General features: G+C 42.8%; 1 protein-coding gene and 1 long non-coding RNA gene across 2 annotated transcripts; one reads left to right on the forward strand and one right to left on the reverse strand.

Annotated features, from left to right (window-relative positions):
* Positions 1–14,431: 14,431 nt before the first annotated feature.
* On the reverse strand, positions 14,432–76,546 carry LOC132829568 (CMP-N-acetylneuraminate-beta-galactosamide-alpha-2,3-sialyltransferase 4-like). The gene is made up of 10 exons (XM_060846817.1): positions 76,488–76,546; positions 73,471–73,558; positions 72,676–72,723; positions 51,532–51,591; positions 51,334–51,434; positions 41,893–41,953; positions 39,891–39,986; positions 33,010–33,199; positions 26,026–26,157; positions 14,432–14,544 (listed from the first exon to the last, which is right to left on the reverse strand). The coding sequence occupies exons 1-10, from the start codon at positions 76,501–76,503 to the stop codon at positions 14,464–14,466; spliced, it is 873 nt and encodes a 290-aa protein (XP_060702800.1). The 5' UTR covers positions 76,504–76,546; the 3' UTR covers positions 14,432–14,463.
* Positions 76,547–111,590: 35,044 nt separating this feature from the next.
* On the forward strand, positions 111,591–120,366 carry LOC132829658 (uncharacterized). Its single transcript, XR_009646253.1, has 3 exons — positions 111,591–111,728; positions 112,471–112,604; positions 119,921–120,366. It is a non-coding gene; the product is annotated as an uncharacterized LOC132829658 (long non-coding RNA).
* Positions 120,367–137,119: the final 16,753 nt, after the last annotated feature.

The raw sequence follows: 137,119 nt of genomic DNA on the forward strand, positions 1-137,119 counted from the left end.
TTGATTGAGTTTTTTGAAGAAGGAACAAAGAGGGTTGATGTGAGCAGAGTGGTAGATGTGATCTATATGGACTTCAGTAAAGCGCTCGACGAGGTTCCGCATGGGAGACTGATTAGCAAGTTTAGATCTCACGGAATACAGGGAGAACTAGCCATTTGGATACAGAACTGGCTAAAAGGAAGAAGACATATGGTGGTGGTGGAGGGTTGTTTTTCAGACTGGAGGCCTGTGACCAGTGGAGTGCCACAAGGATCCGTGCTGGGTCCTCTACTTTTTGTCATTTACATAAACAATTTGGATGCGAGCTTAAGAGGTACAGTTAGTAAGTTTGCAGATGACACCAAAATTGCAGATGTAGTTGACAGCGAAGAAAGTTATCTCAGATTACAACAGGATCTGGATCAGATGGGCCAATGGTCTAAGAAGTGGCAGATGGAGTTTAATTCAGATAAATGCGAGGTGCTGCATTTTGGGAAAGCAAATCTTAGCAGGACTTATACACTTAATGGTAGGGTCCAAATGGTGTTGCTAATCAAAGAGACTTGGAGTGCAGGTTCATAGCTCCCTGAAAGTGGAGTCACAGGTAGATAGGATAGTGAAGAAGGCGTTTGGTATGCTTTCCTTTATTGGTCAGGGTATTGAGTACAGGAGTTGGGAGGTCATGTTGCGGCTATACAGGTCATGGGTTAGACCACTTTTGGAATATTGTGTGCAATTGTGGTCTCCTTCTTATTGGAAAGATGTTGTGAAACTTGAAAGGGTTCAGAAAAGATTTACAAGGATGTTGCCAGGGTTGGAGGATTTGAGCTATAGGGAGAGGCTTAACAGGCTGGGGCTATTTTCCTTGGTGCGTCGGAGGCTGAGGGGGACTTTAAAGAGGTTTATAAAATTATAAGGGGCATGGATAGGATAAATAGACAAACTCTTTTCCCTGGGGTGGGGGAGTCCAGAACTAGAGGGCATAGGTTTAGAGTGAGAGGGGAAAGATATAAAAGAGACCTAAGGGGCAACTTTTTCACACAGAGGGTGGTACATGTATGGAATGAGCTGCCAGAGGATGCAGTGGAGGCTGGTAGAATTGCAACATTTAAGAGGCATTTGGATGGGTATATGAATAGGAAGGGTTTGGAGGGATATGGGCTGGGTGCTGGCAGGTGGGACTAGATTGGGTTGGAATATCTGTTCAGTATGGACGGGTTGGACTGAAGCGTCTGTTTCCATACTGTACATCTCTATGACTCTATGACTAGTACTTGAATGGGAGACTGTCTGGGAATAACAGAAGCAGTAGGCTTTGGGGCAGCACAGTGGCTCAGTGATGAGCATTGCTGCCTCACAGCGGGAGGGACCCAGGTTTGATTTTAGCCTCAGGTGACTGTGTGGTGTTTGCACATTCTCCCCGATTCTGTGTGGGCTTAGTCCGGGTGCCCTGGATTCCTCCTACAGTCCCAAGATGTGCAGGTTAGGTGAATTGGCCATGCTAAATTGCCGATAGTGTTAGGTGCATTAGTCAGGGGCAAATGTAGGGGAATGTGTTTGGGTGGATTACTCTTCGGAGGATCACTGTGGACTCATTGAGCCAAATGGCCTGTTTCCATACTATAGGGAATCTAACTGAATCTTAAAAAAAAATTGGTTTCTGATAATCAGTAATTGTTTCATGGTTGTCATCCTGCACATAATTCCAAATTTTGGGAAATAAAGGAAAATATAACCAGGGGATCTCCACCTTCATCATGATGGGCATTCCAATGAAGATGGGCACCTCCATCTGTCCAACTGAGCTTGGGGAACACCTCTTGAGTGTGGCCACTCACAGAACATCACGCAGGGCATATCCTGAGCAAAGGGACCAATGACTGTCCACAGAAGAACCCCACAGCAAAGTCGAGCCTCAGGCAAGTGGCTAAAAAGTCCTTCAGGATCTAAGCCAGCAAGCATATTTGCTGCTAGTATGTGGATTTGAGACAGCAAAAGGGTCCTGTAAGGCCTGACTTAAGTAAAAAAAAACTTGTAGGCTGGTACTGGGAAAGTGCACACCCTAGAAAGCCCCAGTGCACAATTGTTCGAACAATTACGTTGCTTAGTAACTTTCAAATCACAGTTGATTAAAATTCATGTTTGGTTAAATGGTCACCCAGTTGCCATGGAGGTACAGTTGTATCTGTGGTTGTAGAACCTATCTTTAACAAGATTCGCTTGGGTCTACCATCCTTAATTATGCACAAGACCTTAGCCAGACTGAGAACATACCCTGAGGAACTGTTGCAGAATAAGGGTACGACTTTGGTTGTGGTCTCTGATGAGAAGCAGTTGGTGCAGTTACCACTGATTGTAGTAAAAGGTTTGGGCCCAAGGCTTTTGGGGCAGAATTGATTGAGGAAGATTCATCCAGAATGGCTCAATGCTTTTCGATTGTGAAAACAGCTGCATGAGTGAAGTCCTAGTTAAATACCAGAATATTTCAGGAAGGTCTTGGGACTATCAAAGAGGCCAAAACTACTTTACATGCCGACCAGGAAACAATTCCGAAATTTTGCAAGGCCCACCAGGTGCCATTTTCCTTACGGGCAAAAGTGACGGCAGAAAGCAGGAGGATGGAGAGTGAAGGGATCATCAAACCAGCGCCGTTTGCAGAACTGGTCATACTGATGGTGCAGTCAGTTCACCTTTGTGGAGGTTTTAAGCAAATGGTAAACAGCTTCTCACAACTGGATATATACCCAATCCTTCACAGAGAGGACATGTGCGCAAAGTTGGTTGGGGGGGGGTGGGGTGGGAAGTTGACTTTTACAAAGCTGGATGTGACCCATGCCTACCTGCAATTGCAATTGGATGAGGAGCCCCACAAGTACACTATAATTAACACCCATAAGGGGTTATACCAATATACAAGACTGCCATTTGTGGCATCATCACCCAGCACCCTTTTCCATTTATCTGGATGACATGTTAATAATGGGGAAGATTAATAAAGAGAACTTAGACATAGTGATTAAACATTTCTCCCAGGTGGGCATATGCCTGAGATGGGAAAACTGTGTTCCAAGTGCCCCAAATGACCTACTGGGTTACAAAACCAGTTTACCCCCATTGGAAAAGAAAGTGAAGGTGATCAAAGGAGCCCTGGCTCCCACGTCTGTACCAGAGCTTCAGTCTTTCCTTGGTTAGTGAATTATTATGGAAAATCCATACATAATCTGGCCTCCATCTTGGCTGATGAAGGGCTTATGCCCGAAACATCGAATTTCCTGTTCCTTGGATGCTGCCTAACCTGCTGTGCTTTAACCAGCAACACATTTTCAGCTGTGATCTCCAGCATCTGCAGACCTCATTTTTTACCCGAAGATTTTAACCTACTGCGAATCCTCTTGCAAGGATGCCTTCCTTGAAGAAGCTCTCTTCCTCCCTCTACAAGGATTTCAGTGAGTCTCTCTCTCACTGCACCCTCTAGGTCATCTCCTCTGCACAGAAACTCTTCAGCCACGTTCTCAAACAGACTCGTTACCACAGCCACATCTCCTTCCTCAGCACCTGCCTACGGAACCAACTGATCCCACACGGACTCCGAACTACATTCCAACCAACAAAATTTGGACCCAACCAGGACAACCTGTACCTACAACAAATCCGAAGCCTCCAGCATCAGACCTCCCTCCGGATTCTCCGCTCCACCCTTGCAGCCATGCGTCGCTACTTGCATTCCCTGCAATCAGCCCTACCCCAGCTCAGGACCATTCCTGATGAAGGGCTTATGCCCGAAACATCAAATTTCCTATTCCTTGGATGCTGCCTAACCTGCTGTGCTTTAACCAGCAACACATTTTCACCTCCATCTTGGCTCCCTTACACCTCCTATTGAAAAAGGGTCAGCCTTGGAAATGGTCACGTAGTCACGATGCACCTTTACGGAAGTGAGAAAGCAGCTGCCGTCATCTCAGCTGTTGACCCACTGCAATCCAAAATGAGAGGTAGTGTTGTCATGTAGTGCCTCCCGTTACAGCATCAGGGTCATGTTGGCTCATTGGTTATCCAAAGAAGAGGAACACCCGATAACTTATACTTCCCGGACTTCGGCTGATGCCAAATGCAAATATGCCCAGAAAGAGAAGGAAGGTTTAGTAGTTATCTTTGATGTGAGGAAGTTTCACCAGTGAGTTTACAAATGGGAATTTGTCATAGTAACAGATCACAAATCCCTGCCAGGGCTACTGAAGGTATACAAGACAGTGCTGCCCATAGCTTCTGGTAATATTCAGTGTTGAGCCCTTATTCTCAGCACATGTAAGTACAAGTGAGAACGTCCTCCAGAAAGTCAAGTGGCTAATGGAGATACCTTGAGTCACCTCCCACTGGCAGATTTTTCCATCAATAGTGCCTCCCCTGGAAGAGTCTGTTTTTAGTTTTGAACTTTGGTCAAAGATCCAGACCTATCAAAACTTAAACAGCTGATGGTAACGGGGAAGAAGGTATCATCGCCATCCGGATTAAAACTTTTCTGGATCAGATGAGAACAGGTCATTGTAGAGGACAGCATATTACTTCGGGGAGCAAGGGCAATTGTTTCATGTAATGGTTGCTTCCAGAATCATAGAATCCCTACAGTGTGGAAACAAGCCCTTCAGCCCAACAAGTCCACACTGACCCTCCGAAGAGTAACCCATCCAGACCCATTCTCCCACTACTCTACATTTATCCATGACTAATGCAACTACCCTACACATCCCTGAACACTATGGGCAATTTAGCATGGCCAGTTTACCTGACCTGCACATCTTTGAATTGTGGGAGGAAACTGGAGCAAACCCACACAGACACAGGGACAATGTGCCAACTCCACACAGATGCCCGAGGCTGGAATTGAACCCGGGTCCCTGGTGCTGTGAGGTAGCAATGCTAGCCACTGAGCCACCATGCCACCCAGATACTGGCTGAACCCCACCAGGGTCAACAAGGGGTTTCCAAGATCAAGATGCTAGCAAGAAGCTATAACCGGTGCCCAGGGTTGGATGCTGACCTAGCTGCATTGGTAGGACTGTTCCCAGAGTGTCATGGGAATGGCTAGGAAAACCCTGGATGAGGCTACATGCCGACTATGCCGGTCATCTCATGGGTTCAATGTTCCTGGTCATTGTGGATGACCATTCAAAGTGGTTGAACATGCATAAAATCCATCAGCAAACTCAGGGATGACAATTGAGAAGCTGCAAGTATTGCTTACAGCATGTGGCCTCTTGGAAATTTTGTTTACTGACAAAGGGATGTGATTTGCCTGCAGGTAATTTGAGTGTGTCCTGAAGTCGAATGACATTGGGCACATCAGGACAGCTCTATACCATCCATCGTCCAATGGTCTGGCAGAAAGAGTGGTCTAAACAGTGTAGGCAGGATTAAAGAGGCAGTTTCAATTGAGACCAACAGTCCCATTCCTGTTCAACTATAGGACCATCCCACATGCAACAACAGCGATAGTTTTGGTAAAGTTGCTGATAAGGACAAGACTCCGCACCAGGTTAAACCTGATATTTCCAGATCTGGGGGGAAGGGTCAAACAGCAGCAGGGATGCCAATATCAACCACATGCTTCCTCTAGGCAAGAGAGACAATTTAATTCAGTGGATGCAGTTTGGTACCAGCGCCATGGAAATAGTGAGGTGGTCGCAAGATCACGTCCCCTGACTTACAGAGTTCAGGTAGGTGAGACAGTCCTGTGGATCACCTTAAAGCTGTTACATCATGAATGGGGCAGAAGCAAAACATACCTGGCCACTCAGAACATCCAGAAGACCTGATGGAAACCATAGGTACTCCCTTTCTGTCTAATGTCCAGGAAACTTCTGTGTCCAAGATGGATGCAGTCTCAAGACAATTGCTGACTGAAGAAGAAAAGGAAACCCTCTGAGACGCTAGGGAGGCAAGAGACAGGCTACGGTCCAGTACACACTGCCCTTGTCAGTGTCTGAATCAGAACCTGATCTGGGGCAAACACAGACAAAGCTTCAAGACAAAAACCAGGCCTACATCTCTGGACATAAGCATGGAGAAGTGGGGGGTGGATGGGGAGAGTTGTAATGATTGAAGCTGGGTGGACTTTGTTGACTATGAGAACCTTGATTGGAGTTGTTAACTTGAGTCAATCGGGAATGTTGGTTGACCAATCTAATCAGGAGATTAGATCTCCATTTCTCTTACTGCCTCTTCTTACCAATCCAGCAGATGCAAGTCGTTGTTAATACCATTTCTTAGTGTGGTGATTGTAACAAGGTCGGGCAGGTGGAGCTCAGGGGCTGTTAACTTGGTCCAATCAGGGAGCCCTAGATTAGGTTCCCTACAGTGTGGAAACAGGCCCTTCGGCCCAACTAGTCCACATCGACCCTCGGAAGAGTAACCCAACCAGACCCATTCCCCCTAACTAATGCACCTAACTCTACAGGCAATTTAGTATGACCAATTCACCTAACCTGCATATCTATGGACTGTGGGAGAAAACCAGACCACACAATAGGAAGCACATGCAGACACAGGCAGAATGTGCAAACTCCACACAGACAGTCGCCCGAGGCTGGAATTGATCCCGAGTCCTTGGCACCGTGAAACAGCAGTGCTAACCATGCCACCCTCTTGTAAAGATCACTCTGAGGCAACCCGAGGTGGGACACAAACACACCATCCCTGGTTTAGGAAGTCAGCACCTTATCCATTGGACCACTGCAGCCACATAATCAAATGGCAGAGCTGACTCAACGGGCCAAATGGCCTAATTTCTGCTCCTGTGGTCATACACCTACAGAGACACAGGGCGAATCTGTAAACTTCACACAGACAGTCACCCAAGGTGGGAATAGAACCTAGGTCCCTGGCACTGCTTGGCATCAGTGCTAACCATTGAGCCACCATTGTGACAGTTTAAGAAATGCGGGCTCATCCGGGATTTGAATGTGGGATCTCTCGCAAGTCTGCAGAAGACCCTAAGCGAGAATCATATCCCTAGACCAACGAACCACATGCAAAGAAGAAAGAGGAAAAATAATCAGGAGCTTAGAATCTCCTCAGATCAAGTGACTGACTCCTGCTTACAGTCAGGGTGTTACTATTGTTCTTTTTTTGGGACTGGTTTCTGTGCTGGCTGGCCCTGCAGTCACTGTAGACTGTGGGTTCCAGGCTTTTGAGCTGACTGGCCACACAGCCAGTGTGTACTGCTGGATTTAATTTCTCATGAGGGAATTGTTGCTTATTAGTTAACTGGCTGTTTGCAACTTGTGCGATACTCTTTTGTTTTTTTTTAAACAAGGACAATAATGATTTTGTGGCAGGGCTTGGCCCTTGCACCAAAGTTTTTAATGTCTGCATTTTCTTTTTGGATGCGTTTTCACCTTTTTGCGTTTGGACTGAGCCCCCCATGAGTCAGCTGCAGCTTCACAAATGAGCTGTGTCTCTGTGAGTGGGCCTGGCCCTCTGTGGAGACTGAACACCCGTGTGGGAGCAGACTCTGTCTTCAGGCATGACTCTGTGTTGGACATGGACTCAGTCTTTTTGGTGGTCGCTCATTTCACCTCCATTGTGTTTTGCATGTCTCTGGGTCCAGCACACCTGACTGGGAGCCAAATGGTGAGCAGATTATTCTGAAAGCCCAAGGATTTATAGATCATCCCAAAAACCATCACCATGCGAGCTGGAAGGTGGATAGGCCATCCTGACCGCTGTCATCCTGAGGAGATATAGGGATGGGCAGTCCTAGAGGTGGCCAGAAGGCGCGTAGGGGTGGACCCAGAGGGAAAGCATGTGGGACACACCAAGAGTGACAAGGCATGCTTGGATTGGGGGGGAGGACCAAGAGTGGCAAGGCGTGTGGGGGGAGAACCAAGAGCAGCAAGGCATGTGTTGGGGGGGGAGGGGAAACCAAGAGCAGCAAGGCGTGTGGGGGGGGGAGGGGGAACCAAGAGCAGCAAGGTATGTGAGGGGAGGCGGGGGGGGAGGACCAAGGTGTGTGGGGGGCAGGGGTGACCGAGAGCAGCAAGGTATGTCAGGGGGGGGACACTGAGAGCGGCAAGGCATGTGGGTGGGTGGGAGGAGCTGTCTTTGAGTGGCCAAAAGGTGGGAGGTGCAGTCTGCTGATTTCCCAGGGATGTCTGTGTGATATGCACTGTTGCATTATTTGATTGATTGGATTTGTTTTGTATGTATTTCAGTGTAATGCTTTTCCTTGAATAAATTATGGTGAGGTTTAAGGCTTGTCAGCATTTCCCTGTAAATTGTTTGCATGGGAGGGGTTCAGGACTCAGTTTTGTCATCCTCATTTCACTGTGAATTGTTTATTGTTAACTGTTGACTGTTTTTAATATTTTTGTACAGTTTTAATAAAAGTGTGATAATGCAAGGAAAATAAATTAACCAGGAGATTTAGAATTTTCACAGTTCAGCAGACGTGACTCCATGCTGGCTGGTCACAGCTTGTATACTGTGCACCAGCATCTGTGCAGTTGTTACACAGTGCATGATAGTTTCCTCAACAGAATCTTCTGAACTCATTACCTTGATCACCAGAAAAGGAGCATGGACAACACCAGATTCAACAGACTATAACCCGCTGTCCTAACTGGGACATTAATCCCCAGTGTTCATCCATTACTATTGGATTAAAAGATCAGAAATCCCTATTGAACAGCACTGGGTGAGCAACTGCACTGGAAGAAATGCAGCATTTCAAAGTGTGGCTCACCAGGACTTTCAAGGTGATGAAAGTTGATCAGCATTTTCTCCAACACGTTCAAGACTTCTGCCATGGACTCCTATCCTTCTCGATGTCACAGGAGATGTGTTTCTGTGAGTTGGCTTAAGGCCTGATCGCTAACCAAACTGTTTCCTGCCTGACGGTGTTGAGATTGTAAAATGTGACCATTGTCAAACACTAGTCAAAAAGAAACAAAGACTCCCAGTCCAAACATTTTTAATTGCCATTGTAAATAATATATTCAAGTCACATTAAAGACCCTAACTTTAACCCATTCAGCAAGAATATGCTGTGTGCATTAAAAAAGAGCTTCATCATGGACTTCCATTGATACAGTGTCTTTAACCTATAAATACCAAGGCACTTCGCAAAATTTGACATTGGTTGACAGAAAGAGATATCATGAAGAATGACTCAAGACATGGGCACCAAGGTAAGTTTTAAGGTGGGTCTCAATGAATGAGAGGTCAATTTGTTGAGGGAATCCTGCAGCTTGTGGCTGAGAAGAATCGAGATACGATCACTTTGGGTGGCAAAAGGAGTGGGGGAGAGATGAGGCATTAATTAGAGAATTGCAGTGGTCAATGGCATTGTCGAGTGGGTGGAGATTAGACAGTCATTTCAAACATATTCCTCATCCCACTGACAGATAAATAGCCTCTAATTCATTATTTTCCCCACTGCTCACATTGAACATCTTTTGGCCTGTCTGTGAGTGAACTTGTTAATCCAGACCAATGGCAGTTTGTGCTGATGCCACTGGATTGTGCACTGACTGTGCTGTAGAAAATGCACCAAGACTGTTCACATTCAGCTCAGACAACACTGCAGTGCCAAGAGACACAGTGCTGCACCTATTGAGAGTGTCTTTAAAAAAGACCATCCAGTATAACAATTTATTACACTTAAAGCATTACATTATTCAATTACTAATTTATGACTTAAGTTCAAATAGTTTGTGCAATTTGCTGCTATTTACATTGCAAGCCTCAGTACTTTGGTTCTTGGAGGTGTGTAAACTTCATTGTATTGTGCTCCAGTTGCCTGTCCTGTGCCCATTTCAAACAGGAAACCAGAGAACAATGTCATTGTAAAAACAATCTTTGTCATTGTAAATGTTCACAGTTTGTTAAAAATGCTTTAAGACCATAAGATATTGGGACAGATTAGGCCATTTAACCTATCAGGTTTGTCCCACCATTCAGTAATGGTTGACATGTTTCGCAAACCCATTATCATGCCTTCTACCCTAACCTTTGATCCCTTTAACTTTGGTTAAAGGAAGATTTTGTACTGAATATGACAAGACAGTTTCACTCGGGGTTGACAATTTTCAATTTCAGCGATTCTTTAATTTGTTACTAAAGCAATCAGCAATCCTTCAGATAAATGAATATTCCTAAAACACTTGAACACAATTCTAAATTATAAGTTTCAAATAAATGGCTTAATCAAAGAAGGAAACAGTGCAAACATTTTTCATCTATTAGAACACATTCATGTTTGTCTATGAGTTATGATGTGTTTTAAATACTGGAGTAGGTCATTTAATCAGGAGAAAGTGAGGACTGCAGATGGTGGAGATCAGAGCTGAAAATGTATTGCTGGAAAAGCGCAGCCGGTCAGGCAGCATCCAAGGATGCTGCCTGACCTGCTGCGCTTTTCCAGCAACACATTTTCAGCTCTAGGTCATTTAATCAATTGGCCTTGTTCCAGTTAACAAACCTTCAAATAAAAGAACAGGGCTCCCTCATCTTGACCAATAATCTGCCCAGGAGTGGATGTCAACTTGGATCAGAGCAGCTTACATTCCACTACCCTCCTGGAAGATAGAACAGGCAACCTATCCATTCACCAAAAAAACTTTAACATCAAAGCACACCTTTTCTTGTGGGATATTTTCACAACACAGCTGATCTCTTACCAGTGACACAAAATTCTCTGCATGAGTGTTGTCTTTGGCAAAATTAAACTGGAACCAAGGAAAGAATAAAAAGCCAAGATATGCAGCCAGTGATAGTTGGGACTACATGATACAATTCGGTTTCCAGCAGTTTGTTTCTTTACTGTCTGGCTCAAAAGGTAAAGTTGGCTTGACCATGGCTAACACGGGGAATTAGGGGCAGTATCAGATTCAAGAAAGTTTCATACCAATTGGTTAAACGAAAAAGCAGCAGACCCGAGGATTGTGAGCAGGTTAGATTTCAGCAAAGGACGACAAAGGGACTGATTATGAGGGGAAAGCAGAGCATGAATAATCTCGTGAAGAACATACAAACTGATTGTAGTAGTTTCTAAGTGAAAAAGATGCTGGAAGACAAATGTGGGTCCCTTACATTCAGAAAATGGGGAAGTTAGGTGGAGAACAAAGAGGTGCCAGATCAATCAAATACATACAGAGTCATAGAGTCATAGAGATGTACAGCACGGAAACAGACCCTTTGTCCAACTTGTCCATGTCGACCAGATATCCCAACCCAATGTAGTCCCACCTGCCAGCACCTGACCCATATCCTTCAAAACCCTTCCTATTCATATACCCATACAGATGCCTTTTAAATGTTGCAATTATACCAGCCTCCACCACTTCCTCTGGCAGCTCATTTCATACACGTATCACCCTCTGCATGAAAAAGTTGCCCCTTAGGTCTCTTTTATATCTTTCTCCTCTCACCCTAAACCTATGCCCTCTCGTTCTGGACTCCCCCAACCCAGGGAAAATACTTTGTCGATTTATCCTATCCACGCCCCTCATGATTTTATGAACCTCTATAAGGTCACCCCTCAGCCTCCGATACTCCAGGAAAAACAGCCCCAGATTATTCTTCCTATAACTCAGATCTTCCAACCCTGGCAACATCCTTGTAAATCTTTTCTGAACCCTTTCAAATATCTTGGTTCTGTCTTCACAAAAGAGAATTCAACATCCCAAAAATGGCGGGAAACACACAATGAAATGAGAAAGCAGAACGGAAGGAAATCAATATTAGTAGGGAAATGGTGTTATGGAAATGGATGGGATTAATGGCTAAAAAAATGCCCCAGGCTCAATAATCTTCCTCCAGGTGTACTTAACAAAATGGCCCTAGAAACAATGGATGTTTGATATCTTTCAGGTTCTATAGACGCAGGAAATGTTCTGATAGATTGGATTGCTATTAATGTACTTACTTTGTAATGTTTTATGAAGCAAGTAGAGATCATGGATAAAGCACGTGTTGGCAGGGAAGAAATAAACAGGCTTTTTCTGAGTGATAGCCATTGACCAATGAGATTCCAAAGGGACCAGTGCTTGGACCCCAGCTATTCACGATTTAGATGGGAAAAAATAAATATAACATCTCAAAGTTTGTAGGTGACACAAAGCTGGGTGGGAGAATGAACTGTCTGAGGGTGCAGAGATGCTTCAGTTTGATTTGGACAATGCATGGCAGATGGAGTATAATGTGGAGAAATGCGAAGTAACCACTTTAATAGCAAAAGCAGAAGGTAGCCATTATCTGAAACGCAATAGATTGGGAAAGGGAGAGGTGCAATGGGACCTGGGTGTCCTGTATACCTGTCAGTGAAACTAGGCATGCAGGTACGGCAGGCAGTGGGGAATACAAATGATACGTTGGCCTTCATAGTGAGAGGAGTCAAGTACAAGAGCTGAAATGCCTTGCTGCAATTATACAGGGCCTTAGGAGTATTGTGTGCAATTTTAGTCTCATTATTGGACAAAGGATGCTCTGGCTATTTCCTAGACTGATGGCAAGACTGGAATATGAAGAGAGGTTGGCTCAGTGAGGACCATATTCATTGGAGTTCAAAAGAATAAGGGAGGATCTCATGGAAACCAAAAACAATTTAACAGGACAAATGCAGAAAGAATATTCCTGATGACTGTGGAGTCCAGAACCAGGACACAGTCTAAGGCTACAGAGTAGGGACAGAGTTTTGGAGTGAGATGAAGAGAAATATCGTCACCCAGAAAGTGGTGAACCTGAGGAATTCTCTGACTCACAAAATGGTCGAGGCCAAAACATTGAATGTTTTCAAGAACTAGTTGGACCTAATTTTTTCAGCTAGAGGTTAAGAAATAGCAGTGGAGAAAGTGGGAATAGTGCTCAGAGTTGGAAGATCAGCTGTGATAATTGTAGTGGCGGAGTAGGCTTGAAGGGCTGAATGGCCTACTCCTGTTTCTAGTGCCTATGATTTTATGTTTTTATTACTGCTGCAAGTCACTTCTTTCCCAAATTACCTGAGTACATACAGTGTCAGATACATATGAATGAGAACCTATTCCTTCCATCTGTAGGATAAAGAAACATTAAGGTGGAATTTTTAATCAATGCAGATCAATTTGCGCAGTAGGTTTCCCATGTTTGCTGTTGGATGTTATTGCTAATCTGCTTCTTCCACAGTTTGAGCACATTATGTCTTATTTCATGATTTTTTAAATAAAATCAAATGATCTATTATGTATTTGTCTCATTTCCTTGCAAAACAGTACTCTGCTGCAAATATGTAGTTCATTAGTGTTTATGTTTTCAGAGCTCAATGGCTACAAAATCTACTAATTACCCAACTCATCATTGTAACTCTAGCTAACATTTTTAGTGCCATACAATGATTTTGCTACTTGTAACCAGCTCTTGGCTGGAAATTAAGAACCCACAATCTTTTGAAAATGTCTATCACCATCAAGGAAACCCTTGAAAAGGAAAAGAAACAAATTGTCTGCAATGTTGTTAAGATAAAGAGAAGGAGACAAATCAACAGTAGTAAGGAGAAACCCTTCTCCCTCACTATGTCCTAATTCCCGTACAGCTTTATCCAAACCACCCCCCCCACACAACCTTCAGTACCCATTAGCATTTCCCCAGCCTATCCACCTTTCCCCATTCCCTAACTCGATGCAACTATACCTCATACCAGACCTTGTCACATTGTCCTTCAACTAATTTGACAGAAGCTGTCAATGCTCAGTGCCAGCTTCCCGACTGCATTAAAAAAGAACATGAATTCAATTGGAAACAGTGAGTCTGCCAGATTCCACTATGTGTGAGGCACTATTTACACAATACTTTTAGATCTCTCCGACTCTGCGAGATTTAGGTTTCGAATGAAGGGATTGATGGAGGCACACTGGCCCAAAGAGTGGCAGGGAAGGCTGTCTCTGCAGTGTCAACAATCCACCCAGAGAGGTTTCTCCCATCCCCATTTGACCCTAACCTTGTCATTCTTTTTAACAGTTCCTTTGCTTGGCTCCTAAGGCCACCAACCTGCCTTGTCTGAGGTCACCTCATTTCTGGGTGTGACTGAGAGTTCAACTCTTTGGTTGGGCTAGCAGCAAACAGGAGACCAGCTGATGGCCTTAATTTGATGGTGGGCCACCGAGATATTGGTGTGTGACCTGGGTTTAGGAACCCCATTTTCACCTTGGTGTTAGGGTCCTGATGCCTGTGGTGAAATTAGGCCCATGATATCACAGCCTCTTTAATCACACTGTGTTGAAATGGCACAGTCCCTCCTTCCAATAGTATTTCACCAGTTCACTGCAGACAGAGAATGTTGCACTTAATCATCAGGTCAAGCCAGAAACTAATGTTGTGGCTTAGCAGGGAGGAAAATGGTCATCGAGTGGAGGGATTCTTAATATATACAAGGATCAAGCACAGATAAAAGTAGATAACTGACAGATATTTTTGAAGTATACCATCTCAATAATGTAAAGATGGTTGTGATGGTTAAGTGAGGTATTTGATCACTCCAGCATTCTTCAGCTTCTTCAAAAACAGGTGTTCATGGGTGACATTGTGCACAGTGTTCTGAAAAGAAAAAGAGCACAGTTTGATTAAATTAGTCACAAGATCAAAGTACAAGGCCAATGTAATTAGTTGCAAATATATAAACATGGGAATACAGGAATTAGAAGATGGGGTAGGCTATTTCAAAGCCTTTGAGCCTTCTCTTAGTGATAAGATCATGAGTGATCTGATTGTAATCTTAACCTGGACTTCCTTGCATCATTCCTGACCAAGTTATTAACATTTTTTAAGCGGCTCCTTGGATAAATGAAAGGGAACCAGTGGATACAATATATTTGAAATTCTAAACTCATTCTGCTACTTTGTAAGAAAAGAAGGCATGGTGTTGGATTTTATATATTAGCGTCGATAAAGGATTAATTAACTCATAGAAAACAGAGAGTTAGGAAAAAGGGGGCAGTTTCAGGATGCCAATCTGTAATTAATAGAGTTACAATTATTTACAGTGTATATTTATCACTTGGATGAAGGAAGTGAATGCGCTATAGCTAAGTTTGTGAATAATACAAAATATGCTCACAAGACAAATAGTGAGAGTCTCACACAGAGTACACAAAAGGACATGGACAGGTCAGCAACTGAGTGGGCAAACTCCTGGTAGTTACAGCAGAATTTGGGAAAATATGAGCTTATGCACTCTGGCAGGAAGCGAACAGGAGCTGACTACTATTTAAATAGAAAAAGAGACACAGAAAGTCGCAGCACAGAAGGGTTTGTGACTTCCTGAACGTAAATAACAAAAAGCTGACACCCACATTTTGCAGGCAATAAGAACAGCAAATGGATTTTTGCCCTGAATACGAAGGGAATAGAAAATAAAAATAGGCAGGTTACGCTAAAACTCTACTAGGCACGAGTTGGAACATAGATAGAATACTGTGAACAGTTTTTCATCAATTAATTGAATCCTGACAGTGGAGAAAGAGGCCATTCAGCCCATTGAGTCTGCACTGACTCTCCAAAATGCATGTCACCCAGATCCATTCCCCATTGCCAATCCACCTAACCTGTACATCTTTGGACTGTGCGAGGAAACCGGAATAGAAAGAAAACCCACGCAGACAGTCAGCCAGGACTAGAATCAAACCAGGGCCCCAATACTGTGAGGCAGCAGTCTGAACCATTGAGCCACTGTACCACCCTGTCTGTTTTGGCCCTTCCTGTAAGGAAAGATTCTGACTTTTGAATTAGTTCAGGGAAGTTTCAGGAGTTTGATTTGTAGGAGTTTTCCTTTCAGGGTAGATGCAGAGAGGGTTTTTCCCCGGTGAGAGAGGCAAGGACTAGAGCAAATAATATCAGAGTAAGGGATCAATCATTTAAAATAGACTTGGAAGGAAATTTCTGCTCTTGGAGGATAGTGAATCTGTGGAATTAATTCCTGCAGAGTGTTGTCTAGCTGGGACATTAAGTATATTCAGAGCTGAGATGGACAGATTTTTAATCAATCAGGAATTTGGGATAAGACAGGAAAATGAACTTGATGATTGCCAGGTCAGCCATGATCTCATTGATTGGCAGCACAGGCTCATTGGGACTAGTTACCTACCTCTACTCCTGATAGTCTTGAGTGAAATAATGACATTTTATAAACCACTGGTTAGATTCAGCTGGAATATTGTGAAAAATATTGTGCACCACATTTTTGGAAGGTCGTAAACACCAAGGAGGTTTCTGAGAAAGATAACCAGGATTGAGAGAATCTTGTGGAAAGAGTGGGGATGTTGGATTTGCTCTTGAGTGCATTGAGGCGATAATGGAAAGAGCTACTCCAAATTATGAGGTATATCAGATGTCAAGAAGGAGAAATCTTTTTCATGACTGGGCGATTCAGTAACTAGAGGACACAAAACCTTAATGGACAAAAGATTCAAAATGGTGGGCAAAGGAAATTTTCTTTTCAGATCTAATTAGAACAGTACAGCACAGTGCAGGCCCTTCGGCCCACAACGTCATGCCAAGATTGTCTCAATAATAATAGTTGGGATTGCACTGCACGGAGATATGTATGAAATAATTCAAAATGGAACAATTTGATACTTCAAATCAAACTGAATAGATAATGGAAATGGAAAAGCTGAAGGACTATAGAGAATATCTGCAAAGTGTGTCAAATTAGGTCATTCTTTCATAGACTTTCCATGGGGAATTTGGGCTGAATAGCCTTACTCAGTACTATAAGATTCTCCAAGTGAGTGACAATGAGCATTCTGTACAGAGTTTACTCATGTTTCTGCCTATTCCCTGTAAACCAGATTAAGATCTCAACTTGCTTTCAACGTAATTAGACTGACAACAGGAACATAGCAAATTTGCAATTAAATGTTCAGGTGCTGAAAAAAAATGTATAAAGGAACAGTGTTACATGCTGCTGTTTAAGAATCAGAATAGCTCTCCTGCAATAAAAATGTCATTACATCATTATTGATGCACCACAGTCTATAAAGAACAAGTAGGTCAAATGTTCACTTTCCAAAAATCAGTATCATGACATCCAATTGCAAAGAACAGGCCAAGCACATGAAACAAACCAAGGTAAACATCTGAACTGACTTTGAAAGTTTGGAAGAGGAACCAAAAGCAAAGGAAATTACAGTGAGTAATGAAACACAGTGTTCTTTACAATGATTGTCAGAGCTTTACTAACAAATGTTTATCTATTCTTGGGAGTGAAGGTCATTGGCAAGGTCAGTAATTATTGACATTTGTTAACTGCCATTGACAAGGTGGTGCTGAGCTACATTCTTAAATATCCTTGAAGTGTAGATACACCCACATGAAGTGCTGTTAGGGAGTGAGCTCCAGGAATTTGACCCAGCAACTGCAAAAGGAACAGTGCTACAGATTCAAGTCAGGATAGTGCATGGCTTGGCGGTGAACTCACAGCTGGTGTGTCGCCATGTACCTCCTGCCCCTCTCCATCCAGATGGCAGTGGCAATGGGTTTTGAGGCTGTTGTCAAATGACTTTGGCAAGTTACTGCAATGCATTTCTAAAATATTGTACATACTGTGGTTGCAGTGCACCCAGATAGCAATGCTGATAATCCTAGGAATAAATGAAACAAAACTAATTTCAGCAGTTGCTTCCTCTCAAGCCTGCACTGCTACCTCTGAAATGCAACCATCTCTTCTTCTCACTCATCTGTAGTGATCATTGATGAAATAATCCATGGCATCCTGTGGATGCTGAAGTCTTCTCTTAAATCTTGCTCTTTCAGGAATTTTATTTATTATGAGATTGAAGTAATTGTCAAAGGCTTGCAATGCCTTTTTAAATTATCTGTGCTTTAAAGTATAAGTGCTTAGTGAACTATCACTATCAGCTGTATTTCCAATTATGTATAAAAGTGTATTTATCTGTTCACCTTCAGATTTTGTATCCAATTTGGAATCTGTTCTGTATATCAGAAATTGTTTTCACCAGCATGTCCAATTCTGTGTTCTATCTCTGAAACCACACAACACCAGCTTATAGTCTAACAGGTTTAGTTGGAAGTACTAGCTTTCAGGGCACTGCTTCTTCAACAGGTAGCTGTGGAGCAGGATCATAAGACACAGAATTTATAGCAAAAGATTTCCGTGTCATGCAACTGGAATGGTATATTGAACAAACTTAGTCATCACACAAACCTATGATTTTTAACTTGACCACCCCAGTCAAACAGCAGCACCTCTACATCATGGCTATCTCTGTAATTAAGTCTTTCGAGCAATATTACCTCCACTACCATGCCTTCCTGTTATGATTAAAGATTTTACTTACTAAAGAAGCTTTATTTCACTCTATTGGCAGTTCTGTTCAGCTTTGCCGCTATTCTGGAAGTATTTCCCATATTTTGCAGTTAAAATGAAGGCATACCACCTTTCTTGATAGCGTTACTGTATGAATTCCATTCCACATGGCTTTAAAAAATGCTTCCTGCTTTTCTCACGGTTGCTTTCTGAATGATTCCCCCTTGTTGTGATTCCCTCCTTTATCTTGTAGGATGGATTTCTTAATGAAGAATTTTTTGCCATTTCCACTGCCTGAATAAAGTTTCCTAATTTTTTGCCCCCATTAAATAAGGTCAGCTTAGGTTTTTAACCTGTTGATCATTATTGTGTTACTCACTGGCTTCACGATATCCCCGGTCTATGATTAATATCCCCTTGGATTAATGCTTCTTTCATGGCCCTTTGCTGCCATTTTTATAGCTGTGCTTCATGGTGCCTGTTTGATACGTTTGCAATGCTTGATCTGTGCAGTATCATAGAATCCCTACAATACAGAAATAAGCATTTTACCCCTTGACACTGACCCTTCAAGGAGCATTCCACCCAGACCCCCGTGTGTGCCCCCCACCATCCCTGTAACTCTGCATTTGCCATGGTCAATCCATCTAACCTGCACATCTTTGGACTGTGAGAGGAAATCAGAGCACCCGGAGGAAACCCACGCAGACACAGGGAGAATGTGTAAACTCCACAGAGATGGTTGCCAGAGGCAGGAATCAAACTGGTCCCTGGTGCTGTGAGGCAGCAATGCTAATACTGAGCAGTCATGCCAGTATATAATTTTCTAACTTCTTACTTTTCCTGTCTGGATTACAGCTCCATTTAAAGTTTCCCCTGGGATTTTAAACTTACTCCAATCTGTTCACTCAATGTTGACTCCTATGGACCACCACCTTGTGATGTTTTGCAGTTAGTTGTACTCCTATTCCAGCAGATCATTAACTCTCTTGTCCCTAAAAAGATCTGAAATGCTTTTACACTGTACTGAAGTACTCTTCCTCATTGAGGATTGCCATGAAGGTTTCTTCTGTAAGGCTCTTAGGTCTTCGGTTCTCCCCTGCTGCTGACTGTGCTGAATGAGCAGGTGGCTTTGAGCTGATTCTAAAGATCTGATATTCTTGTTCATTATGTGCTTTTCGGTGCAATCAAATCTAGTCCCCATCACTGCTGACCATGCTGTGACCTCGCCAGTTCAGTACACTGCGTGAGTTGCTGCTCATAATCAAGGGTGCTTTCACCAACCTCTTTAAGTGTAGGAAGCAAAAGGGCTTGCTGATACAGTGATAGAGGAAAGCTACAGAATAATGGGTTTCTACTTCTATTGCACCATTCTATGATGTTCCGTATTCATTATCATTATTAGTTCATCCAACTCGTGTAGGTCAGGTGAATTGGCCAAGTTAAATTGCCTGTTGTGTTAGGTGAAGGGGTAAATGTAGGGGAATGGGTCTGGGTGGGTTGCGCTTCGGCGGGTCGATGTAGACTTGTTGGGCTGAAGGTCCTGTTTCCTCACTGTAAGTAATCTAATCTAGTCTAAAAAAACTCCCTGCTGCCCAAATCCTTTCCTATGCCGAATCTCACTCGCCCAAGAATTCTGGGTTGCTTGATACAATTTAGGTTCTGGTGTTCCAATGCAATGCATTTAACATTCACCTTCATGTTTACATCCCTCCATTAGGCTCCCTTCCCTCATTCTGCCGCTTCCTCAAGCCCATAACCATCCCTGACTAAAGACTCTATTCTGTATATTTGTTTACCTTTTTTTTCTGCCATTTGATCAGAGCTAAATCTCTTCTAGAGGGTAAAGTGGAGGGCAGCAGAGACATAGAGTAGTTTGATGACAGACATGACAAATGGAGCAAGAGAGATGAGCGTGTCATAGCATGACAACGGAACTCTTGACAGGAATGTATCTAAGTCCCAGCCAGGTTAACATGGACTGAGAAACTTAAGATCGGACATAGAATCAGGGGAGTGTTTCCATCAGATACTTACTGCCATATGTTTCATACTCAGCTGATCAAAGTAATGAATCCTCCCATTTTTTTGATTCAATGGATAACCAAATCCAGCAACATCAACTTCATCACAATAGTTCAGGCCCAATGTGACAGCTAAGAACCCAGTGGTTGGATGATTTCCTCTCTGTGGATGCAGAAACAACGTTATGTTGATATATCTAACCAACCATTAACAGAATAAGAATAGAACATGACAGAAAGAGTAAGGGAGAAAGAGAGAAAACAAAGTAGACCATCTGTGAAGAGGGTATTTTCAGCTGATAAAATGAGTATAAGAGACATAGCATGTTGACTCAACAGTCACGTACAAATGAAAATGAGATAATTGAAATGAAGAACCTCGAAAATAGAATAACAGTCTATTTAACAGGGACCTGGGAAAGCATACATTTCAAAAACATTCACCATTAAACTATGACTAAGGGAGTGGGATTGCAGGTTTCTGGTCTCAATGAGGACAAAGGGTTTGAACATGTAAAGAGACCATAGTTTTGAGGTTCTGGGAAAGAACAAGTAGTAAACGAAGACTTGAAGGCAACGTCAGGATGGGAGAAAAAAAGAGATAATGCTCATTTATTCTGGTGCGAGCCGCAAATGGCCAGATATAATGCATTCGGTTTGAAACTGGTGAAGGTAAGGATTGAATGCTTGAGCTCATTTCAAATGTAGGTGCTTCCTCCGTGATTTGTGGCACAGACAGAATGGGCTGAATGGCCTCTTTCTGTGCAATTAATGTTACCTGCTTCTCTGCTTCAATGGAAATTTAACTGAATATTAGTTCTGTATCAGTCTACCACAACCCAGTAGGCATTAATTCTATCCTCTAACTTCATCCCTTCATCTAATCCCATTTCTTGCTGCATATTCACCATAACCTCTGACCTTACCATCTTTGATGCTGAACGATCTGAAGCCAGCGATCTAAGGATTTAGTCTTTACCTTTCTGCCCTCACCTCAATAAAAATATCTCCAAGTCGATAATTGCGTGATATGAAAGAGGAATCCAGGCATTTTAATAGCACCAGGAGGAGATGATCAGAGGTTCTTCGGGATGCAATGAAATTGAATGTGGACAATTGTCAAGTCATTCACATTTCAAGGCAAAATCGACAACTCACAAACTCCAGGCCAGATGGTGAAATATCGATGGTTGAGGTTTACAGAAACCCAGGTACCTCAGTAAACCAGAAGCTCAGAATGCCCACCTAGTGTGAGAGTAGCAACCAATACAACAACAGAAAGTTGAACTACTATAGACAAGAAAAAAAGAAAACACATGTCAAAGATGGTGCAGTGGCTCAGTGGTTAGCACTGCTGCCTCACAGTGCCAGGGCTCCAGGTTCGATCCCAGCCTCGGATGACTGTCTGTGTGGCGTTTTGCACATTCTCCCTGTGTTTGTGTGGGTTACCCCCAGGTGCTCGGGTTTCCTTCCACAGTCCAACAATGTGCGGGTCAGGTGAATTGGCCATGCTAAGTTGTCCATAGTGCTAGGTGCATTAGTCAGAGGGAATAGGTCAGGTGGGTTACTCTTCGGAGGATCGGTGTGGATTTGTTGGGCCGAAGGGCCTGTTTCCACACTGTAGAGAATCTAATCTAATCTAATATCTCAAGTCAGAAATAATTCTGGTGAGTTTGACCCTGATCATCAAAATGCATGGAATACATTGCAATGCATGCTTTCCCAGGTCCCTGAGTGCAATGCAGAAAAGAGCGTTGTGTGAGATGTCCAAGCTATGAACTAAGCATGGAGAAACCTGACCTCTTTGTCAGTGAAGGAAGGAATCTCTGAGGTTAACTCTAGAGATTTATAGGATCGTGAGCAATAAAGGAAAGGTAACTCCAGAATATATTGTTGCAGTTAATTGTAGGGGATGGTTTCAAGTTCAAAGATTTAAAGCAGTAAAAAGCTAAAGATAAACTGTCATCAGGAAGATGTTCACTACAAAGAGAATCAAATCAAAGCACTTTTAGAGATTGGGCAAGAAAACCTGGCATCCTTTAAGAATCAGTTGGAGTTTTTAGATACATTCTGGATGGATACACTTAAGAATGAATTGTAGCATCTTTGTTGTGATTAAAAGAAGTAGTGAGACATTTAGTGGCATTGCCAAAGATTAGTCGAATGCTTACATCAGTGCTGTCACAGTCTTTATTAATCCACTCTTAGACTATTTGGCTCTCTGTTTCAATAAGTTTTTATAATTTTGTGTAATCTCCTCTTCATCTTATCTGAGCAGTCTTAAATGTTTTGCCCTCTCTCCTGTTATAACCTACATAACAGCTTCCCTTCTACTTGGCTATCAACCTTTACAATTATTTGCAAAGCTCATTTTCAATTTATCTTTGGGACACCTCTTCAAAATTTGACACCTTCACCCAGGACAAGTGTCACAGCTGTATAGGATCATACCCCCCAGTTTGATCTAAGTCACACACCATCCTAATTTGGACAAGTAACTGCCATTCCTTCATGAGCATTGGATTAAAATCCTGGAGCATCCTCCCCAACTACACAATGGGAGAAAATTTATCAGATTGGCTGCAGTGGTTCAAGAGAAGTCTTACCTTTACCTTCTCAGATTAAGGTGAAGCAAGGAGAAGAAGTGTTAATGGTGAAGCAATGACCCACCACAACGATGAACTTTAAGTAAAACATCTTGTCTCTTCAGTGCTTTACTTTGTTCTTAGTCTCGAGGAAATGCATTAATGCATCTGGATGCTAAGATAAGTGTGTAATCTGCTCTGTCTTATATTAATACTTTTTCACCAGGCTAATTACCTGTGCAATGTTTTCATGTTTAATAACACAGATTCAAGTTTGTTACGTGTTCACATCCACAGAACACAAATCTTTGTCAAAGCTTCCAAATATAGTTTAGGCTAACAGTGCTGAGTAACACAGAGGAAGCACTGTCTTTCGCCTCACCGCGAGGCTATGAAATTGGATGTTATAATTTCCTAGGAACTGTTTTATTATGATTGCAATGATTAAGATGATGATTATTATTATTCCACTTGCAATAAAATCCAATATCCCATTTGCCTTCCTAATCACTTGCTGCAACAGCACACTAACCTTTTGTAATTGATACACCAGGGTACACACTTCCTTTTGCATTGCCCTGTTCTGCAACCTCTCCCGACTTACTTTCACGGACAAAATGGATAGTTTAACAGTTTTGCACATTATACTCACTTTGCCAATTTATGTGAAAGCACTTAACCTATTTACATTCTTATATCCAGTCTTCATCTTGGTGGTATATTTTCTGACCTTCCCTGCTACATTACAGCCATGAGTACTTCCGTGTCTGTAAGGTGTTTTAGATCATGCTGAAATAATGAATGGTCTGAAACATATGCACATCTTTCTTTCCTTCTATGACCAAATGGAGAAAATCCTCAATTTCAAATTAAAGATAATATTCTATAAACCTCAATAAAGTCTTGTAATTAGAGGTTCCATGCGCATGGAGTAGTGGCTCAGTGGTTAGCACTGCTACCTCACAGTACCAGGAATCCGAGTTCAATTCCACCCTCGGATGACTGTCTGTTTGGAGTCTGCACACTCCGTGTCTGCGTGGGTTTCCTCCGGGTACTTCGGTTTCCTCCCACAATCCAAAGATGTGCAGATTAGGTGAATTGGCCATGCTAAATTGTCCATTGGATTCAGGTGCATTAGTCAGGGGTAAATATAGGGGAATGGCTCTGGGTGGGTTACTCTTCTGAGGGTCAGATGTGGACTCTTTGAGCCAAATGGCCTGTTTCCACACTGTAGGGGTTCTAATCTAAAACATTCACTGAGTAAAGATGCTTCTCCTCAAATTTTTATTAGTGTTCTGAACACATTTCTATGATACACCTTAAGAATTTTTTTGTATGTTAAAACTATTCTGACAAAATTGTTTAATTCCTCTCTGATAACAGGGGAAGTGCCAGAGGATCGAAGGATGGTTAATAAGGTTCTGCCTGTTAACAGGGGTAGTAAATATGAAGCAGGAAATTATAGACCAGTGATTCTCACATCACTGTTCGGGTAACTATTGGAGAAAATTATGAAGGAGTGAATTAAAACCCACTTGGAAAGGCACAGTTTAATGAGGGATAATCAGTATTGTTTTGTCAGAGGGAGAGCATGCCAAACAAATTTGTTCAAAATTTTTTGAAAACATGAGCATGTTTGTGGATGAGGAAAGTTCAATTGATGCAGTTTATATGGATTTTTGCAAAGCTTTCAACAAAGTCCCACACTGGAGATTGATTGAGGAGGTTAAACAGATGGAATTCAGGGAAACTTGGCAAAATGAATCAGAAACTGATGGAGTGATAGAACACAAAGTGTAGTGGTAGAAGTCTGTTTGAGTGACTGGAGGCTGGTATCCAACGATGTACCACAGGGAGCAATACTGGCACCATTATTGTTTGTTATATATGTAAATGGAGAAAGTGAGGACTGCAGATGATGGAGATCAGAGCTGAAAAATGTGCTGCTGGAAAAGCGCAGCAGGTCAGGCAGCATCCAAGGAATTCAGGAATCAAGAAGGGCTTATGCCCGAAACGTCGATTCTCCTGCTCCTTGGATGCTGCCTGACCTGCTGTGCTTTTCCAGCAACACATTTTTCAGCTATATATGTAAATGGTCTAGATGCAAATTTGCAGACAAAATCAAGATTGATAAAGTGATTAATCACGAAAAAGATGGTTTTAGGTTACAGGAAGATATAGATAGGTTGGTCAGATGGGCAGATGAGTGGTAGATGTTATTTAACCCTGAAAAGTGTGAGGTGATGCACTTCCGAAGAAGAAACCAGATGCAGGAGTATTTAATAAATGGCAGGGCACTGGGTAGCTTAGAGAAACAGAAGGAGCTTGAAGAGATTATTCACAGGTCCCTGAAGTCAGCGCAGCACATAAACAGGATAGTCAAGAAGACACATGGGACACTTGCTTTCATCAGTATAAGAGCAAGGTGGTAATGATGGAGTTGAATAGTGTTGCTCAGGCGACAACTAAAGGACTGTGTGCAGTCCTGGTCACCTCACTACAGGAAGGATGTGACAGCACTACAGGGGGTACAGAGGAGGTTCACCAGAATGGAGAAACTGAGGTAGAAGGAGTGACTGGATAGGCTTGGATTGTCTTCTTTAGAACAGAGCAGACGGAGGGTGGACATGATTGAGGTGTATAAGATTACGAGAGGCAAGGGCAGAGTGAATGGAGAGCAGCTGTTCCCCTTGTTTGAGAGGGTCAGTTATGAGAGGACATAGTTTTAGGGTAATGGGCAAGAGATTCAGAGGAGATTTGGGAATAAACGTTTTCACTCAGTGGGTAGAGGGAATCTGGAATGCACTACCTGGGATGGTAGTGGAGGCTGTAAACATTATAGACTTTAAAAAGTATTTGGATGAGTAGTTCAAATATCATAACATTCCCAGATATGGGACAAGTGCAGGAAATTGGGATCAGTGGTAGTTATGTATATGCAGACTCATTGGACTGAAGGGGCTTTTCTGGGCTCTATGAATCTATGGATCTATGATACATACACAATTCCAACTTTATTACTGAAATGCATGTGAAAAATCTACAATCTAATAAACTTTCCATTTTTGAGATGGCCTGGTAGTACCTTTCCTAAGAATTATCACAACAACCTTCACAGATTAGAACAGAAAGTTCCCCTTACATGTTTAACCTTGTCGGGTTGATTCAGCAATGTTGCCACGGCTTGATACATATAGTAGGGATTGAGTATCCGCACCTTGGCAGGATCCAAATTCTTTACAAAGGCTGGCCTTCTCCAGAATCCTGTTGTAATCTAGTGAGAAAAATATTTTGCAATCAGGGAAAGGTATTAAAGAGAAACGCTAAATCTGCGCACAGAGATAACCCTACTCCATCATTGTCTTTGATCCAAATATTTGAGTGCAACTGAAGCAGGAATCCAACCTTAACTTTTCATGATCCATTCCTCCAATGCCCTCATTCTTTCCTCCAACATGTGGATCAATTGTCAATCTGTCTATCAACTGTGATATACTGTGCACTCCTCCAGATATTAGTGTGCACGGACACCATTGGTCACCATGCAAGTGACCAATGGTGTCCGTGATACCGGTGTTCCTGAATGACTCATTATTTGTTTCCTGCCCAAGATCAATGGCCTTCTCCTCTCCACCTTGGGCATTCTTCTCTCTGCCACCTTGAGACCTTGAAAGGTCCTCGTTACTTTGACGAAGGTGAATATTTCTCGGCCATAAACGCCTCACAGTCATTAGAGTCATTGATTGCTGATGCTGCATGATGTGGTCAATAGGCCTCCAGGTCAGGCTTATCCCCAGTGGGATAATGCCTAAGATTCAAACACAGCACATGATGTTCCCAGTCCTTCATCTGAACTGGGTGGGTGTTTCATTGCTGCTGTCCTGTGAAGGGCCTCATATTGCTCAAAAGTGAAGCCTCCTCCCTCACAAAACAAAACCCTTACCCCACCCACTATGGCTGCGGTCATGGCCATTTTTATTTCTGTTGGGTAATTGCTATCTACAGCCCGTGAATAAAGCAGTGATTGCTCCTCACCCGGTGTATCTCAAGCTCAACCTCTTACCCTTGTTAATCCCCCAAATGTACATGTTCTTAACTTGGTATTGCTTCCCCTTAACCCCAGCAATCTTGAACTTCCCCACATTCCCACCCAATTCATGTATGTCAATCTTCATCTCCCCACTTTACACCCCCAACACCAGATATATTAAATTAAATGCCAGTTACAGTTGTTCAGAAGTCAGATGCCAGGGTCCATGGATGGGGATTGCATGTGGTTACTGTCCGTGGAGTGGTACCTGAGATGATTGTGCCAGGTGTCTTAGAAAAAAGACCAGAGCAGCAGGTGACAACTGGAGTTACCAGATATCTGCTCCAACTTTCACACCAGGAATTATAGCCATCTAGTTTCTAACTGACCACTGGGACAATGGGAAATGGCAGGCAAGTGAGGGAAAATAACATAGAAATGAGATAGTAATGCACGCTAACACATACAAAGAGGCCTCTCACCATTACTCATCCAAATCTCATCTCACCATGAAACACTTGATTGGTCACACTGGCACACGCACATCATGGCTACTGGGGAAATAGAAGCACTATGCAGTTAGGTGGTAGTTTAGAGGAGAGGGGAAAAACTATATAAACAGGGCATTTAAAAAAATTACTTGATTGGAAAATTAATTTTGAGAAACTCATTGCTGGTTATCAGACACAATTTTTTCAGAAGTGCTCTTTCTCTGTAAAATGCCGCTAGAATACTTTAAATCATGAACGCTTCAATATGAATACAAGTCTTTATCTCAGGTTTGCTCCTGCTGTTCTGTTCCAACTTCTGGTCTCCAAGATATGTGTGATTCTGACCTCTTCTGAGTGAGCAATCAAATGGTAGAGTAGAGTAGCTTTTGAGTGAGGTGTGTGTGCGGTCTTCCACAATGCTCTTAGCCTTTCAGATGCAGCGTGTGATGTAAATGTCTATAATGGAAGGAAGAGAGACCCTGATGACTCTCTCAGCTGTCCTCACTATCCGTTGTAGGGTCTTACAATCCAAGACTGTGCAATTCCTGAACCAGACAGTGATGCAGCAGCTCAGGGTACTCTCAATGAACCCTCTTGAGAGTGTGACGAGGAAGGGGGTTGGGAGGTGGGCTTTCTTCAGTCTACACAAAGAGTAGAGACACTATTGGGGTTTCTTGGCTATGGAGCTAGTGTTGAGGAACCTGGTGAGATTCTCAGCCAGATGGACGCCAAGAAATTTAGTTCTCTTCACTATCTCCACATGGGAGCTGTCGATGTCCAATGGAACCTGGTCGCTCTGTGCCCTTCTGAAGTCAACAACCATCTCTTTCATTTCGTCCACATTCAGAGACAGGTTGTTGGCTCTGCACCAGTCCATTAGTTGCTGCACCTCCTGTCTGTATGCTGATTCATTGTTTGTGCTGATGAGACCTACTACAGTTCTATAGTTGTATCATCAGCAAACTTGATGCTGTGATTCGACCTTTGCATTTCTGTATAGTCGTGCGTCAACGGGGTGAACAGCAGTGGACCGGATACACAGCCCCCTCTGTCCCAACAGCCCCCTCACTCAATGTGATGGTGTTGGAGATGCTGTTCCCAATCCAGACTGACTGAGGTCTCCTAGTCAGGACGTCCAGAAACCAGTTACACAGGGAGGTATTTTACTCAGATTTCCAATCAGGTGCTGAGGAACGATTGTGTTAAATGCAGAACTGGGCCCGGGTGTCCTTGGAGAAGGAGCACGCGGTGTCCACCAACATCCTGGAGTTGTTCAGGGAGAGGTGGGTGCCGCAGGGAGTGGAGTGCATCATTTCCCCCTCCAACGCTATTTTAATTTAGTCTCTGCCCTCCCCTTCACTGTTTGATCACACAGCATTGCCCTTTGTGAGGGGCACTGCTTGCCATTGGCCACTCGGGTGTTTTCCTATCTTCCTGGTGGTGGGAATTGAATAAAGATTTGTGCACTTCGTGTCTCTCACTGTGTCTCACACCTGCATACACACACCATGGGTGCTGGGGAAAAAAAATAATAATAAGCACTACTGCAGTTATGCGGTAGTGTGGGGGAAATAAAAAAAAAATTAAAAAATAATAAATAAAAAAACAGGATTGTGATCACAAAAAAATTAAAAAAAGAAAAAACAGGAGTGTCAGAAATTCTGTCCACTTTTGAAAAAAAAGAAAAAAAATTAAATGCAGAACTGAAGTCTATGAACGGTAATCTGATGTTGGTGTCCTTCTTCTCCAGATGGATGAGGGCCAGATGGAGGGTAATGAAAATGGCATCATCTGTTGAGCGATTGGGACAATATGTGAACTGAAAATGTGTTGCTGGAAAAGCGCAGCAGATCAGGCAGCATCCAAGGAGCAGGAGAATCGATGTTTCGGGCATGAGCCCTTCTTCAGGAATGAGGAGAGTGTGCCAAGCAGGCTAGGATAAAAGGTAGGGAGGAGGGACTTGGGGGAGGGGCGTTGGAAATGCGATAGGTGGAAGGAGATTAAAGTGAAGGTGATAGGCCGGAGTGGGGTTGGGGGCAGAGAGGTCTGGAAGAACATTGCAGGTTAGGAGGGTGGTGCTGAGTTCAAGGGTTGGGACTGAAACAAGATGGGGGGGAGGGGAAATGAGGAAACTGGAGAAATCTGAGTTCATCCCTTGAGGCACTCTGCCTTCAGCCGTCGTGTTGCTATGGGACACCCGGACCAACCAACCCAATTGTTAGAAAAGCCATATGGTTCACTAATGTCCTTTAGGGAAGGAAATCTTCCATCCTCTGGCCTGCATATGACTTCAGACCCACAGCAAGAGGTTAACTCTTAACTGGTCTCTGGAATGGCCCAGCAAGCCACACAGTTGTATCAATCACTGCAAAGTCTCAAGAAAGAAATCAAACCAGACTGATCACCTGGCACCAACTTAGACAGCGGAATAGACAATGGCAGACACAGCCCTGCCGAATCTGCAAAGTCCTTCTTGCTAACATCTGGGGGCCAGTGCCAAATTGGGAGAGTTGTCTCACAGAGTAACAGCTTGTCAGTCACACTAATGAAATCATAGGGTGTCATGGTGGCTCAGTGGTTAGCACTGTTATCTCACAGCACCAGGAACCTGGATTAAAATTCATTTTCGGGTGACTGTCTGTGTGGAGTTTGCTCATTCTCCCCGTGTCTGCGTGGGTTTCCTCTGGGTGCTCCAGTTTCCTTCCACGGTCCAAAGATGTGCTTGTCAGGTGAATTGGCCGTGCTAAATTGCCCATGGTGTTCAGGAATGTGTAAGCTAGGTACATTCCTCAGGCGAATGTAGATAGGATAGTGGAATGGATCTGGGTGGGATACTCTTTGGAGTGGACTAGTTGGGCTAAATGGCCTGTTTCCACACTCTAGGAATTCTATGAATCTATGAACATATGGGACGTACAAACACCTGACAATGACCATCGCCAATAAGAGACATTCATCACTGAATCTACACTATCAATATTTCTGGGCTTACCATTGATCAGAAACTCAACAGGACCTCATCATGTAAACACAGTGGCAAAAAGAGCAGGTCAGAGGCTAGGAATATTGCGGTGAGTAACTTACTTCCTGACTCCCCATTTACAAGGCACAAGTCAGGAGTGTGATGGGATACTCTTCACTTGCCTGGATGGGTGCAGCTCATTCAAGAAGCTTGATACTATCCAGGACAAAGTAGCCAGTTGATTGGCTCCACATTCGCAAGCATTCACTCTCTCCACCACTTACACTCAGTAGCAGCAGTGTGTACTATCTACATGACCAAAGACTCTGAGGCAGAATCTTCAAAACCCACAACCACTTCCATCTGGAAGGACATGGGAGCAGATACATGGGATTCTATGCAGGAATTCTATGAAAGGAAATCACCACCTGCAAGTTCCACTTCAAGCCACTCACCATCCTGGCATGGAAACACATTGCTGTTCCTTCACTTGTTACTGCATCAGGATCCTGGAATTCCCTCCCTGATGGCACTGTGGGTCTACCTATAGCATTTGGGGTGCAGCAGCTCAAGAAGGCGGCACGGTGGCACAGTGGTTAGCACTGCTGCCTCACAGCGCCAGGGACCTGGGTTCAATTCCTGCCTCAGGCGACTGACTGTGTGGAGTTTGCACGTTCTCCCCGTGTCTGCGTGAGTTTCCTCCGGGTGCTCCGGTTTCCTCCCACAGTCCAAAGATGTGCGTGTCAGGTGAATTGGCCATGCTAAATTGCCCGTAGTGTTAGGTAAGGGGTAAATGTAGGGGTATGGGTGGGTTGCGCTTCGGCGGGTCGGTGTGGACTTGTTGGGCCGAAGGGCCTGTTTCCACACTGTAAGTAATCTAAATCTAAGTAATCTAAATCTAAATCTAAGGCAGCTCACCCCACCTTCTCAAGGACAAGTAGGGACGGGCAATAAAATGCTGACCCAGCCAGAAATATCCGCATCCCATGAGTGAATAAAAAAAAACCTTACCCACTAAAACCAATTCATCTCAGCCTTTAGCATTTTAATTTATCGAGCATTTTTGGGCACTTTGGGGACAGAGGTCCTGAATGCCATATTCTTTGATTTGAAAGGTTTTGTCTTGATTTCATGCACAGAGGTTATAACACAGAACTAGCTCATACAGTCCAACGATCTGAACTGGAGTCCCAGGTTCAATTCCTGCCTTGGGTGACTGTCTGTGTGAAGTTTGCACATTCTCCCCATGTCTGTGTGGGTTTCCTCTGGGTGCCCTGGTTTCCTCCCACAATCCAAAGATGTGTGAATCAGATAAATTGGCCATGCTACATTGCCCGTAGTGCTCGTTGAAGGGGTAAATGTAGGGGTATTGAGTGACACGGTGGCACAGCAGTTAGCACTGTTGCCTCACAGTGCCAGAGACCCAGGTTCAATTCCTGCCTCAAGCAACTGTCTGTGTTTGCACATTCTCCCCGTGTCTGTGTGGGTTTGCTCTGGTTTCCTCCCACAGTCATAGATGTGCAGGTTAGGTGAATTGGCCATGCTAAATTGTCCATAGTGTTAGGTGAAGGGGTAAATGTAGAGGAATGGGTCTGGGTGGATTGCTCTTCGGAAGGCTGGTATGGACTTGTTGGGCCAAAGGGCCTGTTTTCACACTGTAAGTAATCTAATCAAATCTAAATTGCCCATAGTGTTAGGTGCATTAGTCAGAGAGAAATGGGACTGAGTGAGTTACTCTTCAGAGGGTTGGTGTGGACTGGTTGGGCTGAAGGGCCTGTTTCCACACTGTAGGGAATCTAATCTAATCTTTATTTCACAGAAACGTTTTCTCTGTTTCCATGATCCTCACCCCCAGCCTTTCAGCAGCTCTTTCCTTTCCCTTTCCTGCATATTCTCATCTAGTTTTCTTTGAAATGCAGCTCAGTGACTTATCTCAGTCATTTCCTCTGACAGTGAGTCAGGTAATATCATTAAGTATTTCTGCAGGCTTAAGACATCTGAAAGCAGAAGGCAAGCCTCGTGCAAAATGTTAACATTTATTGCAAACACATAAAGGCAAGAGCTTCATAAGAGCCTTCTTCCGTCAGGTTGCAATCTGATTTTGTCATGACACAGCTGCTTATGCTTATGGTGAAAGTAAGAACTGCAGCTGCTGGAGATCAGAGTCAAGATTAGAGTGGTTCTGGAAAAGCACAGCAGGTCAGGCAGCATCCGAGGAGCAGGAAAATCAACATTTCGGGCAGGAGCCCTTCATCAGGAAGCTTATGCTTATGCTCAGTCGCTCAAGGTTGAGGTACAGTTAACCACTTGATCTGCAGTGACTATCACATGCATTTATTTCAGTCATATGTGGGATCACCAACCCATTTATTTGTCCTGCCTGTTTCTTCTGGGAGATACCTGACCTCCAATACCAATGTGACTGAGTCAGAATGCATTGTTTTGTAAACGGTGGGCTGTAAATTCACTACATCATTTATCAGAATAAGGCCCCCGAACAATTGAGCTTTTGCAGGAAAAGTTTAGCTGCAACTCTTAACTATTTCGTGAACACAGTACAGAAGCACCGCATAGTAATTCTGAATGGCTCCAGTCTGGATGTAGCTGGTGTGAACCATTACAGCTTCAATTCAGGATACCTACTTTTGTCTCATTGTACACGATCGCCTTCAACCAGTGGATGTCGGCTGTCTTAAATGGTACAAGCACAAAGAGTGTATCAAGATTGTTTTCAACGGTGGGATCTTCAATTGTTGATTCCGGGTAAAAGATCCTTAGAGTCGTTTTCTTTCCAACATCCTTTTCATAGCCCCTCACTGGAGCATTGTTTAATCTAGAAACAGAAAACATTAAGACACAAGTTCAAAGTAATTATCATGCCCAATTAAACATTCCATTTTAAATTATTTTAATCACATAGACTTTTATATGGATTTATTAATTGCATTTTAGAGTTTACTTAGGTGATTTTATTACTATCAATCTCCAGTGAGTACTATCATTTAGAGCAATAATTCTTCCCTTTTGAAAGATTGACTCATTGATAAGTGATAGAATGAGGGACATCACTGTCACCAGCATAGACATTCCCCAACTGAAATGCTTGAGTATTCCCATCAATCCTGATGTCACCATCTCATCATGTACTTCAGTCCTAACTTTTACAAAGAATTCCATATAGCATTCACAGCACAGAGGTCATTTGGCCCAACTGTTCCTCACTGCTCTACAAGTCTCTCCTGTATCAAAAGGAAACATATCAAAACAGCTTTCTATTCATTTTTCCATCATGTACTTTTCTAGATTCTGCCTTAAATGTATCTACATTATTCTTTTAAACCACTCTTCATGGAGGCACATTCCATATTCTCATCACTCCTTGTGTAAAATTCCTTTTGAATTCTTGATTATGGATTATAAGGAACAGTTCTTCATTGAACCTATTTGTATCATTTGATTAAATGGCTTCCCTTGGCAGTATTCAGCAAGATTAGTTTTGCTCCCAGTTGACACTTGATGAGGAGAGATCTTCATCACATCTGTGAGTTTCAGTCTTAACCCTCATCTGTGACCTCCCAATTTTGAACAGATACCTTTACTGTCAGTTTGGCGACTTGTTGATGAACAATTTGACATTGTAACTGACAGCTGAAAGGGCTATTGGCGATTGAAACTGAAAAGCAACAGTGTTGGTATTTGAATTAGGAAAGGAAAGTGCCAAGCGGCCAGCATGAATTTCAGCCAGGTTGTGAGTTTATTTGACGCAGCCCATGGGAATAATGGTGAAGCAAATTGAGAACAGGAATGAAAACCTGTATCCATGGATAATCAGTTGGAGGTTTGTGTGGTGAGAGGTGGGACATCAATGTGATTGGTATTACATCCAGGATCAATTTATCGTGCAGTAAGAAATCTGATGATCCTATCAAGATTAATAAGTATAGTTAAATGTTATATATTTCAAGCATTCTGCCTAGCCCTACTAGAATCATCAGCTTCCAATCCCTCCCTTCCTTGCTTGTCTCTATAAATCCACACAGAACACTTCAGAGTACTTTATTCCATTTGCCTTTGTACATTCAGAGAATGCATGTTATATTTTAGAACTCACGCTGATTTTTAAATTATTTTTATTTTTATTCTTCTATCAATTTTGAACTGTAAGCTTGAGATGCCTTGGGGACTTTGGGACAGCTTGAGGTAAAAGGAAAAGAACAGACCAAACAAGCTTTGTTTATTTGTGAAGTCAGGCCTAGAGGCTAATGTAGGCTGACTTCTGTTTAAAGGGGTTCCAACCCCTAAGAAGTGTAGCATGTTTAAGCCGATAGCGGCAATTCAGCTATTAAGGAGGTCAATATCTGGGAGATGCTTCCGGCAAATCTGGAAGAGACTCTATGTTCAAGCAGCTGACAGTTGTTGAATGGTGACTAACCCCTCAGGGACAGTCTATCAGTCTATCAGGGCAGAACCAGAATTAAAGTTACTTGTTTGACTGATGTTTTCTGAGAAATGGTTCTGGGTTGCTGCTGAGACAACATGAAGCTTTGAAAGCTCCTTGCCTAATTTATGACACCAGCTTCCTGAAGTCCAAACAGATGAAAGCTGAGTTGGACATAATTCTGGCTTTGCCTGGTGAACTCAGAAAGTGACCCTGATCAACACTTCAGAAAAGTAACCAAGGAGTTCACACTTATCCCTCAGAGACAACACATTGTGAAAGTTATTTAAGTAATCTGGCCAGTTTTGATATTTTCTTTTATTCATGCCAACTGTGTTTGTCTGTCTTTTGTTTTGCGATTAGGGGCCTAAAAACAAATGTTTTGAGTTTAAAGCACCAACATTAATTAGCTGACCATGTTGTTTAACTTTATTTCTGCTTAAGTTATTGTGTGTTTAACAAATGGTTAAGTTTTTTTGTTTAAGATACAAAAACATTGAACAGAAGTTAATTATTTGCAAAGTCTGGGGTTATTATTCAAAAGACTGATGAGGAACCATTGCAGTGACTATTATGAAGTCTTTGATGGTCTAATTTTACTGTATTGCAAATACAGAGGTAGAAAGGCTGATTTGGTTTGACTTTCTGTCTCCATGTCATAACAAAATTTGACACCAACCACAAATGAGAACATTTATTGATTGATTAAAGAGTTTAGTTTGAAGCAGCATCTGAAATGGGAGAAAGAGATGGTGAGGCAGAGTATTTTAGTATTTCAAGTCCAATATCTAAGGCTGGGACAACTGAAAACATGGTTGACAATGTTGAAGCCATTAAAAATGTAAATATGCAAGGGGCGAAAATTGGAGATGCACAAAGTTCTTGGATGATTGCAAGGATGGAGGAGATAACAGAGATAGTCAGACTAGAGACCTCAAAGACATTTGTAAATGACTGGAGGGATTTCAATATTGAGACATTGCTTCATCAAGACCCAGAGAGAAGAGGGAAGTTGATTGAATGTGTCTTAAGTGATGCAAGTTAAGATGCATATCAAATGATTTTAATCTGTTCAAGTTTGTGGAGATCAGAGGTCTCCATTCCTGATGAAGGGCTTATGCTCGAAACGTCGAATTCCCTATTCCTGAGATGCTGCCTAACCTGCTGTGCTTTAATCAGCAACACATTTTCAGCTGTGATCTCCAGCATCTGCAGACCTCATTTTTTACTCGGAGATCAGAGGTCAGCAAACAGGGCTTTAGAATGATAGGCAACAAAGGCAGAGGTGAGGATTTCAGCAGTGGGTGAGCTGTGCAAGGCAGGAGCGAATATATGATTGGAAGCTCAGCCCATGGCCCAAAAGGAAGGCAAGGTTATAGTTTCCGGTTCAACCTCAGACAGTTAATCAGAGCAAGGAGTAGTGTCAGTGACTAGAAAATGGAATCTTTGTTGTTGGAGGGATCAACACCTTTCTAACATATAATTGGAATATATTTATTTTCATCCAACTCCAATATCAATTAATCAGTACAAAGAGACAATGGATTGTTCAAGGGAACTGGAGCTCTTGCAGTCAATTTACATGCAAAGCCTGACAGTTCAGATGATAGTGCTGGCAGGTAGCCTACTGATGAGAAATAGGAGATTGCAAAGGATAGATCCATAGAGATAACAATGGTAGGGCAGGAGGAGAAGTCATTTGAGGAGCCTCTTTGGTTACAACTAAGCATAGAATTAAGGAGTCCAACACAGATGGACAACAGGGGAGGGGAGTTATGAAAAAAAATGATGTGGTCAACCAAACAGGCTGATGGGGGCTAATTTATTAAACATATGGGTGTCACTGGCTGGGCCAACATTTATTCCTAACTGCCCTGAAGAATGGGAGAGTGAGCTGCTTTCTTAAATCATTGCATGTCAAGACTATTAGGAAGAGAGTTCCAGGGTTTTAACCCAATGACAATGAGGGAGTAATAATATATTTCTCAAGTCAGAATGATGTGTACCTTGGAGGGGACCTTAAAGGTGATGTTGTTCCCCATGTGTCTGTTGGCTTTGTCTTTCTAGGGCATGAGTTTGTCAGGTACTGACAGAAGAACCTTGACAAATTATTGCAATGGACTTTGTAAATGGTACACACTCATGCCATTGTGTGGTGAAGGAAGCACTAGCTGAGGTTGTGACTAGGCTCCTAGTCAAAGAGGGGTACTTAGTCCTGGATGATCTCAAGTTTCTTGAGTGTTATTGCACCCATCTAGGCAAGCGGAGAGCAGCTAGTAGATGGTGAACAGGTTTTGGGGATATCCCATGTCAAGGTAGTCACTTTCACCTCACCTCTCGAGTTGAGCTCTTTTATGATATTTGGACCAAATCTGTAAAGAGGTCAAGGTCTATATGAGATGAGATAAGGAGCTGAGTCACTTCCCTAGAATTCCCAGCTTCTGACCTTTCTTGTAGCCAGAGCTGGTCCAATACAGTCTCTAGTTAATGGTAACCTCAGGTATGTTCATAATCCTGGATTCAGTGATGGTAATGCTATTGACTGTCAAAGGACAATGGTTAGATTCTTTCTTGTGGGAAATGGTCATTGCCTGACATGTGTGTGTATGAATGTGACTTATCACATGTTAACATAAACCTGGGTGTTGTCTACATCTTATTGCATATGGACACAATATAATGAGTGGTGCTGAACACTATGTAATCAACAGTGAATATCCCCATTTCTGACTTAATGATGAAGGGAAGACCATTCCCAGTAAGCTTGTGAATGACCCACACTAGCTCATATTGTGTATACTTCAAATGGAGCTCCAGTGCATCAATACATTTATTTCCCAAGCATTAATGGTTTTGTGTTAATTTTTCCCTCTGGGTTGATGAAACACCTGAAGATGGCTAGGCCTAGGAGTCTACCTTGAGGAACTCCTTGTGCTGTGGTGACCTGACGCTGAGATGATTGATCTCCAACAACCACAACCATCTTCCTATTTGGTTGGTATGATTCTAATCAGCGAAGAGTTTTCCCTCTGATTTCCATTGACTCCAGTTTGCTAGGAGCTCCTTGGGACCACACTGATTAATCCCAAGGCTTGATATCAAGGATAATCACTCTCACTCACCTTTTGATTTCAGCTTTTTTGCCTCTATTTGGATCAAGCTGTAATGACATAAGTATCTGAATGACCTGAGCAAAATGCTAATTTGCAGAAGTGACCCTTTTTAGTCCCACTTGATGCCATTGCTGATGACCCTTGCCACCTATTTGCTAATTATCTTATTTGGCAATAATTAACAAAGTTCAGTTTGTCCTGCCTTTTCAGTTTAGGACATACCTGAGCAATTCCTATATTGCCAGATAGATGTCAGTCTATGAAAATGACATTGTGACATGGTTGTCACAGAATGCCAACAGTGTGCGCTTTGGCCCAACAAGTCCATACTGATCCTCAGAAGAGTAACCAACCCAGACCCATTCCCCTACATTTATCCCTGACTAATGCACCTAACTATAGATCCCTGAACACTATGGGCAATTTAGCATGGCCAATCTACCTGACCTGCACAGCTTTAGACTGTGGGAGGAAATCAGAGCACCCAGAGTAAACCCGTGCAGACACAGGGAGAATGTGCAAACTCCATACAGTCACCCGAAACTAGAATCGAACCCAAGTCCCTGGCATTTTGAGGCAACAGTGCAAACCATTGAGCCACCATGCCATCTTATTTGATTGGCTTTAAATTCAGAGTTTATTTGATTCACATTTCACCAATCCCATGGTGAGATTCAAACCCATGTTGCCTGAACAGTAATCAGGGGTGATGGATTACAAATCCAGTGACATTATCATGATCCCATTGCCTTCTCAATGGTCACCATCATGTTGGATGTAATTTGTGACTTTGATAAAGACCAACACAGACATGTCACTCAGGTTAAAAGGGTTAAAGAGGATGGATCATGGGTATTGAAAGGAAGATGAAGACAGAATTGAATGGCATCAACAGGAAAAAGAGAAAGGGAGATAGGAAATGGAGACAAGATTGCAAGGATTGAGTGTCATGGATACATTTTTGAGGAGGGAAGAGTTGACTTAGATTTGAAGGAGATAGATAAAGGCACTAAACAAAGGTAACGGCTAATGATATCAGCTAAGCTGGGGGTCAAGAAAAGATATGGTTGGTCAGCAGGTAAGTGGCAATAGGATTGAGAGGGCAGGAACGGAGTGTCATGGACAGTGTGAGTTCAGAGATCGGATGGCAGGCATTAAGATAGAGATTAATGGAGAAAAGAATGAGATCAGAGCTGGCAGATAATCTATTGAGGCATCAACAACAACTTCACAAGTTTTCAAATCTCCCCTTCCCCCACCTCAGCCCAGATGCACCCCTCCAACTCAGCACCACCCTCTTGACCTGTCCATCTTCCTTTCTACCTATCCGCTTCACTCTCCCCACCAGCCTATCACAATTATTCTCCTACCTATAGACTTCCCAGCTACCTTCCCCACAACCCTACCCCCACCCTCCTAAATATTGCTCCCTTGCCCCTCCACATTCCTGAGGAAGGGCTAATGTCCGAAACCTTGATTCTCCTGCTCCCAGGATGCTGCCTGACCTGTTGCGCTTTTCCAGTGCCACGCTTTTTTGACTCCGACTCTGCAGCATCTGCAGTCCTCACTTTCTCCTTTCACTTAATTAGTCTAGTTTCACAAAAGCGCTTGCTCTAGCATAGTTACATATCTCTGAGCTCTTCAGCAGGCAATATATTATTGCTGCAATGACTTTAACCATGCACAGAAGAATGGACTATAATCTTGTGATACCTCTGCTAGTTTAGGCATTCAGCTTACCTTGTGAAGCAGAGCTTGGTTTATTGCAATCTTGCCTCTGACTCAAGACATGAACATGAAGGTTAAGGCTAGAATAGCATTGTAGAGCTGGGGAGTGCAGCACTGTGGGAGCTGCTCCTTCACTCTGTATTGAAGTGTCAGCTATGTGTTTGTGTCTCTTTGACACTTTAAATTAACGGTCAGAGTCGACAATGGCTGACACCAAACTGATACTGTAAAGCAAAGCGACTCACCGAATAACAATATCGTACTTGTTGATTGTTTCTCCCAGGGAGCTGTTCCTCAGAGAGTCTCCATTACCAACGATAACACATCGCTTACAATCTAACCTGAAAAGACCAAAACCTTATAATAAAGCAGGATTAATATATTCTGTCACTGAACGTTATAAAGTGAGAAATTCAAATTTATTTAATTGGTGAATAATTTGGTGAATAATTTCTATTGAATTGTTACAGCCAACAACATACAACAGATAAATATTTATACAGGGATAGAGCATAAATGCTATGTTAATGATTGTTTACTTTAAACAATCATTACAATGATCTCCATGTTCCATGTTATGGTGCACCTGGACATGTTAGATGATAGTTTTAGAAATCAGTCCCAGCTTTATTGGTTTTGGAGCTACATTCATTTACCTGTTGCCATTTGTCATTAATTGGGAATTCATTGGGCTAATTAAACTTCTAATTGCAAAAGAAAATAATTCATGGGTGCAATTACTGGCTTTTTGATCTCAATACTCACCTCCCTACACCACATAAATAGAGTTTTCTATGTGTGGCAATGCAAAGCAGACTATTTTTTTCTGTAATTGTCTGAATTTTACATTCTCAGTTACCACAATGGGTCATACTCCAACTCCAACAACCATCTACTTATTTATTTTCTTCACCATAATCAAGCATCTTAAGTCACTTCACAGAAACATTATAAAGCAAAAAGGAGATATCAGGTCAGAGGACCAGAATCTTCGGCAAAGAGCTAGGTTCCTAGGAGTGTTTGAAAGGTGAAAATTGGGTTTGAGCGGTGGACAATTGTAGAGATTACAGAGTTTGGGACCTAGGTAACTGAAGGCGTGGCAACCAATGGTGGAAAAAGGATAATTGGAACTGCAGGAGAGGCCAGAATGAAATGGGTACAGATATCTCAGAGGGTTGTGGGCCTGGGTGAGATGACAGAGAAGGGGAAGGATGTATCCATAGAGGGATTTTGGAGCAAGGATGAGAATATTAAAATCAACATGTTGTTTGAATACAAGTCAATTAATGAAGATCACTGATCCCACATTGGGGTCATAGAGGAGTTGAAGTTGCTGCGAGTTAAGAAATGGGCAAGAGTTTTGGGTGAGCTCAAAGTTATGATTGAATGTTGGAGACTAGCTAGGAGTGTACTGGAATAGTTCAGACTAGATATAAAGAAGAGAGAAAAGATGGGCTCAGGCAGAAATGAATCAGGCATTGTTCGGTAGGCTTAGCAATGGCATAAAAATGAGGTCACAAGTTTGCCTCTGGGTTGAATATGATTACAAGATTCAAACAGACTGCCTTAATCTCAGATTGTTGCCAAGGAGATAGATAGAGATGGTGGATGGAAATAGAGCATAGCGCACGAGGACTGTAAACAAAGGCTTTCATCTTCCTCACTTTAATTGAAGGAAATACATGTTCATCAACACTGGGTGTCATGTAAACCATCTGAGAATTTAGCAATAGATATGAAGAGATGGTTTATTGAGGCGGCCTGATGACATCATGAGCAGTACTCACGGAAGACGCAATAATGTGCATGGAGACAGAGTTGCGGCCATGGTTAGCTTGAGCAATCTGTACAAGTATGTCAGAGCAGCAGAGGAAAGTAATTCAAATCAAGTGCAGGTAACTCCAGGAGATAAAAGCTGAGGAGCATCCAATGTCTCTGACTCTGCTGACATTTTCTGTCTATAATCAGATTCTTCTTCGGAACTGAAATGCTTCCATTCAGGTATCTGCGGGCTTGGAACCAATTCCGAAGAAGACTCATCTTGAAGTGGAAATGTCAATTCTGGTTCTCTCTCCTTGGACGTTGCCAGACCTGCTGAGGATTTGCAATATAATTTTTATCCCAATGTCTCACCCATGTTCTGCTCTGCATTAGGAATGTAATAGTAATCAGAAACATACATCCATTGGATTGTTCAAGAAGGGGAAAAGTATCCCTGGAAAGTAGATCCCAGAGCGGATGATTTACCTGTCTATCTCATCTGGCATGTTACACTGTGTTCGACCCAATATCTTTTTGACAATGGCTTCTGGAAGGAAAAAGATAAATTTACCCTGACATAATGAATACTTTAGAGAACACAAAAACCCAGCCTCTGTTGCTGTTTCTCACCTTGATTGCTTTACCCAAAACTCAATCAGCCTCAAAATTTTAAAAGGCTCCATCGCACGAGGCAATGTATTTGGGGCATCATATTCTAGGTGTCATATCCCGGGCATTACATTTCAGAAGTTTTTAAAACATGAATGACTTGCTGGTTCTGTTCTGATCAGAATCATTCTATCTTCAAACTTCATAAGTAATCATTAAACTCTTTTCCTCGATGATGACTGCCAGAGGTGGTGAGAAGCCACTTATAGCTCCCTGGGTCACAGATGAGACCAGTTGAGTGAAAAAAACCCTGAATTGACAATAAAGTATGATGGTGATGGGAGAGGGGTTTGGAGATATGGCAATTATAGATAACTGTACTAAACACTGGAAACAGGAGGTCTTTATAAATGAAAACTTTTCAACTTAAGAAAACCTATTAGTGAGCAATGCCAAAGGCTGACTGTGTTGCCCTTTGCTATTTTAAGCAGCTAATGGCCTAGAATTTGCAGTCAATATACCAGAGAGACTTGCTGTTGTGCTTGCTGGTGTCAATTGTTCACTACTTGTTCAGCAGGATGATGGGTGTCAGTGCAATTGAAAATCTGATGAGGTGAAAATCTAGACATCAGATCCAAAGGTAAAATGACCATCTAGGGAGCATTAGGAATACCAAATGAGGGTCAGACTGTACAATAGAATCTATCGTTGGCAGAACAAAAATCATGTTGAGCATTGGAGAAACTGAGAGCAATAACATGGAAGGAGTAACTTTGCACTTGTACATCAATGCCATTACTCCATCACTAAAACCTTCTCGTTTCATCTTTATAGCATCACCAAAGTCAGTCTTGCTTCAGCTCATCTGTTACTGAAATCCTTTGTTACCTTTAGGCTGACTATTCCATTACACTGCTATCAGCCTCCCACATTCTAAATTCTCATATTCCCAAGAGGTCATCCAAACTGTTGTTGCCCATGTCTTACTGCACCAAGACATGTTTACCCTTTCACACTTTAGCTCACTGGCTAACAATGGCTCTCAGTTAAGCAACAGCTTGAATTTAAAATTCTCTTCCTTGCTTTCACATCCTGCAGTATACTAATACCTCCTTAACTCTCCAGTCACCTCAAGTTGCATAATCCTCTAAGATATCTCTACTCCTCCAAATCTGGCCTCTTAAGTCAGTTGTAATCACTCCATCCTTGGTGGTCATGTCTTAAGCTGCCAAACCCTAAGCCATATTGATAACTTGGATGAGGAAAGTGAATGTGTGGTCACCAAAATTGGTGATGATACAAAAATAGATGGGAAGACAAGCAATGACACAAAGTATACAGAGGCATTTCGGTTTTCATTCACTCACAGGACGTAAGTGTCACTGACTGGATGGCTATTCACTGCCCAGAGGGTAGTTGAGAGTCAACTACATTGTTGTAAGGTCTGGAGTCATATGGAGGTCAGAACAGCAATCTCCATCCCAAAAGGACATTAGGGAACCAAATGAGTTTGTTTAACAATCGGCAATGGTTTTGTGGTTATCATTAGATTCTTTCCAGAGTTTATCGATTTCAAATTCCACCATCTGCAGTGGTGGGATTCAAACTGAGGTCCTTAGTATCTGAGGATGTGGATTAATAGTCTATTAATTACACCATTAGGCGAGGAAACCCACACAGACATGGGGAGAATGTGCAAACTCCACACAGACAGTTGCCTGAGGCGGGAACTGAACCCGGGTCTCTGGTGCTGTGAGGCAGCAGGGCTAACCACTGTGCCACCCTGCTGCCCAGGCCTTTGTTGGATACAATCTTGTTGAAATTGTCACTAGAATACAAAATGGTTCATTATTGTAAAGCCTTTTGTGGCTTCCAAAGTCTATGTGATCTAAAAACAAGTTGACTTGTTGGTAAAATGCAAATTTCATAATCTCACCCACAGAACTGACAGTAATAATGCTCAGGTTATACTTTTGTTGCAAGATGTAATTTTAGCATGTCTGGTCAGGTAGTTTATATTATTCTCTAAAACACAACTGAACAGCACTAATTACAAAGATCCCTTTGTAATCATAGAAAATCTTCTTCACTGTCTCCTCTGCCACCAACATCTGACAGGAAATCATTCTTCACACAAAGTTGTGTCATTACTTGGTTCAAGGTCAGTCAAATGGCTTTGCTAACCCAAAATGAGCGTGCAATGTATTATTTTCAATTGAGGAAGTGAAGGATCAATGGAAGGAGCATCAGCAACATTCAGAGGTAAACGTACACCAACATGACAAAGCTGGAGTAGAAGTAATGAGGAGATATCTGCATTGTTGCACCAAAAAAATGCCTGTTTTCCAAAAGATACTGGGCTTAAAATCTTGGTGGCAGCATGTCTTGGGCGGAGTGGTAGCAGTTCACAAATGTATCCTGGGGCCAAGTAAGTTTCTTACTGCAGGCTTCCTCCTTGTGCTGTCTGTATACTCAGTGAGATAACAGTGTTATACTGAAGGCAAATGATACAACCAGCACTTTGTTCTTAAAGGCAACCTATTCCTCTTAAAGGGAAGTTGGCTGAACAGCATGGATGTAACTTAAAGCAAGGAAGGTAGAAAACCAGGACACAGAAAAGATTCCAGAGGCAATGATCATGGAACTGGATATCCTGGTGCTGGAGAAGGACAGGAAGAGAGATGCTATGTTGCTACAGTGGAAAATCTCTGGAGTTAAGGTTTTTGTCCAAATTTGAAGCAAGCCAATAATGAGGTCAAGAACTGAATGACCCTACATGGTACTTAACCAAACATCAGTGACCAGGTTATTGCTGAACAAGTGCCACTTGATAGCACTGTTGATAATATTTTCCATCATTTTGATAAGAACTCAGACATGTAGTGGCATAGTGACTCAGTGGTTAGGTGCTACTGCCTCACAGTGCCAGGGACCTTGCCTGACTCCAGCCTCAGGTGACTGTCTGTGTGGAGTTTGCATGTTCTCCCCGTGTCTGTGTGGGCTTTCCTCCGGATGCTCCAGTTTCCTTCCCACCGTCCAAAGATGCAAAATTTAAGTGGATTTGCCATGCTAAATTACTCTGCAGTGTCCAGGATTGTGTAGGCTAAGTGGATTAGCCATGGTAAATGTGGAGTTATGGAGTGGGTCTGGAGGGTTGGTGCAGACTCATTGCGCTGAATGGCCTCTATCTGCACTGTTGCGATTCTATGTCTAGCAGGTAAGTAATTAGTCAAGGTGGATTTGTCCTGCTCTTAGGTCTCTGATCTTCAAAGTATCAGCAGTGTTCAGAATCTAAGCTCAACAGTGTGCTCTACAATTAGTGCTGATCAATTGTGTTTGACTGAATAATATAAACTACCTGACCAGACATGCTAAAATTACATCTTGCAACAAAAGTATAACCTGAGCATTATTACTGTCAGTCCTGTGGGTGAGATTATGAAATTTGCATTTTATCAACACGGTGAACATGCTCTGCTCCTAAATCAAGTCAACTCATTTTTAGATCACATAGACTTTGGAAGCCACAAAAGGCTTTACAATAATGAATCATTTTGTATTCTAGTGACAATTTTAACAAGATGGCAACCACCAAATCCCATGCATCAAGATCCTAATAAAAGCCAGTATCATAAGGAATAAATAATGTCTTTTAAATATTGGCTGAGAGATTCATAGCAACGTGGAAACCAGGGAGCTTCCCCAGCACAAAGTATATTTCAAAAGCACTCTAAATGAGAGAGACAGCTCAAGCAATTTAGCACTCCCTCGAAAAGCAATAGCCTGGGTTGGTGTTAACATCTGGCAAATGTCTACCTCATCAGTTAATTGCTTCTTCCACAGAAACATGATTATGTCTGTAAACACTGCACTCATCAAATTAAAAATCATACAACACCAGGTTACAGTCGCTTTCGGAGCGACACTCCTTCATCAGGTGATAGTCACCTGATGTAGGAGCGTTGCTCCGAAAACTAGTGTGCTTCCAATTAAACCTGTTGGACTATAACCTGGTGTTGTGTGATTTTTAACTTTGTACACTCCTGTCCAACACCGGCAATCCAAATCATGACTTCATCAAATTACATTCAGTGCTCCAACCACCAATGATACAACCTGATCCCTCAAAAGGGTGCTGCGGGAGAATTATTTCAAGTCAGTCCTGAGTTTAGTTGCAGGTTTATTTCTTTGGATCCAGTCTTATGGGGTTCTGAATGACATGGGCTAAGGTGAGATGTGGGCAGAATTAGGTGAGGCATCTGGCAAGGTTCATCTCAAAGTTAGAAGCATTTTTTATGCTGCTGCTGAGTAGCAAAAGGAATTTTTCATGAGGCAGCAGTGAGTTGCCAAAAAGGGGGATTATAGGTTGTAAGACATCTCACTAAATGTTCCAACTCACCTCATTAACATTCTGCTTCCTACCTTATGAAACAAAATAGTTGTTGAGTTTTCTTGACATGAGATTCGAGTGAGAACAGGAATCTCCAGCTCACTCCTGGGTGTGAGGAGCCTCCAAGTTGCTCAGCTTAAACAACAACAGGCCCCAACCGCACGCACCCCTATTTCATGGACATGAGCCAACGTCTTAACATCCTCATGACACCTGTCTGATCCACTTGTAAGATACTCAGGAAGCACAGATCTGCATTGCAAGGTACACCGGTAATAGAACTGACACCCAGCTTGTAAATTGGGCGAGGCCTGCATCACAGGGCTGCTTGCTTTGCTTTCTCAGGGCTCACATCCATAGTTCCGGATTCTGTGCCTTTGGAATCCCTGTTCACTGTGTCAGTTAGCACTGGTACTTCAGCTGGAGCCAAAGGCTCTCAAAACTGCTGTACTGACATGCTGTTTTGTGCAGCCACACAAGAAGGTGGTCCATCTTTGAGAATGAGTCCAGTGTTGGTTCAGGGGAGTGCAAGTATAGCCTTCATGGCCTGCAAGGGTGGGGGGTGTGGGGGGGAGCGGCGGGGTGGGGGGGGGTGGGGGTGGTGGTCAAGACTGGGGGAGAAAACACAATCCCTTGTAGAGAGGGAGACGAGGGAAGCTTGAGCTGTTTGTTGGTGAGGTAAAACAGCATTGGTGGGTATGATAGATAGTGGGAGGGGAGATTATTGGGAATGATCAGTATTATAGCTTTTAGTATCAAGCATAGAGGAGCAGAGTGGGTATCATTAAGGTGTAATGTCAATGCAGTTGGATATAAAGTGCAATGTGGTGGGTGTCCACAAGGATGGGCTGTGTTGTCAGGGTAGCGTGAGATAAAGAGGGACGTGGAGGCTCTGGGGTGGGTTTTTGTGGGGAGGTACCTGTTGACCAAGTGGAACCTGATGATGACAGTGTCTACCATCAGCTGTGCCCTCCGGCATTACTTGCTGCTTCTAGGTGCAAAATGCAACCCAAAGGTTGGGACATCGTGCATGGTGTCAAGAGCCAATGGGGAAAAGAGCAGGATTCACATCTACTGGACAATATGGCAATGAGGAAGTGAATTCATGAAACACCTATTTTCAAACATCAGCAAAGCTTAATTTGAATCATTTACTTATCTATTTGTTGTCAGGCAGCATGAAGGTGTTTAACATTCAGAGACTCATCCAGGGCAGACTGCACCATTCCATTGGCGCTTGTAAATTGAAACACTGGCATCTCAATGATGCTGCAGTAAGCAACAATGATGTTAAAAGCGGCCAATGTCGGCCAATGGTAAACCATTAATCATGCAATTTTCCAAGGGGATTTGGGAGATAGATGTCATCATTTCTTTATCTGTCGGTTTGAGTATAACGATTGTCTGCACTGTATGTGGTGAAAAAAATTCATGATTGATGTGGTTTTGGGTTGGGAAGAGGGTCAGAGCACAGCAGGCTGTCCCTTTTGATGGAATATCTTGGTCTCTGTGCCACTGCGGCACCTTCACCAAATTGGTGCCTTGATAAGGCTGAGGCTGAATGAATGGTGTTATTGGCTCCCTGTGGTCTCATGGTGTATAGGGATGTGTGCAGCCCTCATCTGCAGGCAATGCCACCAACAACTCCTCTAAGACCCAAGAACCTCTTTCACTCCTTGTGTTCCCAGCAGAGACCACTTCCACTGAGAGTCCTGTGCCTTGCTGTTAGGGGGATGTTGATTGCTGGTGGCTGCCTTCCTGAGGAATTGAAGGTGCAGGAAGGAGGTTTGGGACCAATGGGAAGCTCAGGAGCAGCAACAAGCTACCATGGAAAACAAGAAACGCAGTCCAGGAAGGTATCACTGCTGCAGGGCCCCCTCAATATTGAGGACCACAAGAGGCAGAGAGTTTTTGCTCGTGATTCCATTTCCTGAGGATGAGTGAGTGTTGATACAGGCTTTGTTTGTCCTGGAACACTGTGACAGCAATGTAACAGATGCTGGAGATAGACCCGAGGAACGGGAGGCCATCTTCTCCCGGAGGCTGTGTAGTGGACAGCAGCTTTAAGTGTCTCTGTGACTGGTTCCTTCCAGGGAGTGACGGCTCACTCAGTCTGAGTGGGATCTCTCAGTCATGTACCCACAATGCATCTGCATGGTGAGCGATGCCAGCAATGGAAGATCATCTTGACTCATTTTCTTTCCCGATGATGAGGTCAGTGCTGCAGCCTGTGCAGTAGGATTCAGGAACATAGCTGACTTTCCCTATTGACTGTACACACGTGGCACTGAGAGGGCTGTATCACAATGCTGTGGAATTCATCAACAGTCAGTGGTTACATTCCATTAATATACTGATGATCTGTGATCACTGTTACCACTTCCTGGAGGTGTGTGTCCACCACCCTGAGAACTGCCAAGGCCCCTACATCCTGGAGCACTCTCATGTACCTGGTGTGTTTGTGGGTCCAGGGCCTTACCAGGGAGGAAGGGAAACCCACTGTGACCATGTCTCATGACTCATCTCACAACCCTCTGACTGATACAGAGCATGGATATGATGCTGCCCATCCTTCGAGCAAGTCCACGGGGTGGGGGGCGCTGATGGAGCTGCTGAAGGTGTGGTCCCACTGTTGGATCGGTTTGGGGGATGGTCCTCCATATGGTCTGGGCAGAGTGTGCTGCATCATCCTGGTGTGCTGTGCCCTACATAATCGGTGCAGGCAATGAGCTGATGTGATGGACACTGAGGGGATGGGTATCATTTTCTGAGGGGGTGGAGGATGAGGACATTGAGGAGGAGGGAGCTCTCCCTGTCCATGACAGAGCTAAAATGTGCCGGGTGCTACAAACCAGACAGGAGCTGACTCAGCCTCTGTTCCAGTCACTAAGAGCTGGGGACAAGCATACCATCATGGGTTGTGTAAAACTGTGGGGCTTTATCCTAAATTTCCAACTGTGAATGTTATGAGGAAATAACCAGCATGTTTTTGAAAGCAAGCAACATGACGCTCATTATAAGTGCTGTTTACACTGCTACTTATTCCAGCAATGGGTAAAGTATGGTTGCAGATGATGTGGAGCAGAGGGGCTGTGTACAGATGGAATGTGATTGGTGAAGGTAGTGAGCTGGTCTGTGAACTAGCAAACAATTATTGATGATAAACATCTTTTGCCTGACAACAATTATGTTCAGTTAACTAACCAACATCCAGAGAACTCACCAGATCCCCCAAGTTTGGAAGATCCCTCTGTTTTCTGCAGTAAAAGCCACTTTCCCCTGATTCTCCTTCAGTATTGCCTATAAGTTGTGGCATTTAACTGATAAATCAGAGAAGTTCTACAAATGGACCAGCCACCCTGTACTTCTTATAAACCAGCGGAAGCATCTGAAGAAGAAAGACTGGAAGGCAAGCATTCTGACCAGCACAACAACCATACCTAATAAGAGGGAATCTAACCACTGCTGCTTGATATTCAATGGCATTACCATCACTGAATCCTCCACTATCAACACCCAGGGTGGAGGGGGTGAAGGGTGTGTGTGTGTGTGTGTTGGGGATGGGGGAGTGGTGACCATTATTCAGAAACTGCAAAAGGCTAGACATATTATACAGTGGCTACAAGAGTGGGTCAAAGGCTACAAATTGTCTAGTGACTAACTTCCCTCCTGATTTCCCAAAGTCTGTCTACTAGTCAGGTACAAGTCAGGAGTATGGTGGAGTACTCCTCACTTGCCTAGATGGGTGCAGCTCATTCAACACTCCTTGTCAACAAGGACAAAGCAACCCACTTGACTGGCACCACATCCAGAAACATCCACTCCCTCCACCAGCGATGCTCGGTAGCAGTAGTGTGTACTATCTACAAGATGCAGTACAGAAATTCACCAAAGATCCTTAGACAGCACCTTCTGAATCCACAACCACTTTCATCTAGAAGGACAAGGGCAACAGGTATATGGAAACACCACCATCTGCAGGATCCTTTTCAAGATATCACCATCCTGACTTGGAAATATATCGTCGTTCTGTCAGTGTCACTTGGTCAAAATCCTGGAATTCCCTTGCTAAAGATATTATGGCTCTCTGTACAGCATATAGACTGAAAATTGAGAAGGGAGCTCACCCTTGTTTTCTCAAGGGCAACTAGACAAGGGCAATAAATTCTGACCAAGCAAGTGATAGCCATATCCCATGTGTGAATAAACAAGTAAGTAAGTAGATAAATAAGAATCTCAACAACCCTACAGACAGGAACCGCTGAACTGCCTTCACTGTCTTTCCCTCTGTCCATGAGCTTTCCAGTCTGTTTAGGGGATGCTTATCAGGAGATCATAGTTTTACTTAGTAAAGGTATATAGATGGTTCATAATTGTTTACCTGCAGCTAAAGTCCAGTTAATTGTATTAAAATTGTTCCAGATTAGTGCAGAGACCCCACTTGAGTTTTCTATCAACTTGGGCCTGAAAGTCAGGTAAACTGGGGAATCACTGAGTAGTTTTAGAACCTTGCACATATGTGATGGCTCTAGGAATAATAGGACTTGATTTCCAGCAAATTATCCCAGAGAGGAATCACAACTTGATTATCAAGGGAATAAAAGGTAATCAAGGATATGCAGGAATGGAGAATTGAGGTTAAAATCAAATCAGCCACGATCCTATTGAACGGGACCAGGTTCAAAGGGCCAAGACACTTATTCTTGTTCCTTGTTTTCATATTAATATCTATAAAATATCTTGAGTCTTAATGCCGGGATTTGGTTTATATTTTGGGGGAGAATTGCAGTCTGTAACCATTTTTTTGTGTTCCCTTTAGATGACTGGTAAATAAAAGCTTAAGTTTGGATACGTCAGACAGTGGAGCAACATTCTTACAGTTTCCTACTGAAGAAAGACCAAATGAAAGGCATTGCAATATTCCTCACCATTGCCTTTAATCCCATAGGGCAGTGAGTGAAGCAGATAGGGTGGCTTGTACCACCAACCACTCTCAATCGTTAAAAATACATTGGTATTTCGAATAAAACTGTAAAAGAAACAGATCAAAGAGTAAAAGATCAGAGTAAATCAAAAATTTTAAATCTAAATAAGGCAATAGGAAAGGTTGGCAGTTGTTCACTCACTTTGGGAGGGTTGGCAGATCATGTTCTTTTGAGAGCCAGGATGTACAATGTGTAGTTTCACTGGAATGAAACACAGACAGGTTGATGAGAAAGGAATTTTGGTGTTTCTCTGTCACAATAATTTTAACCTGTTAGCCTGTGGCCGGAGGGGCCACTCAAAATGATGGATTTTTGAAAATGGATAATAAATGAGGCATGCTAGGAACTTGAGACAAGCCTTGGCTAAAGTGACTGTGCTAATAAAACATCCTGCAGAATCCAGACAAGCTGCAGCTACAGACAGACAGTCTGTAATTAACCCAGCAGCTGCAGGCAATACTATATAGAGTCTGAATGATATCCCCAGGACAATCGGAAACTTTGAGTTGTTTGCCAGACACAGGGCGCCTCACACCTGTATTTGGAGGGGGCTACCTGACTTACACCTCCAGGAATGGAGGCCTAAGCACCACCATGACATTGACATGTCACCGCCTGATTGGGTCTGATCGATCGGGATGATCGAGCCCTGATTGATCTATTGGAGGGCACTAAAGACCCTCCCAAAAGGGCTGGAACAGCCACTAAGTATAAGAATCACCAGAACACCACCCTCAGGAACCATAACTCGAGATCAACCACCGTGAAGCGCAGACACCCCTGGGACCACCGGGAAAAGGCAAGCAGATGGTCATCATCATGTGAATCAAGGCCAAGATCTAGTGTGGTGGGATATGATCATCTATAGTGAAGTTAAAGCACAAGGTAGCTGGTTAGGTTTATAGAGTAAATTGTTAGTTTATAGTGTATTTTGTTGTTATAGTATTAATTGTGTTAAATAAATAAATAAATGTTACCATTTATTATTATTGAGAGTCGACTTGCAGTTTCTTTGCGTGATAAAAAGGTGACAGATGTGTGACACTGTGTGACAGGTGCAACAAATTGGCACCCCGAGTGGGACCGCGAATAGAAGTGACTGTCGTTCTGAGGTTGAAGCCCTTGGAACCTAATATTCCCTGAGATTTTGCCTCGGCTGATTGTTAAGAGGAAAGCTGTCCCAAGCGAAGGCCAGGAATTCAAGTAAATCAAAGGGAATAGAAATATCTAAACTGAACTGTTCTTAAAAGGATAAAGCCAACAGGTGTTTACTCCTGATCAAGCAAACAGAAGTTTTGTGGGTGTGTGTCTGTGTACGTGTGTGTGTGTGTGTGTGTGTGTGTGTGTGTCTGTGTGCCTGTTTGTGTGTGTGTGCGTGTAAAAGTATCTGTGTGTGTGTCTGTGTCCATGTGTGTGAGAATGTCTGTGTGTGTGAGAATGTCTGTGTGTGTGTGAGAGAGAGAGTCTGTGTTTGTGTTTGTGTGTGTGTCTGCATGTGTGCCTGCGTGTGTCTGTGTGTGTGTGTGCCTGTGTGTGAGTGTCTGCATGTGTTTGTCTGTGTGTGTGTCACTGTGTGTGAGTGTGTGTGTGTGTGCCTGTGTGTGTGTCTGTGTGTGCGAGAGTGTGTTTGTCTGTGTGAGTGTGTGTGTGTCTCTGTGTGTGAGAGTGTCTTTGTATGAGAGTGTGTGTGTATGTGAGAGTGTGTGTGTGTCCCTGTGTGTGAGTGTCTATGTGTGAGAGTGTGTGTGGCTGTGTGCGTTTGTGTGTGTATGTGTCTGAGAGTGTCTGCATGTGTGTTCATCTGTGTGAGAGTTTCTGTGTGTATGTATCTGTGTGTGTGTGTGTCTTTGTGCGTGTGTTTCTGTGTGTGTGTCCCTGTGTGTGTCTGAGTGTGTGTGTTTGTGTCTGTGTGTGAGTGTGTGTGTGTGTGAGAGAGTGTGTGTGCGTCTCTGTGTGTGAGAGTGTCTATGTGTGAGAGTTTGTGTGACTGTGTCTGTGTGTGAGTGTGTGTGTGCACACATGTGTGTGGGGGGTGGGTGGGGTTGTGTGATGCTTAGTGGGATATGTGAGGTAAAACACAGAAAGTCAGAAGAGACCCAGTGGGATTAGGACTAGAACATAGTGAAAACCGTACCCTCAGTAGGATCCAACCCCTATACCCCTTAGTTAATTGAGAATGGCAGAGAAAAGCACCACCATATGGGGAAAAAAGCTAAAGCAATACATTACAAGAAAAATTGGCCCATTTGGGCAGAATTTTATTGTAATGATGAAATGGGACCAGGAAACCTAGGACAAAAATATTGGAAGGATTTTAGGAAAGTTCAAGGAAAACAGGATTCCAAACTTGAAAAGGCTACAGCAAAGATGTGCTGTCTGGGACAATTGTTAGAGATGGAGCAGGAATTGGAAACAATCCGTAAAGAATTAGAGGATGCAAGAAGGAAAATCATGGAGTTAAAACTGAGAAATGCAGCTCAGGGCCAAAGAAATCAGGCAAACCTATTACACATAGAGCAGTTCCCAATTCCCGTGTGAAAGAACATACCAACACAGCTCCTAGTGTCAGCTAAAGGGGTCACTGAGAATGAAGTGAGGCAGCTAAGAAGTAAATGTGCAGATCCACAAGCAGCAGTAACGGTGATGCACCAGGCACAGAGGGAGAAGAAACAGGCAGCTGCAGAGCACACTAAGGGTCTGCAGGAGATTGAGAAGTTAAAAGCCCAACTCCCAATCTGTAACAGAATAACGTGCGCATATGGGGAAATTGAAGAGTCAGGAGAAGGACAGGAGATAGACTGGGATGAGCTCAGAGAAAACATGCAGCAGTACGCCATGTGCACAGAGGATTGGGGCCTGCACTCACCCTTCCCAGAGGAGTCAACTCCTTCAGTGTCCCCTGGGACACCCCCTGTTGCAATGAACCCGATTACCACTGAAAGACAAATGCCCCAGCGATAGCATACACCATCCCATTTACAATTAGCAGAAATCACCAAAAATATTCTGGAATTTGAGCCATTGACTGATCCATTTATATTCTTTGAAATGGTCAGGGAATGCAAGGTTTTACATGGATTAGATGATAGAGAGGAAGTAAAACTCATCGTTAATGTGTCTGAGCCAGTCAGTGCAGTCTGCAATCCCAGCCCCACTAAATGTAGGGAAGGCTCCCTTGCCATATCAACAAGGCGATCCTAACAGCAATTGGGTACAATAAAGGAGACCCTGTAGATGGGTTAAACAAGTGTAGGCAAAAGTAGGGGCAACACCCGACTGCCTCTGCCAGCCGTTTACGGGTGGACTTCTCAGGAATCTACAGAGACTTAAACAGGGCTCAGTTATCAGAGGCTGACCCAGCTAATTGGGCTAGGACTTTAGTTTTCCATGCCACTGAGGAGAGCAGGAAGGCCTGTGTGAACTTTGATCCTGCAGAGCCAAGCCATGATGAGACATGGGTTCTGTGGAGAATGTCTCTGGTGTGGAAGAAAGAAATCCATGAACTAAACAAGAGCAAAACAGAGAAAGGAAAGAAAACGCTTCCTTTCTGAACCTCCAACCAAGTTCCGGTGTGGAGGAATGAAGGTAGAAGGGGGAACACTTACCAAAGGAACCCAGTTCCACCCTACACAGGCACAGGGAGAGATACAGGGGCACAACAGAGGAACACGTGGCAGCCAGGGCAGTGCTGTCGCTATGTGTGCACAGGACATTGAGCGGGAGCTACACAGACCACCGACCACAGCAGGACCAAGAGGTGACAGACAGAATCACCAACTCCCGTTAGAAGGCCCCATAGATACTAGCCAACCCATGTATCCCCCAGTCGCAACCTACAAGGCATCTGCACAATGTTGTCAGGCTTCACCCTCCTCAGTGTGTGTCTGCAACACAAAGGGGGATAGTGTAGGTAGACCACTAGTCAATGGTGAGGTATGAGGCCACCCTGCAGAATTTCATTGAGATACAGAGGTTCCCATACATCCCTGAACACCTTGAGATTTAATGATCTACTCTGGAGGACCACAGGGACTATTGTTTTAAGTGGGTTTACTGGCTTGTACAGGAGGGGTACGTTACTGAACCGATAGAATTTAAACTGGGTGACATTAATGCCAGCTCCCTGCTATTATAGTCAACCTTCCCCAATCTTTGAGATTGATTACATTACCAGGTGCAATCTGATCTTAGACTCATTAAATATCTTTATATGGCAACAGACTCCAGTTAGCAATGCCCCACCTATCATTCCAACAGGAAGGTATGCTAATCAATTCATCACAATAGGGGCATTCAATCCCCTAACAATGACCAAGGATCTGGCTATGAGAAAGGTCAATGTGAAACACAAAGGGGTATTCGCCCAGCATAAACATGATTGTGAGTGTATTCCGGGAGAGGTGATAATTGAGGGACCTGACCCGAAACCATAAAAACAATAGACAGGCAGAGGGGGAGGGAGTTGAAAATGTGTTGCTGGTTAAAGCGCAGCAGGTTAGGCAGCATCCAAGGAATAGGAAATTCGACGTTTTGGGCATAAGCCCTTCCTATTCCTTGGATGCTGCCTAACCTGCTGTGCTTTAACCAGCAACACATTTTCAACTGTGATCTCCAGCATCTGCAGACCTAATATTTTACCCAGAGGGGGAGGGAGCCGTGATGATTGACAGGCTGTTACAGCAAGGAGTGCTGAGATCTGTAGCCTCCACTAATAATGCTCCAATTTGGCCGGTCAGGAAACCAGGTGGTTCATGGCTTTTAACTATTGATTATCAGGAGCTTAATAAAGTCACTCCCTCTCAGTGCACCAACAGCAGCCACCAGTCCAGCCACAATAACGGAGCAAGGCCCATAAACAAAGTACTTCACAGGAATGGCTTCTGGTCCGTACCCTGGGTACAAATTCACATTTACCTTCCAGGAACAGCAGTATACCTGGACATGTCTATCCCAAAGGTTCCATAACTCACCCTCGATTTTTCAGAGACAATTAGCCAAGGGACTGGAAAGGTTTGCCCGCCGGAATGCCTCATCCAATATTTAACGACCTATTCCTACACGTGGAAACAAGGGAGCAGCACATTCAGCTCCTCAACGAATTACTCGACCTTTCACATGTGCTAGGATGTAAAATAAATCCAAAGAAATTGCAAATTCTACTGCCTAGGGTTACATTCTTGGGAAAAGAGAGATAAACCAAAAGTGAATAGATTCCATAGTGCAACTCCCATTTATTTCGAGATGCTAGTGCGCTCTAATCTTCCCTAGAGTTAGTGGGATACCACAGAAACCACATCAATAGGTTCAGTACCAAAGCAGACCTCTCTGAGAGTGGCTGAAAAAGAACGCTGCTTGGAATTCGACATCCCATCAGACAAAGGCAGTAACTAATTTAAAACACACCCTTGCTGGATCACCCGCCTTACTAGTTCTTAACCCTGACTTACCATACACCCTCGAAGTTGCAGCCACAGATTAGATGATAACTGGTGTTCTACTGCAGGGGCAGCACATTAGGCCATGCTCAGTGGCCTACCCCTCCAAGGTTCTACAGCCTACAGAGCAAGGGTTTTCCATGTGCAAATGACACTTCCTCACAGTGTGTAGGGCAGTCCAGTAATTTGACTCTATCATTGGTTTAAACCCCCCGACCATACTGACTGAGCACATACCAATCCAGCTCCTGCTGAATCAGAGATGGCTCACTGATCCAGATTCGAGCCTTACAATGGACTCTGCTGCTTCAAGATTGGGACATCGAGCTCAGACATACCAAGGTGTCCACCTTCCCAGCCAATAACCTAAATTATGGAGGAGACCCACATGACTGCCAAATCATAGTTACTAAACACCCCACCAGCCCTTTTAGACCAAAGCAGTTTGAGAAACGATCAGGAATCAGACAAAGTGATAAGCAGGCAGACTCCGCAGTCAAAACCTAGTCAATGGAACCTCCATCATAGAGGATGGCAGTCAGATCACAGCTGTGGATCTCCATGACTGACATTCAAGGACAGCCACTGGTTGAAGTAGCTTTCAAATTCCCCAGCCATCGAAGCGTCCAAGCTGGGGAACAAATAGCTGTAGCTGACGTAGTCAGCCACCCCAATTGTGTGTGTGTGTGTGTGTATAACAGTCTCACTGAATTTTCACCACTATGGAAAGCTAACGGTTTTATTCCTGCCAATGGGAAACTCCTCTCTTCAGCCCCCCCCCTCATTTAATACATACTGCAGACTGTTGGTGGAAGGAAATTTGGCATAATTACAGTTAGAAACCACCACAAGCATCCCCAGCGGGTAACCATGGAGCAGATGAGTTAGTTAAGGGAGGTGCTCATGTCGGAGAATTCTGGCAGCCACCCAGAGGTGAGCAGAGTAGTGAGTGTGGTGCTGGAAACACACAGCAGGTCAGGCAGCATCTGAGGAGCAGTAGAATCAGCGTTTCAGGCATAAGCCCTTCATCAGGAATTAAGGCTTGGACACTGCCTGACCGGCTGTGCTTTTCTAGCACCACACTCTCAACTCTGATCTCTATCATCTGCTGGCCTCACTCTCTCGACCCAGAGGTGAACAGGCTGATGCAGTCACTGTCAGTCAAACCAACACAGAGGAACCTTGGGCAAGCACAACACTGCGATAATTCCTTAAAATAGATTGTGGAAGGAGTTCATCCAGAGGATTGTGCTAAATGTGGCAGCACAGTGAGTCAGTGGTTAGCACTGCTGCCTCACAGCGCCATGGACCCAGGTTCGATTCCAGCCTTGGTGGACTATCTGTATGGAGTTTGCACATTCTCCCCGTGCCTGTCTGGGCTTCCTCTGGGTGCTCTGGTTTCCTCCCACATTCCAAAAGGTGTGCAGGTCAGGTGAATTGGTCATGCTAAACTTCCCTTAGTGTTCTGAGATGTGTAGGCTGGTGCATTAGTCAGGGACAAATATAGGGTAGGGGAATGGATCTGGGTGGGTTACTCTTCGGAGGGTCGGTGTGGACTTGTCGTGCCAAAGGGCGTGTTTCTATACTGTAGCGATTCTAATTCTAATTCTAAAAGGAGAGATGCCTTACAGATATAGGATGGATTTGTGTTAAAAGCATACGTCTATGTAGTTCCAATTCAACACAAGAATTAAATCGTATATTAATACCATAATGGACATGGGCACCAGGAAATAGAGGCCACTACTGAACAATTGAAAGAACTGTATTGGTGGCCTGAGTTACACAGGGATATAGCACACTACCTAGGGAACTGTCTGGTGTTCGCCCACAACAATCCAGGCAGGTTCATTCAATAGAGAGAACCAAGGCACACCGTTCTGTGGAAGGGCCCCGAACAAATCTACAAATTGATTATATCGGTCCCCTTCCAGTATGTGGGAACAGATTTATCCAAATTCTAGCCATGATAGACAGATTTGCAAAATGGGCTGTGGCTTTTCAAATTAGAACAAATATGGCCAAAATGACCACACAAATCCTAACACAACAGAAATTTACGAGGTGGGGTCTACCCGCAGCAAGGAGTCAGATCAGGGAACCCATTTCACCAGCCAATTCATGCAGAATGTGATGACAATGTTTGGTATCAAGCAGAAATTCCACATTGCATACCACCTTCAATCCAGCGGGACCGTGGAAAGGTTGAACCGCACCCTGAAAGGGATGATTCGGAAGATGGTGCAGCTGAATAATAAAACCTGGGACCCAGTGCTTCCATTTGTCCTCATGATGGTACGTGATCCCCAGGGTACACCCACCATACTCTCATGACAGGCTGACCCATGAGAGGAGTCAACCACCTGTTCAGTCTTTCACTGCCCTCCGCCATGAGAAAGCTATACAGCAGCTCCCCGAGAATATCGAAGCCATTCAGTTAGATTAGATTCCCTACAGTGTGAAAACAGGCCTATTTTTTGGCCCAACTAGTCCACACCGACCCTCCGAAGAGTAACCCACCCAGACCCATTCCTCCTAACTAATGCACCTAACTCTACTGGCAATTTAGCACGGCCAATTCACCGGACCTACACATCTTTGGACTGTGGGAGGAAACCGAAGCACCTGGAGGAAACCCACGCAGACTCTGGGAGAATGTGCAAACTCCACACAGTCACCCGAGGTTGGAATTGAACCTGGGCTCCTGGCGCTGTGAGGCAGCAGTGCTTACCACTGTGCCACCATGCCACCCACAGTTAGCAGCAGCTGTCAGGCTAGGGACTAAAAGGAAAGTGAGCAATGCTCCTTTCCACAGTAAAGTTAACCCTGTCGAATATCCCATGGCACAGCAGGTGATGCCACAGATATACAATCCTGGTTCCTTTCTCTCCCGTAAATATTCAGGAGCACACACTGTGGTGGATAAGGCAAGTCCCTCATATACAAGGTTCTACTAGCCACAGGGAAGACCGACTGCTACCCTATAAACCAATGAAAAGCCTATGGCATATGCAACACAGCCACTCTCACCACCTAGGTATATGTTTGGTGGATCACTCCCATCACTGCCAACCGACTGCAACTTCAACGCCTAAAGGACCCCCGGACAACTTAATTGATTTAATGGGGGATTCTCCAACAAATTGGAGCAACTCACTAATGACTGACAGCACAGACATGTTACACATTCCCAACAGTCTAGACACGACAGAACTCCCCAATAGCTCCCTGACAGACAGGGAAATCAAACAGCCCCGACTCATTATAACTCAGATCTCAGATGACATGCCCACAACATGTTAATGTGACAACACTAAAAGGCTGGCACAGATCAGAGATAAACAGACTAACCCAGGCCATCAAATGGAAACATCCAACATTCAGGGTATTACCGCTAGAGAGAATGACAGGAGATGGATGTGCGAACTGGAAGGATACAGTATTGCCACCCTCTCAGAGTCTGAAGATTCATAACGCACTGATGGCTCTCTGTTGAGTGCCATTTGATTAATGCAGTCATTGATGAATCCAGGTGATGAAACAGCTCGTCACAGCCACCCAAGGTGAGATGCAACTGTTTCTAATGATCTGAACCCACACACATTTCACATGTCTGTGTAGTTCCAGTGGGACCAGCTCTTATTCTTGTACACGCTGATGAAAGTAACCTGAACAAAGTTAAAAATCACACAACACCAGGTTATAGTCCAACAGGTTTAATTGGAAGGACACTAGCTTTCGGAGCGACGCTCCTTCATCAACCATCTGATAAGGGAGCGGCGCTCCAAAAGCTAGTGTGCTTCCAATTAAACCTGTTGGATTATAACCTGGTGCTGTGTGATTTTTAACTTTGTACACCCCACTCCAACACCGGCATCTCCAAATCAGGAAGCAACTGGTTTCCCTAGCATTGTTCATTGGATATAAGCTCCATATCAAATTCTGCCCATGGTCACAACGACAGTCTCACTTTCATCTTTACAATTCCTTCGTAGGTGACAAGGACCACTTCATCTTTACACTTAATTCATTGTTCATGATGACAGCATCATTTCACTTTTTTCTGACCACTCCATGGTTAAACTATTTAAAATACCCTAACCCCTCCCACTGGAAACCGAGGTTGGAGTCTACCAGGTCAAATTAACATTCCACATGGGGTGACACTCCTATTCCCTTAAAAAAACATAGGTAGGTGCTGTGTTAGGGCATATGCATTACCTTAGTTCAAAACTATTCAAATATTAAACAAGGATAACATCAGAAACAACCTTGATCTCTCTCCAGGACAACCAATATCATGCAGAATGTAATCAAGAGTTATGTTATCGGGATTATCACCAACACTGGAAATGACACACCAGAAACACAGAACAGACCAGGATAAATATTTGTTAGCCTAGTAAATATTAGTCATCATGTTGTTTGTATAAAATGTTCTCTGGTTTTATAACATTTGCTTGATTTTTTCATTTTATTCTGAATTTTTCTATGTATTTATTTGTTTCTCCATTGCCTTATTTATTTTAATTTATTTTATTCATTTAATTTATGTTTGATCAGCCGTAAAATCCGAATAATGACACTCCATTTAGATATAGTTTGATGATTTTGCTTGATCGTAGTTAGGTGTGATTTTAATGTGCTAACTACAAAAGTTTCATTGTTTAAGTGTATGTTGTGCTTTGCTTGAGCCTGGATGATCGTGGAGTCACCAGGTAGAAGTTGGTCTGTGATCATGTGACCCATCACGCTTTACATTCAGGATCAAGAGGAGGGACTGTGGCCGGACGGGCCGCTCACTTATGAAAATGGACAATAACTGAGGCATGCTGGGAACTTGAGACAAACCATGACCAAAGTGACTGTGTTAATAAACCATCCTGCAGAATCCTGACAGACTGCAGCTACAGACAGTCTGTAACTGACCCAGCAGCTGTTGTTTTGTTGTTATAGTAATAATTGTGTTAAATAAATAAATATTATTGTCTACTATTATTAATAGTCAACTCATAGTTCCTTTGCTCGATAGAAGCATTAAACACTCTGTGACAGGTGTAACAAACCACAGTCAGTTGCAGCAGAACTAATCACCTCTCATGCTTTACTGAGGTCATGATGTTGGTACAATTATCCATCATGGATGGCAAGGTTCTATTACACAGCTGAATGGAGTTTCTGGTGGGAGATGCAAGTGGAGTGATGAGAACTGAAGAAGACGATCAGCAAGATTAGCCCTCAGCAGATACATTGACTGCCAAGTTTGAAGAGACAGTAGGATTAGGCAATGGGGTTTCTGTTTGATATTAGCCAATGGCAAATGTCTTGAGCAGCCAGCCAGAGGATTCCAAGAGGGAAGCTTTCGGTTTATATGAGGCAGTCAAGCCTGAGTTGGTGCCAATAGAATAGAAATGTCCAGTTGCACAGATGGGTTGGGATGGAGATCTGAGCTGGCAGGGCACCTGAGAGGCAAGATGTGAAAGAAGACATGCAACTGAAGAGAGTCAAGAAGAGAAAAAGAAAAACGAAAATCATAATCTTTAAAATGCGCAAACATGCAATTTAGATCGAGGCTTAGATCGAGATCAGCATCAAAAGGTCACCTTCCAGATATTGCACAGAGGAAGGTTTCCCCTAGCAATGAGAATGCAGGAGATGTATATAGTCAGTTCTGGAATTATAAAAACTGATGGTGACAAAATCTAGAAGCAACAGACGTTTGTTCTCTGGGCAAACAGATGAGTTTCTGCCTTGAGCTAATCACAAGCTCAGCAGATCCAGAGTTCTAGACAAATTTCCAGAATTGCTGGAAATGACTGTTTGCTGGTTCAGTAATAAGATCGCTAGCAATCCCTCTATACATAAATTATTTATGGCATCAGATTCCAATAACCTTAGCTTTGAAATTCCTTTTGCAAACAGCTCTACTTCTCAATTCATCTTGAAGAAATGTTTTAATCAAGCTGTTGGCCATATATATCTTTCACTAGTTCAGTGTCAATTTTGTTTAAATACTCCTGTCAAGCGCATATCCTCACTGTGTTAAAAAAGAGGAAGCCCCTCATACAATCAGAGTTGTCTTATCAAACAATCAAACCCTTTCCTTCTGTTGTAAAAATATTATGGACATTTAGAATTAGATATTCTTTGTCATTGTCCTGACAAGTGTAAAACAAAAAGCTTCAGCTACATGTCACACTTATCAGTCAGCTTCAAGCTCTATACTGCTAAATAGCTGTATGCTGAAAGTGCACAATTTGCAATTATTACTGTTTTTTGTAAGGCCAGAGGAGTGGTGTCGAAACTTGAAGTCAAAACTAAAACAAAAGCAAATTATTCTACAATCACAGGGATTTTGGATGAGATTTGGAGTGGACAACAAGATATCAAATGGTGTTAAGGGCAGCTCAGTGATTAATTTGAGTGAAAAGAACTTAAACAAAATTCACTGTGAGCTGAGAAGGAGATTATCAATAAATGTTCGTTTTTCATACCGAAGGAAAGTATGCAACACACTTCCCCAGGGAAGACCAAAGATTTTTGTGATCAAATTTAATGATCTGGACTCAAAGCTTGAATCAAAAAATAAGAAAAAGAGATTGATGGAATGGGCAGACAGATGGCAGACGAAAATTAACCAGAGAAGGATGAAGTGATGCATTTTGGTAGGATGTTTGGGGAAATGTAATCTAAACTAAAGGTACAATTCTAAAGAGTTGCTAGCAGTAAGTAGACATCAAAAATGTACACAAGACATTGAAGTTGACACCAAAGGTTGAAAAACTGACTTAGAAAGCCATCCGGGATCTTGGGGTTGATATATAAAGTAAAACAAATTACAACGAATATTTATCAAACATTAGGTCAACCTCATCAGGAGTATTGTGATCCATTCCAGGAATAGCAATTTAAGAAGGATGTGAAGTCTTTAGAGACAGGGTAGAAAAGGTTTACGAGGGTAGTTGGAGGTTTGAGGGACTTCAGTAAATTGGAGAAAATGAGATTATTTTCCCTAAAGAGCAGGCTTAGAGGAGATTTGATAAAATATGCAAAATCATGCAGTGTTTAAACAGAGTGAGTGAAGAGAAACTGTTCCTGTTGATGGAAGAGTGGAGAACTAGATCACTGACAAAGAACCAATAAGTACATGAGGCAAAATGTTTTCACGCAGTGATCTAATTCCAGAATGCAGCACCTAAGAGATTTTGTCAGGAAAACCAATTGTGACTTTTATCAAGGATAAGGTGCAGAGGGATGAACTGTGTGGGTTATAGTGAAAGGATGGGTGAGTGTAACTCACTGAATTGTTCTGGAAATCCAATGGGCTGAATGACCTCGTTCGGTCATGGAACCATCTATTATTCAGTGACAAAACATGATTATGGCTGAAAAAAGGTGAGAAGGGACCCACATGTTCCCCTAAAACACCTTGCAAGATTCACTGAGGGCAAGAAGTTCAAGGTTATTCAATCTGTTGACATTGGAATGAATAAACTTGCTGTCACAACAAAGGAGTGGACTGTGGTTGATGAACAGTTGAAGCAGGAGTGTGAAGCTAAGAACTTGTTTCCTTTGTGAAGATAAAACACTGACCTTTTTCACAGATCAATCATCTCCTAGCATTAACCCATTACGTTTTGTCTTTTGCCTCATGCGTTGTTTACAGCATTTGGAGATGCCAGTGTTGGACTGGGGTGTACAAAGTTAAAAATCACACAACACCAGGTTATAGTCCAACAGGTTTAATTGGAAGCACACTAGCTTTTGGAGCGACGCTCCTTCATCAGGTGATTGTGGAGAGCTTGATCCTAACACAGAATTTAGAGCAAAAATTTACACTGTGATATAACTGAAATTATACTTTGAAAAATTGATTGTCTGTTAAGCCTTTCATCTGTTAGAATACAGTGATAGTTTCACTTCTTTCATGTGTAAATCACAAAAACTTTTTTAAAAAATGTTGCATTCTCGGGTTAGCTGTTAACAATGGTGATAGCTAGACAATATATTGAAGGTGTTAGCCCCCTTCTCTGTCTATGACCTGATGTTTTGATTGATTCTAATCTAAAAAGTGAGATAACAGAGTTCTACATAAATTCATGCAGTTTTTGAGCTCAGAGTTCGACATGAATGCGTGCAGTTTTTGAGCAAAGTACAATGTAACCCTGCAAGTACAAATTCACCCCACAAAATATATGTGTGCATGTGGATCATTGTGTGTGTCTGTGTGTGTGTGTGTGTGTGTGTGTGTGTGTCTGTCTGGTTGGGGGTTGCGAGTGTGAGAACGTGTCTGTGTGTCTGTCTGGGTTGGGGGTTGTGAGTGTGAGAAAGTGTGTGTGTGTGTGTGTCTGTCTGTCTGTCTGGGTTGGGGGTCTCAATTTAAGTTAGAGATGTGCATAAGGCCAGAATGAAAAGCCAGGTATCTTGGAGAGTTGTGGGATTCGAAGGGAATCCAGGGAGTGGAAAGGCTATCGTTAGCACCGTGCTGCGAATTTTTAAATCAAGGTATTGCTGATCTCAGAGCTAATGTCAATCAGCAAGCACAGGGATCACACGTGAATGGGATTTGATTTGAATTAGTTTTACTTATGAGTCAACAAAATCAATTTTGCTATTTTTTCTGAATCTGAAAAGAAATAAACATTAAATTAGAGTCACATAATTAATAGTGACACTGAATGAATTCCTCTGATACAGCAAACAACAATAATCAAAAAACACATATAGAGTCATAAAATCACAGAACTGTTACAGCGCTGAGGCCATTTGGCCCACCATGCCTGTATTGGCTCTTCGATTGAGCATTGTCATCTATTGCCAATCTCCTGCCTTTGCCCCATTTCCTCGCCCACTATCTTTATCCAAATAATCAAATACCCTCTTGACTGCCTCAATTGAATCTGTCTCCAACACATTTCCAGGCAATGTATTCCACACCCTAACTATCTGCAATGTGAAAAGGTGTTTTTATCACATTATCCTTGCTTTGCTTGCACATGCCATCGATTCTGTGCTCTCTCTTTCTTGTTCCTTTTATGAATGGGGAAAGTTTCTCCCCATCTACTCGATCTAGCCTGCTCATGATTTTGAAAACATCCTTCAAAACTCCTCTCAGTTTTCTTCTCCCTAAGGAGAACAGTCCCAATCTATCCCCATAACTAAATATTCTCATTCCTTGAATCATTCTTATAAATCACTGCTACCCAACTGGAGTCCATTCCTGACAAATCTGTTAGAATTCCTTGAGGAGTTAACAAGCAGGTTAGACCACGGACAGCCAATGGATATTACCTACTCAAACTCACAGAAGGCCTTTGACAAGGTGCCACACAGGAGGCTGCTGAGTAAGATAAGGGCCCTTGGTGTTAGAGGTAAAGCACTAGCATGGAAGGCAGACAGTGGGGATAAAAGGGTATTTCTCAGGATGGCAGCCAGTGACCGGGACCTGTGGGCATAGTCTTAGAGAAAAGGGAAGACCTTGTAGAAAAGAGATAAGGAGAATGGCACAGTGGTTAGCACTGCTGCCTCACAGTGGCCAGAGACCTGGGTTCAATTCCCGCCTCAGGCAACTCTCTGTGTGGAGTTTGCACATTCTCCCCGTGTTTGCGTAGGTTTCCTCCGGGTGCTCTGGTTTCCTCCAACAATCCAAAATGTGCAGGTTAGGTGAATTGGCCATTCTAAATTGCCCATAGTGTTAGGTGAAGGGGTAAATGTAGGGGAATGGGTCTGGGTGGGTTGCACTTTGGTAGATCGGTGTGGACTTGTTGGGCCGAAGGGCCTGTTTCCATGCTGTAGGTAATCTAATCTAACAAAAAAAACTTCTTCAGTCAGAGATTAGTGAATCTATGGAATTCACTGCCTGTGGAGGCCAGGTCATTGAGTATATTTAAGATGGAGATGAATAGGCTCTTGATTGTCAAATGAATCAAGGGTTATGAGGAGAAAGTGGGAGAATGGGGTTGAGAAACTTATCAGTCATGATTGAATGGTGGAGCAGACTCGATGGGCTGAATGGCCTAGTTTCTGCCTCTATGTCTTATGTCTTATGACCTTATGGTCAATACATTCACACCTTTCCTATAATTTGGTGCCTAAAATTGTATGTAATACTCCAGCTGAGGTCTAACAAATATCTTGGTACAAGATCAAAATCACTTCCTATCTCTTGTACTCTATGCCCCTATTAATTAAGCTGAACACACTGCTTTTCTAATTGCTCTTTCTGTCTGTCCTGTCCCTTCAATTATCTGAGCACCTATATACCCAGCTTCCTCTGCCCCTGCACCTACTTTAGAATTATAACTCTTATTTTATGTTATCTTTTAATGTTCTTCCAAACAAAATATACTTCTCAGCATTAAATTCATCTTCCACCTTTCTGCCCACTTCATCAATTTGCCTGCGTGTTTTTGGAGCTCTATATTGTCCTTCTCACTGTTTAGAATTCTTCAAGTTTTGCGTCAATCCACAGACATCAACAGCACTGCCCTCATCAAACCTCTCAGTTAACCTCTCCAAAAATCTCGAGCAAGTTAGTGAAACAAGATTGCCTCTTTGAAAATCCATGCTCAATCTTCCTAGTCAATATGCTTTTTCAATGTGACTGCCAATTCCATGCCTAATAATAATTTCTTGAAGCTTCCTCACCTCCATGGTTAAACTGTTTGATCTGTAACTGCAGGGATAATCCTTACATCTTTTCTTGAACAAAGATTAAATATTTGCAGTCCCCAGTATTCTGACACCGCCCCAGATTGGGAAGATTGGAAGATTATTTCAGTGTACCCTCCAAAGACTGCCGTTATATCCTTCAAAATACTCGGATAGATTTCATCCAGCCGTGGTGCCTTGTCACCTTTATGTGCTAACAGTCTATCCACCATTTCTTCTTTATTTATTTTGCTATCATCTAGTGGTAGGTTTTCCTCCTGTCACCATGGCCTGAGCAACAGCCTCCTCGTTTGTAAAAACAGATACAAAGTATTCATTTAACACCTCATTTATGACCTGCCCCACTTGCCAATCTCCCTTTCCACCTGTCTGCTCCACCCTCCTCTCTGACCTATTACCTCCATCCCCACCCCCATTCACCTATTGTACTCTTTGCTACATTCCCCCACCCTCCTCTCTGACCTATCACCTCCATCCCCACCCCCATTCACCTATTGTACTCTTTGCTACCTTCCCCCACCCTCCTCTCTGACCTATCACCTCCATCCCCACCCCCATTCACCTATTTTACTCTTTGCTACCTTCCCCCACCCTCCTCTCTGACCTATCACCTCCATCCCCACCCCCATTCAACTATTGCACTCTTTGCTACCTTCTCCCCAGCCCCACCCCACCCCTCTCATTTATCTCTCCACCCCAGAGGCTCCCTGTCTCTATTCCTGATTTTGCCCGAAACATCAATTTTCCTGCTCCTTGGATGCTGCCTGACCGGCTGTGTTTTTCCAGCACCACTCTGATGGAAACCTCAGGTATGTCCCTGTGTCCATGTGTGTGTCCACTTTTTGATCTTTAATCAGTCCTACACCTTCTTTTACCCCTCTCTTACTGTTTCTATGCCTATAAGACTTTGGGTTTTCCCCTCATGCTGGATGAACATCTTCGATCATAATTCATAATATGGTGGTTCGGTGGTTAGCACTGCTGCCTCCCAGCGCCAGGGACCCGGGTTTGATTCCAGCCTCCTGTGTGGAGTTTGCACATTCTCCCTGTGTCTGCATGGGATTCCTCCAGGGACTCCAGTTTCCTCCCACAGTCCAAAGATGTGCAGATTAAGTGAATTGGCCATGCTAAATTTCCCGGTGCATTAGTCAGGGGGAAATATAGGGTAGGGGAATGGGTCTGTGTGGGTTACCCTTTGGAGGGTCAGTGTGGACTTGTTGAACTGAAGGGCCTGTTTCCATACTGTAGGGAATCTAATCTGATCTTCTCTGCTTTTTGACTGCTCTCCAAACCTTCAGAACTTCTTTAGGGCCCTAAACCTGTTTTCTGCCAAACACCCGTCATAAGCACACTTTTTCTTTCTCATGTTAATTTTCATCTCCTTTGTCAGGTGGGGAGCACTGGATTTGTTTGGCCTAGTGTTCTCATTTGAGAGGCTAGCCCTTGCTTGTACTTAACCATCTGCTCTTTGAAGTTAGCCCATTGTTCAGATAGCATTTTTCCTGTCAATCTCTTGCTCCAGTCAATCCTGCACAGCTTTGTTCTTTGTTATATTGAAGTCAGCTCTCCAGCAACTGGTGTTTCTTACTCCGGATTGAACTTCATGATACAATGATCACTGTTTCCTAAATGTTCCCTCACTGATACTTGATCCACTTGGCCCACCTCATTTCCTAGGACCAGGTCCAACAATGCATCCTTTCTTGTTGGACTGGACACATACTGTTGGAGGAAATCACCTGAACACAATCCAAGATCACTAGTCCCTTATACTACAATTATGCCAGTCTACATTTGGATAATTGAAGTCCCCCATTATAACTACTCTACTACATTTCTCTGTAATTTTCCTAAAGATTTGCTCTGAAAATGTGTTGCTGGTTAAAGCACAGCAGGTTAGGCAGCATCTCAGGAATAGGGAATTCGACGTTTCGAGCATAAGCCCTTCATCAGCTCCTCTACAGGCTTTCCAGTAGTTAGTGGTTTATAGGTTACACAGAGCAATGTAATTGAACACTTTTTGTTCCTGAACTGTAGCCCAATTGACTCTGCCCTTCAACTCTCTGTAACTTGCACTTTCTTCAGCACTGCAATGTCCTTCTTAACCAATACATATTTATTTAGTACCTTATTGATACAGTGCCTCATTGCACTATGTCACTTGTAATCAACTTGAAACAAATCATTTGTTGAGCTTTTAAAACAGAAGTTTTGAAAGCGAAATCTGATTGGCAACTTGTAGTCGAAGAGATTGTGCCAAGTGAATCCAATTTCTGTGTATTTGGAGCCAATCATAACAACCACTGTTACTGCAGAGAACATATTTATTTTTCATTGTTAGTTTAGCAATAAACTAGAAACACCTCTATTTCAAAATCTAATGACTATGAAACATCCCCTCCTTTTTTTAAAACTCTCTGATTTTAACATGGAATGCTGAATCAAATGGAGTGGAAGTAGTGGGTGTTCAGATTCCATTACTTTTCCATCATATGGATTAGATTCAGTTTACTCCAACATCTCTGTTACGATGCTTTGATGCAATTGAAACTGAATTGTTTCATTGTAGTGACAATTGTTACAAATGTCCAGTTGTTTGATTTTTAGCATTGAAATTGTTAAATGTGGGAGAAATGAAAACTGGTGTAAGAGGCTGTCAGACAATCCTCAGGGAATTTCAAATCAAAAGGTGGCCCGTGTTATTTTCTAGGGAAAATGTGGGAAATTGAATAGGCAACTTTTCTGAGCCTCTTGGCTAAAGCTGGATGTCGACTGCTGTCTCAGTAAGGGGTTTAAATTAATTGTAAGGTTTCCCAGAACAAAGGGAAGTTTATTGGACATAATCAGCTTAAATGTTTGACTGGAACATCCCAGAAGTACCACATTCTCCTGGAAGTAGGTCACAGAGGGAGATACCTTTCTTGGTGAGGGGCTTAGCTCCGTGATTTCTCAGAGAGTGGTGTTTGGAAATCACTGGAGTTTAAAAAGAGAAAACATTCAGCAAACTGGTGCTTTGAAGTTACTGGAACCAGCTGTCGAGGATGGCAGATGTTTGGGGATTTCCTAACTTGGTCTCACCAGACAAGAATACAGTGAGGCTTATTCTTGAGTGAGGCATCCACAATAGTGAGATGTTGAAAGACAGTTGGAGAGTTTTCCTAGACAGGTGTTGATATAAATCTCATAGCACAGGGAAGGTCTGAGAGCCAAGTAGAAACTCAGTGAATTCAGAGAGCTGTGGCATTTCTTGGCTGGTCCAGGAGAAGTTAAGGGATCCTCAAGATCCTGTAAAATGTATGGGAACTTTAGGGTGAAAGTTAGAATGAGGAATGTTCTATTTCGATTTTCAAGCTTAAACTATAAACGTTAGCAAAACACGGTGATACATTCACCAAGCTTGCTTTATTTAACTCTTGGTACAGTGCTTAAAATGTGAAATCTTGTGGCATAGTCATTCAGCTAATAACTGAGATTCATTTCTTTTCAAAAATGCAACTGGTCTTCACTGAAATACATAGTAAAAATGGATTCAGCAATGCTCCCTTTTTCTCAATGTTTAATCACTGGCTTCTTCTTTGGGGAGTCAGGAAGTGAGTTGCTCAGCGCAGAATTCCCAGCTTCCAACCTGCTCTTGTAACACCAAGGTTTCTACGGATATGGTCAATAGTAATTCCCAGAATATAGATGGCTGTGGATTCAGTGATGGCAATGCCATTGATTATCAAGGGAAGTTGGTTAGATTTTGTCTTGTTGGAGATTGTTATTGCCATGTACTTGCATGACAAGAATGCTAGCTGCTAATTATTAGCTAAGTTTGAATATTGTCCAAAACGTAGTTTGTGTGGCCACTGAGCCAATTCCAATGTGAGGAGTCATGAGTGGTGCTAAGCATTGCACAGCCATCAGCAAACATCCCTACATCTGACCTTCTGATGAAGGGAAGTCATTGATGGAACAGTTTTAGATAGTTGAGCCCAGGACAACAGCAATATTGTGAACATGAGATGATTTGGTCTCCAACGCTATAACCATCTTCCTTAGGTATGACTCCAGTCAATGGAAAGTTACCCTGATTTCCAGTGATTTCAATTGCATTGGGTCTCCTTTGTATCACATTCTGTCAACTGCTGCCTTAATGCCAACAGCAATTACTTTCAGCTAACAGATTTCCCAGGAAACCATCACCTGTGGCCCACCCTTAGTCAATTGTTCTTTTGTGTAAAAATAAATAAGGAAGATCATTTTTGGAATTGATGAGAGCACACACTTGTCAAATACACTGAGTGGATTTAACTAAATTACTTAGGAAGTGTGCAAGGACCTCTTTTTCACATAGAGGGTGGTGCATGTATGGAATGAGGTGTCAGAGGAAGTGGTGGAGGTTGGTGTAATTACAACACTTAAAAGGCATCTGGAAGGATGGGTACATGAATGGGGGGTTTAGAGGGATATGGGCCACCAGCTGGCAAATGGGACTAGATTTATTTAGTCAGCATGGACGAGTTGGACCAAGGGATCTATGTCCATGCTGTACAGCTCTATGACTCTATGACACTAAAGGCCAAAAGCTCCAATGTCTGAGAAAATACTCTGTAATCCATAAACTTTAAAGAAATTATAGGTGGTATGGTGACACTTCCGCCTCACAGCGTGAGGGATAAGTGTTTGTTTCTAGACCTCAGCAACTATCTGTATGGAGTTTTCCCTGCATCTGTATGGGTTTTGGTTGGGTGCTCTGGTTTCCTCCTGCTGTCCAAAGATGTGCGGGTTAGGTGGATTGGCCATGCTAAATTACCCATAGATGTGCAGACTAGGTGAATTAACCATGGTTAATGTGGGGTCATGTGGATAGGGTGGAATGCTTTTCAGAGGGTCAGTGCAGATGCAATGGGCCAAATGGCCTCTGTCTGTACTGTAGGGATTCCCTGAGGTTCAGTCAAAAGGATTGTTTGAATATGGAGTTTATTAAGGAGGAAGGGAGACAGTAGTTTAAGTACATGATCATTTCTGTTACTTATTCAATTAGCTTCCATACCTGGACAATAACTAACTCAGGAGCTCGAGAAATAGACTTCCATGTTCAAGGTGCCATTACAATTGATGTTTTAACTCAGCAAACACCCATCATAACATCAGGAGAGGCAAGGAGGTGAGAACGATAAAACTTCTTTTTACTCACAGTGGGAAATTGATGTCCATGTGGAATTTTCCCATTTGGAGGAATGGCCTAAAGGATATGAAACATCATTTGTCAGACACAGGATATATAAATGAAGTCTCTAATCTCCAGCATCTGCAGTACTCACTTGCGCCTATACATAAATGAAGTAAGAGTGAATTTTGACAATACATCAACTAAAAATCAATATTCCGAAAGGCATCTCACCACTATATTCATGATGCGGAGGAGTTGGTGTTGGACTGGGGTGGACAAAGTTAAAAATCATACAATTACAATCTGGTGTTGTGTTATTATCATTCCCTCATGACCTCCTTCCAGTATCTCTTCTCCATGCATCATATAGAGAAAGGACCTAAAGACCTTTTAAAACAAGCAGCTTCAAAGTGAAATATGTAGAAGATTAAAGGTTTTGTAAATTGTAATTCTTCAGCAGCAAAATGTCCAGTCTTCCAGCCAGGAAATTATGTGGGGAAGTTTTAAGGGAGATATGGATAAATCACATTAAACAAGCTGTAACACAAAGAACAAGATCTTGCATATGTGCATCTACACATCTCATAATTTTGACTTCAGCGTCGTTACTATGCAAAAACAGAAATGAGGGCATGGCCACTATTGTACAACGGAATTAGAATTGTTCAATAAATTTCCTGAAAGAAAATCTTTCTAATTTTTAATGGTTACAAAAACCGAGAAATCTTGCACAAACATAAATTCAACAAAGCAGTCATTAATGCTACTAAGTATCAGACAGGGAAATGTTCATGGATGAAGACACTTGAAAGGACTTACCCAGAGAACTTAGTCAAATGAACGGTCAAAATGAATAAGATCAGTGTGACACAAGCGAATGGAATGAAACATTTATCCTTATTCCAATCTACAAACAACACAAAGAAATAATTATTTTGATCCCTTCCACATTACAGGATTCACAGCAAGAGTCAGACATTGAACAGTAAAATTATAACATTACAACACTATAATCTGTAATTAAACATCCCTCTAAATATTGAACTGTAATAAAAACAGAAATTGTAGGAGAAAGTCAGCCAAGCTGGCAGCGTCTGTGGAGGGAAATCAGAAGCATCACTGGACTTGAAACATTAACTCTATTTCTCTCTCCAGATGCTGCCAGACATGCTGAGTTTCTTCAGCAATCACTGTTTTTTTTGTTTCAGATCTTCAGCATCCACTGTTCTTTGTTGTATTGAATTGTAATTTGCCCACTTCACATCACATTAACTGAAATGGGAAGGAAGTTGGACATCAAATGAAAGCACAGGTCTGTTTCAATTCTGAGTCAATTCAAAATCAAAATGAGAGTTACTCAACCTCACCAATCAACAAAAATAACAACATATAGCACCTATAATGTAATACGATGCCTCAAAATGTTGCTCGGGAGTATTTTAGAGCCACATCAAGGATATGAGGCATGATGATTCAACATTTGGTCAAAGGAATAGGTTTTAATGGGCTTTCTGAAGGAGGAAAGAGATTAAATAAATGAAGAAATTTAAGGAGGGCCTTTCAAAGCTGAGAGCTTCCATAACTGAAGACACAGCCACCTGTGGTGCAGCAATTAACATCAAGAATATTCAAGAGAGCAGAATTGGCAAAATTTCTTGGAGAGCCATGGGGCTAGAGGAGATCAGTGTAATTGGAGGGGCAACATCAAGTGGAAATCTAAAGCAAAGATGACAATTTTAAATTTGAGACCAACGCTGGTCAGTGAGAATATGTGTGATAGATGAAATTGTGCTTATTTCAGGTTAGGTTTCAGGTACCAACACCCAACTTCCAACAATCTCAACTTTATGCAGGCCAGGCAGGAATATATTGAAAGAGTCAAGTCATGAGGTAACAAGAACACGGCTGGGAGTTTCACAGGCAGTTGAAAAGAAGCAAGGAAGCACTTGAAGATGCTCCGCAGGCAATCTAAGGGATGGAGTAGATGTAAAGCAGGACGCTCATTGCAACATCAATGAGATCATCACGGTTGCAAATTGCTTTTTTCAGGCTAGGGCAGTTATCAGGGAAAGGGGCGGTGTTATAGTCATCGAGTCATAGAGATGTACAGCATGGAAATAGACTCTTTGGCCCAACTTGCCCATGCCAACTAGATATCCCAACACAATCTAGTCCCACCAGCCAGCACTTGCCCCATATCTCTCCAAACCGTTCCTATTCATATACCCATTCAAATGCCTTTTAAATATTGTAATCATACCAGCCTCCACCACTTCCTCTGGCAGCCCATTCCACACATGCACCATCCTCTATGTGAAAAAGTCACCCCTTAAATCTCTTTTATATCTTTCCCCTCTCATCCTAAACCTATGGCCTATAGTTCTGGACTCCTCCCCCCCCCCCCCTCAGTGAAAAGACCTTGATCATTTCAAAGTGAACAAAGCTATGGACAGCAGCTTCCAATATTTGATTGAAGATGATTTCCATTTATCCAGCATTGGATGTGGGACAAGAAGTTTGGTAATTTAGCAGTAGTAAGGAACTGAAATAAGTCATGATAAAGTAGGCTTGTCTGTCACAAGTGTGCTTGGAGCAACAGTTAGGTGAGAAAAAGAAGGGGGTCAATGATAGATCCTTAGGGAAACATCAGAAGGAACAGTATAAAAGTGGGAAGACAGTATATTGCAGGTGAATCTTTAGCTATATGTGGGTAAATAAGAATGAAAGATGCTGAATGCATGAGTGTGGATAAATATTGCAGCAAAATTTTATAGTTAAGGTTGTGTACAGATCAACACATAATGGGGGTTTGGGAGAAAGTTGCTGCAATAATCTTTTGTGATTTTAATCTTCATATTGATTGGACAAATCAATATGGCAAGGTAATCTAGAGGATGAGTTCATAAAATATATCCAGGACAGTGTCTTAGAACAATATCTTTTTAGAAAAGTTTAAGCAGATTGGGCCTTTATTCCATGGGCATTGTGAAGAGTGAGATTACATAGCATTATCAGGGCACTGACTGAAGGAAAGATGTATTGCTATCGAAGGCAGTCCAGTGAAGATTCATTAGGCTGACCATGGGTAGGGAGGTAATTTCTTTGAAGAAGTTTTGAGAAAATTGGACTTGTACTCCTGCAGTTTAAAAGAACGAGAGGAAACCTAATTGAAATATATAAAATTCCTAAGGAACTGGGCAGGGTATATGCTGAGGGGCTGTTTCCCTTTGTGGGAGAGTCAACCACAGAGTAAGAGGTTGTCTATTTAATACAGAGATAGAGTGAACTTTCTTTTTCTCAGAGACAGCTGAATATCTGGAATTCTTCACTGAAGCCAACTGAATTCCCTCCTCCCTGTAATAAATGACTCAATGACAAAGGGAGTTTTGGACTATCTAAGAAGCTGTCAATTTGATGGGACCAGTCCACCCTGACAGCATGTAAACCACACGTTGGCAATAGTTTTAAAAGGTTCTCCATCACGTCTTAGCCAATATTTAGTCCTCATCAAAATCACTAACATGGAATATCGTGTCTTTATCATCTTGTTGTTTGCACATACTTAATGTGACAAATTGACTGTGGCATCACTTATTATACAACAATGGGATCAATTCAAAAAATACTTCAGTGATTGTGAAGTATTTTGTGATATCCTGAGAACATGACAGACTCTGTAAGTTCTGCTTTTGCCTCTTCATAGCAATGCCACTTCAGGTACCCTTCCTTATCCCGTCACTCTAACATAGCAGCCGACTTCACGTGTTCTTTTAGTTAGTGTTTCAATCTCCAGACAGAACACAAAGATGTTGCAGTGCACAACAAGCCTCGCCTACTTGCTCTGAACTTCATCCTTAATGGTCAGCCAAGCGATGATAGAATTCCCACTTCTTTGACTTAGGGCTTTATAGGACATATCTGTAATGGGAAGAAAGGGGATTTTGATTTTAAAATATTGCTTACTATTGCAATACAACTTCACAGATCAAATATTGATTGAGTAATAGTGTAATCTACTCCACAGAGGAGGCTATTCAGCCCACAGACTTCCTGCAGGCTCATCCAACTGCCCAGAATGGAATCTGCATCCCCGCAGATTTATTTAATTCAATTTCCCATCCAATTTCCCTTTGAAAACATTGTTTCTGCTTCTACCATCATCCTGGGCAGTTACTTCCAGGTCAAAAATACTCACTGCAAATTAAAGCTCTTCTTCAAGTTGCCACTGAATTTGTTGTCCAAAATCTTAAAATCACTGTCCATTAGTCCTTGCACCATCAGTTGATGTCAACAGTTTCTTCACCCACCTTATCCAATCTGGTAATCACTGTGAGCACTGTTATCAAGTTGTCCCACAATCCAAGGAGAAAAATCACAACTTCCCATAACTAACCTTGTGCCTAACATCTACCAACACTCGAAATATTGCAGCAAATCTTTTCTACACTTACTCACATAACCATCACATCCTTCCTAAAGTGTGGTGACCAGGACTGGACACAATACTAAGCTGGAAACCTGAAACAAAAATAGAAAATCCTGGAGAAGCTCAACATCTGCAGGCATAAAGCAGAGTTAACTTTCATGTTTAGTGACTTAGTTCATCAGAACATCAGACCCTTATGCCGATGAGGAGTCACTGGACTCAAAATGTCAATTCATTTTGTCTCTCCACGGATGCTGTCAGAGCAGCTGAACTTCTCCAGCACATTCTGTTTTGTTTTGGGACACAACATTCTTGTTGTGGATGAACCAGAAATTTAAAATGGCACAACATAACGTCTCTGCCTCTGTATTCAGTGCCTGTACTTTTGAAGCCCAAGGACTCATGTGCTTTGCTAACTACCAGCTCAAATATATCCAGCCTCCTTCAAATATCGATGCACACACAACTCGAATCCCTCTGTTCCTGCACACTCCTTTGAGCTATGGCAATCATTCATATTACCAAAAATTTATCACCTGTAAAAACTCATACCAATTGTGCTCTGTTGTCTGAAGGGAATGAAGACAATTCCTGGAAGAGAAGCCAACTTGTTTCATGAGGAACTCAGAGTTCGGAAGGATGTTGTGAATGAGATTGACAATATATGTGCTGGATATATTGCTAATCCAATTCTCAAGATCTATCCTGCTGTTTAATATGTCATTTATGGTCTGTAGTCCAGTCTGACAATTTAAGTTTAATTTATATTAAATTTGGATTTTAGATTAAAGAAGGTTTTTCACTTGAATATTAAAAGTCCTTCTGTTCTAAACTATGGAATATTGTGGGTTTTTTTGCAAATAACCAGCCGTTTGGATTTCCACTTACAAACATCTTCATCTTCAGCTGCTTCATCAATGACATTCCCTCCATCACAAGATCAGTTGCCGATGACTGCACAACTTTCAGCACCATTTACGACTCCTCAGACACTGAAGCAGTCCATGTTCAAATGCAACAAGATCTGAACAATATCCAGGCTTGAGTTAACAAGTAGGGCGCGGGGGGAACACAGCAAGCCAGGCAGCATCAGGAGGTGGACAAGTCGACATTTCGGGTGTAACCGTTATAGATTTAATAATGGAACAGTTTGGTTTCATGAAAATGCAAAGGTCAAGTATTACAGGAAGTACGTGCAATGCAACAGTGAGCTTTGTCAGCAGTTAAGACGATTGGAAATAAACGAAGTTGGAAACAGAATTCCAAAGTGGACAAAGAGATAGAAAGAGCATAAAGAAGTGAAGAAGAAGAGAAAGAATTCCAAGGAGTATTTGACCTTCGAAAACTAGAACTGGAGGGAGCATGGCTGAAAAAAGAGATAGCAGTAGAGGGAAAAGAAAGAGGAGAATCTAAATTAAATTAATGCAGCTTCGGCAAGCATTGGAGAAACATGGAAGAGGAAAGTTCTCATCGCAATCCATGGTTCAGTCAGGCTGTGTTTGAGGTAGTGCATGCTTTGCAAACGTTGTGAAGAAATGAATGTCGAAGCACTTTACTTCTCATTTGAAAAGATGATCAAATGAGGTGGCCAAAAGCAGATTGGACTTTGTCCCGACAAAGTAAATTAACTGGTAAAATACAATCTCATCCTTCCCTGTCGGAGGAACCTGTTAGGGATTATGAGGTGAAAGAGGTTGCTCTAAGTGTATATAAGTTGGCCCCAGAAGCATACTGGCAAAAGTACTTTACAGAAACAGCCTGGACAAACTTATGCTGAACTGAACAGAATAATGCTGATAGGTGGATAAGAGTTTTAAAGGCTGAACCAATTTATGATGCTGTCAGAGAACTTTTATTTAGAATTTGAAACTGCCCTACCTTCCGTAGAAAGACCAACAATAATAACTGCAGGATGAGCCGTTGTAATGTCTGACGGTTATGAACTGTCCCATAAACTGCCCCATATTCCGTCAGCCCCAGAAATTTGAGAAACATAAAAAGTGGGAAATTGAAAGGAAGAGGGGTAACCAGGGTGGAGAATAGACAGGAGGAAACGCGCCCCACTCCCCCCGAACTCTGTCTCAGAGTCTTAAGGAAATTGCTAAGTGTGGAAGGAATGTTCGGAATTTTAATGTTTCTGTTGTAGGATGTTGGGCCATGTTTGTTTGAAGTGTTTGAAATGTTGGAAATTTCGGCATAGACGCGAGTGACTTATAAGTATGGGTAAAAACAAGTCAGAGCAGGGACCACAAAATAATAATAGCACGGACCAGGTTGTAGCTCTAACTATAACAAAAAGACCGGGTGAATTCTGTTGTTTACAAAGAAATACGTAAGGTAGATGAGAGATGTGCAGGATTGTTGTCGAAAAAGAGGATAAGCCCGTGTTCTTCAGGTGAATTTGCTAAACCCATAGCCATACTCAGTCATACAGAGGCAACACAATCACTTTTAATGGGGAAAGACTTAGCTTCCCTCCAGAGAGCTAAGCTATAACAAATCGGACTAGCAGAGAATATATTCCGCTTCCATTGTACAAAGTACAACTGGAATGTCATTTGTTATTAATAAAAGTCATGGTCAGAGTCATAAAGAGTTGCTTAGAATCGCTACAGTGTGGAAACAGGTACTTGGCCCAACAAGTCCCCACTAAGAACCATTCGCCTACCCTATTACTCTACATTTACCCCTGTGTAATGCACCTAACCTACATCGTAATTTAGCATGGCCAATTGAACTAATCTGGAAATTTTTGAATTGTGGGAGGTAACACTGAGGTATCGTACAGCCTTATGCGATTAGCTATCGAAAGAATGGAACTAAAGGTTGTAGTTTTGCTCCAGGCGACAAAATGATCAAAGTAAACAGATCAATTCCAGGAACAGGTTCTGTGCATGCTTTCTTTGTGTGAAATATGCAAATCCATGGTTTGACAAAGTCCACCAATAAATGCAAATATAATGCCACAAACAAATAAAAGAACAGCTGAAATTGGTTTCAAAGGTGAAGATAATCTAGACAGAGTATTTTAACATCACTACTTGATGCCCAAAAAGCATACCCTGAATCAAATAAATTGGTACAGTCAACTTGTGCTGAGCTAATGTTTGGAGATGATCTGGAGCATTATTATCTTAAGAACAGGGTGGAGAGGAGGGAGTGGAGACCTCCTCTCCAGATGAAGAATGGTCAGTCATGCATCAGATAATCATACCGTCCACTTACTGTAGGGAGATAGGCCCATGGCAGGGTATGGGTAGAGTTGAAAACCTCAGGCGGCCATAAACAGGTAGTTTACCTGGCCAAAATTGGATAAAAATAGAAGAGCAGTTTTGTAAAATGTAGGTAAAAATAATGACTGCAGATGCTGGAAACTAGATTCCGGATTAGTGGTGCTGGAAGAGCACAGCAGTCCAGGCAGCATCCGAGGAGCAGTGAAATCGATGTTTCGGGCAAAAGCCCTTCATCAGGAATAAAGGCAGAGAGCCTGAAGGGTGGAGAGATAAGTGAGAGGAGGGTGAGGGTGAGGGTGGGGAGAAAGTAACATAGAGTACAATAGGTGAGTGAGGGAGGGGATGAAGGTGATAGGTCAGGGAGGAGAGGGTGGAGTGGATAGATGGAAAAGAAGATAGGCAGGTAGGACAAGTCATGGGGACAGTGCTGAGCTGAAAGTTTGGAACTGGGGGGAGGTGGGGGAAGGGGGAATGAGGAAACTGTTGAAGTCCACATTGATGTCCTGGGGTTGAAGTATTCCAAGGCAGAAGATTAGGCGTTCTTCCTCCAGGCGTCTGGTGCGAGGGAGCGGCAGTGAAGGAGGCCCAGGACCTCCATGTCCTCGGCAGAGTGGGAAGGGAGTTGAAATGTTGGGCATCGGGGCGGTGTGGTTGATTGGTGCAGGTGTCCCGGAGATGTTCCCTAAAGCGCTCTGCTAGGAGGCGCCCAGTCTCCCCAATGTAGAGGAGACCGCATCGGGAGCAACGGATACAATAAATGATATTGGTGGATGTGCAGGTAAAACTTTGATGGATGTGGAAGGCTCCTTTAGGGCCTTGGATGAAGGTGAGGGAGGAGGTGTGGGCGCAGGTTTTGCAATCCCTGCAGTGGCAGGGGAAGGTGCCAGGATGGGAGGGTGGGTTGAAGGGGGTTGTGGACCTGACCAGGTAGTCACGGAGGGAATGGTCTTTGCGGAAGGTGATGAAGGTTGGTAGGGTGGAAGGTGAGCACCGGGGGCGTTCTGTTCTTGTTACGGTTGGAGGGGTGGGGTCTGAGGGCAGAGGTGCAGGATGTGGACGCGTTGCATTGGAGGGCATTTTTAACCATGTGGGGAGGCAAAATTATGTTCTCTAAAGAAGGAGGCCATCTGTTCTGTGGTGGAACTGGTCCTCCTGGAAGCAGATACGGCGGAGGTGGAGGAATTGGGAATACAGGATGGCATTTTTGCAGGAGGTAGGGTGGGAAGAGGCGTAATCCAGATAGCTGTGGGAGTCGGTGGGCTTGTAAAAAATGTCGGTGTCAAGTCGGTCGTCATTAATGGAGATGGAGAGGTCCAGGAAGGGAAGGTAGGTGCCCTTTCTGGACCTCTCCATCCACCTCCCTCCCCTCACCCTTCAGCCTCTCTGCCTGTATTCCTGATGAAGGGTTTTTGCCCAAAACGTCGATTTTACTGCTCCTCGGATGCTGCCTGAACTGCTGTGTTCTTCCAGCACCACTAATCTTGAGTTTTGTAAAATGTGTCATATTAATCAAATAATAGGTAAACCTCAACACAAATTAAACCAGCATCTTTGATTCCCATAGCAGTTTCTAAGGAACCATTCCAGTGGATTGTGAGGACCATTACCTAAAACAAAAGTCAGACATTTATAGGAGCCATGTAACTGGAGTGGTGAGGGTGCGGGGGTGCACTTGAGTTGGAGCATTTTAGTTATAAAAACAGATTGGACAGACTTTGGTTGTTTTCGTTAGAGACTGAGGGGGTGGGGGTGGCAAGGCTTGTGATGTATAAAAGTGGAAAGCGCATATAGATGGCGGGAATGTGAGGAAACTTTTCCCCTGGTGGAAAGATCAATGACGAGGGGCAGAGATTAAAGTTAAGGGATTGGAGGTTTGGGGGGCATGTGAGGAGATTTTTTTCATCCAAAAGGTAGTGAGAATTTGGAACTCGTTGCCGGTAAGGCTGCCGAGAGGCAGAAACCCTCATAACATTAAGAAGTATTTAGATGTGAACTTGAAGTGTCAAGGTATATAAAGTAGTGTGACAATTGCTGGAGAATGGGATTAAAATAATTAGATGATTACTTTTGACTAGCATAGACTTGCTGGACGGAAGGACCTTTTTCTGTGCTGCTGACCTCTTATGACTCAATGACTGTAATCAAAGCTAAGGTGCACAGATTTTCACTCATTATAGTTCACTAATGGAAGTACAATCTTATCAAGGATCAAATGCTAGGTGAAAACATATTCAGGATATCACCCAGTAGTTTGGGATTAAACAAATGAAATCAACGGAGGCACCACGGACCTGGGTTTGATTCCAGCCTTGGGCAATTGTGTGGAGTTTGCATGCTCTCCTAATGTCTGCTTAGGTTTCTGCTGGGTGCTCTGGTTTCCTCCCACAGGTTAGGTGGATTGGCCATGCTGGATTGTCCATAGCTTCCAGGGATGAGTAGGTTAAGTGGATTAGCCATGGGATATGTAAGGTAGAGGGCTTTTGCCCGAAACATCGATTTCGCTGCTCCTTGGATGCTGCCTGAACTGCTGTGCTCTTCCAGCACCACTAATCCAGAATAGGTAAGGTAGTGGGCCAGGTGGGATGCTCTTCAGAGGATCAGTACTGTAGGGTTTCTATGAACTGTGTACCATCTGTAGGGCCAAGTTGCTTTGGAAAGGTAACACCAGCTTTTAAAATCATGATCATGTCTACCCTGTCTCTATGTCCCTTACAGTGTAATACATCTTAATTCATGTTATGTGTATCCAAAGGACTGGGAGGAAGGGTGAGACTCTTCTCTTATTTGCAACAAGAGAATCCAAAAAGGAAGTCCAAATGAAGCTACTGGCTTCAGTCTATTTCAATTAGTTGCTTGCCATGACCATTAAAAGTTATTAGGAGAGCGAGCAGGAACATATGGAAACTTGCCAAAACAAAATTAAAGAATTGGCAAATAAACAGATGAAAGCGAGAAATATCAAAACATCAGGTACAGTTTTGGCTCTGTTTCCTTTACAAGGTGATCCACTATAAACAAAATTCAATGGTCCATGCAAAGTAGCTAAAAAGAAACAGCTAAGGCATTTAAAATTAAGCAAAGAAATAACTAAAGCACATATTTAAATAATTATTTCTCCCATAGTGATGCCTGAAGTTGCACTCTGTACACAGTCATGTTCATTTCGAAAGCTGGTATTGAAAAGCCCTCAAGATAAAAATGGGAGTAAATTGGAAATTTCTTTGAAAAGACAATTCTGGCAGTCATTGCACACATCAGGACAAACCCTGCAGACAGTCCTTGTGAAACCCATTAGATCTACAAAGTGCTGAGGTCTAGTTCTTTCAGAAGCCAATAATGAGAGACCATGCTGAAGATTTCTTCAATGTCTGTGTTGTTGTGGAAAGGATTGTCACATCCCATTTCCAAACTCCCAAGTAGTTTCATGTCTATTGAGTGACAGAGTCCTCACTGAATCCTCCAAGGTTTGGGTGTTTCATTGTCAAATCTTGCAAATACTGGTTGTTATTCAATACAGTCACCAACTTGGTTGTTAATATGATTTTTTTAACCCATTCCCCATGTTATTATTGAACTGTCGTTGAATTTCAAAAGTCTAAAAATAACCATTGGTCATTTTTGAGACTGTGAAATGAATCAGCGCATAAACATTTTTTTCTTTTGATTTATAATTGTGGGTATTACTGATGAAGCCACCAGATAATGCCATTCCAAATTACCCTGAGCAAATGATGGTGAGCTGACATTTTGCATCTTATGTTCTTAAGTCCCACACTGCTGTTAGATAGCAATTTCCAGGGTTCTGACCTAGCAAGCATCGGAATTAGTGATATATTGGATGAATGAGCTCCTAAGAATGTTCAGCAAACTTGACACTAACACTTGACACTTGACTAGCATTCGATCTACAAGCTTCAACATTCAGTCCCTCCACTGCTATTGAACAGCAATATGTACCATCTATAAGGTGCACTGCAACATCTCACCAAGGCTACTTTGACAGCACCTTCCAAATCTGTGAACTCTACCATTTAAAAGGGCATGGGCAACAAATGCAAAGGAGCAACAACACCTGGAAATTTCCATCCAAACCACACACACCTTCCTCCCTTTGAACTAGATCACCATTTCTTTACTGTCACTGAGTCTATGTCCTGAACTCGCTTTCAAACTACACCACGAGTCTCCCTGCACCACAAGGGCTGCAGCAGTTCAAGAAGCCATGATTGGAGGTGCCAGTGTTGGATTAAAAAATCACACAACACCAGGTTATAGTCCAACAGGTTTATTTGGAAGCACTAGCTTTCGGTGCGCTGCTCTTTCGTCAGGTAGCTGTGGAGCAGATCATAAGAATGAGCATCCTGATCCCAGATATGTAAATTACAATAACTTCAATGGAAGCCCAACAGTTTTTTTTTAAAGTTCTACCAGTAGTGTTCCCAAGAAAAAGCAGAATGACTACTTTGTCACAACAGAACTGACAAAAGGCAATAATCAGAAAAACAGACAACTGAAATCTATACCATCTTATCGCACTCATGAAAATCCACCTTGCTGGCACAAAATCTCCCTCAGCTGAAACCTTCTTGCTGTTTGTTACCTTCTCCTATGGTATTTGTTATTTCTGGCACCATTCCCATTGAAACCAAACTACAAATGCTGTTAGGATCCGAACTCTTCCAGTGTGCTGTCAGTGATCAAATGCTTCAACAAACCCCATTCCTCTCAGATCCTCAATTTTCACCAAATCCTCATCTCCAAGCAACTCTATCCTTTCATCAAAACCTAGACCATTTCTGCCCTCACTCCCTGTCAGAAGATACCTCCGGTACTCTCTCAGAATCATCCAGGGATGTTATTACACGCCTCTGCAACAAGTGGGATTCCCTTTTCAAGACCAACCCCTTTCATGCTCAAACACTTTAGCTTATGCTGTCGATCTCGTTGCTAAGTCGCATCAGACCCCCTCCCCGCCTTCCCGCCAAAACTATCCTGAAAGTTGTTGTTTCTCTCTCTCTCGTTCCTTGCATTGTTCTCTGACATTGATACCAATTGTCGCAATCTAACTCTCCCATGATTTGGAGACGCCGGTGTTGGACTGGGGTGGACAAAGTTAAAAATCACACAACACCAGGTTATAGTTTAATTGGAAGCACACTAGCTTTCGGAGCGTCGCTGATGAAGGAGGAGCGGTGCTCCAAAAGCTAGTGTGCTTCCAATTAAACCTGTTGGACTATAACCTGGTGTTGTGTGATTTTTAACTCTCCCATTATAGTCCCATCTCCCGGAACAAGAACACTTCTCCAAGCCTTCCAATTATCCGCACCTCCAACTCTCCAACAAACCCTGAATACCCTAACCCTTAGGGAAATCCATTCGGCCAGCATCTCCTCACTCCCTTACAGCCGTCTATCCTTGTGGTTCCCATACCCTCCACGTTGAAACCTGAGCCCTTTCCGTTTCCATCAGCGGGCGGTTCCGATTAACTTGACCGATCGTGTCCCACCTTGACACCTGCTTCCGAATATATCTGGAAACCTTCACTTATCTCTTTTTTCTTGAACCCTCCGGTCCTTAATTTGCAATAATTGTCTACAGTCGCAAAAGCCTTAAAATGCGTTACAATGTGAGTTTCGGGTCTTAAGATCGATTCTTGGAGTTTCTATAATTCGGGATCGTCTCGCTGCTCCTCTAACTACTTTTCCAAGATCTGTTATCGGGACCAGAATTGCCCACGGGCTCCCTTTTGCTCTCAGAATCCCAGTGATTTCTGTAACATTTAGCTCACCAGTAGCTCTAACTCAAATACAGTCCATTTCACATGGTCGGTAAGGTCAAAGGTACTACATCGCACCTTCATCACTATAACAAGCATAAATTATATCTTCTACAGTGACACTGCTCCAAACAGATATATTCACAATTTTTTCGCCTTCTTGTCACTCACTTCATCTTCAGTTTCATTGGCCTTCTTCCAGCATAGCCTGTGTCTGCCTTTACTAAGGTCGCAACAACCTTCACTATAATACAAAAAAAAATCTGTAGCAGTTAGCTTGACAAATGCTTCTCATGCTCCTGCTTTACAAATCCTATTCGTTCATTACAGCTCCCCCAACGCCACCATGTACATTTTTCTAAAAGAATAATTGACATAATCCCATGTTTTACCTTCTTTGGCAGAGTTGCCAATCCCAATAGGCAAAACCTCGGAATTTCCAAGTGTCCAGGTTGTATATCATTTTATTGATTACACCGGATTCAGCCAGCTGAGTCACTAAACCTGGTCCCTCCCCACTCACAGGTTCAAAGAGCTACCAGCTATTTGTTCCTTAATGGAGCAATGTAAATATTATTTTGTTTCCCTTGTTTCATTGACAATTTGCCTCTCTCCCTTCACTAAAAGGTGCTCATTTAACAAGTCTCTCATTTACTTATTTTTTAATTCTAGCATCATCTGTTAGAATTATGCCATTATTAGAATTATTCATGTCAACTTCCAATACCAGTTGTTGATGGGATGTGGTGGTTGCTGGCTGGGTCAGCATTTATTGCTGTCTCTAGTTGCCCTTGAGAAAGTGTGGTGAGCTGCTTCCTTAAACTACTGTAGTCCATGGGCTGTATGTAGACCCACAATGCCGTTAAGAGGGGAGTTCCAGGAATTTGACCCAGTAACAGTGAAGAAACAGAGATATATTTACAAATAAGGATGCTATGTGTCTTGAAGGGGAACTTGCAGGTGGGTGGTGTTCCCATATGTCTGTTCCCCTCATCCTTCGTGATAATCATGGTCATGGGTTTGGAAGGTGTTGTCTAAAGAACCTTGGTGCATTTTTACAGGGCATCTTGTAGATGGTACACAGAGTATCAGTGGGAGAGGGAGTGTATGTTTGTGGGTGTGGTACCAATCAAGCGGGCTGCTTTGTTCAGCTTTTAGGATATCATCACGCACCTGACATGTCCCTTACAGATGGGGTCAGGTTTTGAGAGTCTGGAGTTACTCACTGCAGTATTCCTAGCTGCTAATATGCTCTTGTAGCCATTGCATTTCCTCTGGCTAATCCAGTTCAGTTTCAGGCCAATGGTGATGCCCAAGATACTGATAGTGGGTGATTCAATAATGATCATTCCATTGAATCTCAAGGGACAATAGTTAGATTCCCTTTTGCTGGAGATGGTCTTTGTCTGGCATTCATGTGATGCAAATGTGACAAACTCTTGTGAGCCCCATGTGTGGATATTGTCCAGGTTTTGCTGCATTTGGATATGGACTGCTTCAGTAACTGAGGAGTCATGAATGGTGCTGATCATTGTACAGTCATTAGATCACAATCCCCAGGTGAGACCATGTGATGGAAGGAAGGTCATTGATGAAGGAGCTGAAGATGAATGAGCCGAGGACACTATCCTGACAAACTCATGCAGTGATGTCCTGGAGCTGAGATGACCAATCTCCAACAATCACAATCATCTTCCTATGTCACAAGTATGACTCCAGCCAACGGAGAGTTTTCCACCTGTTTACCATGGACTCTCATATTGCTAGTGCCCCTTGATGCTGCATTCGGTCAAATAATGCCCTACTTGCAAAGGGTTCAAGGAGAATAGACCAAAATTCTCCAGATGAAAATAGAGATGCAGGGTCAGGCGCTACGTTGTAGCTGGAGCTGGGGACCATTGTGGTTCATCGTGACCATACCTGTAGCAAGTGTTGGTTGCTTAAGGAACTTCAGCTCAGAATTGATGAGTTGGAGTCTGAGCTTTGAATACTGTAGCACATGGGGGGGAGAGTTACCTGGGCATTGTGTTTCAGGAGGTATTCAAACACCCCTCAGATAAACAACCTTGAATTCGGTCAGTTCTCAGGGACAGGAGGATGTGACTATAAGCAAGGCAAGTAGAGAGATCCAAAAGGTATTACTGAAGAAGGCTCAGTCCTTGAGCTTGTCTAATGGGCTTGAGATTCTTTTTCTCTGTGTGGATGAGAAAGGAGGCTATAGGGAGGATGAGCAAACTGAGCATAGCTCCATGGGTACAGGGAACCATTCAAGATGGGGACATAAAAGAGAAATGTAGTTGTAATTGAGGATAGTATGGTCAGGGGAATGGATACTGTTCTCTATGGCCAGGATCGAGAGTGCCTGGGTTCGGGAACCTGCAGTGAGTGGGGAAAGATCCAGTTGTCATGGTTCATGTAGATACCAACAATATAAGTACAAAGAGGAAATAGGTTCTGCTGAGGAAATATGAGTAGCTAGAGACTAAATTAACAAACAGAACACAAAAAGATAATTACCTCCGGATTACTAACTGAGCCATGAACAAATTGGCACAGAGTCAAGAAGATTAAATAGGTAAGCACATGGCAAAGATAGCAATGGGAGAAACAGGTTCAAATTCATGGGACATTGGCATCAGTACTGGGGGAGGATGGAACTGTTCTGATGGAACAAGTTCACCTGAATCACGCTGGGACCAGTGTCCAGGCAAGTCAAAATTAAGGCTGTGGATAGGGCTTTAAGCATATATTTGGGGAAGGTTCGGTTACATGGAAAATTATGGGAAACGTTAAAGTGAGGAGAGTGCTCAGCAGAGATGATAAAGTTTCCAGAACAAACAATAGGACAGAGGGTATGGAAAGGCTCAGGAACCTAATTTCAGGCACAGTAGATAAGGGGACAATTATGAGAAGGGGAGCAGTCAATACAGCATTAGGGTGTTGTACTTAAATGCATGCAGTATGTGATACAAAGTAAATGAGCTTGTAGCACCGATTGAAATTGGCGAGTTCGATGTTGTGGGTTTGACAGAAATGTCGATACAAGGGGATCAGGGCTGGAAAATAAATATCAAAGGGACAGGCAGATGGGCAGAGGGGGTGGAGTTGCCTTGTTAGTAATAAACTAAACCTATCGCAAAGTTAAAAATCACACAACACCAGGTTATAGTCCAACAGGTTTAATTGGAAGCACACTAGCTTTCGGAGCACCACTCCCTTATTAGGTGATTGTGAAGGAGCGACGCTCCGAAAACTAGTGTGCTTCCAATTAAACCTGTTGGACTATAACCTGGTGTTGCGTGATTTTTAACTTTGTCCACCCCAGTCCAACACCAGCATCTGCAAAGCATAAATCTATAGCAAGAAGCGATATAGAATTGGAAAATCTAGAATCTGCTTGGCTGGAGTTGAGGGACTGTGAAGGAAAAAAGCTCTCATGTATACAAGCTTCCGAGCAGTGGTGAGGACATGGGGCAGAAAGTAAGTCAGGAGATAGAAAAGATATGTAAGAAAAGCACTATTACAATAATCATGCTGGTGGACAGAGCAAATCAGGTTAGGAGCAGATCCCCAGAAAGTAAAAAGTGAGGTCTGCAGATGCTGGAGATCAGAGTTGAAAATGTGTTGCTGGTTAATGCACAGCAGGTTAGGCAGCATCCAAGGAACAGGAAATTCGATGTTTCGGGCACAAGCCCTTCATCAGGAAAGGATCCCCAGAAAAGCAATTTATGAAATATCTATGAGATGGTTACTGTGGAACAGTTTGTGGGTGAACCTACAAGAGAACAGGTAGATTTGATTAGGGAGCTTAAAGTTAAGGAACCCCTAGGGGACAGTGGCCATAATATGACAGAATTCACCCTGCAGTTTGAGAGGGAGAAGCTTGAACAATGTTACAATGAGTCAAAGTAACTACAAAGACATAAGGGAGAAGCTGACCAGAGTTGATTGAAAGGGGAGCCCAGCAGGTAAAGTAGCATTGACAGGGGTTTCTGGGGGTAATTCGAGATGCACAGTAGAAATTCATCACAAGGAAGAAGAAACATATGAAGGGGAGGATGAGTCAGCTACAGCTGGTCAGCGAAGTCAGGGACAGCATAGAAGCAAAAAAAAAGCATATAATGTGGCGAAGATTAATAGAAAGCCAGAGGATTATGAAGCCTTTAAAAACAAAAAAAGCAATGAGTGGGGAGCAGAGAAAGTGAAATATGAGGGTAAGCTAACTCATAATATGAAAGAAGACTGTGAGTTATTTTAGATATATAAACAATAAAAGAAAGATCAGAGTGGACATTGGGCCAATGGAAATGAGGCTAGAAAAGTAGTAATTGAGAACAAAGAAATAGCAGAGAAAGGAAGGCATCACTAGTATACCAGACCTTGAAGAGAGCCAGGGGGTAGGGGTAAATGTGATGGACATCCTAAAGGAGAAAGTGCTGGGGAAACTGAAAGATCCGAATGTGAATAAATCACCTGAACATAATGAACTGTACTGCAGGGTTCTAAAGAAGATAGCTGAGGAGATTGTAGATGATCTCTCAGGAATCACTGAGTTAGGGAGGGTCCCAAAGGACTGAAAATGACTAATGTTTAAAAAGGAAGGATAGCAGAAAACAGGAAACTGCTGTAGGTTAACCTGACCTCGGTCATTGGTAGGATTCTGGAATCAGTCATTAAGGATGAGATTATGGAGTATTTAGAAGTGCATGGTAAAATAAAGCTGAGCAGCACAGCTTCATCAAGGGAGATCATGCCTGACAAATCTATTAAAATTCTTTGAGGAGGTAAGGAGCAAATTAGACAAAAGAGAGCCAGTGGGCATGATCTATTTGGATTTCTAGAAGAAGGTCTTTGACAAGGTACCACACAGGAGGTTGCTGAAATAAGATAAGAGCAGCAGTGTCAGGTGGGAAACTCTGAAGTTATGAACTTTGTCCAGAAGAATAGATGCAAAGACTATTTTGTAAATGGGAAAGGCTTCAGAAATCTGAAGCAAAATGGGACTTAGGAGTCCTTTTCAGAGTTCTCCGGGTTAGCATGCAAGTTCAGTTTGAAGTTAGGGAGGCAATTGAAATGTTAGCATTCATTTCAAGAGGGTTAGAGATGTACTGCTGAGGCTGTACAAAGCTCTGTTCAGACTGCATTTGGAAATGGGTGAGCAGTTTTGGGCCCCATACCTAAAGAAGGATGTGCTAGCCTAGGAGGGGGTCCAGAGGAGGTTTACAAGAATGATCCCAGAGATGTACAGTTTGTCAAATGAGGGATGCTTGAAGACTCTGGGTCAAATGGTGGACCAGACTCAATCAGCCGAATGACCTAATTCTGCTCCTGTATCTAATGGTCAATCCAACCACAGAACTGAAAGCACTCATTCTTTGGGACCAGTATCCCAAGTCATTTTTCCCTGCTCTCTAAAGCTTTGTATTCTTTCTGAAATGCGACCCCAGGATTGGGGCAATTCTTCAGTTGGAGGCACACCAATGATTTCACAGAATCCCTAAATTGTGGAAGCAGGCCCTTCAAGTCCATACTGATCATCTGAAGGGCATACCATCCAGCCCTCTCCCCCTACCCTATAATCCTGCATGTCCCTTGGCTAATCCACCTAGCCTGAAAGTTCGTGGTCACCATGGGCAATTTAGCATGGCCAATACACCTAACTGTGGAAGGAAATCCACGCAGACACAGGGAGAACGTGCAAACTCCACACAGACAGGCACACGAGACTGGAATCGAACCCGGGTCCCTAGCACTGTGCAAACCACTGAGCCACAACGCCACCCTAAAGCAGCACCTGAACAGGGACTTGAACCTGGACTCTCAGCTTAAAAGTCAGATGCTTTAGTAACTGAGCTATCCAGGCTCCGTTTCTCAATGATCATTGCATCTTTCTATTGTGCACTGTGCCTTAAGTTCTTTCACAACAGGCTCTACCACCTTTTGGACAGAAAAAAAACCTAGGCTGGGATTTTATGGCCTACCAAGATAGGATGGCATGCAAGTGAAGAGGGTCAGTAAAATTCATCCCAATGACCAATTAAGGGTCACACAGACACTCTCCTGACTACCGCTGGTACTTTTCCTGCTGTAGGAGAGGTTTTGATAAAGGCTCATGCACCATTTTTGTTTGCGGGTAAAATAAAATAAAGAACTGCTGGAGAAACTCAGCAGGTCTGGTTGCAGCTATGGAGAGAAAACAGACCTAATAGTTTGAGTTCAAAACTGAAGAGGGGGTCACACGACCCAAAATATTAACGCTCTTTTTCTCTCCACAGACACTGCTAGACCTGCTGAGTTTCTTCAGCACTTTCTGTTTTTGTGTTAGAAGAATGAGCTTTATAAGATGATTACATTTTGAGATTGTATCATTCAATTTAGCATAAATTATGCAACTTGCTCTTAGGTCTGCCTGACAATAAATCTGAAATAAAGGTGCTGCAAAATACTCAAGATTATAAGATATTGGAGCACTGTATAAAGGGGAGGTCTCAATGCATTACTGCCATTAGGACTCCCTTTGACTCTGGTTCTGGGCCTATGCGCTATTTATTTCACTCACTCCTCCTGTCCTTCTGTCAACAGCATAAAAACAATTCTAATTTTCCAGCCCCCTTCAGTTCCAAAAATTAACCATGGGACTTGAAATGTTAACATTGCTCTCTCTTCACAGACATGGCAAGACGTGCCGAGTTTCTTGGCACTCTCTGTTTTTATTTCAGATCTGTTGCATCCACTGTACTTGACCTTTACTGGAGGGCTTGCTACAGCGTTTATGAGTAAAAAATAGGCTTGGAAATCTGATTCTAGTGAAAAGGCTGTTTGTGTTGTGATTTGAGCTTGGCTTGAGCTTCACTTGAACAATGTAGCAGGCTGAGGACTGAAAAGTAAGTGTGAAACCAAGAGGGGAAGCAACTAAAAGCTTGTGGTTATAACTGGGGATGAGCAGAGGTGTCCCATAAAGTAGTCAATCGATCTACATTTACTCTCCCTGGCCAGTAAAGAGGATAGTGGCAGCAAATCAAACCAGATGGATCTTCGACCAAGATCAGCTACATTGAGGATCATTCATTCAGTTCAAACCTAGTGGTGGACTTCACTTCATCTTATACCCCTCATCAGGGAGTGAAGGTCTGAAGAATTGCCAGGTAATGCTTCAGGAAGGCTGCTCTTGTAATAGACAACTGCTGAAAGAGCTGAATTATCTATAATCAATGGTAGAAAGCAATTCAGGCTTGGTCAGAGGTTTGCTATTGTGGAAGAGTTAGAAAATCCCAAAAGCTGGTGTTTTACAAACTACAAAGCAGATATACACTGTATCGCAAGGCAGCTTTCTGATGATTAGAGTGGTGCTGGAAAAGCACAGCAGGTCAGGCAACATCACAGGAGCAGGAAAATCGATGGTTTGGACAGGAGCCCTTAAGCATAGAAACCTTTAAAATTCTAACAGGACTAGTTTGGGTAAACACAAAAACAATGATCTTGATGACTGCAGAGTCCCATGGTGGCTCGGTGATTAGCACTGCTGCCTCTCAGAGCCAGGAAACCAGGCTTGACTCCAGCTTGGGTGACTGTCTGTGTGGAGTTTGCATGTTGTTACCGTGTCTGCATTGGTTTCCTCCAGGCGCTCCAGTTTCCTTTCACAGTCCAAAGAATGTGCAGGATTGGTCAATTGGCTGTGGTACATTTGGGATTATGGGCATAGGGTGAGTCTGGGTGTGATGCTGTTTGGAGGGTCAGTGCAGATGTAATGGTTGAATGACCTCTATCTACATTGTCAGGGTTCCATGAACCAAAGGTCACAGACTAAGGGAAAGTCCATTTAGAACTGAGATGAGGAAACATTTGTTCACCCAGAAAGCAGTTGAGGCCAAAGCATTAAATGTTATCAAGAAAGTAATAGATAAAGTCTTTCAGGCCAAAGGATAAAGGGAAACATTGTAAGGGCTGTAAGACACTATTTACTGAAGAACCTTTTTTCTCATGGGTTTCCTATGTGGAAAATGCCTTCCTGGCAATAAGCAGTTGATTTATTTTATCCTTAAGCTCACAAATTTCCGTTTTGGAGGATGATCATGACACATAGAAGCAGAAGTAAGTCATTTATCCCATTGAGTCCACTCATCAAGATAATGACTTACGCGATCATCCACAATTTGTTTTTCCCATCCTTCCCCATAACCATTGATTCTGTGGATGATTAGAAATCTGTCTAACTCAGCCTTGAATATGTGCATGAACCTGATGAAGCAGATGCTTTTGGTTTTCAATGTCTTGGATCTCTGGACCATGTAATTTGTTTTTTTACCATTTCCTGATTCTGTGGATTTTGTTGTTCCACCTCAGTGGCCATTTCCATGGCGTCATATGGACAAAATTCTCAATTGATTTTCATTCTTACTCTTCAGGCAATCTGTGTCGAAATGTATAGATTCTTTACATCAACTTGGATATCTCCATTGACTCTTAGTGATTGCATTCTTAGTGAAACTAACACATTCGATTTCACACTATGTGAGAATTGTATCTTGCTTGGCATGATCTCTGCCACTGGCACTGCTGATTCCTCCTAGGAAGACAAAAAATGAAATGATCTACTTGAACATTCATCTTTTCACCTTCTGGTATCAGACATGCATCTGTCATCATAATCTGCTCATAAGTTGTGTTGCACTCTGAATTACATTGGCTGAAGTTTCATCAATGGGTCAAATGGGTCATCCTGCTCATTAGCTCTCGCATCATTTGTGTTTCCTTGCAAACTTTATTGATGCTTGCAGTCTAAACTATCTTCAGCATTGCCAGGAATGGAACTCATTTCTGTAAACTCTAAATAATCGTAGATTTCCATCCCAGTTGTCAATATGAAACAGCTCTCCTGTGCTGCCATCGTAAATCTTAATGGATTATTTCTTCTGTTTTGGCCTCCCCCTTGACTGTAAGAAGCCAAAGGAAACCTTCCGCCAGTTTCCCCAGGACTGAAGTTCCTTTGATCTGTTCTTCCATGAATGGATTTTCCTCAACCAGTTCTAGCACGATTCGCTGTTGGCTGGTTTTCTCATCACTTTAACTCCTTCTACAATTTGATGAATGCTGAAGTCAAGACACTCACTTATGTGAGAATTCTGTATTGTGAATTATATTTATTTTCTCTACTAACTTACTTCCCTTATGTTGCAAAATTCTATGTAACATGTTGTTATGTTGTGTCATTCTTCCTGCACTATGCAGTTATAGAATCATAGAGTCATAGAAATGTACACGATGGAAACAGACCCTTTGGTCCAACCTGTCCATGTCAACCAGATTAAATTAATCTCGGCTCATGTGGCAGCAATTGGCCCATATCCCTCTAAACTTTTCCTATTCATATAACCATCCAGATGCCTTTTAAATGTTGTAATTGTACCAGCCGCCACCACTTCCTCTGGCAGCTCATTCCATACACACACCACCCTCTGTGTGAAAAGCCACCCTTTCGGCCCCTTTTAATTTTTCCCCTCTCATCTTAAACCCATGGCTTCCAGCGTTGGACTCCCCTATCCTGGGGGAAAGATCTTGACTATTCACCCTATCCATGCCCCTCATGATTTTATAAACCTCTATAAGGTCACTGTTGTAGGTTGAAAACAATGTTTTTTCACCAATGGTACACTTTCTGATCATGTAGTAACTCTGTATCAAGCTTAAAATGAAAGACATGTCCATTGACAGGAATATTTTCCTTCAAAATGTTATTTCTGGGTACTTATTTCCCTAAGAAATACCTTAATATTTGACTCGCTGCTCTGTGTCTGCCAACTTCTTTGACACATCTTCAGAAAATGATCTATTATTTTACAGGTAGACTGGTTTATTTGCGCCTGTGAGTTTCCTTGTTCTATAATGCTGATACTGATACTTGATATTTGCTGTCTGTAGGAGTATACTTAAGGGGGAAATCAGGAGGGCAAGAAGGAGACATGAAGTAGTATTGGCAAATAGGGAGAATCCAAAGGGATTTTATAAATACATTAAGGATAAAAGCGTAAGTTGGGAGAGAACAGGGCCCTTTAAAGACCAGCAAGGCCGCATGTGTATGGAACCACAGGATATGGTGGAAAAGTATATGAAAAATATAGAACATGGAAAAATAAATAACGACATCTTGAAAAAATCACAGAGGAAGAGGTACTGGACTTTTTAAAACAATCCCTGCAACTTGATCAGGTGTACCCCAGAACTCTGTGGAAAGCGAGGGAAATGATTGCTGGGCCCCTTGCTGAGATATTTGCATCATCGATAGCCATGGGTGAGGTGCCAGAAGACTGGAGGTTGGCTAACATGGTGCCACTATTTAAGAAAGGTGGTAAGGAAAAGCCAGGGAACTATAGACCAGTAAGCCTGACATCGGTGGTGGGCAGGTTGTTGGAGGGAATCCTGAGAAACAGGATTTTGTATGAATTTGAAAAGGCAAGGATTGATTAGGGATAGTCAAGATGGCTTTGTGTGTAGAAAATCATGTCTCACGAAGTTGATTGAGTTTTTTTGAGGAAGTAACAAAGATGATCGATAAGGGCAGAGCAGTGTATGTGATCTACATGGATTTCATTAAGATGTTTGACAAGGTTCTTTATGATCGACTGGTTAGCAAGGTTAGATCATATGAAATGCAGGTAGAATTAGTCATTTGGATACAGAAGTTGCTTGAAGGAAGAAGACAGAGGGTGGTTGTGGTGGAGGGTTGCTTTTCAGACTGGAGGCCTGTGACCAGCAGTGTGTGTCAGAAGTTTGATGCTGGGTTCACTACTTTTTGTCATTTATAGAAATGATTTGGATCTGAGCATAGAATGTATAATTAGTAAGTTTTCAGATGACACCAAAATTGGAGATGTAGGAGGCAGCAAAGAAGATTACCTCAGAGTACAATGGGATCTTGATTAGTAGAGCCAATGGACTGAGAAGTGACAGATGGAGTTTAATTTTGATAAATGCGTGGTGCTACATTTTGGAAAGGCAAATTAGGCAGGACTTATGCAATTTATGGCAAGTTCCTGGGAGGTGTTGCTGAACAAAGAGACCTTGGACTGCAGGTTCATAGTTCCTTGAAAGTGGAGTTGCAGATAGACAGGATAGTGAAGAAGGTGTTTGGTATGCTTTCCTTTATCGGTCAGTGCGTTGAGTATAGGAGTTGGGAGGTCACATTGCGTACAGACCATTTTTGGAATACTGCATTCAGTTCTGGCCTCCCTGCTATGGAAAGGATTTTGTGAAACTTGAAAGGATTCAGAGAAGATTGACAAGCATGTTGTCGGGTTGGAGGGTTTGAGCTATAGGGAGAGACTGCGTAGGCTGGGGTATTTTCCCTGGAGCTTCAGAGGCTGAGGGGTTACCTTATTTAAAGATTTAAAAGGGACCTAACGGCCAACTTTTTCATGCAGAGAGTGGTGTGTGTATGGAATGAACTGCCAAAGGAAGTGGTGGAGGCTGGTACAATTGCAACATTTAGAAGGTATCTTAATGGTTATATGAATAGAAAGGGTTTATAGGGATATGAGCCAAATGATAACAAATGGGATTAGATCAATTTAGGATATCTTGTTGGCATGGACAAGTTGGACTGCTTCCTTGCTGTACATGTCTCTGACTCTACATGGTTTGATGCCATACTATAAGTTTGGGCTCAAGACAGATTGGAAAAAGTAAGTTCTGTTTTCAGGCTTAGATTTCAAAATAATGTGATTTCTTGCACATTAATACCAAACACTGCTACACATGGTATCATCGATACATCAGGTTCTGACTTATGATGTCACTTGGAAAGGACTATTCTATCTTCTACATGTGTTCATTTCATATCCTCTCAGGGTCTTTCTAATTGTAGAACATAGTGAACACTGGTGTGGCCTTCTTAGGAGACCATTGAAGTCTGTTCTAACTCTACCCTTACAGTGTATTTACATTCAATGATATGTAGTTCCAGGACATAATTCCAAGATTGCTGCTGGCTACCTGGGAGAAACTGGTTCAAATTGATGGAAAATTGGCACCTGTACTGGGGAAGGAGGGAGCTGCTCCAAAGGCACAGTCTCCAATTTAACCATGCTAGGACCAGAGTCCTGTCAAATTGTAGAACTAGGGCTGTGAATAGGGCATTAAACTGAATAGTTAATGGCAGAGGTGGGAGAGTTTCAATTGCATGGACAATGATGGAAAAAGTTAAAGGGGGAGAGGGGTTAACAGACATTTTTAAAGATTCCAGAATAAGTAATAGGACAGAGGGTGTGGAAAGAGTAAGAAATCTAACTCCAGGTACAGCAGATAAAAGAACAACCATGGGAAGGGGTTAGTCAATACAGGAGTGAGGGTGTTGTACTTAAATGTGAACGTTATATGATAACAAGGTAAATGAGCTTGTCGCGCATATCGGAGTTGGCGGGGATGGAGTCTGTGGGCATCACAGAGACATGGCTGCAAGGGGATCAGGGCTGGCAACTAAATATCCAAGGATACATGCCCTATCAAAAGGACAGGGTAATAGGCAGAGAGGTCAGGTTTGCCTTGTTCATAAGAAATCAAATGAAACTGATAGCAAGAAGTGATAGGGTCAGAAGGTGTAGGATCTGTGCGGGTAGTGTTGAAGAACCGCAAAGGGAAAAAGGCTCAGCTGGGAGTTGTTTACAGGCCTCACAGTAGTCAGGATGTGGGGAACAAAATAAATCAGGCTATAGAAAAGGCAGGTAAGAAAGGTACAGTTACAATAACACGGGGGGTTCAGTATGCGGGTGGACTGGGAAAATCAGGCTGGTAGTGGATCTCAAGAAAATGAATCTGCAATATCTACGAGATGATTTCTTTGGAGCAGTTTGTAGTGGAACCCACTAGGGAACAGGTATTTCTGGATTTGGTGATGTGTAATCAGGCAACTTGATTAGGGAGTTTATGGTGAAGGAATCCCTACTGGGCAGTGACCATAATATTACAGAATTCACCCTGCAGTTTGAGAGGAAGAAGCTGGAATCAGATGTAACAATATTACAATTAAGTAAAGGTTGACACAAAGACATGAGGGAGGAGCTAGTCAGAGTTGATTGGAAGGAGAGACTAGCAAGGAAGATAACAGAACAGCAATGGCAGGAGTTATTGGGGGTAATTCAAGAGGCACAGCAGAAATTCATCCCTCAGACGAAGAAGCACATGAGGAGGAGGAGGAGGAGGCAACCATGGCTGACAGGGGAAATCAGGAGCAGCATAAAAACAGAAGAAAAAATGGATAACATGGTGAAGGTTAATAGAAAGTAAGTGGATTAGGAAGCCTTTAAAAACAGCAGAGGATAACTAAAAACAGAATAAGTGAGAAAAAGATAAAATGTGACGGTAAGTTTGCTCGTAATATAAAAGAAGAATGCAAGAGATTTTTTTTAGATATATAAAAAGGTAAGGGAGAGGCAAGATTGAACATTGGATCACTGGAAATTGAGGCTGGAAAAGGTGTAATGGGGAACAAATAAATGGCAGAGGAACTGAATAGGTATTCTGCATCAGTTTTCCTACTGGAAGACACCGGGACCACACCAAAGCTTCAAGAGTGTCAGCAAGCAGAAGTGAGAGTAATGGCAATCACTGAGGCGAAGGAGCCAAGGAAGCTGAAAGATCTGAAGGTGGATTAATCACCTGGACCAGATGGACTACACCCCAGAGTTCTGAAGGAAATAGCTTAACAGATTATGGAGGCATTGGTGGTGATCTTTCAGGAATCCCTGGAGGCAGGGAGGGTCACAGAGAACTGGAAAATGGCTTATTGTTACAGGGATTTAAAGGGGAGAAAGTCAGAAGACAGGAAATTATAGGCTGGTTAACCTGACTTTGGTCTTCGGCAAGATTCTAGGGTCCATTGTTAAGGATGAGATTGAGGAATACTTGGAAGTGCATGGTAAAATAGGGATGAGTCAGCATGGCTTTGACAAAGGGTAGTCGTGCTTAAAAAATCTGTGAGAGTTCTTTGAGGAGGCAACAAGCAAGTTAGACAAGGAGAGCCAGTGGGTGTGATCTATTTGGATTTTCAGAAAGCCTTTGACAAAGAGGAGGCTGCTAATTAAGATAAGATCACATAGTGTTCGCAGCAAGGTTCTAGCATGGATAGAGGATTGGCTGACTGGCAGAAGGCAGAGAGTGGGGATGAAGAGGTCTTTTCAGGAGTCAGTAGCTAGTAGAGTTCTGTAGGGGTCAGTGTTGGGTCAACGGAACGAGGACATGCCACAACCCAAAAGACTAGCCACACTACCATACATCAAGAGCACTTCTGAACTGACAGCCAGACTACTGCAACCACTAGGACTCATAACAGCACACAAACCAACAGCCACTCTCAGACAACAACTCACCAGAACAAAGGACCCAATACCCAGCATGAGCAATACCAATGTAGTGTACAAAATCCCATGTAAGGACTGCACAAAACACTACATAGGACAAACAGGAAGTTAACGATCTGCATCCATGAACACCAACTAGCCATGAACGACACGACCAGCTATCCTTAGTAGCCACACACGCAGATGCCAAGCAACATGAATTCGACTGGACAACACTACTATTATAGGACAAGCCAAACAGAGAACAGCCAGGGAATTCCTAGAGGCATGGCACTCATCCACAAATTCAATCAATAAGCACATCGACCTGGACCCAATATACCGACCACTGCAGCGGACAGCTGGAACTGACAACCAAAAGCGGCAGATTCAAACCACTACAAATACCGGAGGAAAGATCACAGAAGCGCTTCACAGGAGGCTCCCAAGCACTGAGGATGTCACCTAGACAGGGGACAAAACGTCTGCAACACACATTCCCAGCTCGGCGAACAGAACCACAACAAGTGGGCGGCACGGTGGCACAGTGGTTAGCACTGCTGCCTCACAGCGCCTGAGACCCGGGTTCAATTCCCGACTCAGACGACAGACTGTGTGGAGTTTGCACGTTCTCCCCGTGTCTGCGTGGGTTTCCTCCGGGTGCTCCGGTTTCCTCCCACAGTCCAAAGATGTGCGGGTCAGGTGAATTGGCCATGCTAAATTGCCCGTAGTGTTAGGTAAGGGGTAAATGTAGGGGTATGGGTGGGTTGCGCTTCGGCGGGTCGGTGTGGACTCGTTGGGCCGAAGGGCCTGTTTCCACACTGTAAGTCTAATCTAATCTAAAAAAAAAATTCTCTTAACACTAACGTGCAAGTTCAATTGGCAGCGAGGGAGGCAAATGCAGTATTCGCATTCATTTCAAGAGGGTTAGAATAAAAGAGCAGAGATGTCCTGCTGAGGCTGTATAAGGCCCTGGTCAGACTGCATCTAGAATATGATGAGCAGTTTTGGGCCATGTATCTAAGTAAGGCTGTGCTGGTCTGGGAGGAAGTCCAGAGGAGGTTTACAAGAAGCATTGCGGGGATGAAGGGTTTTTCATATGAGGAGCAGTTGAGGACTTTGGGTCTGTACTTAATGAAATTTAGAACAATGAGGGGAGATCTCATTAGAACCAACTGATTACTGAGAGGCCTGGATAGAATGGGTGTGGAGAAGATGTTTCCACTAGTAGCAGAGACGGGAACATGAGGACACAACCTGAGTGTAAAGGGATGACCCTTTAGAACTAAGATGAGGAGGAATTTCTTCATCCAGAGGGTAATAAATCTGTGGAAATAATTGCTGCAGAAGCCTGTGAAGGCCAAGTCATTGAATATATTTATAACAGAGATGGACTGTTTCTTGCACACCTTTCATCTTCTTCTGTCTTTCCAGAAATTGATCCCACACCTTTGGGATAAAGTTGGCTGGCAACTTGACAGATTCACTCTGCCAGTGAAGGAATGGCTTCACATAGTTGCATTGCACTGAGGTGTAACAAATCTTGGCCATTTTTCCGATATTTGACGATGAAGGGTTTTAGCACCACACCAGCATGCACTCTGCCACTTGGCTCAACCTCAGATAGGTTAACAAAGTGATGCAATACACACCCCATTTCTCATTGATTCAGGAATGGTTTGCCCATATGTCATAGTCCATTGCCTGAAAGAATCCTCTCCAGTTCGCCAAACAGGTTAAAAGTAAAATTCAACATCTGTGCAACAGTTACCCTGGACATATCCTGTCAACAATATTTGGAAATTTAAAACAAATCACTGATCACAACTTAAAAGCCATAACGACAGACATGAAAAAGGTCAAGGGTATCCCTGGACCATAGGTGCATAGGACCTTTGTGAAATAGTAACTGTTTCTTCTTTTGCTCGGCATGCCTCACATCCCCTGGAATTACTTCAGCGTCACTCCTTGTCTCTGGCCAATGCATGGTTGCATGTACTAGTCCCCCAGTATGGTCTCTGCCCATTGATGTTTGATGTGACTGTCGCAAGGTATGCAGTCACAATAAGAACATGGTTCCTTTAAAGATAACATGACAGGATATTTTTTCATCCTAGCATGCCCCAACAGATTCTCATGATTTTTGGAATATTTGGAAGTAAGACTTTACAACATTTCAAGATTAGATTCCTTACAGTGTGGAAACAGGCCCTTCGGCCCAACAAGTCCACACCGACCCGCCGAAGCGCAACCCACCCATACCCCTGCATATTCCCCTTACCTAACACTACGGGCAATTTAGCATGGCCAATTCACCTGACCCGCACATCTTTGGACTGTGGGAGGAAACCGGAGCACCCGGAGGAAACCCACGCAGACACGGGGAGAACGTGCAAACTCCACACAGTCAGTCGCCTGAGGCGGGAATTGAACCCAGGTCCCTGGCGCTGTGAGGCAGTAGTGCTAACCACTGTGCCACCGTGCCGCCTTTTAAAAGCTACTATTTCTTACAACTGTCTACTTCCTACAATTCAGCATTTCTTTCATTTCTGACATTTCTGACATTAAGTCTGGTCTTTCAAAATTCTTGTGCTGTTAGGTCCTTGCATGTTTCTCCTTATAGTTGCTGGCATTTGTACTGCACACAACTCACCAAGCCAAGGGAATCATCAACTTTGCCACCTGCAGACCTGCACAGAAACACTTGTGATTTTGATTGGGTTGGGCAAACTGCTCAAGGTATCTGATGTAACCAGTAAATTACTGGTTATATAATGTATGCTGCTTGATCTTAGTAAACAGACATTGTAGCCTCAGAGGCATTGTATTGGGTTCTGTCAATTCACTTTGAGTTAGTTGCAGTCAATTTCACCATTACATTTCTTCCCAAAGAGGCAGATATTGAATCATATGATCAAAAACACAAAAGCAAATATCTCCTGGACCATGTAGAACTGGTTTCATTGGCAAAATGTGTGGTGTTGGGAAGGCACAGCCGGTCAGGCAACATCCAAGAAGCAGGAGAGTCAACATTTCAAGCAAAAGCTCTTACTAGAATAATTCTCCTGCTCCTCAGATGCTGCCTGACCAGCAATGCTTTCTCAGCACCACGTTTTCTCACTGATCTCCAGCATTTGCAGTGCGCACTTTCTCCTGGTTTCACTGGGCTGACGACCAACCTTTGAAACGAATTGTTATTGACCTGTTCACAGAATCAAGTTGTCACAGCTCAGAGTGAACCCATTCAGCCCATCATGCCTGTGCTGTATTTCAAACTGAAGAATTTATGCAGTGCCACTTTCCACTTTCTCCCTGTGACCTTGCACAATCTCCCTTCATCCAATACCATCATGAATGCTTTGATGTAAACTGCCTCTTCCACACTCTCGGGCAGTGCACTTAACCACTCACTGCCTGAAATACATTTTCCTTCTGTCTCCATTACTTGACTGACCAGAGTTATTGACCTAATTGAATGATACAGTTGCTATGGGAGGCATAGATGCTGAAACGATGCTTTCTCTTGTAGGAGAACCTAATTCTAGGAATTACAATTATAGAATAAGAAGTCTCCCATTTGTGATGGAGATTGGGAATAATTTCTTCATTTGAAGGTTTCCTAGCTTTGGATTTCCCTTCTTCGGTGAGTAGTGGAGGCAGAAACATTTTCAAGAAGAACTGTAAACAAATTTTTGATCTTCAAGGGAGTCAAGGATATTGACAGAAAGCAGAAAAGTGAAGTTAAGACCACAAGTATAACTGCCGAGATCTTACTGATTGAGCTGGGTCAAGAGACAACATGGCTGACACATTTCCCTATTTGTTATGTTCTTTCACTGAACATTGTTTGCTTGTCTAACTGGAAGCATTGCTTATTAATGAATATGTATTGGTATTGTACCAAATATTTCATTAGCTAACTCCCAGTAACCATTATTCTTCACATTTTCCACTCCATTTGTGGGAGGTTGGCATCACTGTTCAGGAGAATTATTTTATGCCCATACCTAACTGCTCATCAGGACGTGATGGTGAGATGCCACCTTGAAATTCTGCAGGCTGTGTAAAGTTGGTTACTCACACAGTTATGTCAGGAATTGTTATTGACCTGTTCACAGAATCAAGTTGTCACAGCTCAGAGTGAACCCATTCAGCCCATCATGCCTGTGCTGTATTTCAAACTGACAGTACTATTGAATCCTATAGTTGTTTCTGTTTGTAAGATGTTCCATTGTTGTCAGATCAATAATTTATTCTGATCCATTACTAATTTGTCAGTCTATTTCCTCATCTTGTTTTGAAATCATTTTGCCACAATATTGATAGGGTAGCTAAGTGGGTGTGGGAGATAGGTGGGAAACTCATTAATGCTGCTGCATGCAGATACTGTTAAAATTAACAGGAAAACCTATAAGGCCACAGATAGCCTATTCAATTGATCTAATAGTCCTTAATTCCATTTTCATGTATTTTCCCCATAATCCCTGATTCTCTTAATGATTAAAAAAAAGTTTATCTCAGTCTTGAATATACTTAATGACCCAACCTTAAGAGACCTCTGTGGCAAAGAAGTCCACAGCTTCCATACCTTCCAAGAGACAATATTTTCCTCCTCTGAAGTGTGTGACCCCCCTTAGTCTGAGATTATGCCCTCCAATCCTAGACTCCCTCAAAAGGGGAAATCCTTCGATATTAACTCTGTCAAATTCATACCAATCTTGTTCTAACAATAAAGTCACCTCTCATTTTTCTATATTCCACTGAGTATAGTCCCAATCTACCCAACCCTTCTTCATTCAACCTAATATTAGCCTAGTGAATCTTAGTTAGACAGACTCCAATGTATCTTTTCTTATGCAAGGTTCACAATATCTAAGACCAGTGCCTTGTACAATTTTCCCAAAATCTTCCAATTTTATCTTCCATTTCCTTTTAAATCAAGGCCAACATTCCATTTGCCTTCTCTTTAACTCACAAATCCCTCTGATCTGTAGCTTTCTGTAGTCTTTCTATCTTTAAATAATATTCAGCTGTTCCATTCTACCATCCCAAAATCCTTAAGCTCACATTTCACTGAATTATATTCCATCGGCCAAGAATTTGCTCACTGACTTAACCTGTCCTTATCCCTCTTTTTGTTATGATTGCCAATTGCCTTCCCACCTATTTTTGTGTCACATGCAAACTTAGCCAAAGTGCATTGACTTACCTCATCCAAGTTGTTAATATGCATTGTAAATAATTATGGCCCCAGCACTGATCTCTGTGACACACCATTAGTTAGAGGCCTGAACATGCCTCAATTCTCTATCTTCTATTAGTTAGCTAATCCTCTATCCATCCTAAAACACTACATTCAACACCATGGGCTGTTATTCATGGGTGCTGCCTTATTAAAAGCCTTCTGAAAATCCAAATATGTTAATCTACTATTTCTCCTTTAACTATCTTGCTTGTTGATTCTTCTGCTGCATCCAGTATCTTTGTAGCTACTTCCGTTAACTCAGGGTGCAACCCATCAGGTCCAGAGGGCTTATTAGTCTTTGGACCTATTTGTTTGCCAAGCATTTTTTCTCTAGCAATACTTATTACCTCCAGATCCTTCCTATAATGTGGTAACCAGAAGTGCACATATAGTCCAAATGAAGGTATGCCTTCAGTACCACCTTAACCACTTGTGTTGCTACTTTCAGGAAGCTATGAATTTGGAACAAGATGCCTTTGCATATCAATGCGACTAAGGGCCCAGCCATTTACATTATACTTTTGTCTAGCTTTTGACCTCCCAAAAATGCATCATCTCACACTAGCCCAGATTAAACTCCATTTGCCATTTCTCCGCGCAGCTTGCCAACTGCTACATCCTTTGCCAACCTTCCTCATTATCAATAACTTCATCAATTTTCTTGTCATCTGCAAACTTACTAATCAAACCACTGACATTTTCATCCAAATCATTCAGATCTCTAGTAGAGACAGACTTTTCTGTGGCCAGCAATGAAAAATCAGAATGGTGTGTTGCTTCCCTGGTGCTAGGATCAAGGATGTCTCAGAGAGGGTGCAGAATGTTCTCAATAGGGAGAAGGGCCAGCAAGAGGTTATTGTCCACATTGGAACCAAAGACATAGCATGGGAAAGGATTGAGATTCTGAAGGGAGATTACAGAGAGTTAAAAAGGAGGTCCTTGAGAGTATTAATATCTGGATTACTCCCAGTGCTACAAGCTAGTGAGGGCAGGAATAGGAGGATAGAGCAGATGAATGCATGGCTGAGGAGCTGGTGTATGGCAGATGGTTTGACATTTTTGGATCGTTGGAATCTCTTTTTGGGTAAAAGTGACCTGTCCAAGAAGGACGGATTGCACCTAAATTGAAAAGGGACTAATATACTGGCAGGGAGATTTGCTAGAGCTGCTCGGGAGGATTTAAACTAGTAAGGTGAGGGTGTGGGACTCAGGGAGATAGTTTGGAAAGAGATCAATCTGAGACTGGTACAGTTGAGAACAGTTGCAAGTCAAACAGTCAGGTCAGGCAGGGACAAGGTAGGATTAATAAATTAAACTCCATTTACTTTAATGCAAGGGGCTTAACAGGGAAGGCAGATGAACTCGGGGCATGGTTAGGGATATCATAGAAATGACAAAAATATGGCTCAGGGATGTACCGGACTGGCAGCTTAATGTTCCAGGATACAACTGATACAGGAAGGACAGAAAGGGAGGCAAAAGAGGAGGGGGAGTGGCATTTTAGATAACAGATAGCATTACAGTTGTACTTTGGGAGGATTTCCCTGGAAATACATCCAGAGAAGTTATTTGGGAGGAACTGAGAAATGAGAAAGGGACGATCACCTTACTGAGATTGTATTATACACCCCCTAATAGTCAGAGGGAAATTGAGAAACAAATTTGTAAGGAGATCGCAGCTATCTGTAAGAATAATAGGGCGATTATGGTAGGGGATTTTAACTTTCCAATCATAGACTTGGACTGAGCCATAATGTTAAGGGATGGAGAAGGATTTGTTAAGTGTACACAAGAAAATTTTCTGATTCAGTATGTGGATTAACCAACTGGGGAAGGTGCAAAATTTGACCGACTCTTGGGAAATACAGCAGGGCAGGTGACTGAGGTGTCAGTGGGGGAGCACTTTGGGGCCAGCGACCATAATTCTATTAGATTTAAAATAGTGATGGAAAAGGATAGACCAGATCTAAAAGTTGAAGTTCTAAACTTGAGAAAGGCGAATTTTGACAGTATGAGGCAATAACTTTCAAAAGCTGATTGGGGGCAGATGTTCGCAGATAAAGGGAAGCTGGAAAATGGGAAGCCTTCAGAAATGAGATAACAAGAATCCAGGGAAAGTATATTCCTGTTAGGGTGAAAGGAAAGCTTGGTAGGTATAGGGAATGCTGGATGATTAATGAAATTGAGGATTTGGTTAAGAAAAAGAAGGAAGCATATGTCGGGTATAGACAGGATAGATCGAGTGAATCCTTAGAAGAGTTTAAAGGCAGTAGGAGTATAATAAAGAAGGAAATCAGGAGGGCAAAAAGGGGACATGAGATAGCTTTTGCAAATAGAAGTAAGGAGAATTCAAAGGGGTTTTACAAATACATTAAGGACAAAAGGGTAACTGGGGTGAGAAAGGGCCCTAAAAGATCAGCAAGGTGGTCTTTGTGTGGAGCCGCAGAAAATGGGAGAGACACTAAATGGGTATTTTGCATCAGTATTTACTGTGGAAAAGGACATGAAAGATGTAGAATGTAGGGAAATAAATGGTGCCATCTTGAAAAATGTCTATATTACAGAGGAGGAAGTGCTGGATGTCTCGAAACGCACAAAGTTGGATCAATCCCCAGGACCTGATCAGGTGTCCCCTAGAACTCTGTGCAGAGCTATAGAAGTAACTGCTGGGCCTCTTGCTTAGATATTTGTATCATAGATATCCACAGGTGAGGGGCCGGAAGACTGGAGGTTTGCTAACGTGGTGCCACTGTTTAAGAAGGGTAGTAAAGACATGCCAAGCAACCATAGACCAGTGAGCTTGATGTCGGTGCTGGGAAAGTTGTTAGAGGGAATCCTGAGGGACAAGATGTACATGGATTGGGAAAGGCAAGAACTGATTAGGGACAGTCAACATGGCGTTGTGTGTGGGAAATCATGTCTCACAAACTTAATTGAGTTTTTTGAAGAAATAACAAAGTGGATTGATGAGAGCAGAGTGGTAGATGTGATCTATATGGACTTCAGTAAGGCGTTCGACAAGGTTCCCCATATGAGACTGATTAGCAAGGTTAGATCTCATGAAATACAGGGAGAACTAGCCAATTGAATACAGAAGTAGCTCAAAGGTAGAAGGCAGAGGGTGGTGATGCAGGGTGGTTTTTCAGACTAGAGGCCTGTGACCAGTGGAGTGCCACAAGGTTCGATGCTGGGTCCTATACTTTTCGTCATTTATATAAATAATTTGGATGTGAGCATAAGAGGTACAGTTAGCATATTTGCAGATGACACCAAAATTGGAGGTGTAGTGGACAGAGGAGAAGGTGCCGCAGATTTCAAAAGGATCTTGATCAGATGAGCCAATGGACTGAGAAATGGCAGATGGAGTTTAATTCAGATAAATGCGAGGTGCTGCATTTTGGGAAAGCAAACCTTAGCAGAACTTATACACTTAATGGTAAGGTCCTAGGGAGTGTTGCTTAACAAAGAGACCTTGGAGTGCAGGTTCACAGCTCCTTGAAAGTGGAGTCCCAGGTAGATAGGATAGTGAAGAAGGCGTTTGGTATGCTTTCCTTTATCAGTTAGAGTATTGAATACAGGAGTTGGGAGGTCATGTTGCAGCTGTTTAGAACATTGGTTAAGCCACTGTTAGAATATTGCGTGCAATTCTGGTCTCATACCTATCAAAAAGATGTTGTGAAACTAGAAAGGGTTCAGAAAAGATTTACACAGATGTTGCCCGGGTTGGACGAATTGAGCTATAAGGAGAGGCTAAACAGGCTGGAGCTGTTTTGCCAGGGTGTCGGAGGCTTAGGGGTGACCTTATAGAGCGTTACAAAATTATGAGAGGCATGGAGAGGATAAATAGACAAAGTCTTTTCCCTGGGTTGGGGGAGCCCAGAAAAAAGAGGACATAGGTTTAGGGTGAGAGGGGAAAGATATAAAAGGGACCTAAGGGGCAACTTTTTCAGCAGAGGGTGGGACGTGTATGGAATGAGTTGCCAGAGGAAGCGGTGCAACATTTAAAAAGCATTTGGATGGGTACATGAATAGGAAGGGTTTGGAGGGATATGGGCCGGGTGCTGGCAGGTGGGACTAGATTGGTTTGGGATATCTGGTCGGCATGGAAGATTTGGACCGAAGGGTCTGTTTCTGTGCAGTACATCTCTATGACTCTATGACTCTATTTTTACTGTATGATGAACAATCGAGGTCCAGCACTTATCCTTGCAGAACACCATTGGGCACAGATCTCAAGTCAGAAAAACACCCCTCCACAACAAATCTTGTCGTCTATGACCAAAACAACTTATCAAATCACCAAGAAATCTATCAAGGTCCCAGTAATCTCCTCCCATGCCTCCTTCAGTATCCTGGGATAGGTCCCATCATGCCCTGGGAACTTATTTACTTTCATACTTTTCATAACATACACCTCTACCTTCTTGATAGTTACATGCCTTACGGTATCAATAAAACCCTCTCTAGGCTAGCCATCATGCATATCCTTCACCTTGTTGACTACCACAGGACCTTCCTGTGGCTCCACACACACTGCCGCTTTTATCCTTGAGTAGACAAAGTCACGTGATTTAGAGATGTCAGTCTTGGACTGGGGTGTACAAAGTTAAAAATCACACAACACCAGGTTGTAGTCCAACAGGAGAAAGTGAGGACTGCAGCTGTTGGAGATCAGAGCTGAAAAATGTGTTGCTGGAAAAGCGCAGCAGGTCAGGCAGCATCCAAGGAGCAGGAGAATCGAGGTTTCGGGCATAAGTCTGAAGAAGGGCTTATGCCTGAAAGGTCGCTTCTCCTGCTCCTTGGATGTTGCCTGACATGCTGCGCTTTTCCAGCAACACATTTTTCAGCTATAGTCCAATAGGTTTATTTGGAAGCACAAGCTTTAGGAGCGCTGCTCCTTCATCAGGTGGTTATAGAGTATAAGATCATAAGACTCAGAATTTATAGTAAAACTTACAGTGTGATGTAACTGAAATTATACAATGAAAAAGACCAGGATTGTTTGTTAAGTCTCTCATCTTTTAGAATGAACACCTTGGTTTTAGTTCTTTCAAATGTAAATTGCAGAACATTTTTAAAGTTACAGTCCCCAGTGAACTTCAACAATCGGTGTCATGTCAGCCCAGATAATGCATTGAAAGTGTGAGGTGCCCTGCGTGAGACTGTCTGTGCCACAATGTTCAAACTGATTTTTAGATTGGAATCAGTCTTATAACCATCTTATACTCCACAACTACCTGATGAAGGTGCAGCGCTCCGAAAGCTAGAGCTTCCAAATAAACCTGTTGGACTATGACCTGATGTTGCGTGATTTTTAACAAAGTCACATGGTCACTATTTTAATTTTAGATTTAATTGAATGTAAATATCACCATCTCCCATTGCTAAGATTTGAACCAGAGAAGTTAAGATTACTAGACCAGTCACAGCACGACCTTGCCGCCACTCCCCATTAACTTTGATTGGAATCCGGCAAACCTGGCCAGTATGGGGAAGAAGCGAATGTTTCCACCTAACTCTTCTAAAACTGAGAGTGCTCTGAATATTACTTTCCAAAGGGAACAGTGCCCTTCCTAGTACAATGCGACATACAGAAAATGGATTTCATCAGAGGTTAGATGGATCGATTGGAGAAGCTGGGTTTATTCTCCTTCTTAAAGAAAAAATTTCAAAGAGATATTCAGAATCATGAAGCATGTCAACAGAGTACTCGCGGAGGAACTGTTCCTGTGATGAATGGGACAAGAAACAGAGAACATTGAGTTAATGTGGTTCGCAAAAATGCAACCGTGACATGAGCAAACTGGTGCTTTCTCAATAAGTGATTAGCATCTGGAAAGCTGTTCTAGGGAATGTGGTGGTGACAGATTCATTCAAGATATTCAAAGCAGATATGGGAATTGACAGAAATGAAACTAACAGAGCCATTGTTTAAAAAAATAGGGGCACGAAGATGAACTGTGCAGAGAGCCTGCACAGATACCACAGACTGAGCAGCATCCACTGCTGTCATTGTTTTAAGGAGTTATGATGCAGGGTTAACCCTGTCAGGGCAGAGACTCTTGAGGTAAGTGAGTGGTGAGGGAATTTGCACATGCTCTCTCCCTCTCTTTCACATACACTCTCATAACACATAAATGCTGTTTCACATACACACTGTCACACAGTCTCACGCAGAAATGCACAGTCTCTCTCTCTCACACACAGCCTCATACACAATGATATAATTTCACATACGTAGTCCCTCTCACGCATCTACACAGACAAAAACACACAGCTTCATACACAGTTAGTTTCACTAACAGACACACACACACACACACACACACACACACACACACACACACACACACACACACACACACACACACACACACACACACACGTTAATCTCCTACTTCTCCTTTAACTATCCTGCTTGTTGATCCTTCAAAGAATGTGAGTAGATTTATCAGGCATGGTTACTCCTTCCTCATGTTCATGCTGACTTTGCTTAATCATATTATGCATTTCTGAATCCTCTGTTATTACATCCTTTTATTTGACTCTAACATATTCCCAAGAACAGACATGAAGCTAACTGGCCTATAGTTACCTGTATTTTATCTCTTTCCCTTTCTAAATGAAGGTGTTACATTGGCAGTTTTCTGGATCTTTCACACAACCTAAGGATTCCTGAAAGATTACTCCTGGTGCATCCAGTATCTTTGCAGCTACTTCCGTTAACTCAGGGTGTAACTCATCGGGTCCAGAGGGCTTATCAGTCTTTAGACCTATTTGTTTGCCAAGCATCTTTTCTCTCGTAATAGTTATTACCTCCAGCTCCATCCTATGATGTGGGAACCACAGGTGCACTCAAAAGTCCGAGTGGGGCCTAATGAAAGTCTTATTCAGCTGCAATGTGACTTGCCAACTTTCATACTCCATTCTTTGATCGATGAAGGTAGGTACGCTTTCATTACCATCTTAACCACTTGTGTTGCTACTTTCAGGGAACTATGAATTTGGAACAAGATGCTTTTGTATATCAATGCAACTAAGGGCTCCCATTTACAGTATATTTTTCTCGAGCATTTGACCTCCCAAAAATGCATCATCTCACACTTGCCCAGATTTAACTCCATTTGCCATTTCTCTGCCCAGCTTGCTAACTGCTACATCCTTTGCCAACCTTCATCAATTTTCATGTCATCTGCAAACTTACTAATCAAACCACTGACATTTCCATCCAAATCATTCAGATCGGCTCAGTGGTTAGCACTGCTGCCACACAGCACCAGGGTCCCAGGTTCGATCCCATTCTCGGGCAACTGTCTGTGTGGAGTTTACACATTCTCCCCGTGTCTGCGTGGGTTTTCTCCGGGTTCTCCGGTTTCCGTCCCATAGTCCAAAGATGTGCAGAGTTAGTGAATTGGTCATGCTAAATTGCCCATAGCGTTAGGTGCATGAGTCAGAGGGAAATGGGTCTGGGTAGGTTACTCTTCAGAGTGTCAGTGTGGACTTGGTGGGCCGAAGGGCCTGTTTCCACACTGTAGAGAATCTAATCTAATCTAATATAATCTCTAGTACAGACAGACATTTCTGTGGCCAACAGCGAAAAATCAGAATGGTTCCTTCCCTGGTGCTAGGATCAAGGATGTCTCAGAGAGGGTGCAGAATGTTCTCAAGGGGGAGAGGGGCCAGCAAGAGGTTATTGTCCACATTGGAACCAAAGACATAGGAAGGGAAAGGATTGAGATTCTGAAGGGAGATTACAGAGAGTTAGGCAGGAATTTAAAAAGGAGCTCCTCGAGAATAGTAATATCTGGATTACTCAAGTGCTATGAGCTAGTGAGGGCAGGAATAGACCAGATAAATGCATGGCTGAGGAGCTAGTGTATGGGAGATGGTTTGACATTTTTGGATCATTGGAAACTCTTTTGGGGTAAAAGTGACCTGTACAAGAAGGACGGATTGCACGTAAATTGGAAGGGGACAAATATACTTGCAGGGAGATTTGCTACAGCTGCTCGGGAGGATTTAACTAGTAAGGTGAGGGTGTGGAACCCAGAGATTTAGTGTGGATAGCGGTCAAACTGAGAATGGTACAGTTGAGAACAGAAGCGAGTCAAACAGTCAGGGCAGGCAGGGGCAAGATAGGACTAATAAATTAAACTCCATTTATTTCAATGTGAGGGGCTTAACAGGGCATGGTTAGGAACATGGGACTGGGATATCACAGCGATTACAGAAATATGGCTCAGGGATGCGCAGAACTGGCAGCTTAATGTTCCAGGATCCAAATACTACAGGAAGGATAGAATGGAGGGAAGAGAGGAGGGTGAGTGTCCCTTTTGATAAGGGATAGCATGACAGATGTGCTGAGGGAGGATATCCCTGGAAATGCATCCAGGGAAGTTATTTAGGTGGAACTGAGGAATAAGAAAGGGATGATCATCTTATTGGGATTGTATTATAGACTCTCTAATAGTCAGAGTAAAATTGAGAAGCAAATTTGTAAGGAGATCTCACCTATCTGTAAGAATAATAGGGTGGTTATGGTTCAGGATTTTAACTTTCCAAACATCAACTAGGACTGAGCTGAAAATGTGTTGCTGAAAAAGCACAGCAGGTCAGGCAGCATCCAAGGGGCAGGAGAATTGACGTTTCAGTCATGAGCCCTTCTTCAGGAATCTGGGACTGCCATAGTGTTCAGGGTTTAGATGGAGAGGAATTTGTTAAGTGTGTACAAGAACATTTTCTGATTCAGTATGTGGATGTACCTACTAGGGAAGATGCAAAATTTGACCTAAACTTGGTAAATAAGGCAGGGCATGTGACTGAGATGTCAATGGGGTAGCTCTTTGGGGCCAGTGACCATAATTCTATTAGATTTAAAATAGTGATGGAAAAGGCTAGACCAGATCTAAAAATTAATGTTTTAAATTGGAGAAAGGCGAATTTTGACAGTATTAGGCAAGAACAAGGCTGATTGGGGGCAGATGTTCGCGGTAAAGTGAAGGCCGGAAAATGGGAAGCCTTCAGAAATGAGATTACAAGAATCCAGAGAAAGTATATTCCTGTCAGGGTGAAAGGGAAGGCTGTAGGTATAGGGAATGCAGGATGACTGAAGAAATTGAGGGTTTGGTTAAGAAAAAGAAGGAAGTGTATGTCAGGTATAGGCAGGATAGATTGTGTGAATCCTTAGAAGAGTGTAAAGGCAGTAGAAGTATACTTAGGAGGGAAATCAGGAGGGCAAAAGGGGGACATGAGGTAGCTTTGGCAAATAGAATTAAGGAGAATCCAAAGGGTTTTTACAAATACATTAAGAACAAAAGGGTAACTTAGGAGAGAATAGTGCCCCTCAAAGATCAGCAAACGGCCTTTGTGTCGAGCTGCAGAAAATGGGGGAGATACTAAATGAGTGTTTTGCATCAGTATTTACTGTGGAAAAGGACATGAAAGATGTAGAATGTAGGAAAATAAATGGTGCCATCTTGAAAAATGTCCAGATTACAGAGGAGGAAGTGCTGGATGTCTTGAAAAGCACAAAAGTGGATAAATCCCCAGGACCTGATCAGGTGTACCCTGGAACTCTGTGGGAAGCTAGAGAAGTCATTGCTGGGCCTCTTGCTGAGATATGTGTATCATCGATAGCCACAGCTGAAGTGTTGGAAGACTGGAGGTTGGCAAATGTGGTGCCACTGTTTAAGAAGGGTGGTAAGGACAAACCAGGCAACTATAGACCAGTGAGCCTGACATTGGTGGTGAGCACGTTGTTGGAGGGACTCCTGAGGGACAGGATGCACAGGTATTTGGAAAGGCAAGTTTATTGGTCAGAATATTGAGTACAGGAGTTGGAAGGTCATGTTGCGGCTGTATAGGACATTGGTTAGGCTACTGTTGGAAAATTGCATTTGATTCTGGTCGCCTTCCTATCGGAAAGAGAGGAGAATGATATAAAAAAGACCTAAGGGGCAACCTTTTCACACAGAGGGTGGTACATGTATGGAATGAACTGCCAGAAGAAGTGGTGGAGGCTGTTACAATTGCAACATTTAAAAGGCATTTGAATAGGTATATGAATAGGAAGGATTTGAAGGGATATGGGCCGGGTGCTGGCAGGTGGGACTAGATCGGGTTGGGATATCTGGTCGGCATGGACAGGTTGGACCGAAGGGTCTGTTTCCATGCTGTACATCTCTATGACTCTATAACTCTATGAGTTTTATACATACTGATATAATTTCACATACACAGTCCCTCTCGCACACATGTACGCATACAAACTCACACAGACGTATACACAGTTAGTCTCACTAACACACAGACTCACACACATTCTTGCTACCACACACAGAGAAACACAGCCTTATGCACAGACAGCACTCATATACAGACATTCCCCCAGTGCACACTCTCTCACACACACATTCTTGGTGACACACTCACACCAACCCACACACACTCACGCACTCATAACACACATACTCACCCACAAACACACACACACACACACATACATGCGCACACACTGACACAACCATACACCGACATATACCCACACACACACATACACACACACACACTCAAACACTCACACACCCATAACACACATACCCACACACGCCCATACACACTCACCCACAAATACACATACATACACCCACCTGCACACACTGACACATCCAAGCAATGACATATACCCACAGATACACACACTCACACATACTCACATGCACGCACCTACACCCACACGCACACCCACCCACACCCACACGCATACACCCATACCCACACGTACACCCCCCACACACACACACACTCTCACCCACACGCACACTCACACACACATCCACACTTACTCACACATGTACACACATATACATGCACTCTCACACACATCCATACACACACACGTACCCACTCACACTCACTCACACACACACCCACACACTCACACACCCACACCTACTCTTACACGCACACATCCATGCGCACACTCATACACCCATACACACCCACACTCTCACACACCCACTCACAGACACACACCCACACAGCCTTATACACGGATAGTCTCATGAACACACAGATTCACCCATACATACCCATAGCTTGAGTTATAATGAGATGATGGTTAGGCTGGGACATTTATCACTGGAGTCTACGAGACTGACAGGTGATCTAATCAGAGTTTACAAAATTATGAGAGGCATGGATAAGCTAGATAGATGACAATTTTTTTTCCCCTGGCTGGGGAGATCTAAAACTGGAGAGCAAAGGTTTAAGGTGAGAGGAGAGAGATATCAAAGAGTTCAGAGGGACATTGTTTTCTCACTGAGGGTGGTCTGGAATGGGCTTCCTGAGGAAGTGGTGGAGGCGAGTATAATTTCAGCAGTGAGGAAACCTTTGGACAGGGAAATGGATGGGAAAAGTATGGAGGAATATGGGCCAAACACAGGCAAATGCAACTAGTTTAAATTGTCAAACTGGGTGGCATGAGCGGATTGGGCCAAAGGGCTTGTTCCTGTGAGAAGGATCTGTTAAAATAACCATACAGGCTCTCCCATACACAGTCACCCACACACAGGCACTCTCACACACAGATTCCTCCTGAGACACAGACTCTCACAGCCTTATGCACAGATAGTCCCACTAACACTGACACTTTGTCTCTCACATGCAGATTCTCACTGACACAGACTCACCCACACACAGTCTTACACACAGTCTCACGGACACAGACTCACACACACACAGTCTTGTACACAGTCTCACTGACACAGATTCACCCACACACACTCTCACACAGTCGCACTGATACAGAATCACCCACACACAGTCTAATACGCAGTCTCACTGACACAGACTCACCCACATACAGTCTTACACACAGTATCACGGACACATACTCACCCGCACACAGTCTCACGGACACAGACTCACCCATACGCAGTCTTGTACAGAGTCTCACTGACACAGATTCACCCACACACACTCTCACACAGTCGCACTGATACAGAATCACCCACACACAGTCTTATACACATTAGGGACACATACACTCTCACTCAAATTAGTTTTCTCTCAGTATTTGTTTAATCCAAAATGTTCACTGTTGATGCAAATCTGGTCCACAGGCAGTTTTCTCGGTTTAAGGTCTCAGAGTCGGTGTCGCTGGATCTCCGCCTCCACCATGAAGAGGGAAAATCTATCCAATGTGCCTTTAGCCAATTGGGAACGTGAATGAATGATTCGGAAGGTAGCTGTAGATAGGATATAAACATGCACTGATTTACCATTAACAGTGACCTGATAAGGTTTCAGAGGCTGCATTGCTGTTGGTTCGCTAGGAATGTGGAAAAAGGGAGATTTACAATCTGTGTCTGTTTGCAAGTTATGGAGTAGTCATTCACTGCACGACAGAGCTCCAGGCCTCTGACCCACTGGGGCCTCTGGACCAAGATCAGAACCTGAGGACCAGGGACAGGGTTCAAGAGCCTTTCACATCCTTACCTGCACATCCACTAATATCATTTATTGTATCCCAAACCCACTCTCCCGATATGGTCTCCTCTACATTGGGGAGACTGGGCGCTTCCTAGCAGAGCGCTTTAGGGAACATCTCCAGGACACCCGCACCAATCAACCACACTGCCCCGTGGCCCAACATTTCAACTTCCCCTCCCACTCTGCCAAGGACATGGAGATCCTGGGCCTCCTTCACCGCCGCTCCCTCACCACCAGATGCCTGGAGGAAGAATGCCTCATCTTCCGCCTCGGAACACTTCAACCCCAGGGCATCAATGTGGACTTCAATTGTTTCCTCATTTCCCCTTCCCCCACCTCACCCTAGTTCCATACTTCCAGCTCAGCACTGTCCACATGGCTTGTCCGGACTTGTCCTACCTGCCTATCTCCTTTTCCACCTATCCACTCCACCCTCTCCTCCCTGACCTATCACCTTCATCCCCTTCCCCACTCACCCATTGTACTCTATGCTACTTTCTCCCCACCCCCACCCTCCTCTAGCTTATCTCTCCACGCTTCAGGCTCACTGCCTTTATTCCTGATGAAGGGCTATTGCCCGAAACGTCGATTTAGCTGCACCTTGGATGCTGCCTGAACTGCTGTGCTCTTCCAGCACCACTGATCCAGAACCTCATTGTCTTTGTAGAAGCAAGGAATACCGCGGGTGCTGCCTTTTCCTTTTATATGGAAGTGGTTGTGCTGGGAATGGGGAATATGAACAGATAGTACTGGAGAAACCCAGCATTTCCAGAGAGAGAAAAAACAAACATAATGTTCCAAGCCCAATATATCTCTTCGGAACTCCTTTTAAAAACTCCACCAAGGCTTCTTTTTTATTGCAAAAATGTGCTTTATTCATGAAGGAAATCTCTTTCTGTACATACACACTAAAGCAATTCTGTACAGTCATCTCGTAAAACAAAAATTAAACAGTGGAACTTGACATTCCCTGCAATTCCAAAAATCAAAGGCATTTTCTACTCAAGCAAGACACTCCCATGTCCCCTTTAACACACATAGTATTCACCAATGGCCCTAGAATTCGTAAAACAAACCTCTACAGCGTAAAAACAGGCCATTCAACCCACTGGGTCCACACCACCTCTCTGAAAGTCATTTCACCCTGACCCACACCCCTACTCTATATTTCCCAGGGCTAATCCACCTAACCTGCACATCTTTGGACTGTGGGAGGAAATCCACATGTTGGGAGAATCGTGCAAGCTGCACACAGGAAAGTTGCCAAAGGGTGGGATTAAACACAGTTGCCTGGCGTTTAGAGGCAGCAGAGCTTGCCAGTGTGCTGCTGCAGACTTGGCAAATTGCCATTTTACTCTCAGTTACTGAGGTCTGTTACTGGCTGCCCAAATAAATATCCTAAATACAAAATATTCAAAATAAATACCCTCAGCAAAATAGAGCAGATGCTGGAAACCTGAAATAAAACCAGAAAGTGCTGGAGAAACTCAGTAGCTCTGGCAGCATTCATGGAGAGAAAAGCAGAGCTAATGTTTAAAGCACTTTTTGTTTTTATTTCAACAAACCAGATGTCATGGAACAGCCAGAAGTGCTGTATCCCTCACCTGTGTCTTAAAGATTCAAGGAATTTCAGCCACATGCCATTTGACCAGTAAGTCCAATTGCTTATATCCCCTTACACTTTAAAATTATTTAGCTCATCCTGCAACACATCTAGTTAAACTCATTATTCTTACCAGCTCCATCATTTTCTCTGGTAACTTGTAGGAACAAGGATGTCTTGGTGATGAAGAATTAAGCAACCTGGCAGAGGAGGATGCAAATAGGAATACACATTTCAAAGGTGAATAATGCAGACAGCTGAAAGTGCAGACAAAGACCAAAGCTGCCTCTGGACTTGACTCAGAGCAGGACTGAATGTGCAAAAGGACAGAGCACTATCACATGTTCACTAACTGGCCAGCCATCCAGGATGGCGTAAGAAACTGGTCAAATTACCTAGGATTTCTCTGAACAACAATAAGCACCGTGTGAAGAACAATTACGCAACCAAAACATAATGTTAAGCAGCAATGTAAAACACAAGCAATTGGTTGTTTTTCCAATGGCCACACCTACTGTACTCAACAATTGCAAGTGATTTGCAGAAATGTGTAAATGATTTGATGTGTTACTAGACAGTACATACTGTACAATGTGTTTTATAAATTCTTGAACCAGTGTCAGTCTGTTTTTTAAATTGCCAATTGTATCCAATGCACGGCAACATTGACAGCACTCTTAGCTTGAAAGAAGCTTATTGAATACTAAATCCTTAGATGTTTTAGAATGGAGATAAGGAGAAACTTCTTTAGTGAGAGAATCTGAGAAAATCATTGCTACAGAAGGCTGTGGAGGCCAGGTCACTGAGTATATTTAAAACAGAAGTATATAAGTTCTTGATTGGCAAGGGAATCAAAGGTTCCTGGGAGAAAGTGGAAAAATGGGGTTGAACACCTATCAGCCATGATCAAATGGCAGGGTAGATTCAATGCTGAAAATGTGTTGCTGGAAAAGCGCAGCAGGTCAGGCAGCATCCGAGGAACAGGAAATTTGACGTTTCGGGCATAAGTAATAACATTAGCAAATTTGCTGATGATACTAAGCTGGGTGGCAGGGTGAATGTGAGGAGGATGTTAGGAGATTACAGGGTGACTGGACAGGTTAGGTGAGTCGAATCTCCTGCTCCTTGGATGCTGCCTGACCTGTTGCACTTTTCCAGCAACACATTTTCATCTCTGATCTCCAGCATCTCCAGACCTCACTTTCTCCTCCCGGGCAGATTCAATGGGCCAAATGACCTAATTTCTGCTCCTATTGTCTTATGGTCTTATTGACAGGATTTGACCATTTATTATAGGTTTCCCTTTACTTAAGAATCTGACAATTGTAACTGTCTTTAAGAATGAAGATACATCATGCTGGCACTTTTAAAACCTGGGATGGAGTCAAGCAATGCTGTGCAATAGCCCCCATACTACTTACAATCTTCCTGACAGTGGATATTCATCTTATCAAAGATGAATTGGCTTCTCTTGTGAGTATTCCCCTAAAGCCGATATCAGGGAAAGTCCTGACTGCATTCTTCTGGACAAGTTACTTCACATGGTTGAGGGAGCCTTCCTGGAGATTTATTGTGGCTTTCGAATGTGTAGAGAAATCTCTGACATGGTTTATATTGCCACGAACATTATCAGGAACTCTTTGTTGCATTCATTGACCTGACCAACATATTTGATACAGTAAATTTTGAGGCGCTGTGACTTTTCTCCAGAGAGTTGGAAACTTCACAACAATCCTGCAACTGCTTCATGTTGATATGACCTCAACTGGCCTGAGTGGGAGATAAGAAACACTTTTAAAATCTTGAATGGAGTCAAGCAATGCTGTGCAATAGCCCCCATACTATTTACAATCTTCCTGACAGTGGATATTCATCTTATCAAAGAGGAATTGCCTTCTCATATGAGTATTAACTACCAACTAGATGGAAAACCTTTGAACCTCAATTGCCTCCATGCCCAAATGAAATTGACCATCATATGCGTGCATTACCTTCATTTTGTGAATTGCTGTTGTATTCTGCTCCCTTCTCAATCTCTTCAATTCTGCATACAGGAGACTCAGCCTGTCTTTGATTGCTGTCAAAAAAACATTCATATCAATTCAGACCTGGTCAGTCAAAGAAATATTCCATATATTTCATATAAGTTGAAGGACATATTCGGAAATATGTTGAGCATTTCCCATACCTTCACAGCCGTCTTTCTCAAAAGCCAGTTTGACAATGAGATCCAACACTGGAATGCTGTTACCTCACCTGCAAGCTAAGGGTAGCTAGTGTTGGACAGCTGTTGACTTGCAGAGTGGAAGGCATTAGACAATAGATAATAGACAATAGGTGCAGGAGTAGGCCGTTCTGCCCTTCGAGCCTGCACCACCATGGCTGATCATCCTTAATCAGTATCCTGTTCCTGCCTTATCTCCATAACCCTTGATTCCACTATCCTTGAGAGCTCTATCCAACACTTTCTTAAATGAATCCAGAGACTGGGCCTCCACTGCCCTCTGGGGCAGAGCATTCCACACAGCCACCACTCTCTGGGTGAAGAAGTTTCTCCTCATCTCTGTCCTAAATGGTCTACCCAGTATTTTTAAGCTGTGTCCTCTGGTTCGGCACTCACCCATCAGCAAAAACATGTTTCCTGCCTCCAGAGTGTCCAATCCTTTAATAATCTTATATGTCTCAATCAGATACCCTCTCAATCTTCTAAACCCAAGAGTATACAAGCCCAGTCGCTCCAGTCTTTCAACGTAAGGTAGTCCCGCCATTCCAGGAATTGACCTCGTGAACCTACGTTGCACTCCCTCAATAGCCAGAATGTCTTTCTTCAAATTTGGAGACCAGAACTGCACACAATATTCCAGGTGTGGTCTCACCAGGGCCCTGTACAGCTGCAGAAGAACCTCTTTGCTTCTACACTTAATCCATCTTGTTATGAAGGCCAGCATGCTATTAGCTTTCTTCACTACCTGCTGTACTTGCATACTTACCTTCATTGACTGGTGTGCAAGAACACCCAGATCTCTTTGTACTGCCCCTTTACCTAAATTGATTCCATTTAGGTAGTAATCTGCCTTCTTACTCTTGCCACCAAAGTGGATAACCATACATTTATCCACATTAAACTGCTTCTGCCATGCATCCGTCCACTCACCTAACCTGTCCAGGTCACCCTGTAATCTCCTAACATCCTCCTCACATTCACCCTGCCACCCAGCTTAGTATCATCAGCAAATTTGCTAATGTTATTACTAATACCATCTTCTATACCATTAATATATATTGTAAAAAGCTGCGGTCAGCACTGATCTCTGCGGTACTCCAATGGTCACTGCCTGCCATTCTGAAATGGAGCCGTTTATCACTGTCAGCCAACTCCTATTTCACTCAACCTTACAGCATGATCCATTTTTGAGTTTTCTGCCTCATTGATACAGTTGTCTTTCTTAACTTCCCATGTTCTAACTTTCCCTTCAATTTCCTTCTTAAACATTCAGTTTGTCCCCACCCCCTCTTGTATAATTTATGCTTACCACATATGCTTACAGGAGATAACTACCCGGATGTCCTGCTTTTCAGCCTTCTTCCTAGTTCTCCGAAGTCCCGCTGTAGTATGTTCCTCCTCTTCTTCCCGACATCACTTGCGCTGACATGTACCACCTCCTCTGGCTCTTCATCTTTGTCTTTGAGGATTTCCTGCACTCTGTCTGTGATGTCTTTAACCCTGGCACCAGGAAAGCAACACACCATCCTTAAGTCCCACCTGCTGCCACACAAACCCCAGTCAGTTCCTCTCACTATGGAGTCCCCTGTTACCACGGCTCTGTGCGATGTCTGACTCTTCTGCTCTGTCTCCACGCCAACATTTGATTGACAGACATTGTGTACAGAGTAGTTATTGTCACCACACTTCTGTATGACAGTGAAGTCTAGATTGTGTCTCAGAAACATGTAGGGCCTGTAAAGAAATTCCATCTGCAATACCTTTACCATAATCTCCAGCTTGATTGGAAATACCATTGAACAAATGGCAGTGGCCGTTCTGAAGCCAACTCCACAAACATTCAGGAAAATCACCTCCAAAACTAAATGTAAAGGATTGGACTCCATGTGCAAATGAAAGACATCTCCCCTGCCAGTTCCTGTTTTCTCCACTCTCAAATGACCACTTTTACCAGACAAAGAAAATGTTACAAGCCATTCTGAAGCTTTCCTTGCAGCATGCAGCATTGGTATTAATGACTGGGAAGATGGCAGTTGCCCAAAAATGGGAACAACTTGTTCATCAAGCTTCATCAAACTTTGAGTCGAAATCTCCTTAACATGGTGAGTAAGAATTAAATCCTGCAGTCTAGATCCCATAACATAATGGGACATCCTGGATTATATGCCCAAATATCTGAGTCAAATATCAGCTCTGTTCAATCACATGAAGACCCACAGCAGAAACCTGTGACTCTGGGCAGACATCATCCTGGAAATGAGGGACAACCACCAGTGGTGACTCCACTTTAGTGCAATGCTGAGCTATAGAGCTATAAATGAATTCGACTAGACGGCAAGGATCTGTGGCACTAAACGGCATCAAAGTGGACTCCTGGCACACATTTCCCTTCCAGAGACATCCAGGGAAGAACAGATTACACAACAACCTTGATTATCTGAATGAGACGGACAGGGAGTATTTTGTTCGGATATCTGATTGTTCGATAACTGATTTGATCGTAAACAAAGGAAGCATTTACGGGACTTGAGATCTTGGTCAGATAATCCGAAATTCGGATAATTTGGATAATGGATAACAGAGGTTGTTCTGTATATTGCTGTCTTTGTCACGTTGACTTGTTGCAAAACTTTGTGTACCACCATCAGTCAGATAACAACAATTACTGTAATTCTCGGGTTTGGGGGAGATGAAGAAGGATCGATCAAAATGCTATATGTGCCAGAAAGGACTGAAGTGATGTGTGCATGGAGAAAGTGAGGATTGCAGATACTGGAGAGTCAGAGTCAAGAGTATGATGCTGGCAAAGCACAGCAGGGCAGGCAGCATCCGAGGAGCAGGAGAATCGACGTTTCAGGCAAAAACCCTTCATCAGGAATCATGATATGTGCATGGTATTCATGTTAGAGCCAATATTGACAGAGTTTTACAGACTTCACAGACCTTGAAGGATGTCAGCTAGTCATTATAATGATGTTTTAGACAGCACATTAGAGGCAGAAGTGGATAATGTTACGGAAGTGCAGAATAGGCAGTCTTTGTGGTATGGAACTGAATGTTCAGTTTATGAAGGGATTAGTCATCAAGGCAATGTTATGAAATTGGATGAATCAAAGTCTTTGTCTACACAAAACTAAACAGGACAAAACTACAGTTCATCTGGGAGTGAATTAGAGTGACCTAAATGGAAAGTTAGTGGAGAGCTGGTGCAGAGATACAGCTGTGTGTTATCAACAAGCATGTAGAATTTGACTGAGCACCTGAAAGGAGCAAAGATCCAACTCCCATTTTCCTATGACAGCCACTCTGACTTAGCTACATTGGAACAAATTGATTTGAAAATTTTAGTTCTTATGTTCAGATTACACCACGGCTTCAATCCTTTTTGTCTCTGTAACTGCTTCTGACTTAGCAATCATCTGAAATTCCTGGTTGTTTCCAATTCTTCAGGCATAGGTATCCTTAATTTTCATCAGTCCACCTTTGACAGCTGCGCCTTCAACCATCTATATCCTACACTCTAGAACTCCCTCCCTGAGTCTCACTGCTTCTCTCTCATCTTTAACCATACTTTTTTGTTCTATGCTTAATCCTCCTTGGTTCAGTGCCGTTTGAATTATCAAGATGGGGAGCAATTTCATATGTTGGGTTTGGGGGTGCTACAAGTGTTAGGGGGTGCTAGGCTGGCATGGTGGCTCAGTGATTAGCATTACTGTCTCACAGCATCAGGGTCCCAGGTTCAATTTCAGCCTCAGGCGACTGTCTGTGTGGAGTTTGCACATTCTCCCTGTGTCTGCGTGGGTTTCCTCCCACAGCCCAAAGATGTACAGGCTTGGTGAATTGGCCATGCTAAATTATCCATAGTGTTAGGTGCATTAGTCAGAGGGAGGTGGGTTGCTCTTCGAAGGGTCAGTGTGGACATGCTGGGCTGAAGGACCTGTTTCCACACAGTAGGGAATCTAATCTAATCAAATCACAAGCGGAGTGTTGAAACATTGAAAAGGGTTGGTAGTTATGGGTTTCTGGCTCAGCTTATTATGGAAGGGGACCAGTGATCGCTGTCAGTGTCTGAATGAGACTTTGTTGGAGGCCAGGGAGGAACCAATCTCGCCTAATATACGAGCAGTGTTGGAACAGCGTATCCACATTGCTGGAACTGTCCTCACTTTCTGCTGTCAGCCAGGATTCCTCACATGCAGGAAACTCAAGCAACTGATATTAAACCTGGAAACAAGTTAAGAAAAGAAGCACAGAGTCTCATTAAATAAGCAGCTTGCCTCCTGGGAGCTGGTTGATTACCAACAACTCAACTATGCTATCCACTTCTCCGACATTTCAAGCTGGAAGCGAGTGGAGGTGGGTGGATTGGTTCAATGTGAGATTTTAAACATTCCTACACCTCTCCCAATCGAAATCCACCCATTTGAGGAGACGATGTCCAATGGTATTCTCGCTGGACTGTTAATCTAGTGAGCCAGAAGATGTTCTAGGGACATTGGTTTGAATCTTGCAGATGGTGGAATTTGAATTGCTCAGTGGGTTCCCGCCGGGTGCTCCAATTTCCTCCTACAGTCCAAAGATGTGCATGTTAGGTGCATTGGCCATGCTAAATTGATCATAGTGTTCAGGGGTGTAGTTTAAGTGCATTAGTCATGGGAAATGTAGAGTAATAGGTTACGGGACTGGGTCTTAATGAGATACTGTTTGGAGGATTGGTGCGGACTTGTCGGGTCAAATGGCCTGTTTCCACACTGTAGGGATTCAATGATGAAACTGCCATCCTTACCTGGTCTGACCTACATGTGACTCCAGACTCACACCATTGAGATGGACTTTTAACTGCTCTCTGGGGAATTAGGGATGGGCAATAAATGCTGCCTAGCCAACTACACCCACTTCAAGAATGAATAAAGAATACATCTTAGAATGTTAAAATTTGCCCAATAACATGTACTACAGACGCATGTTGAGTCTGAGTTGTTCATTATACTCAAGGCTTAGATGGATGAATTTTTAATCATGAAAGAAAATCATGGGTTATGAGGATAGGCAGGAAAATGGAGTTGAGGATTACCAAATCAGCCACAATCTCATTCAATGGCAGAAAAGACTCAATGGGTTGAATGGTCTACTTCTGCTCATTTGTTTAATCGTCTTCAGCCACCTCACTGCAATCATTTTACTTCTCATGCTTTTAAAGTATGCTTCCCTTATTCTTTATGTGTTGGTTTAAGTGCACAGCTCCAAGTGAATTCTACATAGTAAACATTAGTAAAGGCAAATACAAAGTAACTATTTTAAAAATATTTTATTTCCTTGCCAACTTCAGAAAAGTGCTATAGGAATCAAAACATTAACTTGTTTCTATCTCCGCAGCTGCTGCCAGACCTGTGGAGTTTCTCCATTGATTTCATTTTTATTTCTTTGCCCCTGTATTATTTGAGCATTTTACACTTCAAGCAGCCAAAAACCTTATTTGCCTTATTAATTTAGATAAGCTTGTCAAAATATATTTTGGCACGATAGACTTATGATTATTAATTTAAACTTTAAACATTATCATAAATTATGCACTGATTCCTTTTAGCAACATTTCTGTCCCCTTCATAATGAACCAAATGTTCCTGCTCGTGTATTGCATTGGATAGACCCCAACTATGCAACATCATTCTGAGATCGATCGATTTTTGGACAGCAGTGGAATTTAAGATTATTATGTTTTGATCCCACAAGTTTGAAATAATCACAGGCTTAGGTAAAAGTTCTGGAGTTGACTTTGAGTCTATTTTTCAGTAATCATCAGAGGCTACTGAATAATATAGTACTATTATCCTGCATGCTGATTGGTTTGCAGTGATGATTAATGCTGCACACTGAAAGCACAGAACAAGATATAAATCTTTCTGAATTACAACATTCTTCTTTATTTGAAAATGATTCATGTATATCAATACAACTGCTCCAATTATGAATGTTTGTACTATGTTGAAATAAAATAAAATTAATGAGCAAACATTGTCATTAAAGTAATTACCTCAGAAGCCCTCTGTGGTTTGAACTCTTTTCTCAAAAACATTGTTCATGACATTGAGTTATAGAGTCCTACAGCACAGAAACAAATCTTTCCGTCCAACCAATCCATACTAACCATAATCTAAAACTAAACTAGTCCCACCTGCCTGCATTTGGCCCATGTCCCTCCACACATTTCTTATTCATGTACTTACTGTTGCTGGTGGTCACCTTACTTCTCGTTTGACATCCAGTCTAAGGAGACATGGCACTGTGCATACTGAGTTTTAATTTCAGCAACTCTCTCTCATATCACCTGTGAGCACCAAATGTTTAGTCTTCTCATATGTGAACCCCATGAAAGTATATTCATTTGTTTTAGCAGACCAACTGCATCTGGGCCAGTCCACATGGCATTTAGCTAATTATGGTCTCATCTTATGGGTTTGATATTCATTCTCCTCAGTGATGACTGCACGCGCTGTCCTGACACCATTGTACCTACTATTCTGGTTATAGGAATTTTGTTCAATGTCATTGAGATTGCACTACTTGTTGGTGCTGCTGGCGATGTTGTCTTGACGGTAGTCATGGTTTGGAGATGCCGGTGTTGGACTGGGGTGTACACAGTTAAAAATCACACAACACCACTATAACCTGGTGTTGGGTGATTTTTAACTGCCTTGATGGTAGTGCTACTATTGATCCTTTCTGCCTTTCCAGCTGAGGTGGACATCAAACATGGACTCAATTCCTTCTCATCAGCTTCAGACCGGTATCAGTCACAATGATATGTGGCCTCAGCTTCACCAACAACATTTGCCAAGTTTTCATGATTGGATCCTGCATTTGTGTAGTTTGTCTTATCAACAGCCATGGAGTGATTTCATTGAACTGTTGACCTCCTTCTATTTGCATATTGAAGAGTTCTAAAAAAAAGTCATCTTGAACTTGAAACGTTAACTCTGTTTCTCCCTTCCACAAATGATTAGATTTTAGATTAGACTTACAGTGTGGAAACAGGCCCTTCGGCCCAACAAGTCCACACCGACCCGCCGAAGCGCAACCCACCCATACCCCTACATTTACCCCTTACCTAACACTACGGGCAATTTAGCACGGCCAATTCACCTGACCCGCACATCTTTGTGACTGTGGGAGGAAACCGGAGCACCCGGAGGAAACCCACGCAGACACGGGGAGAATGTGCAAACTCCACACAGTCAGTCGCCTGAGTCGGGAATTGAACCCAGGTCTACAGGCGCTGTGAGGCAGCAGTGCTAACCACTGTGCCACCGTGCCACCCTAATGCTGCTAGGCCTGCTGAGTTTCTCCAGGATTCTCAGTGTTTGTATCAAAGAGTCGTTGTCTTCTTTCTCCCTGGTCATTTAGAGCAGCCATTGTCAGTGGGAGCCCTGGCACATGTGAAGGGGGCCACAGACTGAAAACTGTGAGGAGGGGGGCTGGAAACTGAACTGAAGAAATACCCAAGCCTACCCTAACCTGGAGCCCAATATTATGAAACGTGCAGAAAAGCACCAAGCCCAAGGACTGCATTAGGCCTGATAGATGTTTAATGTCATACAGTCTTTCTTTAAGTTTTGTCCAGTATGTTGGAATGTTCAAGTTTTCTTGGTGTTCAACAATAAACATTTTTCTGTCCATCTGTTTGTGTTCTATCCCTGTTTGAATGGGGGGCCCTAGAACCAAGAAGAACTTCACGTGGATGGGGGGTGGGGGGGGGGGGGGGGGGGCATGGCCAAAAAACAGTTCAAAATCACTGCTTTAGAGGATGTGTTGGTTCTCAATGTTGTTTTATACCTTCTGCTATTGAGCACATCTGTCAGTGATGTCACATCAGCCCTTGACATATGTAGAAAGGAATGATCATAAAGCCAAGGTTGAGCCTTCTTCCTTTGTCAGCATTCCCAGAGGATTCTCTTGACTGAGTTTCCATAAAGTTGTGTCTTCCTTGGGAAATGTGATAATGAGGTGATGATGAGATCCCAGAACCAATCCACCATCTACAAGTCTGGAGTGTGATGGGATATTCCCCACTTGTCAGGATGAGTGCAGGTCCAACAACAACACTCAAAAGGTTTGACAGCATCTACAATATGCACCACATCCACAACATCCTCTTCTTCCACCACTGGTGCTCAGTAGCAGCAGTGCTTACCATCTACAAGATGCACTGCATCAACTCACCAAGGCTCCTCAGACAACACCATGACCTGTAACACCTAAATGGACAAGAGAAACGAATAACCATCTGCTTGTTCCCCTTTGATATCTTACCATCCTGATTAGACAAATATTGGTTGTTCTTCACTGTCACTGGGTTAAAAGCCTAAACTCCCTTCCCTAACAGCACTATGGGCGCAACAATTTCCCAAGTATAGGAGCTGTTTGAGAAGACAGCTCACTAACACCTTCTCAAGGTCAGTTAGGAATGGGCAACATAAATTGACCAATGTTGAGCTGATGTCCACATTCTGTGAATGAATATATTTTATATATATATTATATATATATCTTGCAGGAATTCAGTGCTCAACCACCAGAATATTTTCTGCTTGAGATGATTGTTATAGCTCCCAAAACCTTCAGCTTTCTGATAAAAGGGAGTAATGGTCTATAACTATGAGAAAAGGCAGAAGTGGGTCCTGCAGAGCTGGAGATTAGAGTCACACTTAGAGTGGTGCTGGAAAAGCACAGCAGGTCAGGCAGCATCCGAGGAACAGGAAAATCAACACTTCAGACAAAAGCCCTTCATCAGGATCCCTGATGAAGAGCTTTTGCCCAAAACGTCGATTTTCCTGTTCCTCGGATGATGGCTGACCTGATATGCTTTTACAGCACCACTATAATCTTGACTATAACTATGAGATTCGACGTTTCGGGCCAGAGCCCTTCATTCCTGATGAAGGGCTCTGGCCCGAAACGTCGAATTTCCTGTTCCTAGGATGCTGCCTGACCTACTGCGCTTTAACCAGCAACACCTTTTCAGCTCTGATCTCCAGCATCTGCAGACCTCACTTTTTTACTATAACTATGAGATGTCACTCTCAATTGTCAATGAATGAATCAGCTCCCACAAAATGCAAATGTGGCTATCATCTCGTCTACCTGATGTACATTCTTATACCTCTGGCATAGATTGCATGTAGGCACCGTTTTTCCAATGTCTTTGTAGCTGCCTATGCAGTACATAACCGAGATGGTCCTGAGCCAACAATTCTCCATTCTCATGTGGTCTGCATATTTTCTCGAAGGATTCCTCCCGACATTGTTTTGGAGTTGATTACTCTGTTTCAGCTAGCTAAACACTATTTTCCAACTGTGATGTCAAATATGATTGACTAATACTGTTGTATCGCTGGCTGTGTTTACTGTAATGTATCAGGCAAACTGGGACTACTTATGGAGAGAGCATCTTAATTCCTCATTGTTTCTTGTCTCATCTCCAATATGACACTGTGTTAGTGAAGTTAAGCTCATTAGTTGTGGGTCTTAATATCTGGATCATTTATTTTGTGTTTGCCATGTAGTCATAAAAAGAAGGCCTCTATTAGCAACACTCCTCTTCCTGACTTGAGTCTCAGAGTGAAATCATTGCTCCAAATCCTCAAGACTACCTTCTGCAGTCTTGCTGGAGTCATGCATAGATTTTCCTTGTAGGTCTAAACTACTGCATGAATGAACTTTCTCCATGACAAATTTTCTCTGAGAGAGACTTTTTTTTGGAATTTCTTACATCTAGTCACAGCTACGAGCAGTGTTCCTACCTTGGCATATCTGGTCTCAGCAGATTCTAGAATTTTGTATCCCTGTGCTGTTGGCTTTGTGTTTTTCTCAGGGTCCATACCTACCTTTTTGTCAGAGGATCTTCTTGTTGAGTGACAGTTTTTTTCCATTATAGTTTCCTGTGGTTCTGACCGTTGTCCTCAACATACTGTCTCATCAGATGTTGGACATTTTTATGTGTTGTGATATGTGAAGTATGCTTGTATGGAGTTTGTACATTTTTCCTGTGTTGGTGTAGGTTTCCACCAGATGCTCCACCAGTCCAAAAGTGTGCAGGCGAAGTGGATTGGCTGTACTAAATTGCTACTTAGTGTTCAGGGATGTGTAGGCTAGTTGGATTAGAAATGGTTATTGTGGGGTTATGGGGACAGGGTGGAAATCTCTTAGGAAGATAGGTATGGACTGAATAGCCCCACTTCATGATGTAGAGATACTATGATATTGGATTAAGCCAAGAAAACTTCTCAACTCTTTCATGCTTCTTGGATTTTCCATCTCAGAGATGGCTGTGAAATTTTGAGGATTCAATTTCACACTGTCAGCTGTAGATCATTCTGAAGACTTGGCTTCAGCCTGCTTCACTGTGCATTTGTCTGGGTTGAGCTTAATCCCAGTGTTCCTGGCTCTTTCTACGACTTCATGATATAGATGGTGGCCATGATTTTTCTCATCTGTAGAACAGATTTGGATTTCATCTGCTGATACACATCCTGGCACAGTTTAAGGCCAAAAGGAAGATACAGGAATTCATGTTATTAAAGAGGTGGATTGATTGTTGTAAACAGTGAAGGTTCTTCATCAGGTTTCACATTCCACCTGCAAGACAGTCTGATTAAAACGTCTGCCCCGGTGCTCTAAGAAACAATGCCTGTTACAATTGTTACGACCTCAGACCAGACCACTAATATTAAGATCTAGTTGGGTACCAGTAAGCTTTATTAAAGTAAAAAAAGGTAAGGTCTAGAGGCAAAAGTGAGGAAAGCAGATGCTGGAAATCAGAGATCTGTCCTAATGAAGGGCTTTTCTTGAAATGTCGATTTTCCTACTCCTCGGGTGCTGCCTGACCTGCTGTGCTTTTCCAGCACCTCTCTAATGTAGGCGAAGGTGTAGAGGGCTCACAACAATAATAGATCACACAATGTCACAGTTTTGAAGAAACAAGAAGACTTTCTTGTACATTCCATCAGTAAACCAGCTACAATGCATGTATACAATCAGAACACGAGGAGGGTGAATCGCTATTAATGGGGGCTGTCAGTGGCTAACAAGAAATTGTGTGTAATAGCAGATTGTGTGGTAACAAGGCATGGTGTATTGGCGTTGGGGTAAGGAACAAAAATGGAAATTGCCGGAAAAGCTAAGCAGGGCCTGGCAGAGACACGGTGGCTCAATGGTTAGCACTGCTGCCTCACTACACCAGGGACCTGGGTTTGATTCCAACCTTGGGCGACTATCTGTGTGGAGTTTGCACGTTCTCCCCGCGTCTGTGTGGGTTTCCTCCTGGTGCTCCAATTTACTTCCACAGTCCACAGATGTGCAGGTTAGGGTAGATTGGCCATGCTATTAGTCAGAGGAAAATGGCTCTGGGTGGATTACTCTTTGGAGAGTCGGTGTGGGCTTGTTGGACCGAAGGGCCTGTTTCCACACTGTAAGGAATCTAATCTAATCTAAAAAACTTACAGTAAACATCAGTAATACATCATGATCACATATCATCACACAAAGCAAATACTTAATACAACACAAAGCCAATCATTTCTTTCAAAAATGTAGTCTTTTATGAAAATGTAGCTTTGCATTCATCATACTACATCAGAGAAGTCTAACCTCTTTTAGCATTGGAAACAGTCATTCTGCTATGAATTTTACAGACTTTCCATTGTGATGCTGATAAGGGTGCAGAAGCAATTAAACAACATGAAAAAGCAAGCACAATATTTTCTTCTCCTGCAGGCTGGACATTTTTGTTTTAAAATTAAGAAGGGCAATGGATTTAAATGACTTGACACTTGACAGTCAACAGAGTTTGGTCACCTTTTTCAGAGATTAATGTTGAATGTTAATAACCTCAAAAAGCCCTTCACCTCTCAAAAATGGGCAGCCAACTTTTCTAAAAGGGTGCTTCACCTGTTCAATAGGTGTAATATAAATGGATAGCCCATCTATTCAAAATAGATACGCATACAAGTCCTCATGAATCACAGTTATGCAAATTACAATCTACCCACATTCTCACTACAGATATGCCCCCACCCCAGATATGGTGGATGGAGATGCAGGGTTCCAGGATTTGTGCTCCAATGCCATTTTAGCAAAAACGCAAACCCCTTCTCACCCCACAAAAAAATTATCCAAAACTCTGCTACCTCATCAAAAGAGCCCCATCAAGCTAAAACCAAAATTCCTTTAATTTAATCGAAACTGCTTTACCTTGGATAAGCTGTTGTAGTGACTGTTGGTTTTATCCCAGATTATTATATCATTAATCTTTCTCAGCTCTGTTGTTAAACTGTCCAATTCATAGTTGACAGGTTTACACAGGATTAACATTTGTAATTCTCCAGCCCTCAGGCACCACCCTCCCCACATCCAAGGAAAACTGGAAGATTATAGACGTGCATCTGCAATTCCACCTTTAATTTCCTCAGCATCCTTGGTTACATTTTATCTGATCTCAGCGACTTATCAACTTTATGTATAATCAGTCTTTCAGACACTTTCTCTTTTTCAGTTGACCGATCGAGTTTTGAGAAGATTTGTAGCTCAGGTTGAGATAGGTTTGCTCACTGAGCTGGAAGGTTCATTTTCAGACAATTTGTCACCAAGCTAGGTAGCATCTTCAGTGAAGCCTCCGAATGAAGCTGGTGGGATAGCCCGCTTTCTATTTATATGTTTGGGTTTCCATCATTTCCTATGGTGATGTTATTTCCTGTTTTTTTACTCAGGGGTGGTAAACGGGATCCAAGTCAATGTGTTTCTTGATAGAGTTCTGGTTGGAATGCCATGCTTCTAGGAATTCTCATGCATGTCTATGTTTGGCTTGTCCTAGGATGGATGTGTTGTCCCAGTCAAAGTGGTGTCTTTCCTCATCCGTATGTAAGGATACTAGTGAGAGTAAGTCATGTTGTTTTAATGTTCATGTATCCTGGTGGCTAGTTTTCTGCCTGGTTGTCCAATGCAGTGTTTGTTATAGTTCTTGCAAGGTATTTTGTAAATGACATTAATTTTTGACATCCGGATATTTTTGGGGTGTTTTCTTCCAGAACAGGAAATTACATCGCCGTGGGAAATGATGTCACCACAGGAAATGACATCACCAACCCAAGGAAGCTTGAACATATAAATAGAGAGAGGGCTACACCAAAATAATTTCATTCGAAGGCTCACTGAAGATGGTGACTAAATGTCTGAAAATGAATCTTCCAGGTTAGCAAGCAAACCTACATCCAGTTGACTGATCATTTAATACTTACATTCCCAGTGGCTTTGGAAACAATGTTTGGTAAAGGTAGATGCAGAATTGCTACTTAGTTCTTTATTCATGATCCCTGTCTACATAAGTAGATTCCACCTTTAATCCTTAAATTGGCTCTAAATCTCATCTTGCTGCCATTTTCTACTCAAAGAAAACCTTTAGTACACCACAGGTTTCCTCATAAATGAGGCCAAAGATGTATTTAACAACCTCACAGTGAGCCAAATAGGTCATCTCATCCATCTCGATCAATACTAAAGTGATGGAAAATGTACTATCAGTGGTCTCAAATGGCACTTACTCATTAACAACCAGCTCAATGACATTTCGTTTGTATTCCACTATTGCATCCGAACCTCATTACATCTTTGACCCAAATATGGACAGAAGAACCAAACTCCAGAGTTGGTGAAACTTATTGTCAAGGCAGCATCTGACCAAATATGTCATCAAGGTGCCATGAGAAAACTGCAGTCAGTGAGAATTGGGAGAAAACTCTCCACAAGTTGGTGTCACAGCTAACATATAGGAAGATGGTTGTGGTTGTTGTAGCTCAGTCATCTCAGCTCCATGGCATCTCTGCAGGGGTTCCTCAGGATAGTGTTCTCATCCCAACCATTTTCAATGGCCTCATCAATGACGTCCCTCCATCTTCAGGTCAGAAGTGGAGATGGTTGCTGATGATTGCACAATGTTCAAAAACCACACACACCTCCGGAGATATTGAAACAATCTATATCAAAACACAACAAGCATTTGTCAACATCCAGAAAAGGGTTGATAAATGGCATTAACATTTGTGCCACACAAATGCCGGATTGTAAACCATCTCCAACATGAGAGAATTTAACTGTCTTCCTTGGCAATCAGTAGCATCATCATTACTGAATCTGCTGCTATCAACATCCTGGGAGTTATCATTGACAAGAAACTCAACTTGGCTCACCATTTAAATGCAATGGCTACAAAAGCAGGTCGGAGGCAAAGAATTCTGCAGTGAGTAACAAGGTGACGCCTCTTGTCTCTCCAATGTACACCCACCATCTACAAGGTGCAAGTGTGGTGATACCACCTGCTTGATTGGCACCTCATCCACCACCTTCATCATTCACTCCCTTCACAGCGTAACAGTGAGTAACAAAGTGCAATTCAGCAAGGCTCCTACATTTTCCAGACCAACAGCCTGTACGATGGAAAAGGACAAAGACAGCAAATCCACAGGGCCACCACCTCTCCAAGCCACACTGTCTTAACTTACAAATAATTCCTTCACTGTTGCTAGTTCTAAATTGTACCATTCCCTTTCTGCCAGCATTGTGCATATCCTCACAACTCATGAATTGCAGTAATTCAAGAAGAAAGCTCACTGTCTCCCTACCATTCCTCAGGGGCAATTAGGAATGGTGGTCTAGTCAGTGATGTCGATATTTCATAAGCAATGTTTATAGAGTCATACAGTTGTACACCATGGAAACAAACCCTTCAGCCAACTTGTCCATGCTGACCAGATATCCTAAATTAGTCCAGTCTCATTTGTCTGCATTTGATCGATATCTATCTGAAGCCTTCCTATTCATGCATCCATCCGGATACTTATTAAATGTTGTATTTGTACCCAATTCCACCACCTCCTCTGGCAGCTCGTTCCATACACACACCACCCTTTGCATAAAACAATTGCCACTCAGGCCCCTTTAAAATCTTTGCCCTCTCGCCTTAAATCTATGCCTTCTAGTTTTGGATTATCCTGCACTGGGGAAAAAGATCAAAGCTATTCTCAGGAGAATATAGCACTGGTAGCCAGGTTTCTGACACCCTGACAGGCTCTAGTGTAAAAAGTGATAT

The sequence above is a fragment of the Hemiscyllium ocellatum genome, chromosome 29 (genome assembly GCF_020745735.1).
Source record: "Hemiscyllium ocellatum isolate sHemOce1 chromosome 29, sHemOce1.pat.X.cur, whole genome shotgun sequence".
In the NCBI taxonomy this organism is placed as follows: domain Eukaryota; kingdom Metazoa; phylum Chordata; class Chondrichthyes; order Orectolobiformes; family Hemiscylliidae; genus Hemiscyllium; species Hemiscyllium ocellatum.

Bases quoted from the DNA above. Each gene is read 5' to 3' on its own strand.
- LOC132829568 (XM_060846817.1), bottom strand. The intron at 51,592-72,675 runs GTGAGTAAAAAG...GTTTCATTCCAG, and splicing joins ATGGACATCAATTTCCCACT to TGAAACTACACATTGTACAT. The intron at 26,158-33,009 runs GTAGGTATCCTG...TTTTCTCACTAG, and splicing joins TCGTGTACAATGAGACAAAA to ATTACAACAGGATTCTGGAG.